At 53.3% G+C, this 139,975-nt stretch overlaps 4 protein-coding genes across 7 annotated transcripts; 1 reads left to right on the top strand and 3 right to left on the bottom strand.

Moving 5' to 3' along the window:
- Positions 1–19,374: 19,374 nt before the first annotated feature.
- Positions 19,375–48,676, top strand: SERHL2 (serine hydrolase like 2). Its single transcript, XM_080811009.1, has 13 exons — positions 19,375–19,489; positions 19,753–19,809; positions 20,679–20,828; positions 20,938–21,051; positions 21,405–21,446; positions 21,876–21,895; positions 22,357–22,431; positions 23,898–24,007; positions 24,463–24,542; positions 39,703–39,737; positions 46,418–46,500; positions 47,749–47,845; positions 48,538–48,676. Exons 2-13 carry the CDS (start codon positions 19,797–19,799, stop codon positions 48,655–48,657), a joined length of 939 nt encoding a protein of 312 aa, XP_080667135.1. The 5' UTR covers positions 19,375–19,489; positions 19,753–19,796; the 3' UTR covers positions 48,658–48,676.
- A 111-nt stretch (positions 48,677–48,787) lies between these two features.
- RRP7A (ribosomal RNA processing 7 homolog A) lies at positions 48,788–56,574 on the bottom strand. Of its 3 annotated transcripts, none has more exons than XM_080811007.1 (7): positions 56,390–56,574; positions 54,819–54,961; positions 52,370–52,495; positions 51,601–51,718; positions 51,229–51,326; positions 50,641–50,839; positions 48,788–49,460 (listed from the first exon to the last, which is right to left on the bottom strand). In XM_080811007.1, the coding sequence occupies exons 1-7, from the start codon at positions 56,460–56,462 to the stop codon at positions 49,375–49,377; spliced, it is 843 nt and encodes a 280-aa protein (XP_080667133.1). In that variant the 5' UTR covers positions 56,463–56,574; the 3' UTR covers positions 48,788–49,374. The 3 variants fall into 3 exon arrangements, with proteins under 3 accessions (XP_080667133.1, XP_080667134.1, XP_080667132.1); XM_080811008.1 differs by having other exon boundaries at positions 52,370–52,453; XM_080811006.1 differs by lacking the exon at positions 48,788–49,460 and having other exon boundaries at positions 50,180–50,839.
- Positions 56,575–63,395: 6,821 nt separating this feature from the next.
- Positions 63,396–86,900, bottom strand: POLDIP3 (DNA polymerase delta interacting protein 3). Its single transcript, XM_080811005.1, has 9 exons — positions 86,745–86,900; positions 76,963–77,353; positions 76,167–76,253; positions 74,862–74,957; positions 72,476–72,655; positions 71,670–71,747; positions 69,415–69,544; positions 66,624–66,690; positions 63,396–65,675 (listed from the first exon to the last, which is right to left on the bottom strand). The coding sequence occupies exons 1-9, from the start codon at positions 86,801–86,803 to the stop codon at positions 65,501–65,503; spliced, it is 1,263 nt and encodes a 420-aa protein (XP_080667131.1). The 5' UTR covers positions 86,804–86,900; the 3' UTR covers positions 63,396–65,500.
- Positions 86,901–91,538: 4,638 nt separating this feature from the next.
- Positions 91,539–119,373, bottom strand: CYB5R3 (cytochrome b5 reductase 3). Of its 2 annotated transcripts, none has more exons than XM_080810587.1 (9): positions 119,283–119,373; positions 110,293–110,424; positions 107,391–107,463; positions 106,930–107,036; positions 104,498–104,627; positions 104,048–104,131; positions 103,694–103,779; positions 99,135–99,234; positions 91,539–92,734 (listed from the first exon to the last, which is right to left on the bottom strand). In XM_080810587.1, the coding sequence occupies exons 1-9, from the start codon at positions 119,301–119,303 to the stop codon at positions 92,562–92,564; spliced, it is 906 nt and encodes a 301-aa protein (XP_080666713.1). In that variant the 5' UTR covers positions 119,304–119,373; the 3' UTR covers positions 91,539–92,561. The 2 variants fall into 2 exon arrangements, with proteins under 2 accessions (XP_080666713.1, XP_080666714.1); XM_080810588.1 differs by lacking the exon at positions 119,283–119,373 and adding an exon at positions 116,871–116,929.
- Positions 119,374–139,975: the final 20,602 nt, after the last annotated feature.

The raw sequence follows: 139,975 nt of genomic DNA, 5'->3' as shown, positions 1-139,975 counted from the left end.
ACCTGGGTAGTTCGGTCGTTAGTGTCTGCCTTGGGCTCAGGTCATGATCCCGGGGTCCTGGGATTTATCCAGCACCGAGTTGGGCTACTTGCTCAGCAGGGTGCCTGCCTCCCCTCCCCCTGTTTGCATTCCCTCCTTAGCTGTCTGTCAAATACATAAATAAAATCTTAAAAAAACAAGATTTTTCATTTATCTGACAGAGAGAGAGAAAGCACAAGCAGGGGGAGCAGCAGAGGGAGAGGGAGAAACAGGTTCCCCACTGAATCCAGAGCCAGATGTGGGCCTCGATCCCAGGACCCTGAGATCATGATCTGAGCCAAAGTCAGAGTTTAACTGACTAAGCCACCCAGGTGCCCCTCATTGAGTAATTTTTTTTAAAAACCTATTTGTATCTCTCATTTATTCTATTCGAGCCAGGCACCCTACTGACCTTATTACATTGATTTAACAATTCAATACATAAAAAGTTCTAAGAACCATGCTGGACCTAGCACGTGCTTGGATTATTATGCCCCACTGATGAGGGAGCGGGAGGCTGACTGAGGACAAAGCAAAAGCTGGCACCTTGCACCCCCTCTCCATCCGCTCCCCTCGGTGATGTGTGTGGCATTCCTCAGGCACCCCTGACCGCCATAAATGAGAAATAAATAGTTAACTTGCAGAGATCACAATCCTGCAAGACAGGAATCTCCCAACCATCTTGATGTTAATGGCTTGCCAAAAGACAACGTGGATCAAGCCTCCGGTATCCTGGCACCTTGTAGGCCCTCTTTAGCATATGAAAGCTCCGTCGAAACCTCCCTTTCCCTCACCTTCCCCCAACCGCAGGGTACAGAACCTGCCATCCCTCACTACCCGGAGCAGCAGCTCTTTCTGCCCACGGGTCCTGTCCCCGTGCTTTAATAAACCACCATTTTGCACCAAAGATGTCTCAAGAAATCTTTCTTGGTCATCGGCTCCGGACCTCAGCCCACCGAACCTCACTTAGGTTCTAGAACTTCATCACCACCACAAAGGAGGGCCTGGTGCTGTGTCCAGACTGACCCAGCTGGTCAATGACAGAGCCCAGCGGAGGTCAGGTTTGTCTGTTCTTACCCTTGGGGGTGCATCAAAAAATATATGCATTAAATATAAGTCCAGTTCAGGGCACCTGGCTGGCTCAGTTGGTTAAGCGTCAGCCTTTGGCTCAGGGCATGATCCCAGGGTCTTCGGACCGAGTCCTATATCAGGCTCCTTGCTCAGCGGAGAGCCTGCTTCTCTGTCTGCCTGCCACTCCCCCTCCTCCTGTGCATCTTCCTTCTCTCTCTGACAATAAAATATCCTTAAAATACATACATTTAAGTCTAGTTCAGACACATGACACAATGTAGATCCCATGTGGTCTGAAGAACTCATTCCCTCTGGGAATTGGGAAGTGATAGGGGAGAGGTGACATGGGGTGCAGAGACTGCCAGAAAACCCATGAACACTGGCCCTACCTTGCACACCGCCTCCAAGAGGGCTTGTGCCTCCCCGTTTGCTCAGAGCCTGCAGCAGGCACAGTACCGCAGCTGGAGATCTGAGCGGTTGGGGACTGCCCTGGAGAGCTAACATAACAGACACCTGACAATACAGACAAAGTAAGGCAAACCAGGGTAAGTGAAGAAAATTGACAAGGTGCTGAGCCGGGGACTAGGGTTACAGCTTCAGATGTGCAGAAAGCAGTTTCTTATAGTTTTCCTATTAAATGTCCTATAATCAAGTCCTATGGGCAAGAGAAGCTATATACTCTCCTTCTCTATCTGGCACTTTGCATAACAATAGACTGGATGGATGAGGCCAAGGGAATGGGAATCTACTTCTATCTAGCTCCCCCCCCCTTTTTAAAAGATTTTATTTATTTGACATACAGAGAGAGAAATCACAAGTAGGCAGAGAGGCAGGCGGTGGGGGGGAAGCAGGAGAGAGCCCGATGCGGGGCTCGATCCCAAGACCCCGGGATCACGACCTGAGCAGAAGGCAGAGGCTTTAACCCACTGAGCCACCCAGGTGCCCCTGTATCTAGCCCTTTATCGATCAACCAGCAACTACGTTCTCAGTGATACAGGTAAGGTGGGTTTTACCGCTAAATTGGTCCCATTCCGTCTTCCATTACCCTGATGAAGTTTAATCTAGCAACTATTTATCCCACTTGGTCATAGTTCTAGAATGATCTGATCCCAAGACCCGCAGGGGCTGCAGTAAGGTGGGAGGCCAGACGAGGTGTTGCAGGTCTGCCTGGGGCAGGGGTCAAACCCAGCGCCCTGGGTCCCCGCCGTCCGAGCTCTGCGCGGTGCCCCCAAGCCGTTAGGGACCATCCAGCGGCCCCTTGCACCTGCTTCCTTCCCCCCCTTGGCTCGCGTTCACCCTAAACTCCGCAGCGCCCGCTTCGGTCCTTGCCCTCCTGAACCGGCTGCCCCGCCGGAGCCGCTTAACAGGGTCTGCAGGGGCGGGTCTTCCTCTACCTCCCACCCACCCACCAAGGGCAACTTCCAGGAAGTTCTCCTTCGCCAACAAGACAGACACACACACGCCCACACCCACACACACCCCCGGGGCGGCGCAGTGAGGGTGCCAACACACACACAGACACACGCGCGCGCGCCGGCGCACGCACACCAACCCCGCACCCCCAGCTCTCGCCGCACCCCTTCCCCCAACGACCACCCCCTCCCCGGGCGAGCGTCTGCCCGCGCGCTCTCGCCCGTCGCCTCTTCCAACGATGCCCCACCCCACGCGCCCGCGCGCTCTCCTCCCCCCACGCCGCCCCCACCGACCCCCGGGGCGCGTGCCCGCTCGCGCGCTCTCGCCACGCTTCCCCGCGCGCCCGTCCGCGGTAACCTCGCACCCCGCCTTCCCCGCGCCCTTGAAAGCAAAGCAGCGCCACAAAACCAACCAAAGGGCGGAGGGCGGGGAAAATCAAATCGAATGGAACCGCCTGGAATCGGCCCTCTGCCAGGGGAAAGCCTTTCTCCCCCACCAGCCCGCCCCGGGGCTGCGGGTTGGGGTTAAAATACTCACCCCTGCTTCCTCGGCTGCAACCTGAGGGCCTCGGTGGCGATTTTTCCCTGGGGCCCAGCTGAGGGCTTCTAAGTGTCTAGACCGCCTTGAGCCTGGGGCTTTGGCCGGCCGCGTGGCGACCAAGCCGCAGTCTCCGCAGGGGAGGTAATGGCCAGGGGAGGAGCAGGAGGGAGGGACGTGGAAGGGCCGTGGTTGAACTGCAGCCGGTGGTAGTTAATGCACGTGTGTGACAGGGCCGGGATGGACCCAGTTCAGGGCGGTGTGGCCGGAGACCCACGAGGAAACCAAGCCTGCACCGGGTGGGCTGGCAGGGGTCCGTCTCCGCTGCAGGACAAGGGGGGGCAGACCTGACCTCTGCGTTTAGGAGAGTCCAAGAAAGGACAGCGTGCTGGGGCCGAACTACCTCCCTCTCCAGATTCCTGCCCCCTCACCGGCTTTGGGAGGCGGGTGTGATCACCACCCCGACCTCAGCCAAACGGTTCACTCAGTAAATGTTAGTTTAGCGAGGCCCATGGCTAGGACCATCCAGGAAGCTGAGATGTGCGCCCTGGTAGTAACTGCTGCCGGCGGCATAGGGACGTGGGAAACAGACGCAGAAGAATTAAATTTCTTTACTCCCTACAGCCCATTGACAAATCCTTGAAACAGGCAGAGTGACATTCCTCTAGGAACTCAGCTGCCTGGATGTTAGTATTTGGCTAACAAGGGGCGTCTGGGGGGCTCAGTTGCTTAAGCTACTGCCTTCAGCTCGGGTCATGATCCCAGGGTTCTGGGATTGAGCCTGGCATGGGGCTCTCTGCTCAGTGGAAAGTCTGCTTCCCTCTTTCCCTCTGCTGCTCCCCCTGCTTGTGTGATCTCTCTGTGTCAAATAAATTTTTGAAACCTTTAAAAAAAAAAAATACTTGGGGTGCCTGGGTGGCTCAGTGGGTTGGGCCTCTGCTTTCGGCTTGGGTGTGGTCTCAGGGTCCTGGGATCTGCCAGCATGGGGCTCTCTGCTCAGTGGGGAGCCTGCTTCCCCCCCTCTCTCTGCCTGCTTGTGATCTGTCAAATAAATAAATAAATAAAATCTTTAAAAAAAAAATACTTGGCTAACTAGCCATTGGGGAAATACAAGTCAAAACCACAATGAGATACCACCCTACGCCAGTTAGAACAGCCAAAATTAACAAGAGAGGAAACAGGTGTTGGTGAGGATGTGGAGAAAGGGGAACCCTCCTACAGTGTTGGTGGCAATGCAAGCTGGTACAGCCACTCTGGCAAACAGGATGGAGGTTTCTCAAGATGTTAAAAATAGTTCCTCTGTGACCCAGTGATTGCACTACTAGGTATTTATCCCAAAGACACAGATGTAGTGAAAAGAAGGGGCATGTGCACCCCAGTGTTCATAGCAGCAGTGTCCACAATAGGCAGACTACAGAAAGAGCCGAGATGCCCTTCAACAGGGGAATGGATAAAGAAGATGTGGTCCGTATATACAGTGGAATATGACTCAGCCATCAGAAAGGATGAATGCCCACCATTTGCATCAACATGAACAGAGCTAGAGGGGATTATGCTAAATGAAGTAAGTTAAGCAGAGAGAGACAATTCTCATATGGTTTCACTCATGTGTGGAACATAAGGAATAGCACGGAGGACCATAGGGGAAGGGAGGGAAAACTGAATGGGAAGAAATCAGAGAGGGAGACAAACTGAGAGTTACAGAAGGGAGGTGGGTGTGGAGCTGGGGTAACCGGGTGAGGTATTGAGGAGGGCATATGTTGGAATGAGCACTGCGTCTCATACCCAACTAATGAATCATTGAACACTGCAACAATGACCTATGATGTACTATACTCCGGCTAACTGAATGTAATAATAATAATAAAGGTTAAGGGCAAAAGGCAAACTTAGCCCAGCCCCCAGCATCCTGTGAGTCTACTTTAACATATTAAAAACTCCTTTGGAGGGCAGCTGGGTGGCTCAGTCGGTTAAGTGTCTGCCTTAGCTCAGGTCATGGTCCCGGGGTCCTGGGATTGAGCCCCACATCAGGCTCCCTGCTCAGCGGGGAGCCTACTTCTCCCTCTCCCTCTGCAGCTCCCCCTGCTTGTGCTCTCTTGCTCTCTGTCAAATAAATAAAATCTTTTTTAAAAAATGAAAATAGAAAAATTCCTTTAGAAGGACGCCTGGGTGGCTCAGTGGGTTAAAGCCTCTGCCTTCGGCTCAGGTCATGATCTCAGGGTCCTGGGATCGAGCCCCGCATCGGGCTCTCTGCTCAGCAGGGAGCCTGCTTCCTCCTCCTCTCTCTCTGCCAGCTGCTCTGTGTACTTGTGATCTCTCTCTCTGTCAAATAAATAAATAAAATCTTAAAAAAAAACCCCTTTAGAAAATTTATCTCTAAACCTCCCAAGTGTGGAGGCCAAGAAGAACAAGGCTGTACCCACCTCGAGTCTAGCCCTGACATCGCCCTCCCCTCCATAAAACTGAAGGAGGCTGAGGCTGAGGCAGAAGAAAATGGAAACAAAGTTAACCCTAAATCTCACTAACAAGAACACGTGATAGGAGGAATGTGACATTCCACCAGGAAACTCCCAATGGTCGTCATGTTAGTGCCTCATCAGAGGGAGAAACGGCCTTGATTTGATCATAAGCAGGCCTCCGATATCCCGACGGTATTTTTAACCCTGATACCCCTTCTGAACATCCCCTTTGTCCTCACCTACTGCTGAGCCAGCAGTCGTGGCCCAATTATCTACTGCCGAGTCCCCGCCCACTCTGCCTTTAAAAACTCTGACTGTAATCTGGCTCGGGGTCCAAGTCCCTACTCCGCTGTGTCGGGTATACTTGGGCCCCAGCTTAAGCTTGTCAAATAAACCCTCGTGTGACTGCATCGGTGTTGGCTCCTTGGTGGTCTCTCGGACACAAAAACTTGGGCATAACACCAAGATATACGTTGGAAATCATATGTCCCACCAATATACATCTGAAGGGTGTCCTAACTAAGGTTTTTTTAGACAATAATAAATGACCTTTTCCTAACAATAGCTAGGTCCCTCAAGGTCCTAGAAACCTTGCTTCCAAAGTTCCTTAGAGACTTATGCTCTCCCTAACCCCCTGCCAACTTGGAAGTATATGATGGGCCACTACTCATGACCCCAGTGCCACTTTTCCTGCCCCCGGGTCCTGTCCCAGTACTTTAATAAAACCACTTTTTTGCACCAAAGACGTCTTAACCATTTGTTGCCAACCCCACCCCTTCAAACCACATCCACAACGACCATGGCTGTCATACCACCAGCACCTTTCCACTGTGCGCCTCTTGTCTTTGGCTATAGGCTCCCTGGGAAACGGAATCTGCAAGTCTGAGATGTGCATCCAGCAAGCCCTATGGGGCAGTGCTCCCAGGAGGCAGGGCAGGGCCTGGGCGGAAGTGGAGCTGCTGTGCAGTGGGAGGGGGGCGGGGCTTACCCAATTCCGTAGGGAACTCAGGAGCCGAGAGAGTCCTTTAGAGCTGATCCTGAATCAAGGTGGGGTGGGGGGGTGCCCTTTGTAACCCTGTGTGGACCAGTCACTGGCCCTGAACCGCCCTGGGGAGGGCAAGTCTCAGAGAAGAACTCAGCTCACTGAGCCATCACAGCCAACACGGGACTCCAGCAGCTGGAGGTTGGTGCCTCTGCGCCCCGGGGGATTGTGGGTGGCACACCCTAACACCCGCTACCCTCCCTGAGAGCAGCCTGACGGACCCCCCCCCCCCCCACTCTCTGTACCTCTTCCCTCTCTCCTGCTTCCTAGGCTGCAGGGCTGGGTGATGGTCAGACCACAGCTCCTAATTTAAAACAACAACAACAACAACAACAACAATCAGAATAATAACGTTGCATTCTAAAGACGAGCCCAGAGTAAGGCTAAAATGTCAAATGCAATTCCAGATTTCTGGCCCCACTTGGGTCAGGTTGCCCAGACCAGTGATTGATTCTGGCCTGGGGGCAGAGTCCAAAATACAAATACGGCTGCCAACGGCCTACCCTTGTGACTGCATGGTGGGGAGAGGGGACAGATTCCCCCCAAGGAGAATTACTATGTCAAGCCTAAAACTAGGAGGTCCTACAATGAGGAAGAGCCTCTGCACTGATGTCATAACAGAGGCCCGGGCTTGGGAGGGCAAAAGTGTGACATTCGCGGAGAATTCGCACATTTATTTATTCAATAAATATTGACTGAGCACCTGCTAGTTACAACTGTGAGGAAAACAGCCCCTGCCCTGATGGGGCTGACATTCTGAGGGAAGAGGACAGGCCCTGAACAAAAAAGCAGGTGCCTGAGGTGGTGAGAAGTCCCACAGAGATACGCAAAGCCAGAAAGAGATCACTGGCCAGGGCAGGTGAGCCTGGGGGCCGCTTTCTCTGCGGGTGTCAAGGAAGCTGTCACTTTTGAACAAAGACCGGAGGGAGGGGAAGGGAGTCGCCCTGGTGCGCTGAGGGGGGGCAGAAGGACCTGCCAGACTGGGGGTGGGCCTGGAGGGGAGGAATGGTGTCACCAAGTGGCAGGGCCAGATCTCACATGACCTTGAGAGCTGTGGGCAGACCTTGGGCTTTCTGTGGGATTGGAGTGTGGGCTGGGAAGAGGGAAATAAAAGCAAAAGAAAAAAATTTAAGTTTCCTTATTGCCTGCAGCCCACTGACAAGTCCTTGAAACAGGCAGCGTGACCTTCCTCTGGGAGCTCAGTGATCTTGATATTAACACTTTGCTAAGGGCAAAGGGCAACTTGACCTTGACTCAACCTCCCAACCTCCGGGATCCTGTGAGTCTAGTTGAACAGGTAGAATTCCCTTTGGAAACTTCCTTTATCTCTAGCTCCCATCACCCAAGATATCTGTTGGCCATCATCCCCCAAGCATATGACTCACGGATACACATCTGCAGGGTCTCATGACTATGGTTTTACAGCAGTAAATGATCTTTTCCTAATACCAGCTTGCCCCTCAAGGTCCTGGAAACCTTTCTTCCAAATTCCTTGGAGACTTAGGCTATCCCTAAACCCCTCCCAACCTGAAAGCAGATAATTAGCCACTCCTCACAACACCTGTGCAGCTCTTTCTGCACACCAGTCCTGTCGGCATGCTTTAATAAAACCGCGTCTTTGCACCCAAGACATCTCGGGAATTCTTTCTCCGCTGTCGGCTCCAAACCCCAATGTCTTCCCTACGTCAGGCCAGGAATTGTTGCAGAAGAGACTAAAAGAAATATGCTGGACCCTGTTGTAGCAGCAGAAGGCAAGTGGACAGAGCGGAAGCTGACACCCAGCAGTCCCCCTGCCCCCAATCCCAGGTGGGATCTGTGTGACATTCCTCAGGCACCCCCAGCTGCCTTAAAACTAAGGGAAAGAAAAAAAAAAAAACAGAAACACCAAATGGTTCACTGATAGAGATCACGTCCAGCAAAACTTGAGTATTCCCCGTCTACAAATGTCTTAGCAATTGACATGAAAAAAACCATTCTTATCAATAGCCTAACGTGCAGAAGGAAACTCCCAGCTGTCTTAATGTCCCTTTTCCCAAACCTCCCCCAACGCCCAAGCATTTAATCAGCCACTCCTCACGTCCCCACACAGGGGTCTTTCCACACAGGGGTCCCATCTCTGAGCTTTAATAAAATCACCTTTTTGCACTGGAGATGTCTCAAGAATTCCTTCCTGACCTTCCACTCTGGACTCACCCACACAGAGAAAAACTACATCAGGTCCCACCTGTGAAGTTTTTTCCATGCCCACAGGGGCAGTCGAGACTTTCTCTGGGCCAGGGAATGATGTTGCAAGATTATTGTTTTACAGAAATTCCTCTGTAATCGCCCCCAGGCGTAGGATTGCAGAGACCAATAAAATAGCAACAACAAGAACACCAAAAACACTTTAAATACTAAACACACATACATCCTATAGCTTATCAATTCCATCCCTTAGTATCTACCCTCCAGAAATCCATATATATATTCACCATAAGACACGACAAGAGGGGTGCCTGGGTGGCACAGTGGGTTAAGCCTCTACCTTTGGCTCAGGTCATGATCTCAGGGTCCTGGGATTGAGCCCCGCATCGGGCTCTCTGCTCAGAGGGGAGCCTGCTTCCCCTCTCTCACTGCCTGCCTCTCTCCTACTTGTGATCTCTCTCTCTGTGTCAAAAAAAAAAAAAAAAAAAAGAGACACGACAAGAATGTTCTTAGCAGTAGACTATGATAGCTCCAAACAGGAAACCAGTTATGTTCATCTGTAGTAGAATGGTAAGGACATCATACGACATTCGTATTGAGACATCTCAGATCACAGAAACTCACCAAACATAATGAAGAACAAAAGAAGCCGGACACAACAGAGTCCTTGCTCTATGACTGCATTTGTATGAGGTAGAGAAAGAGGTCAACCCAATCCCTGCTGTTAGAGTTGGGTTAGCAGTAACTCGGGAGAGGAGCCTGAAGGCTAGAAACACCAGAGGCTTCATGGGGTGCTGGGACTTTTCCAGTTCGTGACCCATGTATTGTGTAAGGGTGTGTTGAGTTTGTGAACGTTCATTGAGCTGTACATTGAGGAGTACATGGACTTTTCTGTATCATGTTCTACTTCAAAAAAATTAACTTAAAAATACTTTGCGGGGACACCTGGGTAGCACGGTCGGTTGAGAACCCAACTCTTGATTTCAGCTCAGGTCATGATCTCAGGGTCATGAGGTCGAGTCCTACATCGACTCCACGTTCAGCACAGAGTCGACTTGGGACTCTCTCTCTCCCTCTCCCTGTGCTCTGCCCTCTAAAATAAATATAAATATTTTAAAAAGAAAGAAAGAAAGAAAGCATCTGACTCTTGATCTCAGTTCAAGTCTTGGTCTTGGGGTCATGAGTTCAAGTCCCACGTTGGGCTCCACAAGGGCATGGAGGCTACTGAAAACAAAACAAAACAAACGTTTGCACCTAGACCTAGAATTGCCAGATTGTTCATTTTTTTAAAAAGGGTTTTATTTATTTATTTGACAGAGAGAGAGAGCACAAGCAGGCAGAGAAGCAGAGGGAGAGGGAAAAGCAGGCTCCCCACTGAGCAAGAACACTGACGTGGGGCTCAATCCCAGGACCCGGGGTCATGACTTGAGCTGAAGGCAGACACTTAACCAACTGAGCCACCCACGTGTCCCTGCCAATTCGTTATTTTGCAAGTGAGGCTATTACGCCAGAAAGGAAAAGTAGTCATGATTACAGACTGCGTGACCTTTCTGGAAATGCAACTGATTTGCCTTTTGAAAATCTTTCTGCATCATCTTTATGTAAACTGGTGTTGGAGCTTACTGGTATATGTACGAAGTAGGTTGGCGGGGGAAGAAATAAGTCCATACAAGGAGAATGGCAGGCTTCATGATGTGGTAGTGACAGTGGGAGGGCGAGGCAGGGCTGGGGAGATGTCTCAACTTAGAGTCAATGAGACTTGTTGGCAATTTGGGTTTGAGGGTGATTGAATTTCTCTTTGCTTGGGAACCTGGAAGATGGTGATGCTGTTACTTGAGACAGAAAATAAAGAAGAAACCCATTGGGCACCTGGGTGGCTCAGTGTGTTAAGCCTCTGCCTTCAGCTCAGGTCATGATCTCAGGGTCCCGGGATCAAGCCCCACATCGGGCTCTCTGCTCAGCAGGGAGCCTGCTTCCCCTCTCTCTCTCTGTCTGCTTCTCTGCCTACTTGTGATCTCTCTCTCTGTGTCAAATAAATAAATAAAATCTTTAAAAAAAAAAAAAGAAGAAACCCATTGAGGGAGGTATTAAATTTCATCACGGGCATGTTACATTTTAAGTACCTGCTAAATCATACAAGAGTATTTATCAGGAGGCAGTTGGAAAAGTGGGTTTGCAGGGGTCAAAGACAAAAACTTCAGGACTAAAACTTAAAAAGTCTCAGAAGAAAACACTGGGGAAGAAAATCTTCATGACATTGGATTTGATGATTGCATGGACATGACGCCCAATGCACAGGCAACAAGAGAAAAAAATAAAATTGTACTTCCTTACAACTGAGAACTTTTAGGCATCGAAGGACAGGTATCGAGAACAAGAAAAGACAACCTGCTGACTGCCTATTTCATTAACCTGGGGTTAGCGTCCAGGACATATAAAGAACTCCTAAAGCTTAACAATAAAGCACCAAACAACGCGATTCAAATATGGACAAAGGACTTGGACATTTCTCCAAAGAATATATACAAATGGCCAATAAGCCCATGAAAAGGTCCTCAACAACATTAGTCTTTAGAGAAATACAAACCAAAACCACAAAGAGATTCCATTGCACATGTACTAGGATGGCTATAACCGAAAATACAGAAAAGATGGTCAAGTATGTAGAGAAACTGGAACTGTGTGCCTTTCTGGTGAAATGTGGAACGGTGGTAGTCACCGTGGTTAACAGTTTGGCCCTTTCTCGGAAGGTTAAACACAGAGCCACCATGTGACCTAGCAATTCCACTCCCAGGTGTATATCCAAAAGGAGAACTTAAACAAGGGTACAAGGAGACTTGTACCCCCATGGCCACAGAAGCATTATTCACAACAATCACACGGTGAAAACAGCCCAAGTGTCTATCAACAAATGAACACATAAACAAAATGCATAGATATATATGTGTGTAGGTCATTCAGCATACAAAGGAATGACATTTCCATATGTGCTACAGTGTGAAGGGACCTTGAAAACATGCTTAGTGAAATAAGTCAACTACAGGAGGTCAACCATTATATGATTCCACTTAGAGGAGGTCCCTAGAATCCACAAATCCATAGAGACAGAAAGTAGATTTGAGGTTCTGAGGGTCTGAGGGGGAAAAGGATTGGGGAGTTACTAATTAACGGATAGAGTTTTTGTTGGGGATGATGAAAAGTTTTGTATGTCGAGAGTGATGATGGTTGTACAGCATTCTAAATGTGCTTAATACCACTCAGTTGCACATTTACAAATGGTTAAAGTGATAAATGTGGTAAGTGTATTTTTTTTTAGATTTTTTTATTTATTTGACAGACAGAAAGAGATCACAAGTAGGCAGAGAGGCAGGCAGAGAGAGAGGAGGAAGCAGTCTCCCCGCTGAGCAGAGAGCCCGATGCGGGGCTCGATCCCAGGACCCTGAGACCATGACCTGAGCCGAAGGCAGAGGCTTCACCCACTGAGCCACCCAGGCACCCCGTGCTATGTATATTTTAACACACACACACACACAGCAGGCAAAAAAAGAGGCTGGAACTCACGGAGAGGTCAGGGCTGGTGATGGTCATGCGAGGTTGAGCGCTGCTCCTCTGGAGCTAGAGTCTAAGGCCAAGTTCACCCAGGCGGATCACACAGCAAGAAAGCAAGACCAAAGATGAAAGTGCAGCGAATATTTACTTGTAAGGACTACAGAGGAGCAGGAAGAAGGAAGAGGAGGAGAGGAGCTAGCAACGGGTTTAAAAGGAACAGTTGGGGACGCAAAGGTAGGAAGAAGGGAGGGGAGCCGGGAGAGGCATCACGGGGCCACCGAGAAGGGTCAACAGGTGATGAACGATGACCAGGGCCACTGCCACTTCAAGTTCGTCAGGGAAGAAGCGACTGAAAGAAGGAAGCCTTGCACGAGGTCCTTGGTCACCTTAGCATGAGTCGTTTTACTTTATTTGTTATTATTTTAAAGATTTTATTTATTTATTTAAGAGAGAGAGAAGGAGTGAGAGCACGAGGGGAGCACCAAGGGACAGGGGCAGAGGGAGAAGCAGGCTCCCTGCTGAGCAGGGAGCCCGATGCGGGACTCGATCCCAGGACCCCGGGATCATGAGCTGAGCTGAAGGCAGACGCTTAACTGACTGAGCCGCCCAGGCATTCCCAGCGTGAGTCATTTTAGTGGTTGAGATGGAAGCAGCTCAGTGGCCTGAGCAATGAATGGACGGTGAAGAAGCAGAAAAAATCAATCACGTTTGCATAACTGTAAAAAATAATGCGGATCAAAGAGAACGGGAAAGAGCATGTAACGGCTTGAGAGGAAGGTGGGCCAAAGGAGTTGGGTTTGTTTGCTGAAGATCTAGGTGCTCCGAAGATGGAAAGAAGGGTGAGAAGGTGGTCCAGAGTCTCAGGAGAGGCGGGAGATCAAGGCGTGTCAAGAACTCAAAGGATGCGTCTACACTGGTGAGATCAAAGAATGCCCCTTCCTCTAAAGGTGGACAAGGATGCCACCAGAGGAGAAGGGTTTGGCTTTCAGAGCCAGAAACTAAGACGTGTCAGCCTAAAAAATGCCAGTGTACTTCCAGGAACAAAGCCCACAATGGCCCCCAATGCTTCTCAAGCTTCAACACGCACTCGAATCACTTCAACATCTTGTTAAAAGACAGATTCTGATCGAGTGGGTCTGAGATTCTGCATTGCAAGCAAGCTTCCCGGTGAGACAGATACTGTGATCTGCGGGCCACAGACTGGTGTCCAGTGTGGCTCTCGTGCTTTCAAATGTGACAAGTCTGAATTAAGATGTCTTTAGTGCAGTAAGTTTAAAAGACTCGCTAGATTTTGAACAGTTAACATGGAAAAAAAAAAAGAATGTAAAACATCTCGATCATGTATATTATATATTTCATTTTTGCCTTGTTTTTATATATTATTGTGGAAAATTTCAAACATACACCACGGTAGAGATTAATATAACAAGTCCTCATATATCCATGTCATGGGTTGAAATGTGTCCCCCTCCAAAAAAAAAAAAAGATATGTGGAGTCCTAGTGCTCAGTACCTGTGGACATGACCTTATTTGGAAATAGGGTTTGTGTAAAGATAATGACGTTAAAATGAGGTCCTTAATCCAATAAGACAGGTGTCCTTATAAAGGGGGGAAATTTGGACACAGAGGTAGACATATGTAGAGAACAGACAAGGGGAACCCCCAGAAAACAGATGAAGGCAGAGATTGGAGTGATAGGTCTACAAGCCAATGAATGTCAAAGATCGCCACCAAACCATCAGAAGCCGGGATAGAGGCATGGACAGATTCTCCCTCACAGACTTCAGAAAGAACCAACCCCACCCACATCCTGATCTTGGACTTCCACCATCCAGAACCAACCAGCAAGAAATTTCTGTTGTTTCAGTCCCCGCCTCTTTGTGGTACTTTGTACCAGACAAGCTAATACAACCCATTGGCAAATTTCATCACCCCCCATACCCACTTCTCAGATGATTTTTTTTTTCAGATGATTTTAAAAGGAAAAGTAAGGAGGAGGAGACATGCCACATAGGAAGCCATCCCAGGCCAGGGCCTCTGTTGGGGTGAGGATGGGTGCCACAGTGGGTCCCAGGGCCCCCTGGGAGGATCAGGCAGAAGAAGTTAAGTGTTCAGTTGTCTTAATGATGGGGAGTTCGGTTTGGACAAGCCTTTCCTTCATGGAGCGTGGTCCTCTCCACATCAGGGGCCAGGCTGAGTCTTCTAACTTCCCCTGAGCCTCCATACTCTCTCCAGACAGCGGCCAGATCCATGATTAGACACAATCACAGCGAGAGCACACAAATTAAACCAGAGTGCCTCCCTCTTTCTCCTCTATTCCAATCTCGAAATAAGCCCTAATCAGTTTAAATTGGGAGCGAATCAAAGGAGTACAGTTAGCAGGGGTGTGGTCTAACTTCAATATTTTTCCTGACCCTTATCTTTCCTCTCCTACTTTTTAAAAAATATTTTATTTTTTTATTTGACAGAGGGAGACACAGTGAGAGAGGAAACACAAGCAGGGGGAGGAGGAGAGGGAGAAGCAGGCTCCCTGCCGAGCGGGGAGCCCGATGTGGGGCTCGATCCCAGGACCCTCGGATCATGACCTGAGCTGAAGGCAGACGCCAAATGACTGAGCCACCCAGGTGCCCCTCCTCTCCTACTTTTTAAATTTTGTTTTATTTATTTATTTGACAGAGAGAGTGTGAGAGAGCACGAGCAGGGGAAGCAGCAGATGGAGAGAGAGAAGCAGGCTCCCCACTGAGCAGAGAGCCCAATGCAGGGCTCCATCCCCAGACCCCGGGATCACGACCTGAGCCTAAATCAAGAGTGGGACTCTTAACTGACTGAGCCAGGCAGGCGTCCCCTCTCCTACTTATTTTTGATTTGAGTTTTATAGTGCTTGTCTTCCAAATGCTCTCCGGGGCCCATACACCCAGCTGCATCCTTGAGACTAAGCCCCTGGAAACCACAGCTGGCCTCACCGTGTCTCCATCTCACCTTCTACTCCCTGTTGGATTCCCCACATCAGGATTCTGACCCATCTTGCCACTGAAATGAATGACCTCCTCACCCCACCCTCCCGCGGAGCACTGGCGTGGTTACACCTTGTTTTTGTTGTTCTCTCTGGAGCTCTCGAGTCTGCTGGCCATTCCCTTCGTGACGCTTTCTCCTCTTTTTGATTTCCCAGAGACCAAGCATTGCTGCTTCTCCTCCCATGGGTCTTACCATGCTGCCTAAGGCTCCCTTTGTGGGGTCCCCTCCCCTTGACTCTCCAGGAGACACTAGGGCTCCTCAGGACCTCCTGGACCTTCTCACAGGACAGCCCCCCTCCCTGCCCCGCCATGGACGTCACCCATCTCTACGGCATCACTTACCACCTGGATGCCCACGGTTCCAATGCTATGTCTCCATCCTGGAGAGCACTAAACGTTGTCTTTTTTTTTTTTTGAAGATTTTATTTATTTATTTGATAGAGATCACAAGTAGGCAGAGAGGCAGGCAGAGAGAGAGGAAGGGAAGCAAGCTCCTCGCCGAGGAGAGAGCCCGATGCGGGGCTCGATCCCAGGACCCTGGGATCATGACATAAGCCGAAGGCAGAGGCTTTAACCCACTTTAACCCACTGAGCCACCCAGGCACCCTAAACGTTGTCTTTTTATTACATGTCATACATAGAAAGTACAGAAAATATCTATGACATTTTATTTTGTGTTTTTAAATTATTTATTTATTTGAGAGAGAGAGAGTGATAGAGAGCACGAGAGCAGGGTGAGGGGCAGAGGGAGAAGCAGACTCCCCACCAAGCAGGGAGCCCGATGCGGGGCTCAATTCCGGGACTCCGAGATCATAACCTGAGCTGAAGGCAGATGCTTAACCTACTGAGCCATCCAGGTGTCCCTAAATAAATAAAATCTTAAAAAAAAAAAAAAAGATTCTCTCTTCCTCTCCCTCTACCCCTCACCCCCCAACACACACACCTCGTGTGCTCTCTCTAAAAAAAAAAAAAAAAGAAAAGAAAAGAAAGAGGTTTTGGCAAGTACAGCAGCTGGGAATTAAGGAGGAGAATTCCAAAGGAGAGATCAGAGAGGAGGCGCCCCCAAACCTGTGTACATATTTTGTCCAAAGCTCTGACCACTGAACTACCTAAGCATAGGGCAGACTCCAAGCAGGCCAGCTAAGGCTCAAAGAACTGAACTGAAATTGGAGATGCTTCTCATTGCAAAGACCAACCTTGCAGGAGTGCAGCCAAGTTAACCGTCGGCCAAAACAAATTAATACTCTCTGGAACATAAACACAATCCAGACTCCTTATACATATCTGGATCATTGACAATAACCAGAACACAACTCAAAATACTCAGCATACAAAGGAAACAGGAAAATATGAGCAAGAGAAAGAAAAAAAAATCAGTGGAGAGGCGCCTGGGTGGCTCAGTGGGTTAAGCCTCTGCCTTCAGCTCAGGTCATGATCCCAGGGTCCTGGGATCGAGCCCCGCTTCGGGCTCTCTGCTCAGCGGGGAGCCTGCTTCCCCCTCTCTCTCTGCTGCCTCTCTGCCTGCTTGTGATCTCTGTCTGTCAAACAAATAAATAAAATCTTTTTTAAAAAAATAGATAAATAGTAAAAGATTTTTAAAAAGAAATCAATGGAAATGGACCCAGAGAACCCAAATGTTGTAATGAGTGACGATATCTGAAGTAGCTTCGGTGACCTCACCTCCAGCCGGCACCGGGGTCTCCCTGCGTCACCTGTTCTGGACCTCCATCCCCACCTTGGCTCGAAACGGACCCCAGCTCCTCCTGCTCCAAACCATGGTTCTTGCACCTGTCCCAGCTCCAGCAAAGGCCAAGAGATAAAGCTCGGGGCACCCACGGGGCCGTTACACACACACACACACACACACACACACACACACACACACACACCCCCGGGGGGAGCACGAGCAGCCTTGTTTCTTATGGGAGGCCCACGAGAACTCCGCATTTCTCCTCCCATAGACTCCCTGGGGACCTTCCTGGGGACCAGGGGCTATGGCACACCCAAGCCTGGCAGGTGGTTGCACTTTTTTTTCCCCCCAAAGATTTTATTTATTTATTTGACAGAGAGATAGAGAGAGAAGGAGAAGCAGACTCCTGTTAAACAGGGAGCCTGATGCCAGACTCAATCCCAGGACCCCGGGATCATGACCCGAGCCAAAGGCTGACGCTTAATTGACTGAGCTTAATTGACTGGGGCAAATGTGCCCCAGCGGTTGCACATCTTGGAACATCACTCCAGAAAGGTGCGTTTGGGAGATCTGTTGGCTGGGGCGAACTCTATTTTGTGACCTTTTTTTTTTTAAGATTTTATTTATTTATTTATTTGGCAGACAGAGATCACAAGTAGGCAGAGAAGCAGGAAGAGAGAGAGGAAGGGAAGCAGGCTCCCTGCTGAGCAGAGAGCCCGATGCTGGGCTCGATCCCAGGACCCTGGGATCATGACCTGAGCCGAAGGCAGAGGCTTTAACCCACTGAGCCACCCAGGCGCCCCAGCGACCCAGCATTTCTGTGCATCCCAGGCTGTCGGCATTCACGTTCCCTCTGGAACCTCGGGCTGCTGAGGTGCCCAGCTCACCAGCCCCTCCGTCATGCAGGCTGGGCCATCACTGGTCACTGTGTACCCTGTCCCCCAACTCACCTGCAGCATTCCCGAATCTGTGCCCAAACAAAAGACAGTCTGCGCTGTCTGGAGGCCTCAGGAGGGCACGCCCGCTCCCTCACGCCCACCGTGCAGGACGTTGCTCTGAGCCCAGTCTGGTCTGGGGATGCGGGGGGACTCCCCTGAGGTGGGGTCAATGCAGGTCACACTTTGTCAGGGCCCCTGTGACCAGGTGTGCGTTTGTGTAGAGTAATGATCTCTCTGATTCCTGCAGGGAAGTAAGATCAGAGCCGCCAGCGGGCTGTAGGGGGGAGTGGGTGGCGGTAGGAGCGGTTGTGGGGCAGGACAAGCGATTTCTCTTGTCTTCTGGGGCTGATGAACGTCCAGCCCGAGGGTCACCGGAACAGAAGGTCGCTGGAACAGCAGGGAAAGCCTCAGGGGGATGAGGAAAGGGGTAACTGCGGTGAGCCTGAGGACAGGGAGGAGGGAGGAGACTCTGGCCGATTGGGCGGAGGGAAACTGAGGTCTGATGTGCTAGAGGCCCGCACCTAGAGGTCAGACTGGAGCCTGGTGCCAGGTGTAAATGAGGCACCACCCATGAAGAGGTGGCAGTGGGTCCCCAAGGCAGAGGAGGAAAGAGCCCCTTCGAAGGGGTCATGTCCCATTGCGTCTGTCACCCCACGGTCTGTCACCCCTGCCTAACTTGTCAAGGAAGCCAAAGCATTTCTGGAACTAAAGGACACCACTGTGCATGTACGATCACAGAAATGGTCTTAGCACTCCTAGCTCCAAGCCCCCCCAGACCCCTATCTGAGGTCCAGATTCCTTATCCCCACACTCAGTCCCCATGCTCCCCCTTCCACATTTTCCAACCACCACCAACTTGCCCTGCGTTGTGGCACATCCCTGCCTGCCCCCCTTCAGAGTCTGGGTCTCCTGTCACCCTCCAGGGAGAATTCACCGGGCAGCTCTCTCTCGAGTCCCTGACCTGCTGGATTCGGCTTCACCATTTAGAGGCTCTGTTGGACTGGGACCTCTGAGGGGTCACTCCTAGGCCTTCTAATTAGCAAATGGTGGTGAATGAATGAGAAGCCCTTTGCCTTCTTTGTCCTAGACTTGCCACTGACTCGAGGATGCGCTGTAGCACCTTTATTATAAGATTTAGTACCCCAAACATTTCCTTCAGGACTCGGGGTTCTTGATCCTTTCCAGGCTCAATGTTATTGTCCATAATCCTTTCTCGCCTGGGGTGGGGGTTCTCCATGTCCCCAATTTACACATTCATTCACTTGTGCAACAAATATTAAGGCTGGTTCGTGGCAGGCACTACTGATGATGACCCAGGGGACAACCAGAACAAGGCGGACACAGCCTGGCCTTCCAGGTGAATATTTAACCATTACGGAGTCACCCCTACTTCATTCCAATGGCGCAAGCCACTGAGGACCCAGCTGGTGGCCCGTTGGCTGTGGCTGCTCCCTGGGCCTTCGCCAGCTCCTGGTCCAGCGCGGGAACGAGGCCAGCCGTGGAGACTGCCCAGGGCCTGGGTCCCGTCACCCACGTGTCAAGCAAGGACTTCACTCACACGAATACCATCCCAGGTGCGGCCCAAAATTTTGGAGGCAGTTTGGCCACCGCCCAGTGCTCTCTAGCCGCCGGGTGGGCGTCTCTGGGCGCTCAGGGACTTCTGGGATAAAGTTGAGAGCCAAGTCAAGTGCCCTTGTCAGCGGGAAGTCGCGCGCAGACTCCGGGGCGGGCGGACGGGAGGGGCGGGAGGACGGGAGGGGCGGGAGGGCGGGGCAGTGGGCGGAGGGGCGGGGCCGGGCGGGGGGCGGGGCCTGAAGCTCTGACTTTTACTCAACAGACCGCGACCTCACGTCGGCGTCAGGACCGCTGCGCGACGGCTGGATGGCTGCAAAGGGTGAAGACGCTGCGCCGCAGGACCCTTGGACCGGAGTGGGATGGGGGACGTCACCCCCTTCCCGCCGCCCACTGACCTCCTTGCCGCCCCCCCCAACCCCCGGAGCGGAAGTGGGAGCGGGTTGATTCGACCCGCGGGAGGGTGGGGACCCCGGGAGAGGGCTGCACGTGGCTTCTAAAGGTTCCGGGAGCTCCAAGCTAGAGTAGCAAGTAGAGGAGCAAGCGCGGGGCTCTGGGGCCGCAAAGGGTTCCAGCCGGGCCGGGTGGGCCAGCAGAACAGGTCAGTGCCGGACCCGGGAGAAGGCAGCCCTGATCCGATTAGTCCGGAGACAGCGTGGTGCTGGGTGGTCCGGACTGGGGTCCGGCACCAAATCCTCGCTCCACTTCATTCTCCCTGGGGATCTCTGGGCTCAGACTGCACACCTCCCCGTGCCTCGGTTTGCAGGTCTGCGAAGGGAGAGTGATAATGATCCGACTTGCTGTGAGGGAGAGGGACCACCCCATCTGCCCTCTGAAAGTTTAGACTGTTGGTTATTGCCAGGACTGTTCAGAAAAGGAAACTGGGGCTCAGGAGGTTTTACTAAGCGGCCCAAGGTTGCACACCCAGCAATGTCAGATTCCACAAAGTTCCAATTCCACAAAGTTCTGCCGTGAAACCGTCTGCTGGTTTTCCTGGTTTTCCTCACTCAGCGGACCCAGTTTAAATTTCCTTCCTCTGGGTATCCCCAAACCCATGTCAGGCTCTCTCCCTCTAATCCCTGGGGGCAGTGTGGGAACCTGAGCCCCCTGGGCTTTTGCCCTGAACACACTGGGGTACGGATGAGGGGCTCAGAAAGTGCCTTCATGAATGAGTGTGTGGCTGTGTTCCAGGTATGTTCTCAGAGCTGAAGCTGGTCATGCCCTGGGGCCACATCGCTGCCAAAGTCTGGGGCTCCGAGCAGGCGCCCCCAGTTCTTTGCCTGCACGGCTGGCTGGACAATGCCAACACTTTTGACAGACTCATCCCTCTTCTTCCAAAAGGTGGGACTGAAGGGAAGCCAAGGGGCGAGGTGACATAGACTGTGGGAGAATGAGGGGTGGGAGAGACAGCTGACCTAGATGCCTTCTCCTCTCCCATCTCTTGTCTCAGACTTTCGTTATGTTGCCATGGATTTCGGGGGACATGGGCTCTCATCCCATTACAGCCCTGGTCTCCCGTATTACCAGGATAACTTTGTGAGTGAGATCCGGAGAGTTGTAGCAGGTAAGAGGCAGAACGAGAGAGAGAGAGAGAGAGAGTGTGTGTGTGTAAGGGTGCACTGGGACATCGCTTCTGTTCGTTGAGTGGGGTGTGATCGCCAGGAAACAATGTTGGACTGGGAGTGATCTGGGGTCACCCAGAAATTCATGGGTGACTTTGGGAAGGTTGCGGAGGGCTGCCAAGAAGAGCTCTTCCTTCCAGGGGCTCCACCCCTGTAAAGAAGCTGCAATCCCTCTAAGCTAGTTTCCTGAATGGGCCACCCCAGATGCTGGGGAAAGATGTCCTGAGCACGGGGACTGCAGGACAGAGGGTGGGGGGAGGCTGGGCCCACTAAAACCTAGCCCTCTGTGTTTCAGTCTTGAACTGGAAGCATTTCTCCATCTTGGGCCATAGTTTTGGTGAGTACAGTTTACACGTGGGTGGGCAGGGGGCTGACTGGGCTGAGGGGCTGCGAGGGAGGGAGAGGAAGTGGTACACAGGGACCCTGCACTTCTGGGCACTGCAGAGAGAAGTAAGAGAGATGAGGGAGTCTGTGGGCACTGGGCACCTTTGGCCTGAGGCACCTCCCCCAAGGGACATAGGGCCCCAGAGGTGGCTGCCTTCCAATGTGACAAGGGAAATGTGACTTTTCGAGTGGCTAGGTCTGATGAAGGGGTCATGTGGCCCCCGGGGAGGGAACCCCAAGTTTGATAGGGAATAAAGAGCCCTGGTCCCTGGTGGGAGAGGGCGAGGCCCCTTAGCCTGTGGTGGGGCAGCCCCTCGGAGGAAGTTTTAGTAGGATTGGTGAGAGCTGGGGAATACCAACCCATGACTCTTTTTTCCCCCAGGTGGCGCAGTGGGCGGGACGGTGAGTAGATGGCTTTGCAGTGACTACCTCTGGCCACGTTGGGCATTCCTGCAGATGGGGCAGGAGGTGGGGCGAGGGCGGTGGGAGAAGTTTCTGGGAAAGGAAGTGCCTCCTCATATCACGAATTTGAACCCAGTGTTTGATGGCCTAGTGCCCATCTGCTTTATAGATGGCAGTAATAATCCTTACTACGGGGAGGTCGGTGAAACTGGAGATTCCTGGCAGAGTTCAGAGTTTCCACATTCCCCATCCTCAGAGAACCCTGGAATCCAGCCCTCCACCAGCGTGTGAACCTTGGCCTGGGTGTGGATCTCCAGGTCCGGGAGAGGGGAGGCTGCCCTGAAGGGAATAAAGACTCTTGTCCCAGCCCCTTGGAAACGTCAACATCCCCAGGGAAAAGTTTGAGTCCCTTTGCCTTCTTCCTCTCGTACTCATTCTTCCCTTTTTGGATCACATCGTAGTTTTCCAGTATCTTCCCCGAGATGGTGAATAAACTTATCTTGCTGGACACATGGCCATTTGCCCTGGACCCTAAAGTAAGAGTGGGGCCTTTCATGCATGCTATCATGGGGGAGACCCAGGCCCCGGGTGGTGTCCTCAGCCCTGCCTCTTTTGGCAGGGAGGTGGGAGGAGGTGGCAGAAGGTAGATGAAGGGGGGTCGAGGGGCCCCCAGAGAGGACAGGATACGCAGCCTGTACCCCTTGGAGTGGGCAGAGAAAACGCGTGCAGAAGCCTTTGTCATCCTTGGAAATGCCGTATGTGGCCTGGGATCTACAGAACGCCAAGTGTATCACGAAGTGGCAGGGGTGGAAGAGGGTCAGGACAGTGGATTGAGGAAGCTCTGGGAGCACACTGCGTGATGAGGACCCCCCCCCCCACTCACGTTCAGTTGTATGCCTTTGTGCTGTGTACACATTGCACAATAGCACACAGCAGTCCTGAGGGCGGACAGATGGGAATGTGCGGATCTCTCCCGCCGCCACCACCACCAGTAACAACAGATAGTGCTGTCCCTGCAGGAGTCCTGGCTTCTGCTCCTGATCTGCTGGGTGACCCTGGGCCAGTCACTTGGCCTATCTGGGCCTAAGTTTTCTCACCTGTAAAACGAGGAGGTTGGACTAGGTGACCTTGGAGTTGCCTGCCCGCTGTCCCATTCTGTCACTTTGTTCCCCGGAGCTCAGCCTCTCAATGATGACACTGCTTCATCACCAGTTTTGGTTTCTTATCTGTAAAATGGCCACAAATGCCAAAAGGGCACAAAGCAGGCTGTCTTTTTCTCACCACCTGCCCAATCCCCAGCCCACAGTAAGCGCCCAGTAGGTGCTGGTCTCATGAATGGAGAGCTCTGTGGGTGACTCTGAGGCTCCGGTGAGACTCTGGGCTACTCTCCCTTTATCTGTCTCACCCACTGAGTTGCCCAGCGCAGTGCCCCAGCATCTCCCCACAGGGAATCCCAGTATCCGGTCGTCCCCAGCCCGCACTCTCGGGGGCTGGATGGGCGTGTCCCTTCCAGCGCTGCTGCTCCAGGCGGCGGCCTGTGGACAGGGCTGGGCTGTTGTTGGAGTGAGCCAGGCGTGGAAACGGGTATACAAGAAGGGGGACCGGGAGCCCCTGAACTGCATGCCCTCTGCCGTCTCCTCTCCACCAGCTGGAGTGCTGGCATTCAGTAAGCCAGCCGAAGCTCCAAGCCTGGATGGCCCGGGTCTTAAGGACCGAATACTGAACCCTTGCAAAGCGCTGGCCATTGGCAGAGATTTCCTTTCCCCTCCATCATCCATCCTGACCCCTCCAGCCGTCCGGACCCCAGGCGGGGCTGGCTGGGCTGACACTGAGGCAGACAACGCCGGCTCTGATCACGGGGCTAACCTTCAGGGGCTGATCTTCGCTGGGTCAGAAGGGATGCAGGCTGAGGGGTTGTGGGGCCCGAGGGTGGGGGCGGGGGCTGAGCCCTTCTGTCTGCAGCCCAGAGTCCCACCCACCCAGCAGAGCCCTCCTGTCCCAGGGAATAGAGTGCCTGCTGACCTACCGGCGGGGAGCCATAGAGCACGTGCTGCAGACGGAGGCCTCCCAGAAGCCCCGGCAGGTGGTCAACCCAGAGGAGTTGCTGCAGAAGTGAGTGCTGGCGGGGGGCGGGATGGCGTGAGGGGCTGGCTGGTGGGAGACCTGGGCAAGCAGCGGGATACCAAGGGAGGACGTCTCTGGGGCACAGGAGAAGCCTCGGGCTCCTACACACAAATCACACGGAGCCTGTTTCTCTCTGCGCTCACCGCAGGTGTCTGGCTTCCTGGCTCTCTCCAGACACCCCAGCTGGGGCTTACCTGCCTCGGGTCCTCCCAGCTCTGTAGCCACCCCTTCATTTCCCAAGACCCCTTTCCACGTACTGTCTCCCCCTCTTCCTCTTCCTATAACTGGGCACACATGCACGCGTGTGCACACACACACACACACGCTGCCGATGTGAATGTCCCCACTGCCACATGCCTGTGTCCCTTGTGGGGGGGCCCTCCTCTTCTTTCCATCAGGCCCCCCCTGCCCCCAGACATCCAGCGTCCCTCTGTCCTCCCCAGGTTGCTGAAGAACAACAGTCACGTGAGTGAGGAGAACGCGCGACTCCTCCTGCAGCGAGGAACCACCAAGGTGGCCACAGGTAGGGACTCGCCGGCTCTGGCCGTGGCTGATCGGCCCTGCTTTTACTGAGGAGCGATAACCTCGAAGTCTCGCGGCTGCTCGCTCTCCGGACCGGACACAGCACCGGGTGCTTAGCAAACAGTGTCTCATGTCATCCTCCTCCCACTACCCTGTTCTTACCCCGTGCACAGCAGGGGAAACTGAGGCTCTGCTAGGCAAGGGACACGTGCCGGGTCAGACAGCTGCTGCGCCTCCCAGAAAGGCCTGTGGGGAGCCCCATCAGGTGTGTCGGGGGTGAATGTTGGGGAGCGTCCCAGCTGTGATCTGCTAACCCCGTGCAGTGGGCGCCGGTGTCCCAGGCTAGGGTTTGAGGTCGTCCTACGGGGCAGGGTGACTTGAAGGGGGTTTTTCGAAACGGAGACATAGCACAAGTGGCACCTTGGTTTCAGGGCAGCCTCGGGCCCGTGTTTTCTGCACTTTGTTTCCTGCTATGTCCGTTTGGGAAAACTTTACCAAGGTCCCGCTCAGTGCCAGCCCCGTGCTTGGCCACGGGAGCTGCGGGGAGCAGGAGCAGACGCTGCCCCTCCCCGGGCGGGCCGGTCCCGCCAGCTGGCACGACTCCCGACGACACCCTTCACAAGGGCCCTCCCTGGCACTGACTCTGCCAGGGGTTGAGCCAGGATGAGGCCAGGTCAGGAATGTCCATTCTAGGAGGAGAAACAGACGATAACCACATGAACAGATAAGCAAGAGACATTTTCTTATAAGTGTAGTAAAAGAAACATGCAGGGTGTTCTGGAAGAAACCCCACAGAGGGGTCCTGGAGGCGGCTCCCGGAGGTGAAGCCCAGGGGAGACAGTGTGGTAAAATGGACCAGGCACTAAATTGGGCCCAAAGCCCTGGGCTGATTCCTGGCTCTGCTAGCTCAGCGATCTTGGGCAAGTCTCCTCTCCCCATTTAGACACCTCCCCCCCTATTTTTCTCAGGTGATAAATAATGTCTTGGGATCTTCGTGCTCATGGTCTGAGAGGATCAAGCAAGGAGGCGAATGCAGCTTCAGTTTGTAAAGTAGCAAAGGAGGCAGGGGTCAAAACCCCAGGGGCTTGCCAGATTTGACCAAGTGGTGGCATTAACTGGGCCACTGGAGGGCAGCAGGGAGTGGTGGGGACTATGGTCCTGGAAGCAGGACAGCCTAGCCCGTGGTTATCACTGGGAACTCTGGGCCTCGTGTGGCTGGAATTTCCAGTTGCTCCCAAGAAGCCAGAGATCTACTGTGTGGTGGTGTTTTTCCAGAAGTTGCCAACACACCGTGAGGTCAGGTAGAATATGCTTAAGGGACGTTGTGGCCTTGGGTTTCCGGTCTGTGACTTGTTGTGAAGGAATGTCTGTTATCATCTCTGAACCTTGGCAAATCTGCCACGGAGAGGGGAGGTCAAGGCAGAGGCCCGTGGGCCCGGGCTTCCCAGCGGGCCCACACAGATGGCCCAGCGCAGAAGTGGGCTAATCTGGAATAAGCCATGCTCCCAGCCAGGCAGGGAAAGCTGATTAGGCGAAGCCCGGGTCCCATGAAGGGGTGAGCGCGGACACCGCACCAGTTGTCAGGGAGGGTGAGGAGAGAAGGGAGGGGGCTGGGTAAGGCAGCTGGGTCGCTTTGTCAGGCCCAGCCCCTGTGCAGCAACCGTGGCCCTTGGGGGCCGGAGCTGACCCCAAAACAAGCCTGAGCAGGCTCCCAGCCCCCATCGGGTGTTGTGACACTGGGAGAGCCGGTGTTCCAGGCTGTTCGTGAGTCCTTGTCCTCAGGTGGCAGAGCCCCTGACAGTCCCCATTCCGCTCTGGGGCAGCAGAGAGCAGGGACTGCTCCACGAGCCCAACCCGATCCTATAACTGAACCCAAGTTCATCTGCCCGACGCACAGCAGAACCAAACACTCAGGAGGCGAGGAGAGGGGGGAGACCTCCCTGCGGGGGAATGCAAGGGGTTTTGGCAAATGGGAAGGGGTCTGGGTAAAGGGGAGAAGAGCTATGTGACTCAAAACCAGATAAAGGAAGTTAGTAAAGTAGGGGAGGGTCTCTGGGGAGGTCGCTGGTCTGAGCAGTTCTGGCTGACTCCTTGCGTCTCTGCAAAACGAATTAACACTTGGTTATCCTGGCGTCAGGCTTGAGTATCATCTCGCAGAAACACTGCGGCAGACGGTGTTCCCAGACCAAGCGGGTTTGGGTCAGGACCCTACAGCAGCCTCAGTGGCCCTGTCACTCGCTGGTTACTGGCTTCGGTCCCCAAGGCCTTTGATCATCCCTCATCCTTGAGTGCAAGGGGCTGATGACCACTCTGGCTACTTCCCGCTGCAGTGGGGCAGAGATGGGTGGGGAGAGGAAGGGATCCTCTTTGCACTTAATCATAAACAGTCCTCAGTTCCGGCTTGAAACCCTACACTCTGCATGACTAGAATTTTTGTACTTCGGTTCATAGTTTTTGTACAACGTTTTGTACCATGTGTTGTGATTAAGGAGCACAGGAGAATTAGGAATCCAGAAAATTCCACATTTGAGGAAATGTGCTGAGTCAAATGGACCTAAATCCTTGGGAAATCCAAGAAAATAATCTGGGAAAACCGTCCAAATCGGAGTCTGGGACTTTAGAGGTTTGTTGCAACCAAGTAGCTTATTGTTTTTATTTTGTCAAGGGGAACATCCGTTTCAGAGGGAGCATTAATGTGTGTGCAGCAAGGAAGGTCCGCTTCTGGGGAAGTATGAGTATGTGTGCAGCCTGATGAACGTACCGTACGGACGCCTCCTTGTTCCGCTGAGGTATAGCCCAGAGCAGCGCTTAGTTTAGCTTTAGTGCTTCTCCCTCTCCCACTCCCACAGCTTGCGTTCCCTCTCTTGCTGTCTCTCTCTCTCTCTCTGTCAAATAAATAAAATCTTTAAAAAAAATAAAGATTTTATCTATTTATTTGACAGACCAAAATCACAAGTAGGCAGAGGGGGCGGGGAGCAGGCTCCCCACTGAGCAGAGAGCCCGATGCGGGGCTCGATCCCAGGACCCTGAGATCATGACCTGAGCAGAAGGCAGAGGCTTAATCCACTGAGCCACCCAGGTACCCCTCCACTGAAATTCATATTACGTGCGTGGAAAGGGGAAGAGATTCCCTTAAGGTACGCACTATTTTGTGACCTCCGATTTGTACGTAGCACGAGGTAGTGTAACCTGACGACTGATTAATCCTGAACTAAAACGAGGAGGTGGTGGCCCAGAACATGGGTTACGTAAAACAGACAAGTAGTCATGGTCTGTCTGTTAGAGAGGTTTGGTGGTTATGACCTTATGTTCTCGCGTCCTTCCACAAGCTTCCAGAGGTCATTACAGGGGACACTGTTGAGGGTGTTAAAAAGAAGCAGGGTACGAAGCGTCCTCCAGTGAGTAAAATACTTTCTGATAAGTAATTTTGATCTGGTATGTTGTGATTGTAGGTTGCTTTTCCGTAAGTTACCATGAAGTTGGGCTCATTAGAGAAAGGTTATGGGCATAGCTGTGGGGTCGGCGTGGTCATGTAAGGGGAAGAGCTTCAGGTACCATATTCCGCAGCCAGACAAGTCACCTGAAGACGCTAAAGTTTATGAAATTCTGACCATGGAATTTTCTTTCCAAGAAAAAGAGGTGGGGATTATGGAGCAAAACCGACAACCCCAAGGCGTCCTCCTCATCTGCTAGTGTGTCTGTCTCCTGAGTAACACCTCGAGGTCCGTCACAGGCTCACAAGAACAGTTAGCAGATTCCTTCTCCGAAAGCCGCGGGGTGAAGTCTGTGCTCTGGGGGTGTGCCATCTTCCAAGCTTTGGGGGATCCTGGCTCTTGTGTGTTTTTTGTGGGTTTTTTTTTGGTGGTGGTGGTGGTGGTGATGGTATTTTTGTTTTGTTTTGTTTTGTTTTGTTTTGGTCTTCCTGTCTCCAAGGTCAGAGCCTCCTTTCCTTCCAAGCAGCCCCATGAGCAAGTACTGGGAAGATTTGTTCATGGGTCACCACACCATAGCGAAAGTCCCGAGGTGTGGTGATGAATTAGTATCTTCCCCCTTTAGGTTTGTCTTTTTTTTAATTTTTTTTTCCCCCTTAGAAAAACATCACAGACCAACATTGTTTCCTCCTAGCTGAAGTTTAACTCTTCTGTTGTTTTGTTGTAAGAAGTTTGCTCCAGATTCCGCGAACCAGTCTTAGCCTTGAAAATAGGATACTTTGGTTAAACAGTCATTTCATTCCAGGAGGCACTGCAGGCGGGCTCTCAGAGTTCGATCTACATCGTACAAGCCATCAAGTAATCAACCAGAGGGATTTCTGTGGAAACAAAAGAGAAGCAGGTTAATGGTTAGCGCAAGTCGTAAACCCCGTGTCTTGAGTCCTGAGTGCCGTTGGCGAGATTTCTAGCTGTTGGGCTTGAAGCGTGTTCAGATGGCGCGAGGGCCGACACGTAGCCCTGGCCTGCAGTCTGCATGTCTCTGGTATCTTCCTGACCAGCCCCCACAGCCTCAGACAGACATGAAGATTGTTAAAACATGAGCTGTGGAGGGAATTTCTTGGAAGTTTACCTCCAGCTGTCTAGCTTCGGTCTTCAAGGCTTCGTGAAAAAAAATTTTTAAATGGTTTTAATTCTCAGTCGTTTCAAGTTGAAGTATGGGAGGAAATGGGAAACTTTAGTTCTGAGTCAGAACCAGGTATTTGAGGAAACCAGAAACATTCAGGATCCAGCCCAGTTTTATAGGCAAACAACAAATACTCAGAGATAATTCATAAGAACTAGAATCTAACATCCACAAAGGTGTGTTATTGAAACATAATCTTTCTCACAAAAATCACCCTTATGTGCCTCAAAGATAGCCAAGTTGAGACTAACTCATTTGTAAAATAAGTCCAGTTTTAACTAGTTTGGCCTGACTGTATATACAAGGGCAGAGAGAAGAGTGATGTCCGTATAGGTTTCTTAAAAAATGTGCTTTGCTGGAACTTTTCATATAATTTCAGATTGAGGGGCACCTGGGTGGCTCAGTGGGTTAAGCTTCTGCCTTCGGCTCGGGTCATGATCTCGGGGTCCTGGGATCAAGCCCCACATCAGGCTCTCTGCTCAGCAGGGAGCCTGCTTCCCCTTCTCTCTCTGTCTACTTGTGATCTCTGTCTGACAAGTAAATAAAATCTTTAAAAAAAATAATAATAATAATTTCAGATTGAACTTTTAGCAGCCTCTTGAGGCTAAGAAGCCAAGCCACATAATTGCAGTCAGATTCACGTCAATACCAATAGATTTGGGTGAATTCCTCTCTTCTGGAGGTCCTCAGAAATACCCTCCAAAATCTGTTTTCGTTTCCTGGAGTTGCCATTGCAAAATTTCCCCAGACTGGATGGCTGGATAAATATTTATTTACTGTCCCACAGTTTGGAGCTAGAAACCCAGTCAGAGTATTGGCAGCCTCTGTGTATGCCTCTCCTAGGTCTGGTAGCCGCAGGCATCCCTTGGTTTGTGTGTGGCATTCTCCCCACCCTTTACAGTGTGTGTTGGGGAGAGTGTGCGGGAAAGACAGAGTATGTGATGGGATCAGGACATGCAGCAGAACTTGCAGTTTGCTCTTCTAAATAGAATGGTCTGGGTTGGCCTCATGGAGAAGTGACTTTTGAGCAAAAGCGACACAGGTGAGGGAGCTCGTCACACAGATAATCCCAGAAGAAGATGATCCAGGCAGGGGAGCTGCCAGGAAAGGCTTAGAGGTGTTGGGGAGAAAAAATTTTACCCCATCCTTCAAGTTTCTTCCAGCTGGTCTAAGAATTAAATTGGTAAGTTAACAGGAGAAAATAACATCTAATTACGTACGTGCAGGGAGTCCACATAAACATGAGAGATTCCAAAGACAGGTAAAATGAGGTACACAGGCCACTCTGGACTAAGGAGAAGGGGGTAAGGGATCTTAGGCTTCAAAGGGAAGGAAGGCAATTCACAGAAAGAATGGAAAGAGTAAATGTTTGGTAAGCAGGTGTTTGCTGGGCCATCGGAAACAATGAGACATAAAGAGGAATTTTAAAAGCCTTTGCTAAGTTCCTCCCTATCTACTGCACCCAGTTTGGAGTATGACGTAGTGATCTATGGTGAGCGCTTCTTCCTAGAGCAGGACCTGGATCTGAATCCTTTTAGGCAGTCACAGGGAAGGTCGAAAAGAAAAACTTCTTGAGTCTTCTGGTTCTTAAAAATAATCAGCCTCGGGGCGCCTGGGTCGCTCAGTGGGTTACGTCTCTGCCTTCGGCTCGGGTCATGATCTCAGGGTCCTGGGATCGAGCCTCACATTGGGCTCTCTGCTCAGCAGGGAGCCTGCTCCCCCCCCCCCCCCACTCTGCCTGCCTCTCTGCCTACTTGTGATCTCCCTCTCTCTGTCAAATAAGTAAATCTTAAAAAAAAAAAAAAAAAAAAATCAGCCTAAAATAGGCCAGAGGTACATTTTGGGGTGGCATGTTTTCCTCCCTCACTGAGGTACGAGCTCAAGCTGGCTCATGGGAGAAACCAGGAAGCAGTAAGCCAGGGCTGGGAGAGAGGGCCAGGTCCTCATCTACCGTCTTAACCGTGTTCCTGTCATAATACCGGCTTCAGTCGTGAGACAAGCTCGAGGTGTTGGCGTGAGGGAGGGAGAGCCCAGCACTGGTTGGGGTTCCCTAATGACAAAGCACAGTCCTGTGTCACTGTCTGGCCCCCACATCCGGCCCGCTGTCGGGGCCGCTTGGCCCGATTTTTTTGACTTGTACAGTTCGATCACAGAAGTATCTCATGAGGGGGATTTTGAGTAGGTGCTCATATTTCAAATAGAAAGATTTTATGTAAAAATGAAGATTTCCAGTTCTTTTTTTTTTTTTTTAAGATTTTATGTATTTATTTGTCAGAGAGAGAGAGAGCACAAGCAAGGGGAGCTGCAGGTGGAGAGAGAAACAGACCCCCCCCCCCACTGAGCAGGGAACCCGATGCCGGACTTGATCCCAGAACCGTGGGATCATGACCTGAGCCAAAAGCAGACACTTAACCGCTTCACGGCTGAGACACCCAGGGGCCCTGAAGATTTCCCGTTTCTTTTGGAAAAGTGGGAGGAGGGGAGCCTGAGTGGCTCAGTTCATGCTCGGCCCAGAGTCTGCTTCAGATTCTCCCTCTCTGCCTCTCCCCCTGCTCTGGAGCTGGCGGGCTCTTACACACTCCCTCTCAGCTAGACAAAATCTTAAAAAAAAAAAAAAGAAAGAAAGAAAGAAAGAAAGAAAAGAAAAGCAGGACGAGCTGGAAGCACATTCCATGTTCCCCACAAGCAATGACCACTGTCAGGACAGGCTCCGCTGCCCGTGTCCCTGGGCCCTGTGCACACTCTGCCCGGCCTCTGCTGGCAGGTCCCAGCACAGGAAGGGGGAGGGAGTGGGTTGAAAGTGTTTCCGAGTTGACTCTTAACCTTTGTATATTGGGTGCTGGGCATCGGCTTCCTCTGTGGTCCTGGGAAAGCCCCGGGCTTCGGCCCCCCAGGCAGCTGGGCTGATGGTCCCGAGCACCCTCCCCCTGCACCCTCCCCCTCCAGCCCATCCACATGGCTCTGTTGTCCCAAGGGTTGCAGTTAGGACTCTCAGGGTTCAGGGCCCCTTTGTTTGCAGATGAGGAAACTAAGGCCAGAGAGGGAGGACCCAGGGCGTTCTGCCTCATTTCCTGTGCCCATCCCAGGGCTGATACCATCTACCCATTCAGGTCGTTCCGCACTTCAATAAGTCAATCCCTGACTCCTGTCCCAGGCTAGCTGTGGACTTAGCTGGGGATACAAGCAGAAGCAGGTCCTGCCCTGCCCTGTAGTCCTAGAGTAGAGAGCTTGGGGTCAGGGGACAGATGTCACTCCCCACGGAGGTTACCCATGTGGGGGAGGGGAGCTGCACCTATAGGACCCCTGCCCAGGAGACTCGAGGGTCATGAAGACTGAGGATAGTGCCCAGAAAGGTGAAAAGGATGAGGCAGTGAACATTCCAGACCCGGGGGTAGCATGAGCAGAGGCCTTGCCCATGGTAGGAGGCAGCGCCTCTGGGTCCTGGGACCCGTCAGAATGCCAAGAGCATTGAGAGAGGAGCGGAACAGCTGCCATGGGGAACGAGGGAATTGGCTACTGGACAGGATAGGATGGCTCCGGGATGCTAACTACTGGTCGACGGCTGGCAGTGGTGTTTATTCCAAGAGCACAGTGTTAAATCACAAAAATTCAGTTGAGGAAATCTGAAGATCTAATTGGCTTTGTTAAATGACTCATGGAGGGGCACCTGGGGGGCTCAGTGGGTTAAAGCCTCTGCCTTCAGCTCAGGTCATGAACCCAGGGTCCTGGGATCGAGGCCCGCATGGGGCTCTCTGCTCAGCGGGGAGCCTGCTTCCCCCTCTCCCTCTGCCTGACTCTCCGCCTACTTGTGATCTCTCTCTCTCTGTGTCAAATAAATAAATAAAATCTTTAAAATAAAATAAAATCTAAAAAATGACTCAGGGATTGGGCAGCAGCCCAAAGAGAAAGCTTAATGCACTCCTTAAGCTGTAGAAAAGAAAAGGTTTTTAAAGGCAGAGGGAGAGTGGAGGAAGGAAATTACTTGCAAAGAACGCGTTCTTTCAGACGAGGTCGCCCTCCTAAGGGGAGCAGAAAGGATCTGTCAGTAAACTTGCTGGTGATGACCAGGAAGTCCCATGTTTCCTGGTCAGAGGCTCCCTCCCCCACCAGGCTGAAACTGCCCTGTCAGGTGTTAAATCTTGGTTGGCTGATGTACGCCCTTAACTAAGACTCCGTCTTAATCAAATGTTTCTCTTGGGCTGTTCGCTAACGAAGCTGATGGCCAGTACGTGCTCAGGGCAGAAAGAGAGCCCACGCTTTGGAGTTTGGTAGGTCATTCTGAACTTGGTAAACATCAAAGTTATAGCTTCCCTGGGAGCCCAGGAGCAGGGCCCGCGAACATTCAAAGCTGGAAAGTTCCTTTATCGTTTCTGCCTTTGGATCACCAATCTTCCCTCAGTCTTGATGTCCAACCCTTATTATTATGTCCCTCAGTGCTAGGGTGAGTGGCTTGTCTGCTCTGGGTCCAAGCCCCGTGTGTGTGTGTGTGTGTGTGTGTGTGTGTGTGTGTACCTAGAGTTCCTCATTGGGAGAACTTGCTGTAGTGCAAATGGTGGGAAACTTAAAAGTGATATATATTCTCTATTTAGTTCAGTTGATGAGCAGACATGGTACATGTGCTTGGCTTAGATTGTCTGGTTTTCCATCTGATGCCACATTTATCCTAAAGACACAAGGACAGTGCGAGAATTCCAGGAAGCACAGTTCCAAGGAACCAATGTGATGTCGGGCTGGACTCTGAAGGAAAAAAAATCCAACAAATCCTTCTCTTGATAAAAGGTTAGGGATAAAAAGGTCTTGATAAAAGGGTAGGGAAATTGATGATGATTTATGAGGAAGGAGGGAACCTGCACATTGAGCAAACATATACATAACGTGTGTCCCGTGGGGGTGTGGGGTGGAGACGTCACGTGGGAAGGAGGCGAAATTCAGTCCGTGACATCAGGAGGTTATGGGAGGACAAGGGAAGGGGCTGTGGGCGTGCTCCAACGTGGGGTCTTAGGCTCCTGGTCTCCAGTAAGGAACCCTATCAGCGGACCTGGAGTCCAGGCTTCTGCAGAGACTCCTAGTGCGTTTGTTAATGGGGTCAGAAAAGACGCAATCGCTGATTGGGGGTAACCGTTGCCTGAAAAACACATTTTAAGCTTTTTGCTAGTTTTAGGGCACAGTGTCAGGCCCCCACCCCCCACCCCACCCCTGGAGTCACGGTCATTCTTCAATCTCGAAGAATTGAAACGATGACCACTCTGGCTACTTCTTTATCTCCTTGGGCGAGGCAAGTTTTGGGTAAAGAGCAGTTTTTGCAAATCTCAGCGGTGTCGTGTCTACGGGCCAGGCTAAGCAGAAGGTTTCACTTTACAGGTCACGGCAGCAAGGGAGAGAGAAGTAACGTGGAGGGGTGCCTGGGTGGCTCAGTGGGTTAAGCCTCTGCCTTCGCTCGGGTCGTGATCTCGGGGTCCTGGGATCGAGCCCCGCATCGGGCTCTCTGCTCGGCAGGGAGTCTGCTTTCCCCCTCTCTCTGCCTGCCTCTCTGCCTACTTGTGATCTCTGTCTCTGTCAAATAAATTAAAAATTAAAAAAAAAAAAAGAAGTAACGTGGAGACAGACGTGCTGAGATTTTTCCTGCCTTAATTTCCCGTTGTCAGTCTTTACATTCCATTTCTATGGAACACGGCAGGAGGTGCCTCTTCTGTAACTGCTTCAGGCTGAATCAGGGGGGCGGTAGGGGAGCTTTGGAATGGCAGGATTTGACTCGGTCCAAGACACAACTGTTGGTCCCTTGTGCTGATGGAGGGGAACCGTCACATTGTTCCTTCTCTGAGAACTTGGATATTTTCTGACATAGGTTGGGACCACATGCCATCATGAATCTTCACCCCAGGTATATTCTATGGAAAAGTAACAGTATATAGTCAAACCCATCATTCCCTCTAAAGCTTATCTGACATCGATGGGTACCCAAGAGAATAGGTCAGTCAGCCAGTCCCAGCCACCTCGGAAAGGGGGAGGTGGAGGTCAAGGGCTTCTTGGAGCCCAGTGGCTTTCTGCCTGATTTTATTGATACGGAGTCATATTTCCCAGGAGGAGTTAATACAGGTGTCATAAGTGATGTCGGCCATCATAGACTCTGCCTTCGTTCCCAAGCTGTCAGGGAATCAATAAGAGACATTTCTGCAGAAGCAGAAGAAAACACAGGTCAATGGTCAGGGCAAATTTTGAGTCCCTGGTGCTGCCAGTGAGAAGATTTTTTTTAAAAGATTTTATATATGTATTTATTCGACAGAGAGAGAGAGAGAGAGTGTGTCCAAGCCGGGGGAGCAGCAGGCAGAGGGAGAGGGAGAAGCAGGCTCCCCGCCGAGCAGGGAGCCTAATGCGGGACTCAATCCCAGGACCCTGGAATCATGACCTGAGCCAAAGGCAGAGGCTTAACCCACGGAGCCACCCAGGCGCCCCTTAACCAGCTTGTTCTTAATAATTACCCATGAGGAAGCACTGAATGGTTCAGTCTGTTGAGCATCCAGCTCTTGAGTTCAGCTCAGATCATGATATCAGGGTCACGAGACTGAGCCAAGCCTTGGATCTTCCCAGCCGGGGCTTGGCAGGGGGTCTGCTTCTCTCCCACTCACTCTGCCCCTCCACCGTTCTCTCTTGCGGGTGCGCTCTCTGTCTCTAAAATCAATCAACCAATCAATCAGTCTTTGGAAAAAGAATAATTACGCATGAATACTTCATGAGGTGGACAGAATCACCCATCAAGTCCTCTTTGCCGAGAAATAGCGACAGAGATAACAGAGCTCCTTTGACCCCTGGTACATGTTGGTAGAGTAAAAGATTTCTGTTTAATGTCGATATCTCCAAAGAAGTGCTTATTTGAATTAGACCAACAACCTTGAATTAGCTTTACCGTATGTTGCACCTGTGTCCACTGAAAGCTCATCAGTGTGTTCCCCACTGTCAGCGTTATGTGGGGCTCCCGGGGGGACATCTGAAGCGGGCGGTTTAAGTCCGGGGAGCCCCTGGGCCCCTGCACACGGATGTGAGACGTGCTTCCGCGTGACCCTCATAAGCAGTTTGCCCCACAGCCTGGGGTGCCTCTGGGCACCTTGATAGTGAGGGTGGGAGGAGCAGGGGCCGAAGGCAGAGGCCGCAGAGGTACGGCGGGCGAGGCCAAAGGCAGATTGGAAGTTGTGAGCTGACTTTTTTTTTCTGTCTCCTGGCTTTTCCTCTTGCCAGACGGGCATTTTCTCTGGGTGCTTTCCAGCCTTCTGGAGGATGCGGGGAAGTGGGGTATAGGCTGGGCACCGGGGCTGGGCTTGGAGACCTGCGGTAACTGTAGGATTGCTAGTGTCTGCCTGTCTTCCTCCTCCTTTGTCTCATTATTCTGTTAGGGAGGGGGGTCAGGTGTTTTAAATTTGTGTTCATCTTTATCTCTTTGGACCATCCACCGTGTCCCTTCCTGTGAGGCGTCTTCGTTATGGAGTAACACGGAAGTCGGAACATTGGGATGGTCACCACCCATCCTATGAACTTGAAACAATAGTTGATTTCGTTTTTCACTTTTTGAGCTTTAGAATGCCCAGTTTCCTTTTTGATTTTAAGATTTTATTTATTTGACAGAGAGAGAGAGAGAGATCACAGGCAGAGAGGCAGGCAGAGAGAGAGGGGGAAGCAGGCTCTCTGCTGAGCAAAGAGCCCAACGCGGGGCTCGATCTCAGGTCCCTGAGACCATGACCTGAGCGGAAGGCAGAGGCTCAACCCACTGAGCCACCCAGGCGCCCCTAGAGTGCCCAGTTTCTATAAGCACTTGCCTCTAAACCAGTTAAACAGAGCTCCCCTACAAATTAGTTTTAGCAGTACCACCCGGCGGGAGAGAGAAGCTCTCACCTGTATGTCTCAGGTGGACGCGTGTACAGGAACAGGGTGCTGACGGGATTTAGTCTTTGTTTCACCAATATTTATGCAGAGGACATTAAAGACCCAACTTCTAGATACCCCCTTTTATTGAAACGAATCTAATTGTAAGACAGCCTCGTCTATGATTCCGTGAGTGAGTGAGTTCTGGTTAGGAAGGGCCAATTTTGCACCGAGATACCAAACGCTCCAACAACGAAGAAACCGCAAAAGGCCCACAGTACCTCTAGGTGGCGCTGGTTCCCCCAGAGGCGGGGGCCGGGGTGGGAGTGCTCCCTCCGTTTCTGGTTGCTTGGACTCCTAGCCCTCGTCCCCTAACCGTGTGCAGGAGAAACTAATTCGGACATGTTAAGAGCCCCCATTTGGCCACCTGAGACTCTGGTTATCCTTAGGTTTCCCCCGTTAAGTAAGGCCTCGCACGTGTCCCTTACAAATGATCTCCCAGAGCTTTCTCTCGGTGCTTACGGGTTTTGGGGGACTGTGCCCTCCTTTGAAGCCCGGGTCCCCAGTCCTTTTAGTTTCAGCTTCAGTTTTAGACTAAGGCTTAGATAAGATCTAAGGACAGTAAGTGTGGCAGACCAGGAGGATGCTACTTACAAGGATCCCTTCCAAAAACAGCCATGGGACACCCTCTTATGCATCTCGGTTTCTCCCAGCGAGGTCTGAGTCCACCGAGGGAGCTCGGAGTGCCGGGCAGTTGGTCCTTCCGTGTGCATTCCCGGTGTGCAGCCCCAGACAAGCCGACTGTTCATGACCTTAGGAGACGGAAATGCCAACAGGACCACTACGGGTCTTGAGAAAGAGCCTCAGCCGCTTCCGCGGGCCTTTCGATCACCTGAAAGCGATGTTTGGCCAGAAGGAGCCAGTGTCCCTTCTCTTCGGAGCCGAGCAATTCAGTCTCTCGTATTTCTAGCCAGAAAACTGACTCAAGCCTTAATATTAATAACATCGGTTAGCATAATGCCCAATTAAGACCACCAACCCGTCCGCCCCTCCTCTAGGTGATTCTCACCTTGAGAACATAACCAGTAACCTTTAACAGCTCGTAAATAAAAGTCAGGACGGCCAACCAAATCGAGGGGGTCTGGACATCATCAGGAGAACTCACCAGACAGACGGTGGGGCTTGGAGGGCCCGAGCTGGTACGGACCACCGAGTTCCAGATGACCCCCAGGCATTCTCCACCAATGGCTCTGAGATCCCACCTACACCGCCAAGAACTGTTGACACAAAATGAACAAACATAGACTTTTTCTTTGACGTTATTTGCTAAGAAAGCAGGTGTACAGTGTTTGCTCAGGGTGTTCTGAACTCTGAACTCTGAAATTCAACAAAGTCATTTTGACCGCGGTGGAAGGAAGTAGAGCTTCCCGGGGACCCCAGAGAGGGGAGGGGGCACGAACATTCAAAGTTGAAAAGTTCCTTCATCATTGTTTTCTTTTCAACCAAAGGGAAGCTCTTGCAAGGTTTTTACTGGAGAGTAAGGAGGTGGGTCCAAACTTTTGGAACTCGTATTTCGAAAGTGGCACGGGCTGCAGTGTGGGCCCCGGATCCAGGCCAGGGTCAGGGGGCCAAGGGCACGTGCTGTTTGGCTTTTTGCTCTCTTGCTGCTATTGGTCGAAGGTTTTGAAGGGACCGCCAGGACTTGGTAGGAGAGGACTGCAGCCGGGGATGCCCCAAAAGTACGCATTCCTTTGGGAAAATGCCAACAGTGTTTGGCATTTGGTTTTTCCCCCACTGGGAGCAGAGAGGGGACTGTCTGGCGGGTCCTTAAGTCCGAGGGGCATCTTCATCTTCTTCCTGAGGGTTCTTAGCCTGAGGGACAAATATCCCCACTGTAAAAAGAGGGAGGGCTAATTTCTAGAAAACAGATGTTCGGAGATAATTGTCTCCTGTGTGATCATTGTCCCTCCTCGCAAGCACACCCGTCGGCACACCCGTTGGTGAGCGCCCAGCCCGGGGCAGTGCGAGAAGGTGGAGGGTGGGGTGGGGCGGGGACAGGGTGGTGAAGGTCATTCTGGACCAAACGTGGCTCAGAGGCCTGAGACAGGAGGGTGACAGGGTGGTGGCAGCCTGAGTGGGAGCTGTGAGGGGGACTGGAGGGAAAGACCCTAGGGGTACGCTGAGCAGCAGGTGGTGAAGGCAAAGGTTGCAAAGGTTCTGGAAGGGGGACAGGAGGCCAGGTGGGGCTGGAGTCAGGAGTTGGAAACAAAAGGAGGGGCTCTGGGCATGGAAAACGCCTTGGTGCCTGTAAGGCAGAAGGTGTTTCTCTGCCCTCCTGCAGAGCCGGTGTTTCCCACAATTTAGCCATGGGACCTTCCTGGGGGCTGGGGGGGGGGGGGCTAAAGATCACGTGACCGCCTTAAGGTTCTCAGACATGACAGCTGCTCTGCCAGATAGGGAAACCACCGTCCTCCTGCCTCTCGGGTGCGGGAGGCACCTGTGTAGGCCACACCAGTCCGTGGCCGGGCGGCAGCGGCCAAGGTCTGCTGCTCCAGCTCGGCCCCAAGAAGAGACCAGTCCAGGCTGAAGAAGGGCACCCTGGCCGGAAGGGCCCCAGGTCCCCGGGGAAGCCCTGTGGGGTCCCTCCCCCTGACAGGCAGCTCTGACGCCCCGTCTTTGTGCTTCCGTTCCAGGCCTAATCCTGAACAGAGACCGGAGGCTGGCTTTGGTGAGTGCTGCTTTTTCTTTTGTTGTTGCGGGACATTATACATAGCATAATAGTTACCGTTTTAAAAACATTCGTTAAGTGTCCAATTCAGTGACACTCAATCCATTCGCAATATTGTACAACCGTCGTTGCCCCCACATTTTTCGTCATCCTCCGTAAAAACCCCATACCCCCTGAACACCAGGTCCCCATCCTTCCGCAGCCCCTGGTGGCCACCGTTCTGTCTTCTGTCTGTGAGCTTGGCTGCTCCGGGGACTTCATGGCACTTAGAGAAGGTTTTCAAGGCTCATCCGTGTCTCAGCGGGGTGCCCGAACTTCCCTCCTTTTATGACTGAGTAATATTCCGTTTGCGTGGCTCTGTCCATCCGTCCATAGAGAGACCCTTGGGTTATTCCCGCCTTTTGGTCATTGTGAATCCTGCTGTGACCATGAGTGACGAATATCAGTTCGAGTCCTGGCTTTCAGTTTTTCCGGACACACACTTAGGAGCGGAATTGCCGGACCACGTGAGGATCCTGCGCTGAACCTTTCGAGAAACGGCCAGACCGTTTTCGCACGGCCGCAGCATCGCTGTCACTCCGGCAATGCACGAGGGGTCCAGTTTCTGCACCTCCTCACCAACACTTGTGCTTTTCTAGTTTTTGAAATTTTAGCCACCCTCGTGGGTGGGAGGGGGTGTGCAGCCGCTTTCCAGTCATGGGTCTCCTCAGGGCAAGGGCTGAGGGCAAGGGAGAGGATCCCCCGCCCCGCAGAGTCCCGAGGGGAAGGTGTCTCCCCAGCAGGGCTGGGAGGCGTGACAGGCGTGCTCGGGTCTGCCCTGCACCTGGTTGGGGGAGGTTATTGCCAGCAGGGGGCGCTCATTCTGCTTCTCAGTCTTCCATGGGCCTCACCTGTGGGGGGGGGGGGTCATTGTCACTGCAGGCCTGGAGGAGGGAACTGTTGCCACCTACACTTCCCAGGCAGGGAAACTAAGTCAGCCAAACGACTTGCCCACAGGCAAGCAGCACCATCCGTGGGGGCTTCCCACCCACAAACAACTGAGCACACAAACCATTGCCGACTCACAGCTGCCCACCGAGCGAACGGTGAGCTCCGAGGCCCGCTGCCGAAGGCAGACTTGCAGCCCATTCTGTGTGTTTGCGCAAGCGGGTAGGAGGACACGAACGTATTTTAGGGCTCTTGGGTTTTGGCGTTTGTTTAGGTTCTCACGGAAATGACTGTGATTGTTAACCTTCCATGGGTTACCTGCATGGGAGTGCAGGGAAGGCCTGTCAGCGGCAGGTGGAGAGGGATGGGTGTGGACAGCCGACTTGCCTGGAGGAGGAGGGATGTGTGCTGGGTTCAGGGTGGTGGGGTCGATGTGGGTGGAGAGGGGAAAGGCTTTCCAGGTCGGTGCTGCTGCTCGGAGGCTTGGCATCGGCTCAGTGCATGTGCTGAGTTGGGGTTCCTGATGGAGGGTGTGAAGACCAGAAGGGGAGAGAGGGGCTGCTTGACAAGAGGCCAGCAGCCAGTCTGGAGCTGTGCGAGCTCTTGCAGAAACTCAGCCCCGGAGGCTGTGTGACCTTGGGCAAACCGCTTACCCGTTCTGTGCCTCGGTTGTCTTACGTGCAGAAAGGAAGTACATTCCTTTGTTTGTTCATCCGTACAGTTGGCTAATGAGCAGCCAGGAGGTACCAGCCCCCATGCCTGTCTTTGTGGGGTTGCTGCGAAGACTAGCGAAGGTCCATGGGTCGAGTGCCCTAGCGCGGTGCTCTCATATTAGGGGCTCTCGGGTGGTGCTCTTAATGAGATGGTTCAAGAGGGTAAAATGCTTCACACATGTGAGATGCTGTAGTTAAAGGTGGGAAGCTCTGGCCTCAGGGACGCCACCGAGAGCTGTTGCCCAGGCCCAGGTGTGGACATGAGGCCCGGACCGGGGCATCAGCCAAGGGGATGGGAATATTTGAGTTTTGATTTTGATCCAGCTGGGATCTGTTCTCAAGGATGGTGTGAGGTAGGGATCCATTTTCACTTTTTCCCCAGATGAACAGCCAGTTTGGTCCACTGCCAGTTATGGGGGCAGGGGGGTGGCGCTCCTAGCCACCAAGGCTCATTCACCGTGGTCTGTCTTCTGTGTGCCGGTCCTCAGGCTGGGAGCTTATTGCCAGATCCTAACCAGTGGAGCCCCTTGTTGCAAAGCTTCTCTCCAGAGAGAGTGATCCTGGCCGGACCCCCGGCCTGAGCCAAGTCACCCTCCAGGCAGCAATGCAGGGCCCCAAGTCTCCACTGCCCCCGACTGCAGGTTGGGTTAGTTACTTTTGGGGGCATTTGGAAATGCCCCTTCCCTTTCCGAGGACCATGCCCTCAGCAGCACACAGCTCTCCTGCAGCAGGCTGCCCCTGATTTGAAGTCGATGTTTAGGACATAAACCGAATGACAAAAGATACACATTCTCAAAGGGGTCTGTCTCTGCACTCTCCTTCTGTTCCAGGGATCTTGTCACCATCCAAGCTATACCGCTCTAGTTTAATCCCTACTTCTTTCTAATCAGTTCTGATGGTTGGTAGAACCAGTGCTCACTCCTTGTTCTTCCTTTACACGTTTTCCTTGGCTTTTCTTGCATATTTTCACTTCCAAATAAAGTTTGGGATGATCAAGTTATGTTAAAAATTACACGGGGGTGGGGCGCCTGGGTGGCTCAGTCGTTAAGCGTCTGCCTTCAGCTCAGGTCATGGTCCCAGCGTCCTGGGATCGAGCCCCGCATCAGGCTGCTGGCTCTGTGGGAAGCCTGTTTCTCCCTCTCTCACTCCTCCTGCTTGTGTTCCTTCTCTCGCTGTGCCTGTCTCTCTGACAAATAAATAAATAAAATCTTCAAAAAAAAAAAAATTACACTGGGGGCACCTGGGTGGCTCAGTTGGTTAAATGTCTGCCTTGGGCTCAGGTCATGATCCTGGAGTCCTGGGAGCAAGTCCCACATCGGGCTCCCAGCTCCATGGGGAGTCTGCTTCTCCTTCTGACCTTCTCCCCGCTCATGCTCTCTCTTTCACTCTTTCAAATAAATCTTTTTTAAAAAAATTACATTGGGGGGGGCGCCTGGGTGGCTCGGTGGTTTAAGCCTCTGCCTTCGGCTCAGGTCATGCATGATCCCAGCATCCTGGGATCGAGCCCCACATCAGGCTCTCTGCTCAGCGGGGAGCCTGCTTCCTCCCTTCTCTCTCTGCCTGCCTCTCTGCCTACTTGTGATCTGTCAAATAAATAAATCTAAAAAAAAAGAATTACATTGGGTTGGGGAGCCTGACTGGCTTCCTTGGTAGAGCATGCAACTCTTGACCTTGGGGTCGTTGAGTTCAAACCCCACATGGGGCAGAGCTTACTTTAAAAAAAAAAATACTGAGAGGACATTGAATTTGTAGAATACTTTGGGAATTTAGTAACTGTTAACATTATGAATGGGTACCACTTGCTTTACAATAAAGTCGAGCCAGGCAATGGGTTTAGGGAAAAGTATGATCCTAGACCCTTGCCTCACCTAATACACAAAAATTAATTCAAGATGGATCATAGATCAAAATATGAAAGGTAAAACAGGAAAGTTTCTAATGAAAACAGGGAATAGCCTTATGACCTTGAAGTAGACAATATATTTTATTTTTTAATTTTTTTTTAAGATTTTATTTATTTATTTGACAGAGAGAGATCACAAGTAGGCAGAGAGGCAGGCAGAGAGAGAGAGAAGAGGAAGCAGGCTCACTGCCGAGCAGAGAGCCCGATGCGGGGCTCGATCCCAGGACCCTGAGATCATGACCTGAGCCAAAGGCAGAGGCTTAACCCACTGAGCCACCCAGGCGCCTGACAATATATTTTAAAACAGAACACACACGTGAATCAGTGAAAATATTGATAAATAGGGATTTACTAAAATTTAGAATTTCTGTTCATCAAAAGACAAATTAAGAGAGAGAAGAGTCCAGCCACAGACTAAAAGAAGATACCTAAAGGCATAAGCCTGCTAAAGGAGTCCTATCCAGCATATGTAAAGAGCTCCTACAAATCAGTAAGATAAAGTCTAACACTCTCATTTCTAAAAACAGGCAAAAGATTTTAACAGGCACTTCATGAAAGAGGCTATCCAAGTGCCCAGTCAGCCCATGAAAGGTGATCGTTATCATCAGTAATTAGGGCAGTCAATGAAATACACCTCCCACCTCCACCAGATGGGTAGAAATTGGTGTCAGAATTGAAAGGCCTGACAACACCAAGTCTTAATGGGGACATAGACCAGAACTCTGATGCCCTGCGGGAGGAAGTATAATTGATGCAAGCACTTTGGAAAATGGTTTGGCAGGAACTGCTAAAGCAAAGCACAGTCAGATCCTGTGAGCCTGGCATTCCACTCCTAGTTGTGTACCCAGCAAATATGCATGCGGTGTAACGTGTACGAGGACATTCGTAGCAGCTTCGTTCATAGTAGTCCCAAACTAGAAAATCCCCCGCATGTGTTCCAACAACAGAATGTGTACATCGTTAACGTATTCATACACTGGAGCACCACACAGGGGAAAAAACAAACATACTTACAGACCAAAAGAAACCAGAAACAGAGAGCCCTCTGCGTGATTCCATTTACCCGAAGTTTTAAAAGAGGCAAATTGATCTATGGGGCTAGCGGTCTGAATAGTGGTGTCTTTGGAGATGACCCCGGGCGGGAGCCTGCAGCTGCTGGTGGTGGTTGAGGCTTCGAGCTGGGTCACACGGAGCATTTATTGGTGAAAGGCCATCACGAGCTGCCATGTAGATCCAGGGAGTTTGCTGTAAGTTACGCTAGACGTACAAAAGGAGAACATAGACCAGGGAATGAAAGTGGCCTAGGGAAAGAAGGTTAGAGGAGTGGGGGAGGTAGAAGCAGAGGAAAATGAGACAGGGCGTACCCAGCAGCCTTTGTTCTTAAAGGCTTTCTTGGAGAGATGTCCTCAGACTGTGTGGCCTGAGAGGAAAGTGCTGCAAAACCCCAGACTTACGTTTTCATATCTGGAGACGAGAGTGGAGGTCACATCCCTCAGTCTCTGCCTTGGGGACCAATATATAATTGAGTTGAGGCCCTGACCGGGGCCCCAAGCCTGAGACAACCCTCCCACCCCCGCCCCGGCTGGAGCAGCACGGGCTGGGGGAGGGGGCAGACTCGTGAGCCCAGTCCTGGTGCCATCTCCTGTTCAGCGTTGTGCGACTTGCACCTTTGTGATCCTCCGTAGAGCTCTGTTTCAGTATGCGCATTGACACCGGTCAGGGGAGCCCCTGTGCAGGCACGAACCACCTCCCTGCTCTTCCTTAAGTTGGGCACTCTGCTAGCAGGAGTTAACGTGCAAGCAGTCTGGGTCCTCGGTAGATCTTCGTTCATCGGGTCTCGTGGGTGATCTGGAAAGGTCTATTTCTGGAAAAGCACCCAAGGCCACTTTCACCCAAGGAGCAGGAAATGGCCTGGAGGAGGTCAGGGCAGATCAAGGGCAGTGTGCTCTGAAGGCTGTGACTGGGCGTGTGCGTGTACACGTGTGTGTTTTGGAAGAATTTTCTAATTAACGCAATGGTGGAGGAGTGTGGGGCACAACTTAACAGTCAGGCCTCATGGGAGCTTCCCTGAATCACTCCACTCTGCACACATTTATCAAGCTTCTCCCATCCCACCCAGAGTTCTGGGGCTCGAGCAGCACCATCTGGTAGAACGTGAGTCTCATGCAGTTCTACATCTTGTAGTAGCCATGTTACGAAAGTGAAAAGAAATAGAGGAAATCAAACTTAGTATTTTTAAACTTTTTTTTTTTTTTTTAAGATTTCACTTATTTGACGGAGAGCGAGAGAGGGAACACAAGCGGGGGCAGGAGAAGCAGGTTCCCCACTGAGCAGGGAGCTGGATGCCTGGCTTGATCCCAGGACCCCAGGCTGAGGGCAGACACTTAATGATTGAGCCACCCAAGCACCCCAAATTTAATATTTTTAACTCCGTGTATCCAAGATGTAACCAGTATAAAAATGTGAGGCATCTGGCATTCTTTCCATTAAGTCTTCAACATCCACTGTGCGGTTTCCCCTACAGCACCACTCGGACTAGCCCCATCTCAAGCACTTTGGTAGCCACATGCTGGTGGCTGCATGGTCCTAAGACAGGGTGGCCCCGGCCCTGATGGAGGCCAGCGGGGCTGTGGAGGCGTCAAGGGGTCCTCACTCGGCACTGTGGCTTAAGCAAATGAGGACATGGTCAGTGTAGGTCGGAAGGCTGCGCGTGGTGGAGTCTGGAGCCTGGGCTGGCTGGGCCGTGCTGCAGGGCGGCCTGCGGGCAGGGGAAGGAAGTTTGGGAAGGGGGGGGGGCCACATCTCGTCCTGGAATCTAGATCCAGAAGCCACCCAGGTCACTTCCCAGCATTTAGCTGTACAACCACACCAGGATGTAAGGGGACCTGCACAGTGTCTGGCAGGACAGCCATGAGCCCAGGAAGAGAGAGAACAGATTAAGGGAGGAAAGAGCCTCTGGCCCGCAGGGGTTAGAGGCCTCTAGAGGTGATGTGGTTGGGAGCTGGACCTGATCCGGGGTTCGATGGCCATGGTGGCCCCGCAAGCCCCCCCCACCCCCACCCCAGGACAGAGGCCTCACATCCGCAGCAACACCTGCTGCTTCCTGCAGCAGACTGACTGCGGTCTGCCCCCCGCAGCCGGAGCACAGCCTGAATTTCATCAGCAGGGAGCAGTTCGTGCACTTCGCCAAGCAGCTGCAGGCCCACGTCCTGCACATCAAGTAAGTGTGAGCCTCGCGCCCCCGGAAGACCCTCGGTTGCCCGGAACCCCCAGGTCTCCCTCGTGTGAGGTTCCCAGTTCTCCTGTGTGAGGCCGGGCTGCCCCTGGCACTGGGGTGTGGAGGGCAGGGCCGGGAGCCGCCCCGGCCACCCCTCTCCACGGGCATCTGCAGAGGGCATCCCTGGGCCAGGCAGACACCGGCCAACCATACCCTGCCAGGTCCCCCGGCCCTTTGCTGCTCCCCCGCCTTCCTCCCGCCCCCACCTGCCAGCCACAGTCCCACAGCCACCGCCTGTGGCCACAGCTGTGACTTCTAGGGACATGTGTGTCTCTGGTGCTGAGCACAGGGGTCTAGGAAGCATGGGCTTGAGTTGCAGATCCAAACCACAGTGAGATACACTGCAACCCGCCCAACCTGGGGACAGCTGAACCCTAAATCGCAGGTGACAGGCACTGGCAAGGATGTGGAGAAACCAGAGCCCTCCCGCTGTGGGGCTGTAAAGGGGCACAGTCACTTGGAACAGTCTGGCAGTTTCTGGAGCCACTAAGTCACTCAGGGCCCTGCAGTTGCCCTCCCAGGGATATACAGGCCCGACGTAGGTCCACACGGCAGCTCATGCAGGACTGTCCAGAGCTGCGTTCATCACAACAGCCCAGAGGTGGAGGCCACCCAGGCGTCCACCAGCAGACAGGCCCAATGCGGCGTGTCCACATGGGGGGCTACATTTCAGCCAGAAGGGAACTAACTGGTGCAGGCTACACGGTGACTCTGGAGAACAGGATGGAAAGTGAAAGAAGCCAGTCCCGAGTCCACGCATTCTGTGGTCCGACCCACACGCCAGTGTAGAGCACAGAGTCTCTGCAGTCAGTGTTGGCATAAACCCAGGAGTTGGGTGAGAATCAGAGGCTCAGGCTTGGGGTTTTTTGAGAGGACAGTGTCCTCAAATTGACTGTAGTCATGGGTGCAGTATACACGTGAAATGGGTGGAATCTCAGGAAAGACGTGGAGAGCGAGCACAGACTCGGGCCCGTCCCATCCCGGCTGCGCCATGCAGAGGCCGTGGCCGCGGGCGGGTCCCACGACCCTGCCGAGGTAAACCCCGCAGCACTTCAGCCACAGTGAGCCCCGAACTGCGGGAAAATTAGAGGCAAGCCCAGGCTGGTTTCTGCTCAGCCTGGAAGCCGGGCTCGGGGGGAGGCACCACAAGGTGTCCCCAGCGTGAACCTTGGTTTTCCTCTCACTTTCCAGAGCAACGCAAGGATATTATAACCTGAAAAGAGAGGATGACACTGACAGGGACGTCATGGCTTTTGTGATAGACACGCTGAAATCGGTCCTAAAGGAGGTAGGGGCACGAGGCTCAGCTCGGGTGAGGTCCAGGAGGGTCATGTGCTCCTTGCACCAGGACCGGGCCCGGGTCTAACGGGGGACTGGTGGGAGCTCCCAGGCCTCACTCCCCACGGCGGCCAGCCCCCAGAGCTCACACTCAGCTCGGCAAACACATTTTACTGGCAGAATGCCCCAGTGCTGTTGTCCATGTGTACTCCCCAGTCCAGGTCCAACTTGGCCAGAGACCAACAGACCGAGCAGGTGATCAGTCTCCAGTGGGGGCAGGAACCCCGGTTTTGTCCCTGGGAACACGTGGCACCTTGACCATCAACCACTGTCAACACCTGCCCCTGGGCCTCTGCAGACCTTAGCACCACCACCGAAGGCGAGCCTGTGTGGCCGGCCCGCAGTGCCCTCCCGTCTCCCAGGGAGGGTCACCCTTAACTACTGGGCCCTCCCTGGCCTAGCTCTACAACCTCACAGCCCAGAATGACCCAGAAATCTGGACATTCCGCCCCCGTCCCCAAATCAGGCCTGACTCTGAGCCAGGCTCTGACTTAACCAGCATGTGACGGGGACTGTGGGTCAGTCCGTGCCCCAGGGTTCGCCACGGGGGACCCTTTGGAACCACTGGGAGGCAGCAGGCCCTGGGAAGGCCACGGCACAGCAGAGGGGCCCCACTCACCAACCATTCCCTCCCCTCTCCAGCGGTACCAGTACGCGGAAGTCCCGGGCAGCCACTATGTCCACTTGAACCAACCCGAGAACGTGGCTGGTATCATCAGTACCTTTCTGCAGTGCAAGGAGACGATACCACACCACCTGTAGCCTGGGCCCGGGCCTTTGGAGACCTGGTGCCCACCACTCACCAGTGGATTCCTAGTTCTGGGCCCTCCAGCCAGGGCAGGTGTGGTGGGGACTGGCCTCACTGGTCTTGAATGAGGCAGAGAATCCTGGGCACGGGGGACAAGGGGCAAGATTCTTTGAACATTTGTGACTTCAAAGGGGAGGCCCTGTTTGGATTTGGGGGCGCTGTTCTGTGGCTGACAATCTGCAGTAGGCAGGGAGCAGGGGGAGGAAGGAGCAGCCAGGTGGCTGCCCGGCTAGACGAAAAATAAAACGTTCTTGTGTGCTTCTGAGGCTGTCCCGTCTCCACAGGGGCTCTTCCACGGAGGGGAAGGGAGAATACAGCAGACACCCAGATGGAGACCGAAGGCCCGGGGCAGACTGGGGACAGACAAACCAGGAGAAGGAAGCAACCACTGCCTGGGCTGGTGGCTCCCTGCAGCCTGTGGCCCCCCCACCCCCGACGGGCAGGCCTCACCAGCGCTGCGCCCCCCACACTGCTGTGGCCCCAGAACCAGGGGAGGGTCCTGTCCTTCCCCACACTGTGTGCGCTCAGATCTGGGGGTTGGGGTGGGGTTTGATGTGGCAGCCCCCGGGCCTGGGCAGTCTGGGACAAGTGTTCCAGGCCTTCACGTCCTCCCTGGCCACACACGGCCACCGCTCACTGCCCTCTCCACGGGGCCCCGGGACCAGCTCCGCTCAGTAGGGTCGGAACTTGCGCTGTGCCCGCATCAGCTCGATCCTCTGCTTGTCTTCCTCGAACTTCTTGCGCAGCTGGGCTAGATCTGGGGAAAGGGATGGGAAAAGGGACATGGCCGTGTGAGTCAGTGTACTCTGTGGGGACTGTGCCCCCCCCCCCCGCCCTCCTCTCTGATACCGTCCCAACGCTGCAGGGAGACAGACAAGCCTGCAGGCCCAGAGGGCAGGGCGCACGAGCCAGGGAGGCCACAAGCCTGAGCTTTCCTGGAAGACTTAGCAGAAGAGCGAGCGCAGGGAAAGCAAGACACCCGCTCCCTTACCACCCCCACCCCACACACCCAGGGTGAAGGCAGGCGGCTCTGGGGTATGGGGAGCCCCCCAGGGGTGCCCGTCCTCCCCCTACCCACTGCAGCAGCCAGACTGGGGAGAACGTCAGGGAGTAAAGGGACTTGGGCCTCAGAGTGCCGCAAAATTCGGATGGCGGCTCTGGTCACCAGGTGACCAGGTCAGAGGAATACGGAGTGGTGGGGGCCCAGAGGGAGAGCTGACGGAGGCCTGCTGTCGGTTCTAGAGAGACGAGCAGGAGCTACGGTCCAAAGAGGGACGCCAGAGTGGGGAGCAGCAGCAAGACAGGCAAGAGGGTGACGTGCCTGGGTGGCAGGTCACCATCCACTGCCGAGCCTGTCCCCCTGCCAAGGCCAGGGCCAGCACCCTCTACCCCCGGGCCCATGGGGAAGCCGCCCCGCAAACACGGAACGGCCTGCGGCACAAGCTCCGCGTCATCACGAGCATAAGTGAGCCACGGGCGAGCGGGCGCTCATGCCGACACGTTCCGTGTGAGGGCGCCCGCACCCCTCCCCTCTGTAGTCACTCGCACACACTGTCACACACAGTCACACGCACAAAATCAAACGGCAGCGGCGCTCTCCCTGTGCCCACAGTGCGCGCCGGAGATCCGCCCTCTGCGGCCCCGCCCCTGCTGCAGCGGGACATGTTCCAGCGCCAACCGCCGGGGTGGTCCCACGTCCCGGGTGTGTCCTAAGCATGTCAACAACCCAGGGCACCCATAGCTGTCGCAGGGAGCGACAGGGGCACTGCCACAGGGGATGCTGCAGGCTGGGACCCTGATTCCAAAGCCTGTTGGGACAGCTGTGTCCAGGGAACCCGCCCCCTCCCCGCCACTCCACACCCACGTCCCAGTGCCGCCCGTGGGAGCCCTGCGCTCCGGCTGGGGCGGAAGCACGAAGCTCTGGGCTGCTCCCTTACGCTCCATCTTGGTCTCTCGGTGCTGCCAGGCGTAAAAGTTGAGCAGCTCCTTGCGGGCGCGCTTCCGCCTCTCCCTCTCCAGCACCCGCAGGCTGGCTGCCTCCGTCCGCGGCAGCACGGGCCGCCGGCCCCGACGGGTCACCTTCACCCAGCCCTCCTCGTCCGGAACCCCTTCCTCCTCCTTGGCCTTAGCCTCCTCCTGCAAGGAGAGGACGCTGTGCTGGGCAGACCCGGGGACCCACCCTGCAGCCTGGGGTGCCCCTCCCCGCCCCCTTCAAAGCTCTCCCTCCGGCACCCAGAACCTTCCTGCCACCTCCCCGCACCCACCGCCACCTGCTGTGCCCTCTCCCTCCCAGGAGCCAAGTACTGGGGGGGCAGGGGGCACAGAGGTCCTGACACCGCCTCCTTGTCCCTCAGACGGTTTCCCCCAGACCACTCAGAGACCAGGTGTCACCCCGCTGGGTGACACAGGACTCAGCAGGGAAAAAGGGAGCCTGAACTCTACCCGGTGACCAGGACAGGGTGCCAACCCTCATCCCCCTCCAGAGCGACACAACACCCATGATACCGTCCCCACGGAAGCCCCACCTCCGCTATCCTCTTGTCATACGCCTCCATGAACGTGTCCACTTCGGCCCTCAAGGCCTCAGGGTCTGGCACCGAGTCTGCGTAGCTGCTGATCCACTCTGAGGAGAAAGGGGGGAGGGAAACGGGGCCTCCTCAGGCCTAATACTCAGGGCCCTGAGTGCCCAGCCCGTCAGGATCTTCTCATGCAGGCCACAAGGATGGAGACTTGTGGCCCAAGGAAGGTTCTCACGGCAGCAAGCTGGGCCCTCCCCTCCGCCCGCCCTGACTGCCGCTCTCGAGCTGCGTGGACACAGCAGACACTGCCCACAGTGCTCCCCCCGCCAACCCAGGGCCCAGGAAGGAGGAGGGGCACGACGCTGCCGTGGTACTGACTGCGGATGCCGCTCTTCACAGGGTGACTCTCTGTCGAGGCCAGTAAAGGGCCCTTGAGGACTAAGGCAGCAGATACCCCCCCTGGCTTCTGGAACACCACGTAGGCCACTTGGAAACCCTGGGGGAAGGAGAGGTGTCAGAAGGCCAGCACCCGTCCCATCCTCCCAGCTCCCGGTACCAGGGCTCCCAGCTGCCCTCAGCCCGACTCGTCGCTGGGCTAGGGGACACGTGCTGGTATGTTCCTGAACCAGGAAGAGAACCAGAAAGTTCTCTGTAATCCTGGGGAGGGACAGCCACGCTTCTGGTTTTCCAACTCCTGCTAGAAGCGACCCAGGTGAGGTGAGACACTTGGGATCTCCCTTCCGGTCATGGGAGAGACGCAGTGACAAGCCAGCTCGCCGCGTCCTGGGAGCGGACAGAGCACACACTAGGTCAGACCACGCGACGCCAGGGGGAGGTGTGGGCTGAGGACGGGGAGAGGAGGCCAGGCCGTGGGGCCTCAGGAAGAAGGGACTTTGGCTGGGGAGCAGGAGGGGAGCTCCGGGAGGCCCTTCAGGGCAGCGAGCAAGATGGTCTCTGAGCTCCCACCCAGGACGATGGAAAGAGCCGGACAAGAAGCTAAAGGACGTGGCAAATCCAGGGAAAGGAGCAGAGGCGCTGCTTACTGGCCGGTGTCCTCGGCTACACGTGGCAGAGACTGGCCTACGAGCGCCACCCTGGCCGCCCCCTGCGCCCCCAGACGAGCAGATGGCAGCACTTGGACGCTTACCAGAACAGGCGTGGGGTGAAAATACTTTGACTTTGGCTCCTCTGCGCTGTCAGTGAGGTCTGGCTTCTCCTGTAACTGCACAGACTGGACGGGGCCGCAGGGGGAGAAGAGGCGGGACAGGCACTCCTGCCGCAGAAGGCACAGCGTGAGGGGGCTGTGGGGCCTCGGGGAGCCTCCCTCCCCCCAGGGCCCCCAAAGGTCTCGGAGCCCACGTCTGCCCACCAGCAGGGCACACGCACAGGCCGTGAGCCAGCCATATCCTCCTCCGTACCGTCACCGTCCTGCCCTCCCACAGCCCGAGCCCAAGACCCTGTGAATTTCCAAGTTCAAAACTGTTGAGTAAAAAAACCACACCTCCGCTGGCCACGGGACATGGGAGGGAGCAGACACAGCGCGAGACAGAATTCAGGTATAAGCTTTTTGGCTTTATGACAGGAAACTGCTAGAACCACGTGCTCAGGATATTTGGTTGGTCCTGAAAGGGATTTCTCACTTTGAAAGGTCAGTTGTCTGTCCCTGCCCCTTTCTCCGGGTGAACAATCCCCGGAGGAGGATTAGGTTCTATTAGGAGACTAGGTGGGGACATTTCCGGGGTTATTTGGAATATTCTGGATTTTATGAGAGAAACAACTAAGTTTTCCTCCCCGCAGCAGCCGTTTAAACCTGCAGTCAACTCTGTGTTGTTGGGACTCAGGCTGGCGGTGATCCTCGGGAGGGGAGGGCCGTGAAGGGATTTCTTGGGCGCGGGTCACGTTCTGGTTCTGGGGGCCGAGTATGCGGGTGTGTTCGGTCTGTGAAATGCAGCGAGCTGTACCCTGTGGTCAGGCCCTTTTCTACACACACACCACGCTTCAGGAAACGTAAAACATGACAGCCTCTCTTCTGCTTTTCTCTGACTGCAGAAAAGTGTTTTTGAAATTAGTTCCTATCTTGAGGATTCTCTCCCTCTGCCTCTGTCCTGCCCCCACTCACTCTCCCTAAAATAAATATATCTTTAGAAATTAATATTCCTTTTTTGAAAAACAACTCATCTAAAACCCAGAAACACCCTTAGTTTCTGTTCTGTGATTTTTATGTAATGCAAAACAACCGTTTTCGTGAAAATACATTAATGCCTGGACAGATTTAGAGGATAATCTTATCTTCTATTTTTTTTGTTTAAATATTTATTTATTCGACAGAGAGAGACAGCAAGAGAGGGAACACAAGCAGTGGGAGAGGGAAAGGGAGAAATACGCTTCCCGCCGAGCAGGGAGCTTGATGTGGGGCTCCATCCCAAGACCCTGGGATCATGACCTGAGCCGAAGGCAGACGCTTAACAACTGAGCCACCCAGGCACCCCTTATCTTCTATTTTTACCTATGGAGATGTATCACTTTTATAATCAGGGAAAAACATGTAATTCAAAGAATTCTGGGAAATAATAAAAACCTTAGAGCTTCTTAGAATTGTACTTCATATTTTTTTATTTTTTAAAGATTTTATTTGAGAGAGAGAGCACAAGCAGGGGGAGTGGCAGGCAAAGGGAGAGGGAGAAGAAGGCTCCCTACTGAGCAGGGAGCCTGACGTGGGACCCAGTCCCAGGGCTCTGGGATTGTGACCTGGGCCAGAGGCAGATCTTAACCGACTGAGCCACCCAGGGGCCCCAGAACTTTACTTTTCAAAGCACAGCTTTAAAAAAACATTTCCAAAAAAATAAAATAAAGTAAAAATTAAAAATAAGTAAGTAAGTAAATAAATAAACATTTCCAAGGTGCCTGGGTGGCTTAATCGGTTAAGTGTCTGACGCTTGCTTTCGGCTCACATCGTGATCTCAAAGTCTGGGATCAAACCCTGCATCTGGCTCCGTGCCGGGCATGGAGGCTGCTTGAGATTCTCCCTCTCCCTCTGCCCCCCACCTTGTGTGTGCTCATGCTCTTTCTCTCTCTCTCAAATAAAAAAATAAATCTATCTTTAAAAAGACATTTCCAGGGCCCCTAGCTGGTTCAGTTTAGATAGAACACGTGACTCTTGATCTTGGGATTGTGAGTTCGAGACCCAGGTTGGATATAGATATTACTTAAAAAAAAAAAAAAAATTAGGGGGCGCCTGGGTGGCTCAGTGGATTAAGCCTCTGCCTTCGGCTCAGGTCATGATCTCAGGGTCCTGGGATCGAGTCCCGCATCGGGCTCTCTGCTCAGTGGGGAGCCTGCTTCCCCCTCTCTCTCTTCCTGCCTCTCTGCCTACTTGTGATCTCTCTCTGTCAAATAAATAAAATCTTTAAAAAAAAAAAATTAAGCTGTTTTCTCTCACAAGAGACAGAAGCAGCAGCCTTCGAGATGCCCTCCCTTGGGGCTTCAGTTGGATGCTTCCACCTAACCAGTAAGGACGCGGTGGAGGCCAGCGGAAACCCAACCCTACCCGGAGCTCCTGGCCCACCCTAGAGGTTCCCTCCCTGATACCCGCTCACCTCTGTGCAGTATGGGGGCACATTGAGGACAAAAAGGGTCCGCTTCTGAGGCCAGGAAGACTTGGTGCCTTCTCGAACTCTGTGCTCTCTCACATAGAGGTAGTGAGAAGCCTGCTGCTTTTCCGAGAACTTGATTGGGATGGCTGGACAGGAAATGGGGGCAGGGAGGGACAGCGTGAAAATCAGGCTCAGGCTGTCCCTTCCTGGCCTGTCTGTCCGCTCCATCACTGAGCCCTTCCCCTGGACAAGGCCTGTGCAGAGTACTGTGCAGGCTGCGAGAGTTCTCTGCAAACAGAGAACCTGCCTAGGAGGGACGCCCAAGCAGGTGGGAGAGAGACTGTAAATGGGCAATTGTGACAGGTGGGGAGCACAATGAGACGGGAGCCCAAACCCCACTGCTCTTGACGTCAACACCCAAATCCTGACATCAGCTGGAGGCCTTGCCAGACCGACTACCTTTCACATCTTTTTACAGAGTCCGCCCCCCACCACTGTGCGGGCCTGCCACTCTGCCTTCTCTCTCTCCCTCCAGTAAGTCCAGGCCTCACTCAAGCTCACACGTTTTCTTTACCTGAAACCCCAACCTTCTTCCTTCCAGCCATTCTTCAGGTTTAACTTCACTTCCTCTGAGAGCCTTACATGCCAAGTCAGAGCCACCTGCTCTGTGCCTTGACAATGTCTCTCCATGTCTCTAAGTCTCTATCTGCGTAATCGTTTGGGGATAATGTCTGACATTCCCATAATGCTAGGGGCTGTTTTCTGCTTTTCTTGGCATTCTTCAGAGCACCGTGGGGATACAGCTGCAGCACCTGTGCTCACGAAGCTCCCATGAGAGTAGGACAAGACAATGAACAAGGCAGCACCTAACAAGATCCGATCAAATATGAAAGAAAGGGGGAAACTGCGGGGTGGTTGCAAGGCGGAGGTCTTTAGATCGGTATCTGAACGGCCTCTTTGAGGAACTAGTATCAAAGTCACAAGGCACAGCTGTGTGAAAAGGGCACCTCAAGGTGCAAAACCCCTGAGGGTGTAAAGAGCTTGTTGCTCCAGAGGAACAGAGAGAGCTCCAGGGCGGCTGAGGCAGAACATGTGGGGCCACCCAAGTCAATAGGTTGGCTTTCGTTTTAGGTGCCAACTTGTAAAGCCCCCGGAGGGAGTTCGGTGGGTATGGGGGTATACAGGCAGGCTGTGAGGCAAAATCTGATTTAAATCTGACTTTGGAAAGCACATTCCGGCACCTGCGCGAACAGAAAGCAGGGACAGGAGAACCAGTTAGGAGGGCACGGCCGGATTAGGGGCGATAGAGGCCAGACTAGGAGTGCCAGAGGTGATAAGAAGCGGGTGGGCTCCCTAGTCCGGGATTAGAGTGTGGACAGAGACGGGTTTACCCAAGGGAAGCGGTGGCCAAAATGGGTCGTCCCGGAAAAGTGCCGCCAGAAGCGAGCAGAGCGTCTTGGGGGCTTCGGGGCCACCAGGCCTCATACTCAATCGCGCAGGGGTCCCCGAGCCAGCGCCGCCGCCCGAGCCGCCTCCCGGGGAAGCTTGACCGCTCCGACCCCGCCGCCCCTCACCTGAGTAACCCGGCGGGCTCGGAATCCCCTGCTCCGGGTCCCGCGACCCACGTTTCCTCCTGCGCGCCACCATCTTGCCAACCGGAAGCCGCGGGGGCCGCTGGGAGTTGCAGTCCGGTGCTGGGAGCGTGCGCGTTTCCAGGACCACGGCGGCGCCGCGTGGGGCCCGCCTTCTCGGTTCCAGGCCCGCCTCCTGGCCCGGGTACCTTCATGGCACGACCTTCGTTTGCTCTGAATAGTCAGCACGGAGATGTGTGGGTAAATGTCGGCGTGGAGGTAACTCAACCTTCCAGTCTTCCATTGCGCAAATAGCAGTGAAGACCTCATTGAAGCTGACCATTTTAGCCATTTCTAAGTGTACAATTCAGTGGCATTAAGTGTTTTCTCAGTATTGTGCAACCAACCTCCTTGCCCGTCTCCGGAATGTTTTACCCTCCCAAGCCGAAACTCTGTACTCGTTTCCCCCTTCCCCCAGCCCCTGGTAACCACCATTTTACTTCGTTCCTGTGAATCTGACTCCTCTAGATACCGCATATAATGCAATCATACAATATGTGTCCTTCTGTGTCTGGCTTATTCCACTTTGCGTGTTTTCATGGTTAATCCACGTAGTAGCAGGTCTCAGAATTCCCTTCCTTTTTAGAACTGAATAATATTTCATTTAGGTATAGATTACTTTTTGCTTACCCATATGTCTGTGGACATTTGGGTTGTTTCTACTTTTGGCTATTGTGAATAACGTTGCTATAAATATTCTTTACAACTTTTGGGCAGACATGTTTTGATCTCTCTTGGATACATATGTAGGAGAATTTCTTTCTTTCTTTCTTTCTTTTTAGATTTTCTGTATTTATTTGACAGACAGAGATCACAAGTAGGCAGAGAGGCAGGCAGAGAGAGGGGGGGAAGCAGGCTCCCCGCTGAGCAGAGAGCCTGATGCTGGGCTCGATCCCAGGACCCTGAGACCATGACCTTAGCCGAAGGCAGAGGCTTAACCCACTGAGCCACCCAGGTGCCCCTTTAGGAGAATTTCTTGATCATTATAGTAACTGTGTTTCACTTTTTGAGAACTGCCTGTTTTCCAAAGTGGCTGCATTATTTTAATGTCTCACCAGCAAAGTTTGAGGGTCTAAAATTCTCCACATTCGCGCCATTATTTATATCTAATATTTTGGTTATAGCCATCCTAATGATCGTATAGTGATAGCTCATTGGGTTTTGATTTGCATTTCCCTGATCATGAGTGATGTTGAGCATCTTTTCATGTGTTCATTGGCCATTTGTGTGGGGTTTTGTTTTTTGAGAAATGTTTACTCAAAGTCTGCTCATTTTTTGTTGGGTTATTTTTACTTTTATTGTTGCGCTGTAAGAGTTCTTCATCTTTCCTGGGTGCCATTCCCTCATCACATACGTGATTTGCAAATATTCTCTCCTATTCTGTGGGTTGTCCTTTCACTTTCTTAAAGGTACAGAAGTTTTGAAATTTTTGATGAAGTTAAATTTACTTTTTGAGGGTATCTAGTTGTCTGCACCATTTGTTAAAGACTATTCTTTCCCCCCACTGAATTAATTGTCTTGGTACCTTTGCTGAAAATTAATGGACCAGATACATGAGGCTTTAGTTTTGGACTCTCCATTCTATTCCACTGGTCTGTATGTCCATCCTTATGCCAGTATCACACTATCTTGATTACCGTAGTGTTCTACTTAAGTTTTGAAATCTGGAAGTGTGAGTTCTTCAACTCTCTTCTTTTTCAAGATGGTTTTGGCTACACAGGACCCCTTTAAATTCTTTCAACAATGTTTTGTAGTTTTCAGGATATAAGTTTTACGCTTATTTGAAGAACACTTGTTTAAGTATTAATTTTATCCTATTTTATTGTTTGACTCTATGCTGAGTTTCGGAATTGTTTTCTAGTACGACTTTTAGATTACTCATTGTATCGATTGACCTCGCTTTCTGCAATCGTGCTGTGTATGTTAGTTCTGGTAGTCTTTCAGTGGATTCCTTAGCATTTTCTGTATAAAGACCATGTCATCTACAAATAGAGATAATTTTACTTTTTTCTTTCCAATTTGCATGCTTTTCTCTGCAACTCCCCGACTACTCCCCAAACCAAAACCCCTTGGCTAGAGCGCCTCCAATTCACTGTTGAACACAAGTGGTAAAAGCAGACATCCTTGTCTTGTCTCGGATCTTAGAGGGAAAGCTTTCAATATTTAATCCAGGGATTACTGATTTCACTGTGACCAAGAACCCACGGTATGAACTTTTTTTTTTTTTTTTTTTAGATTTATTCTTTTTATTTGACAGAGATCACAAGTAAGCACAGAGGCAGGCAGAGAGAGGAGGAGGAAGCAGGCTCCCTGCTGAGCGGAGAGCCGGATACAGGGCTCAATCCCAGGACCCTGAGATCATGACCTGAGCTGAAGGCAGAGGATTTAACCCACTGAGCCACCCAGGTGTCCCTGAACTTAATTCTTTTGCACTTGTTGAGATTTGTTTTTTGGGCAGGATATGGGTATATGTCCCATGGTATTTTTTTTTTTAAGATTTTATTTATTTATTTAACAGAGAGAGAGATCACAAGTAGGCAGAGAGGCAGGCAGAGAGAAGAGGAGGAAGCAGGCTTCTGCTGAGCGGAGAGCCCGATGCAGGGCTCCATCCCAGGACCCTAAGATCATGACCTGAGCTGAAAGCAGAGGCTTAACCCACTGAGCCACTCAGGTGCCCCTGTCCCATGGTATTTGAAAAGAATGTGTTTTCTGTTGTTGGGTGGAATTTTTTGTTGATTGGATCCTGTTGGTTGGTGGTGGTAAGATCTACATCCTTGATGTTCTATCTAGTTCTACCTGTTGTTGCAAGGGGTGTTGAAGTCTTCAAGTGTAAGTGTGGATATGCTATTCCAATTCTATCAGGTTTTGCATCACATGATTTGCAGTTCTGTTACTTGGTAATACATATTTAGGATTCTATCTTCTTTGTGGATCAATCTTTTTTTTTTTTTTCATTATACAATGTTCCTCTATCTCTGGTAAGTTTCTTTGCTCTGAAGTCTAATATATCCGATACTAACATAGCTACTTTGGGGGGATTGTTGGCATGATATGTATTTTTTTCAATCCTTTTGCTTTCAGCCTTATATTGTCATATTTGATGTGTCTCTTGCAGAGAGTGTGTAAGTAAAGGCATGTTTTTTCACTCGCTTTGCCAATCTCTTTCAGCGGATGTATATATAGACCATTTATATTTGATACAGTGATCTTAGTGATATAGTTTCATCTCACATTTTATTAATTTTTTTCTCCGGGGTGCCTGAGTGGCTCAGTGGGTTAAGCCTCTGCCTTTGGCTCAGGTCATGGTACCGGGGTCCAGGGATCGAGCCCCGCATCGGGCTCTCTGCTCAGTGGGGAGCCTGCTTCCCTCTGTCTCTCTGCCTGCCTCTCTGCCTACTTGTGATCTCTGTCAAATAAATCTTTTTAAAAAATTATTTTGGTTTTTTTTTCTGCCGTCTTGTGGGTTACCTGAACATTTTTTTTTAGAGATTCATTTTTATTTATCTGTAGTGTTTCGGGTTGTGTTACCTTTTTCAGTGATTGCTCTAAGAGTCTCATCATATATACTTGTTACTACCGTATATTCTTGCTGACATCTACCAGTTTGGCTGAAATGTAGAAAACTTCCCTCTATTTCCCTTTGTCCTCCCCTATTTGTAAAGTAATTTTTTTTTAAACATTTTATTTATTTATTTAACAGAGGGAGAGAGATCACAAGTAGACAGAGCAGCAGGCAGAGGGAGAGGGGGAAACAGGCGTCCCACTGAGCAGAGAGCCTGATATGGGGCTCGATCCCAGGACCCTGAGATCAGACCTGGGCCAAAGGCAGAGGCTTAAACCACTGAGCCACCCAGGTGCCCCTATAAAGTAATTGTTTTAAATATTTCTTCTATGCACATTGAGAACCACATCAGTGTTATAATTTTGGTTTCAACCATTAACAATTTAGAAAATTCAAGAGAAGTATTTTATTTACTTATAGTTTTACATTTGCTTTTTTTTCTTTTTTTTTTTTTTAGATTTTATTTACTTATTTGACAGAGATCACAAGAAGGCAGAGAGGCAGGCAGAGAGAGAGGGGGAAGTAGGCCCCCTGCCGAGCAGAGAGCTGGACACGGGGCTCGATCTTAGGGCCCCAGGATCATGACCTGAGCTGAAGGCAGAGGCTTTAGCCCACTGAGCCACCCAGGCGCCCCTATTTCTACTGTCTTACCTTCCTTTCTGATACACAAAGTTTCCTTCTTTTATTTTTTCCTTCAGGTTTAGAGAGTTTTAGCCATTATTTTAGGGTACATCTGCAGGCAGGCAATGCATTTCTAGTTTTCTTTTATCTGAGAATGTCTGAAATGACCTTGATCCCTGAAAGATATTTTTTGCTGGATGTAGAATTCTCACCCAACTTTATGTTAAAAGTGTGCCACTTTCTTTTGGCCTCGTGGTTTCTGATGGGGGACCTGTCATATTGTTTTTCCCTTAAAAGGTGTCATTTTTTCTTTTGCTTTTATTTTTTATTTTTTTAAACAATTTATTTATTTATTTGACAGACAGCGATCACAAGTGGGCAGAGAGGCAGGCAGAGAGAGGAGGAAGCAGGCTCTCTGCTGAGCAGAGAGCCTAAGGCGGGCTCGATCCCATGACCCTGGGATCATGACCTGAGCAGAAGGCGGAGACTTCAACCCACTGAGCCACCCAAGCGCCCTTCTTTTGCTTTTAAAATCTTTGTCTAGTTTTCTTAAGTTTGGCTATGAAGTGTCTTGGTGTTAATTTCTTTGGATTTGTTTGGGATTCTTAGAGCCTCTTGAATCTACAGATTTAGATATTTCACCATTTCTGGGAAGTATATGGATGGCTATTACTTCAAGTATTTCAGCCTCAATTTTTCTTCTCTCCTTCTGGTTCTCTGCTGATTTTTTAGATTTTAGTTTTTTTGTCATAGGTCCCTGAAGTCCTTTTTTTTTTTTTTTTTTTTTTAGTATTTCCTTTCTGTTCAATTTGTTAATTTCTATTGCTTTACCTTCAAGTTCAAGGATTCTTCGTTGCTTTTTTGGTAATTTTATTTTTCAGCTCTAAATGATTCTTTATATTCTTTGCTGAGACTCTGTATTTTTTTTCACTTGTTTCAAGTGTGTTCATTAATTTTTTTTTAAAGATTTTATTTATTTATTTAACAGAGATCACAAGTAGGCAGAGAAGCAGGCAGAGACAGAGGAGGACGCAGGCTCCCTGCTGAGCAGAGAGCCTGATGCGGGGCTTGATCCCAGGACCCTGAGACCATGACCTGAGCGGAAGGCAGAGGCTTTAACCCACTGAGCCACCCAGGCGCCCCTAGGCTTATGTTTGTTTTCTATAAAATCTCCAGGGTTCGATTCAGTGGAAAGGACAGGGGTGAAGTACTTCCATTCTACCTTCCCAGAAGGGGGGCTGCTCCACTTACACCACGATAAACCAATATGAAGATATAAATGGTACAGCCACTGGGCAGGCTGGATAGCAACTCCTCAAATTACTAATCGAATTACCATAGGATTTAGCAGTCCCACTTCTGGGTGTGGCTCCCCCAAAATTGAAAGCAAGGTCTTTCTTTTTTAGAGAGAGAGAGGTAGAGGTGGGGGGGGGGCGGATCTTAAATAGGCTCCATGCCCAGCGCGGAACTTCATGTCGGGCTGGATCTCACAACTCTGAGAGCACAACCTCAGCTGAAACCAAGAGTCGGACGCTTAACCGACGGAGCCACCCTGGTGCCCCTGAAAGCAGGGTCTTCTTTTTTTTTTTTTTTTTAAGATTTTATTTATTTGACAAACAGATCTCAAGTAGGGGGAGAGGCAGGCAGAGAGAGAGAGAGAGAGGAGGAAGCAGGCTTCTCTGCTGAGCAGAGAGCCCGATGTGGGGCTCGATGCCAGGACCCCGTGACTATGACCTGAGCCGAAGGCAGAGGCTTTAACCCACTGAGCCACCCAGGCACCCCTGAAAGCAGGGTCTTAGAGATCTGTACACCCGTGTTCACAATAGCTATTTAGCTATTATTCACAATAGCTAAAACATGGAAACGATCCAACTGTCCACAGACGAATAAGCAAAATGTGGTATACAGACACATACAACACAGTGTTCAACTTTAAAAATTCTCATGGGACACCTGGGTGGCTTAGTCGTGAAGCCTTTGGCTCAGGTCATGATCCCACGGTCCCAGGATTGAGTTCTGCATCGGGCTCCTTGCTCCGCGGGGAGTCTGCTTCTCCCTCTCCCTCTGTCTGCCACTCTTCCTGCTTGTGCTCTCCCTGTCAAATAAATAAATAAAATCTTAAATAAAAATATAAAATAAAAAAATAAAAATTCTCATATATGCTACATGAAAAAAGCTTGAGGACATGATGCTGAATGAAGTAAGCCAAAGAAAGACAAATCCTGTACAAATCTTGTATGAGTAATCAAAATCTTAGAACATATAACGATGGTTGCCAGGGTCTGGAGGGAAAAATGGGCAGTTACTGTTGAACGGAAATAAGTGTTTCAGTTCTACAAGATGAAGGGTTCTAGGGATGGCTGGTGGCGGGCTGCACCAGGACTGTATGTAATGCCACTGGAATGTACAAAGATGGTAAATTTCATGTGTGTTTTACCACACACACAAAACCCATCAACAAATTAATTTTTTTCTAATGTGTAATTGATCTAAGAGAAATCTCACCCATGCATTTGAGGTCTTCAAACCAAGGCAGAAGTCAGCCTCTCCTGTTCCCTATGAACAGACCTAATTCTGTGTCGGAGCTGACCATGACCATGGTCGCGAATACTCATACCCTCCATGATGGAGACGGGTTCAGCAAGTCCTGGGAGGAACTGCCCCAGGATCGTAGCTGGTGAGTAGGAAAGCAGAGGCAAACTCCTGTTTTCTAGTGCCAAGTCCCACAAGGCCACTTAGAATCCTTAAAGAAAGAACAGCTCAAAGGTAGGAATAACAAATATTTATTCAGAAATGGGTAAGTAACATATACTCTCCTCCATCCCTTAATGTCTCTTCCTCTCCTTTTGAACAAGAGATACACACAAGGAATGTGGAGGGGTGGCAGGTGGAGAGGGACACAAGGACTGGCCCACCACCTTCTCTTCCATTTCCCATGACGACACCCTGTGGAGCAGGGGAGGCAAGCGAGTTCCACCCGGCCGCGTACCACACAGCTACCCAGGACTGGGTCCAGAGGGCCAGGATGCTGCAGCTGGATGCCAGGAACTCTGTGACAGCCAGGGCAGCCTGGCATGGGACTGGGGGGTGGGGGGAGGAGGGGAGGGGGGTAATGCCATGCAGGCAGGATATTTACCATCCCTACTTGAAGCCGAGTCCAAGCAGTGATCCAACTGTCCCCAGGACCTGAGAAACCTGGTCCCACTGCCTTGTAGGCGCTCTCAAGGATCAGGAAGGGGAAAGCAGAGGAGGAATGTCTTCCAGGTGCTGAGAAGAATGAAGTTTGCACCCGTTCAAAAGGGGAAAAGGGAACACGGGAACAAAAGCAGCATTCTCTCTGGACCAGAGGGTGAAGCACCATCAGGTACTTTCCATGGACTTCCAAGGCCTGAGCAGCCTCAGAGCGGGAGGACCGAGTGCTGTTCAAAGCCTAGGTCCTCCTTCCCGCTTACAGACAGAACTCTGGAAACAGGAGTTTCCAGATTTCTCTTCACTGGGCTGTTCCCAAGCAGGCCACGGAGAGTTTTTAGTGTCTCAGGTCCCCTCTGCTTCCTAGGCGCGTGCCTTTCGCAGCACTTGCTTGCTACGGATTCTGCAGCTGCTGCCCAACTCGCTCCGGCTCTGCTGCCCCATTCCCTCTGCAGTCCCCACAAAGCAGCCCGTGGAGCCCCGCTGTCCTAGCGTTCAAGGGCTGCCCCCACACACCTGGAAGGGCTGCTCTGGTCTCCCTACACCTTCCCGACTACCCAGCGTTCCCCATGCCCTTCACTGGAAGGCAGGGAAAGACCCCTCTGGTCATGGAAGGATGGGTGGGTCACGACACTGGGAACGGTGCCCCTAGGGGGCAGCTGGATGTGTGCCTCGCTCAGCATCCCTACCATCCTGTGGGAATCTGAGGCCAGAAGCGAGGCCAGGAGCAAGCCAACATCTCCCATTCAAACAATCCCTCAGACCCTCAGTGTCAAAGAACAAGAGGCAGATCTTCAAAAAAGAAGAAGAAGAAGAAAAACCAACTAGCAGAGAGCTGACATTTGCATCCAAACCTGGTGTGACAAGCGCCACGTCAGGTGAGAACTGGGATGGCGGACGATGCCCTCTCCTCCTGGCCATGAGACCCCAGGAGAGCGGGGGCGGGGCCCAAGGCAGGAGGCAAGGAGAGGGGACCCTGAGCCACCACCGGAGGCAGCAGAGACAGCACACCAAGGGCCGGGGATGCTCTCCCCGGCGGAGCGGCAGGCTCACCGGCCCCGACACACAGCCCTCTCCAGACCATACCGTCTGGAGCCAGTCGGGGTGAGAGAACGAGAGGGCTACGGCCTGATCCCCGCCCAGGCCACACACAATGACCAGGCAGGCGAGCCGCACAGCTCACAGCTCTCAAGTGGACCTGGCTGCCCTGCGGGGGGCAGGGGCTCCCACTCTCCACTTTGAAAGCTTAAAAAAGAGAGAGGGGAGGCAACTCGTCGCCTCCTGGAGAAAAATGTGTCCCTCAGAGAGGCCCCGGCCCTGCACTCCACGGGGCCACCAGAAAGCCTTCGAGACAACTCAGGGTACCATTTTCAGATAAATCAGTCTGGGGCTGAGACGAGGGAGAGAGATACCGGGCAACACGCGCCCACCTTGGAGACGAGGTGACAGGAGGAGAAACCGACTACGGTCAACGTTAACGTACAGAAGGACGCGGGGGAGAACACAACACAGAAAGGTGGGTCCCGTCCGGCGAGGAAGCGCTCTGCCCCCGGCGACCCTTCCCACGCTCAGGGGCCTCCAGTCCGACGGCCCATTGGTCACAGGCTTTGCTTTAGGAAACAGCCACCCTCCTCTGCCCCTGCTTCTGGCTGCCCGCCTCCCCCACCCCCCCACGCCCTCGCTCAAAGTTTGATTTTGAATTCTGTGGGCTGCGTAGTCACAGAGGCCCCCGAAGACTTGAAGAGCGCTTTCAGGATGGTGTCAGGGTCCACTTCGGCTGGAGGATTAGAGGAGGCGGTAGAATTCACCCTGCGAGGCAGCTCGCTCTCCTTCACCGAGGGGCTATCGCTCAGCCGTCTGTGGAGAGCAGAGTCAAAATCCTTGTCAGTTTTCCCCCAGACAGGGAGGGGACCCACCAACTGACTAAGTCTGTTAGGAAAGCTAGTGCTGAACACACTGCTTTCTGTACCCCCTGATCTCATGACATTTTATAGCAAATCTATCATTTTTTAATTTGCAGATGACAAAACTGAAATGCAGCCCCTGGTGATCTGAGGTTTTAACTTCAGGAAATGCTGTAGGCCCTCCAGAGACGGTCACATCCACACCAGCTTATTACATATTTGGAGAAGTCTGGGAGCCAAGAAATTGGCTTCACTCTTGTTTATTAGCCGAATGGCTCCCAAACTTATTAGGTCTAAAATCACACATTTTCCAGAATACAACTTATTCCTGGAGTGCAGCTTAAAACACTTGTCCAAGTCACACAATTCAATATCTGAGGTTCAAATCCTGGTCTTTCTAAACTTCTAAGTCTGTCTGCACCACCAACCTTGGCAAGTCTGGTATCTTGCTGAGGTTTTGCCTTCTCGTCTGTAACAGGATGTCCTGCCAATCTACATTCATGCATGTCAGGCTCCAAAAAAAGCATAAAACAAGGGCCACCAGTGGGCACTGTCTCCATCAGTGTCGGGGCAAGGAGGTGGCATTTTCCATTCACTTGGATGGAACTCACAGTGGAACAAAGACACAACTGGCTTGCTCTCCCCTCTCTTCTCAGGCCTTTCCAAATTCTAAAGCTGAGACCAGCAGCCCCCTCGGGCAGGCCCCTGCAGCAACCCTGCGCTACGGTCACCCTCACACCACCCAGCACCCCGACGGCCCAGCTGCCATCAGCGCAGAGGACGCGGGAGAGAGGAAAAGCGCGGACGCAGGCACGGTACTCCGCAGCAGAAAGAGACTCGCACAGAGTAAACCAGGAGAAAAGCTCCACCCGCCCCCAGCACTGCTGCCTGTGGGACTTACAGCAGGATGGGCTGGTCTGAGGTGATGACATTCCCGTTCATGTGAAGGTTGCACTTCATGGGTTGCCCTGAAAAACCAGAAAAGAAAAGGCCCTGCAGTGAGACTTCGGCTCCGGACAAAAGGACAAGGGCTCCACCTCCCTCACCGGGGCCCCTGCTGCTGGCGGCTCTGGCTCCACGATGGGCGACGGGGAACCCCAGATGTGAGGTCCACGAAACCTGAGCAAGGGTGGCACCAAACAGCAAAGTGGAAGGAGACCTCCCTTCTCCCCTCGAGCAGCACAGGAGAGCTGCGGGACGGGAGAGCCTGAACGCATGTGACTCTGTCCAAGCTCGTTCGTGAGGTAGTGAAGGAAAAGGTTTATGCAATGAAACTAAGTGAAAAAAGAACTGGAAAGTGAACATGCGGGCTTCCGCTTGGTCTATGAAAGACCGACAGCTCCAGGTTCTGCCGGCGCGGCTACTCTACACGCTATGAGAGAAGTGTGTCCATCCCAGCGCCACAAAGCGGGGAGAGGGAACAGAGCCATATAGGGTAACGTTTCTAACACCTCACTGGAATTAATTTAATATTTATCTAAAATAGATTGTGGTAAGCTACAACATATACTGTGAACCCCTGAACAACCGCTGAGGTAGCAACTAAAAAATATAGTGAAAAATGGGGGCTCTGGGTGGCTCAATCAGATAAGTGTCTGCTTCTGGCTCAGGTCATGATGCCAGAGTGCTGGGATTGAGCCCCTCATCAGGCTCCCCGCTCAGTGGGGGGCCTGCGTCTCCCTCTGACCCTCCCCCGCCTCGTGCTCTGTCTTTCATACTCTCTCCCTCTTTCAAATACATAAAATCTTTTTTTTAAAGATTTATTTATTTATTTATTTGACAGATAGAGAATACAAGTAGGCAGAGAGAGAGGGGGAAGCAGGCTCCCTGCTGAGCAGAGAGCCCGATGCGGGGCTCGATCCCAGGACCCTGGGATCATGACCTGAGCTGAAGGCAGAGGCTTTAACCCACTGAGCCACCCAGGCGCCCCATCAAATACATAAAATCTTAAAAATATATATATATACGGGACGCCTGGGTGGCTCAGTGGGTTAAGCAGCTGCCTTCGGCTCAGGTCATGATCCCAGCGTCCTGGGATCGAGTCCCACATCGGGCTCCTTGCTCGGCAGGAAGCCTGCTTCTCCCTCTGCCTCCGTCTGCCAGTGCTCGCTCGCTCGCTCTCTCTCTCTCTCTGACAAATAAATAAATAAATCTTAAAAAAAAAAATATATATATATATATATACACACACATATATATGGTGAAGGAATCTTTAAAGGACCTAAATGGTCACATCAGAAATATTCACACAAGTGAGTATAAAGGGGCAGGAGGGAGATGGAGTAAGAATCATAAGCAGACTCCACACAGAGCCTGGAGATCAACGAGCTTGATCCCAGGACCTGAGATCATGACCTGAGCCAAAACCAAAAGTCGGAGGCTTAACTGACTGAGCCACCCCGGTGCCCCGAGACAAAAAAGGTCATTTTGAAATGATCAAAGGGTCAATGCACCAGGAAAGAAAGCGATGATAAACGTATCTACAACTAACATACACAAACATGTATACAGCTAACATCAGACCCTCAAGTACACAAAGCAAAACACAACTGGAAGAAACAAGACGATCATAGCTGGTGACCCTTCACTTTCAGGAACGGCCAGAACCAGGCAGAAGACCGACAAGGAGAGAGAAGATTCCATAACATTACAAACTGACTAGACCTACCAGACATCTACCAGCAGCAAAATACATGCAGATTCTCCTTCAACACTCACGGGACAGAAGGAAATCCGGCAAAGTTCACAAATACGTGGAAATTAAAATAATTCTAAGTAACGAACGGGTCAAAGAAGAATCACAAGGGAATTCAGACAATACTTTGAGATGAATGAAAATGAAGACACAGTACACCGAAATTTATAGGGTGCAGCTAAGGCACTGCTTAGACAACAGTACACAGCTGTAAATACACAGAGCAAGAAGAATAGGGGAGAGACAACCTACAGGATGGGAGAAAATACTGGCAAATCAGTTATCTGGTAGGAGAAGTCATATATAAAGAATTCTTTTTTTTTTTTAAGAATCCATTTAAACTCAATTAAAGAGTCCGAAACGACATTTCTCCAAGAGATACAAATGGCAACTACGCACAAGCAGAGACACCCAACATCATTCACCAACAGGGAATACAACCGCCGTGTCCCACCAGCGTCCGCCTCTCTAGCACATGTCCCTGGGCCACAAGGGTACTTGGTAAACACAGAAAGAACTAGTCAGCGGACAAACAGGGCCACGGCAGGCAGTTTCCCTGCACAGGCCAGCCTGAGATAAACAATGGGACTGTGGGCTCAGGAAAACAAACCAGCAGCTTGCCCCCAGGAGCAGTGCCCACCCAGGAGTTAACCGTTGACACAAGGCTGCCGGCGTCTGAGGGAACTGTGTCCTAGCAATCATCAGACCAACATCTGGAAGAGGAGGCCAGGACTTCTGACTTCCCCAGCAAGACCTCGTAAAAGAACCATCCATGGAAAAACGGTGTTTCTATGCTCACTAGACCAAAGTCCTAGGGTTGCATGAAAACCCAGGGCCCTGTCTGTTCTTGGTGCCCAGGAAACCTTCCGTCCAGAGGGCTGAGCGTGCCCGGAGTCCTCCCGGCCATCCCAGAGGAAGGCTCGCTCTGAAGGCCTGCTGCCTGAGAGGGAGCAGTGAGCGGCAGGAAGGTGAGGTGGCTGCTTCCTCCCCGACTTACCGTCCAAACACCTGTTGTTATACTTCTTGTATGCGGTAATGGCATCGTCCTTCTTCACAAACACCACCTCTGCTACCCCAGGATGGACCAGGCGAGCCCTTTTGAGGGCTCCACATACACAGAAAAGCTCCTGCAAACAACAGGAGGGTTAGGGTTGCAGAGAATCCGGGGCCATCCTCCTGCCTGCCAGTCACACACTCCAGAGCTCTGGGGGAGACTGGTGGCCGCGCTCCGGCTGAATCCGCCCAGTGCCCAGGATTTCGGGAGGCACCCTTTCAGGTGGTGTCCCTGGGACATCTGCAGGCCTCCCGACATGGGACCAGATGAGAGGACGAGCCGAGCTGGCAGCCAGAAACAGGTCTGGGCTTATAAGCCCTAGAGTCCCTGTGTCCTTCAGGAAGGTACCCCAATTTCTTCCTGCTGCGGCACCCATATTCTCAACAGGGATAGGAGTCACAGAATCTCTCTGAGGGCCCCGTCATGAAAAGGAATGTGTAGGCTCATCAGATGGCCGTGGTAAACAGGTCACCAGGGAACCTGCAAGTTATCTAACTTCTCTGACAATGAGTTTTCTCTTCTGAAAAAACAAAAAGGAATGGGCTCGCCCTCTAACCAGGGCTGCTGAAAGCTCAAATGCAGGCACTTTTAGGGTAGTGCTCTGTAAGCATGTGTCACTACCGTCATCATGTCCCCTGACGCCTCCGCCGCCTCTTACAGGGGGTGTGGGGGGGGCGGGTGCAGAGAAGGAAGACAACGTGGAGACAGACTGCAGAGGCCAGCCGGCACCCACGCCACGGCTTCATCTGCGACTCCCTTCTCAACGCTGTCATGAGGACAGAAAAGGTTTCTGACGGGGTCACTGAAATGATTTCTTTTTCACGATAAAGTGGAAAATGTTAAATACCAAAACCAAGAGAGGGAAACCGAATACTAAGTGCGATCCCAATTTCACTACTGTTGTTCTCCAAGCATCACCCTTGTGGGCAAAGAAGGGAGGCGGCTGTTGCTGCCATTCACACGGGGTGGCGGCCACCACAGGCCGGCAGGTCCCACTACTCCGTATTTTCAAAGATCCTGCCCACAAAGTACCTGCCACATAACATCTGCTCAATCAACAGCAGCTATCACTACTTTTATAACCAGGAAAAACTCAACTCTCTATTAACTTGTCGTTCACTGGTGAGCCTGCTAACTTCTCAAAGCTATCACATGGCACTCGTGTTTCACACTCAAAACACCTGTCAAACGTGGTGGCCATTACAGCACTTGAAACTCCACTGCAGAGAGCCCGGAGTCTAGGTGCTTCCTCCTGGGATCTGACAATTCAGAGTTCAAAGGGCAACTGGACTTTGGAATTAATAGTGGGTTTTTTTGGTGTCTAAATGAAAATAAACGGGAAGAGAAGTCCTGGCTGCATCAGGCCCTCTCCTTGCCAGGTTTAGGCTCTGCCCATGACTAAGGGCAGGAAGGAACAGGACAGGACAGACCAGGGCAATCCATGGGGGCCAACCACCACATAACCCCAATCTATCTCATACCTTTTACGCTGGAATCATCATGAAAACCACTAGAGGAGGCACAAGTTCCAAAGACTCACAGGAAAATAACCAGAAGGCTTTGAACTACGGGATTAGAGGATCCCATTCAGGCCCCATCCGGCACCCAGCGCCAGCCTTGGTTCCGACGCTGTGAAGAGCAGTGTTCCCATGGCCAGCCCGGCTGCTTGCTTTTGAAAGACCTGCTTCCAAGGCCGGATCTTGGCTGGTGTCGGGCAACTTGTAATTGGGGAGGGTTCCCACAACCCTAACTGATAAGAGTGACTCACCGAGTATAATCTATGCAAACAATGTGGTTTACGCTGAACACCTGCTTTCGCCCTGGGAGTCCAGAATGCTGGCTTGCAGGGGCAGAGCGAGCCTACAGGACTAGCTGCGGGTAAAGACCCTGGGCACTGAGTCTGTACTGAGTTCCCTGGTTCATGCATCACAGTTCGTTGCTGGGGGAATAAAGTGCATTCTGTGTGAGTCCGCTCAGGGGGGAATCCAGAAACTTGCACCTGGATTCCCCAGGCCTCTGCACCGTGAGCCTTCCCCTTCACGGAATTTGCTCCGTATCCCAGAATAAACCTTAGCCCTGACAGCACTCTCTGAGGAGTCCCGTGAGTCTCGGGGAATTAGTGAACTGGCGGTGGTCTTGGGGGCCCTGGACACAGACGCGGTTTGAGCGCTAGAGCCCCGGCAGGATGCGGTACTCACCACAATGTCTTCCTCGGTGACTCGAGGGTGCAGATTGTTGACAGTCATCTTGGTGCCTTCCAAGGGGCTGAGGACAGGCTGCCAGACAAGACAGTGACCAGAATCAGACAATGGCTGTGCGCTCAGCAGCGGCACATCCGCCCGGCAAGTGACCAGGAAGGCCCAGAGGAAAGCCCCCCAGAGAGCCTGTCACAGTCGTGGCCCCACCACGACACTCAGGACGCGCTAGTCATGCGTCACGACCCACCCAGCTCAGGTGACCCTTCCTCCTCAGAGCCTTTCTTTCTTTCTTTTTTTTTTTTTAAGATTTTTTATTTATTTGACCGACAGAAATCACACGTAGGCAGAGAGGCAGGCAGAGAGAGAGGGGGAAGCAGGCTCCCCGCTGAGCAGAGAGCCCAATGCGGGGCTCGATCCCAGGACCCTGGGATCATGACCTGAGCTGAAGGCAGAGGCTTTAACCTACTGAGCCACCCAGGCGCCCCATCCTCCTCAGAGCCTTTCTGACCAGCCCAGAACAATCAGATGCCCTCTCCCCAGTACTCCCAGCAGCTCTCCTCCGGGCAGGCCTCTGTTCTAGCACCAAGGCTGCTCCTCCTGCAGCTCCGTTTCCCCCACTTGCCCGCAAGCACGCAGAGGGCAGGCCTCACTGAGGCTTGCTTTGCTCTTTTGTAAAATGGAGGTGGCAACGCCCACCTCACGAAGGGGCCGTGAGGGCTCGACAGGGTACGCACACCACGTGGCCCCCCCAGCACAGGCTGACTCCCGACGGGTGCGCTCGCTCCCTCTCCTCGCCTTCCCCTCACCTCGGTGGGCGGCAGCTCCTTCGGGGGCTCCTCCTTGTTCACGAGTGTCCGGGACATGCTGGTCAAGGCTTTTGTTCGAACAGAGGAGGGGAGGGCTGGAGCTGTGTACGCATCATTCTGGACCACTTTGGTGAGAGGGAGGGCCTTGGACACGGAGAACTTGGAACTGCTCAGTCCGGCCTAGACAAATGGGCAGACAGGAACCTGAGAAGCTAGAGAAGACACGAGAGAAGCACTACGGAGCCGACAGCCCTCACCCCCAGGGGCTCCCAGCTCCCCAACCCCATCAGAGATCTGGAGCCAAGAAAGGCTGCCAGTGACTTCCCCCAGGGAAGGGGCGGGACGGGAGAAACACAGTCTGCCCACGTGCTTACAGAAGCCTCACTCCAGTGCAGGAAGCCCCTGCAGGCCTGACCTGCAGCCACACACCTACCCAGACCATGGAGATTTTCTGAAATCCTGCAATTTGGGGCTAATGAGAAGACCAAAACCTTAGAGTCAAGTTCGCTCCCAGATATGTTCCTATGAAAACTGGCCGACCATCAGCTCTGAGCTGGCCTGGCAGAGGAACCCACTCTCCAGAAGGTCCAGACTCCCAACTGCTCGGTCCCTGTCTCTATACACAGAGGCACCATGCGTAGCCCAGGCCCAATCGGCTCCCAGACCGTGAGGGACATGCCGGCAGAGTCAGTCGTGCAGACCAGCAGGTACCGTTCCCTCCCTCCCCTGCTCCCCCTAACCGGGGATGTGGTCCCTTAGAAACATAAATTAGGAAACTCCTTGCTAGGCATGAGTCTGAGGGAAATGATGCATGAGGCAGAAGCGGCAGGTGGCCTTGCTGCTTTAAGCCCTCGCCGCCAGCTACGGGCTCAGGAAGAAGGGCCAGACGCAGCCGCCAGAGGCAGAGCCCGGGGCTGGGGTCATTCACTGGCTTCTCCGAATCAAACGAAATATCCTCCTTGTGCTGGACCCTACACTTCTCAAGCTGCTTTCTGATTACCGACGGCCAGTACGGTACGACACACGCGGCCTGGGAGGCCAACTGTGGAAGCTTGACTCCTAGATCCACTATTTATACGCTGGATGATACTGAACATATTTTCATCTCTCTGGGTCTGATCCCTCACCTGTAAAATGGGACTAATGACAGCACCCACCTTACCGGGCAGGAGGGAAGGATAATCCTAGTTAACACAGACACCGCATTCTTCCAAGTAGGGTGAGCCAGCACATGAGCCTGCTGACCACTCCCTGGGCAGCGGACCTTAGCAGTTCAACCAGTGCAAAGGCCCCGCCCCTAGTAACAAGTTGGCACGATTCAGCTTCGCACAGCACTCTAAGAACTTCAGCAGCAACCACGAAATTCGTCCACACGCTCAACGCAGCGGCAAAAATGGAGTCTTCGGGTCTCTGAAGGCCAAAGGCCAAGTTTGGCTCGGGTGCCCCCAGGCCGCCGTCCCTGACATGGGCTATACCCACTGCTGCTGGCCACCCTAATGGTCCCAGATACTGCTCTCGTTCCTTCTCTACGTGGGATCCGCCCAGCAGCCTAGTCTAGCAAGCTCGCCCGTGTGCAGGCTGCACCTGGTAGAGTACACAGGCAAAGTACAGCTTATTCCTGCTAACACACCAACTGAGGGAACCTGGTGTCAAGAATGCGGCTGAACAGGCGCCTGGGTGGCTCGTGGGTTAAGCCTCTGCCTTCAGCTCAGGTCATGATCTCAGGGTCCTGGGATCGAGCCCCACATTGGGCTCTCTGCTCAGCAGGGAGCCTGTTTCCTCCCCCCTCTCTGCCTGCCTCTCTGCCTACTTGTGATCTCTCTCTGTCAAATAAATAAATAAAATCTTAAAAAAAAAAGAATTCAGCTAAAGGGGCGCCTGGGTGGCCCAGATGGTTAAGCATCTGCCTTCAGCTCAGGTCACGATCCCAGGGTCCTGAGATAAGCCCCGTGTTGGCTCCCTGCTCAGTGCAGAGCCTGCTTCTCCCTCTGCCATTCCCTCCACTTATGCTCTGTGGCTCTGTCAAACAAAATTGTAGAACAAACCAAAAAAAACGTGGCCAGAGGTACGGACCACAGAGGGAAGAGGAACACGCAGAACGTCCTGCCACAAAGGAAACACGATGCCATCCTCAAGGATCCCCATCCCCCCTGCAGGGAAACAGCCAGTGAAAGCGGCAGCTCTGCACCCCACCAGCCGCGGGGCCTCCAGCACAGCGCGGGATGCCCTGCTCTCTGCATCTGTAAACCAGGGACTGCATCAGCAGTTCTGAAAACCTTAAGACCCGCAGGAAGAAACATGTCTGAACTGAAAGACTGCACTCTCCGCCCCACTCCCACCCACTGCCATCCACGCGGAGAGCGCAGGAAAAACGTAAACGCCTTACCACGTGGTGGAGAAAGCTGCCGGAGGCTGCAAATTTCATCTGTTTACTAGGAATGGGAGCTACAGAGTCATCATCTTCCTCCAAATCATATACATTCTGAGAAGAAAGAAAGAAAAGCTAATGGGGCCTGCAGGTCCTGAAAGGACATTCGGAGCAAGAACAGCAAGAGCCGTGGAGCCGGCTGGAGGCCGAAGCAGGCGCAGGGGGCGCCCGGGGGAGACCGGCCTGGGCGTCCAATCCTCACAGGCCGGCTCTCCGCCCACAAGGGCCCGGCAAAAGTGCTGCAACCTCCAGGTACGTGAGAATTACCGTTCCATAGCAGGCAACACCTAGAACCACCTAGAACACGTGTTTATTATCTTAGTTTAGAAAGTCCATCCTTGGCAGTCTGGCCTACAGATAGAAATCCAAACCCCAGAAAGAGCTTTAGCCACAAAGACACTCACAGAAGGATTTCTAACGGTGAGAATTAGAAGAAGACGGCTTCAGTAAACCGGAACACCAACTCAATGGATTATGCAATTATTAAAAATGTTTAGAGTAATGTGAATCACAGACGTGCTTGCATTGTAAAGTGAAAACAGGAGGACACAAAACTGGGTAACAATGTAACAGCAAACACACAACTACAGCGAGGCAGTAACTAAAAAGCAATGACACCTAAAAACAAAAAAAACAAAGAAACAGGAAGGAGCCAGGGCAGAATTTCAACAGCTGTTGGCTTTGGAGAGCAGGAGCACCAGAACTCTTTTTTCCTTTGTAATCTTTCCCTATTTTGCAAATGTTCTATATTAAGTACATACTAATTTTTTTTGCACATGCTACTTTAATAATAAAAAACAGAAGACTTTCAATTTGCCTCTCTGCCCCGTATATACCCACCCTGCCCCCCGCCACGGTAAGAAGTTTAAAAACAACTACAACAACGACTCACAAACTGCAGGGACTCTTGGGTGGTGTGATTGGCCGAGTGTCAGACTCATGGTTTCGGCTCAGGTTGTGATCTCAGGGTCATGGGCTCCGTGCCTGGCAGGGACTCTGCTTGGGTTCTCTCCCTCCCTCCTCTCCTGCCCCTCCCCGTCCCTTGCACACATTCTCTATAATAAATAAATCTTTGAAAAAATAAAAATAAGAGTAAGTAAAACTCAAACTGCCAAAAGCCAAACGTAATCCCTCCGGCTCTTCACACTGGGAACCTCAGGCCAGGCCGCAGTGAATCCACCCAGTGGAGCTCCTCAAAATACACCCATGCACACAGTGCGGGCACACGCACACGGCCAGGCACACACATTCTCGCTCTCCCACCTGTTTGGCTGGGTGGTTGTTGACAACGTTGATCCTCATTCCAGCAGGATGGGCGTGGAGCGGTGCCATGGCCTTCTGCTGGGGAACCTAGAAACACACAGAGACCGTGATTCATCCCCGGGGGCCACACAAGTTCTCCATGAGAAAGGAATCACTGCACTTGAAACACGGTGCCACTCAGCTGTGGCCCGTGGGAACCTCCAGCGTGCCTCGTGCCCAAAGCAGGGCACCGCGTCGTTTTGCTCCATGAACCTGGCTCAGTGAATGTTCATAGCTGCTGCTGTTCGTGTTCCCAAAGTCACTGTGAACGTTAAATACTGTTTCCATTCCATCCGCAGCTGTGCAAGGGACCAGCGCGCCAGACAAGGGGCTGGGTCTGACTAGGCTCCTCCCTTGGGCCTCCCACTGACGGCTGTGTTAACTCTGGGCACAAAGACCCACATCCCGAGAGGGAGAGCCGTTTATAAAACTGCAGGAATGGTCCCAGAGTCGTGGTGAGAGAGAAATTTGGTCCTATGTGTGAAGTGCCCGCCACACAGCACACGCCCCACGAGCGTCTCGTCCTTCCCCCACTTCTCTGCATCGCTAGCTCACCATAGAAAGTCAGTGACTTCTTCCCGAGCCCCTTTTCTTCCCCATAAAACTAGATTAAATCCTTGCCTCCCTCATACATGTTTGTTACTGTACAAACACCTGGGAGAACTGTCATTAGGCTCCAATACTCGGCCCCCGCCCCCTGCCTGAACCCACAGTTGTTCCCGGCTCCCCAGGAACGTATGGCAAGAGCCACACCCACCTGGATGGTTTTGGTGAGCTTCAGGGCGGGGGTCACCGTCCCGATGGGTGGGCTCAGGAAGGTGGCCGGGGAACTGCGCTTCAAGCTGATCTTCTCGCGGGCATCGGCCACCTGGCGGGGCTTCGGGGGCGCTGTGCTCTGCTGCTTGCGCGAGTTCAGCATCTCTCTGGCATCCTGCACTTTCCCTTTGATCCGGAACCGAGCGTCTTTCTGCAAAAGCTTTTCCCGGGCATCCTTGACTCCCAGCTTGAGCCTGGCGTCCGAGAGGCCAATCTTCTGCCGGGCGTCAAATCTCTGCTGGAAGGTGGCGGCGTGGGCCGGCGGGCTGAGGAGGCTCTGCTGGACCCCCACACGCGATCGGACACCTCCGACTCCCGGCCTGGCATGCAGACTGCAAGCAACAGAGCGGGTATGAAGCGGGTCTGGGTCCTCACCAGCAGCCCCTGGGAGCAGGGCTGTCGTCCTCCTGGGAGCGGGGGCAGTTCCTGGAGAACCCAGACATCTGCTCGCTGTCTCAGGAAACAATTAAACCTACATCGAAACTTCTTTCCTGGTTTATGGCCTTTGACTTTGCCTTGCACAGAAAACTAGGAAGAAGGGCCTGGTGGTTTCTGTCACTCAGGTGAGACGGTTTTGCTCCCCAGACCAAGTGTTCTGAGACACCATTAGGGACAATAACCTACAAGTCATGCTAGTCAAAACAAAAAAAAAAAGAAAGAAAGAAAAAAGAAAAAAACCACATTCCCCAAATATCCTAACCCCATACCGCTGAAGAGCAACGTCCATTTCCAAAGCTCTCCCCAGCCGCGCTCTCAGTCAGCGCCCTGTGAGGTGGGACAAACAAGCTTGGAGAAGAAATGATTAATGAAGGGTGCCCAGCCTTCCCCCGGCAGCCCAGGCCTCCGGTGCCAGCAGACGCCCCCGCCCAGGGGCTGGGAGCAGGAGCAAGCCCACGGACAGACTGAAGACACAAGGACTTGGAAGAAAAGAAAACCAGTCACCGTTCCCATTGTTTCCAAACACCAAACGTGTAGGTGTTCCCCCAACATCAACTGTTCTCGAACTCTCTGGACACCAACCGGGTGTCCTACCATTCAATTCTGACACTACCCACCCAGAGTCCACGCACACCCCACAGGCTACAGGCCACCCCGCGGGAGTCCCCGCACTTCAGATGCCAGTTCCAAGTCCTGGGCTTCCCACACTTTTGACAGACTAGCTAAAATCGAGGGGACACACACCCCCTCCTCAAGTTCAAGAATTTGCTAGAATGGCTCACAGAACACAGCCAAAACAGTTTACTATTATCAGTTTATTATAAAGGCTACAATTCAGAGTCAAATGGAAGAGAGGTATAAGGTACAGGGAGGGGGGAGGGGTGTGAGTTTCCACATCCTCTCTGGGTGCACCACCCTCCCAGCACATAGCTGTGCTCACCAACCCAGAAGCTCCCCCCAATTCCATGGTATAGGGGGTTTTATGTAGGCCAAGGTTGACTGAATCACTGGCCATTGATGACTGACTCAATTTCCAGCCCCTCTCCCCTCCCTGGTGGTTGGGGGCTGGGGAGTGTGGTGGGGCTCCACGTTCCAACTAATGATGTCAAGGTCTTGCTGGCAACCAGCCCCCATCCTGAGGCTACCCCCGGGGCCCATCAGGCGTCACCTCATTAGAACATAAGATGCTCCTACTACGCGTGAACTCAGGTAACTCCCACGAGTTTTAGGGACAGTGTGCCAGGAATCAGGGATAAAACCACCTTTGTATTTAGCACACTCACTACCAACAAGAAGAATGTCAAATTCAGAAACTGTTAAGATTGGAAATGAACTAAACTCCATTAAACAGAGGCGCCTGGGCGGCTCAGTGCGTTAAAGCCTCTGCCTTCGACTCAGGTCATGATCTCAGAGTCCTGGGATCGAGTCCCACATCGCGCTCTCCGCTCGGCAGGGAGCCTGCTTCCTCCTCTCTCTCTCTGCTTGCCTCTCTGCCTACTTGCGATCTCTGTCAAATAAATAAATAAAATCTTAAAAAAAATTAAAAACAAAAAAACCCCCATTAAATAGGCCCCATTTGCTTGTGGGGCTCCTCTGCTGGTCCTTTAGTGGCTTTCAAGGAAAGCAAAGACCATTCCAGGTAAATCCTGAGAGCCCCTCCTGGGGTCTGCAGGCTGCTCCCTCACCCCACCTGCCCACCGCACCACCCCAGCCACGCCACTGCTCGCACAGCGGGAGCCCTGCCTGGGGGGCTCCTGCTCCCAAGGCAACACCTCCTCTTGGGGAAACCCTCCCTCCCTGATTCTTCTAGGACAAGCCTCCTTTGTGCCTATTAACTACATCTGCCTGTTTTCTCCTCCCCACTGGACTGGGAAGGGGGAGAACGGGCACAGTGCTTTGTAAGTGGTGCTGAACGCTGGCTGGGCATTAGAAACTCCCGTGGAACTGCTTAAAAACACGGCTGTCCACATCCCACCTGCAGCTGTATCTCAAGTCTGGGCTGAGGCGTGGGCATCTGCATTTTGTCTCCACAGGTGATCGTGGATGACAGAAGTGTTCAGAACCTCTGACCTGGTGTCAGAAGGCAAAGCTCGACTGAACAAACAAGTTCCTATACGGTTTCCCACATCAGTGTCTTGCCCCCCCCCGCCCCCCGGCCCTCCTGCGCACTGGGCAACTCAGAGGGCACTCCGAGTACCTCACCGTTCCCCAGCCAACTGGAGAGAGACTGTCCTCCAGCTCCTGTGCCAACGCACACCCAAGGTACCAGGAAAGGCAATACGGACGGACCTTCACCTTGTTATCCTTTGACCAGTGGAAACACCTGCTGCCTCCAGTATGACAGATCGCCTAAGGCAGTGATGCACATTGGAACATTACTTTAGAATTTAAATACTTTGCAGGGGGTCTACACAAGAACTGGATGGAAGAGAGAGGGAAAGGTCATTTACAGAATTGGTCAGATTAGGTTTAAGGTGGGGCTGGGGGCCTCCCTACTTGCTGGTCCCTGTCCTGTTTTCTCCTGCAAAGGAGTGAGTTAAAAAAAAGGCCAAAAGGAATGGGGTGTTTAGGGAGTTCGCTAAGCACAAATAAGGAGAGGGAAATGGGCGCGTGTGCAGACAGCACCCACCCGCCCCTGAAGTGGCCCAGCCTCGGTCTCATGGTCTGCAAGGCCTTGACAATAGTGGGGCTATGCTTCGCAGCATCGCTGAAACCTACAGCTACTTGAGGGGCCGCTGGAACTTGTGGAGGGCACACGAACTTCCTAATAAAAATAAACCCACAGGTTTTTTTAAAATGCTTTCAGCTCCCTACAACCGTTGATGATGCCCACTGAAGAAATGCAACAGGCTCTCAGTTCACACCAGGAGCTACTACTGGAGCCCTACTCATAAAATGGGGAAAAGGATTTTAATCGTTTACTGTCCAGATACCAACAAAATCAGGGTTAGCGGAAAGTACTCCGGATAAAACTGTTCACTTCCCACTCTGAAGCCAGAGGCCTTGGGCTGGGAAATCAAGTCACCAAAAAGAGCACGGCAGGAGCACACCTACTCCAGGAGAGGAAGGACCGAAGTCTCCAGGGACACGGCACACAACCAGACACCACCCAGCTGTGAGAGGGCGTGGGAAGAGCCAAGCGTGCCACAGATCACGCGAACGATGCCCCCCGCAGGCCACAGCGTGCAGTCTCCTGGCTCTCATAGCCCTGGTGGGCGATCCCGCCCTGCGCCCGACCCCCCCCCCCCCCAAGAGCGTTCTCCACTTTCTCCCTTGGCACTTCCACAGTCCAGGGCGCCCTCCCTGGGCAGTTGAACCCGGGACACAACTGCCTCGGAGGCTCTTACTGTGCGGAATCAAAGGATGTGTCTCATCTCCTGCAGGCCGAGGAGCCTGGGATTGCGGGGGACACCCTGCATCTCCTCGCCTGGGGCAACCCTGCACCAGGCAGATGAAAAAAAGGCTCAAAAAGCTTTCCGGTCCTGAGCACCTGCTACGTGTAGGGATGCTCCAGCCCCCAGCCCTGCCCCGCCACCCTCTTTCATCCTCCCAGCCGTGAGAATGAGGCTGTTACACGCATTCGACAGACGAAAGGTCCAACCGGACTTGCCCGCATCCAGTTAGAGCACCAATAAGTGCAGTACGGGGCAAAAGTGACGACCAGAACTTAAAGAGTTAAAGAGGGGGTGTGCTGCCCACAGGCTAAGAACAGCTTAGGACTCCCAGGCTATGGCACAGGCTCTAGGGACCAGAGCAGGAGCGCGCACACACCCAGGATGTGCCCAGCGTGCCCATTCAGGACCCAGAACATGGCCCAGATGCCTTGTGCTGGTCTTTTTTCTCTATCTGAGCGGCACAAGAGGGCCATCTGGGGCAGGGAGGGGACGTGGCTGGGGACGCAGGAGCGTGAGGAAGCTACTTCCCGGCAATCTGAGCCATTCTGAGCCATTCAGTTCTCGGGTTCCACCAACCCTTTCAGCTCCTTTCATGAACAGCTTCAGGGGCTCCAGTGTTCGGGCTTTAATCATCACTGCTCCTCCTCTCGCATGAAAAGACGCCTATTCATCCCAGCAGGCAGCAGCGCTGGGTACAAGGCAGGCATTAGTCATCAGGAATGTTCAAATAAACACTCCTGCTAGGAGTGGGTCTCCAAAACACAGAGTTCGTGGTGTTCCCCTCCTGCTCCAAGAACTGCTGAGGGCTCCCTAACAAAGCCCAGCCCCTCAGCGGAGCCTCTGGTCTGGCCCCAGCTTCTGCCTGCAGCCTCACCTCCCACTGCACACGCTATCTGATGTTCCCGAAACACATCCTGCACTTGGGGCCTCAGTCAATGTCGGGGAGAGGGGTGGGGGAGGTTTGGAGCGAGGCTCTGCACTGCCCCACCCGGCCACACGGACACAATGCACCCCCGCCCGGCTTCCAGGGCCCCACTAGGGGTTCCTGGAAAGAGCGCTGTGGGTGAGAGGCCCAGAGCCCCCACCAGAACCTAGCACTCTCCTCCAGACTCCACCCAGAGGTGGCTCTGGACAGGTGTGTACTCCGAAGGATTCAGGGCCTTGGGGTGGGGACCCCGGACTATTATTATAAAGGGGATTTTAATCCACGGGGTCTCTGGGTTAGTCACGTGTGCTGAGGTCACCTTTACAAGGAGAAAACAGTTTAATTCTATTACGGAGAGTTGATCCTGGATTAGGTGCTTCACAGACACAGAGAAACAAGACACCATCCCCTTACCCTCCAAGAGAGTCTTGTGCAGGTGTTTTCTTTTAAATCCTATTTCTATTTCTTCTCCTCCAAGGTACATAACAACTAATTTTCCTTCTTTTTATTTTAGGTCTACATTTCCTTTATTTTATTTCAACAAGGAAACAAGCAATGAGTACCAGGACCAGAGCTCTGGCCTGAACTGAAAAGCTGACCAACCCCCTTCTGCATGGCTCCGAGGACTCCCCAGACAGGGCGGCGGGGCCAGAGGTGCTCAACCCCACCACAGTCAATGTCCGACCTTCCCATCAAGGCTGCCTGCCACCTCAGATGAGCCTTCTCTAACTAGGAGGTGGCAGTGGACGGAGAGACAGCAATCTTCTGAGAGCTTAACAAATCAAACCAGACTGGGCGACTCTGCAAACCTGACCAGCAGTACACCTGCAGCTTCAGGAAACCGACCCCCCTGCCCCCCAACAAGAACAGCCCACAGGGCGCCTGGGTGGCTCAGTTTGTTAAGCAACTGCCTTCCGCTCAGGTCATGATCCTGGAGTCCCAGGATCGAGTCCCCCATCGGGCTCCCAGCTCCATGGGGAGTCTGCTTCTCCCTCTGACCTTCTCCCCTCTCATGCTCTCCCTCTCTCTCTCTCTCTCTCTAATAAATGAATAAATAAAAATCTTAAAACAAAACAAAACAAAAAACAGGCCCTCACCGCAACTGGTACCCCGTGCTGTCCTGGGGAGACTCATCCATGGGTCTTGGGCAGCAACTAAGTCACCAGAGCCGTGCTGGGCCCTGGGAAGGACAGCGTCTCACCTGCTGAGTGACGTACCACTCAAAACTCTCCGCTTCTCTATCTTCACATTAATCACAGAAATCTGATGATTAACTGGGGCCCCAGGTAATCATAATGACAACGACCCCTTTCTTGACTTACAAGGTGTGATGAACAAAGAACGGCTGCCTAGAGAACAAGCAACTCCGCGCCCGGCGGGGAAACGCGTTACTCACACTGCCACAGGTTCTTCTGCTATTTTCCCAAACAGGAAGAAAGTTTTTGGAGATCATCGCTGGTTCTACTTAAATGACCAAGCACAACGTGCTTCCTGGGACCTCCACGCGATGCCATTCCACGGCTCCCAGGAAGGGGAAAGTTCTTCCAGGAAGCATGTAAGATGGAACAGGCTTACTGTAGGAAAGGAAAGCTGTTCGCTGAAGTCAGCTGAGACCTTTCAGTTGTGTGTTTTGTTTTGTTTTCGCCTGGGTGGCTCAGTGGGTTAAAGCCTCTGCCTTCTGCTCCGGTCATGATCCCAGAGTCCTGGGATCGAGCCCTGCATCAGGCTCTCTGCTCAGTGGAGAGCCTGCTTCCCCCCCCGCCCCGGCCCCCACCGCCTGCCTCTCTGCCTACTTGAGATTTCTCTCTGTCAAATAAATAAAATCTTTAAAAAAAAATTATTTATTCATTTGACAGAGAGAGATAGGGACAGCAAGAGAAAGAACATAAGCAGGGGGAAGTGGGGGAGGGAGAAGCAGGCTTCCTGCTGAGCAGGGAGCCCAATGAGGGTCTTGATCCCAGGACTCTGGATTATGACCTGAGCCGGAGGCAGACGCTTCACAACCGAGACACCCAGGCGCCCCAACCTTTCAGTTCTTGACAGGGATGCCCTGGATGTAGTTTTCACTGGCTGCGCAAGTAAAATAAAAATGAAGTTTCCACCAGGTTTAATCCAAACAGAGCTCGCAGGCCAAACTAGCACACAGAGTCTCTGCACATTCCTCCAATCCGGTCTCCAGGTAACAGCAAGGCAATATTCTCACATACTCTCACAGAAAATTCGAATGTCACTTATTTACATCCTTCAATAATGATGATGAGAGCTAACAACTATTGGACACTTAGAACCATCAGATACTTCTGAAATTTTTTAGATATATTAACTCACTTAGTCCTAACAATCACCTAACAAAATAAACATTATCTACATTTTATAAATGGGAGAGGTAGGGAATAGTTAAAAAACTTGCATAAGATCATGTGGAGGAGCGCCTGGGGGGCTCAGTGGGTTAAGCGTTTGCCTTTCGCCCAGGTCATGATCTCGGGGTCCTGGGATCAAGCCCTGCGCACTGGGTTCCCAGTTTAGCAGGGCGGTCTGCCTGTTGCCCTCTGACACTCCCCGCTCTTGTGTGTCTCTCAAATAAATCTGTCTCTCAAATAAATCTTAAAAAAAAAAAAAATCACGTGGAAAGCGAGAGAAGGGAATCAAAACTTCATAATTTCACTCTCTAGGGCTGGGTACCTACTGGCCCCCATCAGGGGACGGGCTTAGGCTTCTACCCCTTTAAAGGAAAGATCCACGATAACTGCCATCATTTCCTTAACACTTACTACCTGGTACAAACTTTAAAATATGTATTTTTAGGGCGCCTGGGTGGCTCAGTCAGTTAAGCAGCTGCCTTTGGCTCAGGTCATGACCCCAGGGTCCTGGGATGGAGCCCCACATTGAGAGGTCGCATTGAGAAGTGGGGGAGGGGAGGTCCCTGCTCAGTGGGGAGCCTGCTTCTCCCTCTCCCTCTGCCTGCTGCTCTGCCTACCTGTGCTGTCAAATAAATAAAATCTTTAAAAAAGATTAAAAATAAATAAGTAAATAAATAAAATACACATTTTTAAAAAAAGATTTTATTTATTTATTTGACAGACAGAGATCACAAGTAGGCAGAGAGGCAGGCAGAGAGAGAGGGAGAAGCAGGCTCCCCGCTGAGCAGAGAGCCCGATGTGGGGCTCGATCCCAGGACCCTGGGATCATGACCTGAACCGAAGGCAGAGGCTTTAACCCACTGAGCCACTCAGGTGCCCCAAAATATACATTTTTATATTCTCATACTTCATCTCAACTACCTGCCAGGAACCACTACTACAAATGAGGAAATGGCCCAGCTCAGAAGGCATATTGCCAGGGAGGCACAGAACCCAACAACAGGCCCACCAGGGCACCACGTCTGCCTGGTTGCAGAATCCCCGTTCATCCCACGGATCCCCACCCAACGCCCAACATCAGACTCTGGACACACGGGAGCCAAGAAACTACAGACCCAACAGACAGTACAGACCGCCTGCAGTTGGGAACCCAGGGGAGTGACAGCAGAAAGAGCACGTCCTGGGAAACTGGTTCATTCAGCCACCCTGCAGCAAACCTATGAAACCCAGACAGACTTAGAAGTGGCCAGAAATCGCAGCACCAACTGCACACCAGTTATTAGAGGGAAGACCTAGGAAAGAACTACTCACGGAGAACGGCTGAGCAAATTACGGCTTCCCGTGTGCCTGTTATGAACCAGAAGCCAGGTGAAGCAGGGGCTGGTAAAGTAGGTGGCAGCGGGCAAGTGCAGTGGATATGCGGGGTTGGGGGCTGGGGGGGGATACATTTCAGTTAGCAACAGAAAATATCTATTTTCTGTCCCCCTCCCCCCGGCACTGGGGAGGTATTAGTCAACATGTGCTAAGTGAATGAGGTCTGAGAAAACACTATCTAACATCTCTACAGCCTGCTTACAAAGACACCTGAACTAGTGCAACGTGCGCTGGAGAACTACTGGCCGCCTTCCCACTTCTGCATACAGGTGAACCAGAGCTCATAAAAGCTGCAAATGACAAATAATATTTAAAGGCCCAAAGGAAATCTGGGGCACATCACCGCAAATCATCTCCTCACTCAGATCCAGGAGCGTCTTCTCCGACAACCGGGAGCTACAACCACCAATAACCTCTAACCTCCACTCCCGCCTGTTCTGTTTTGGTTTTGTTTTGTTCTACCCCAGCCTGAGACCAACTCAGCCAGCTCCTAAACGGCACTCAGCCCCGACTCTCAGCACTTGGTGGCCTCGGGCAAGTCATTCACTCTACTTCTCCCGGCCTCAAGCTCTCCGTCTGCAAAATGGGGGAAATACCAGTATCTGGCCGGTACAGTTACGAAAAGAGCAGATGGAACAGGAGCTACGTGAAAGCGCCTGGAGAACTTGAAGCGCCGCGCTACGGAGGCGAGTGTTGAGAGGCGGCGGCGGGGCGGGGAAGCGCACGCAGGATCTGAAGTTAAGGTCTGGGTCTCAGCTTCGGGGTAAAAGAGTCTGAGCAAGTCACTTCCCGGCTAAACTTCACTCGTCCTAACTCTAAGGCCGGCGGAGATCGGGGAGCAGCGGGGCCCGAGCGCCCCAGTCTTCGCAGGGGAGAGGGCTGCGCTGGGGAGACCTTCTGGACCCTTCCCCCCAGGGGGAAGCCCCTCCCCCCGCCCGGGCCGCTCCCACGAACCGGGAGCCCCGGCCTCGCCGTCGCCGCCGCCGCCGCCGCCGCCGCCGCAGCCGTCAGCGGCCTCGCCGGCCTCCCCCGAGCGACGGCGCTTCCAACCAGTGTGGACCGCCGAGCGGCCGGGCCCGCGGCGGCGGCCGGGCAGGGCCAATGAGGAGCGCGGCTGCGGCAGGGGGCGGGCGCAGACGGCGCTCCGCGTCGCTCCCGGGCCGCTCCCTCCCCGCCCCGAGCCCCGCTAGGCTACTAGCCCTGAGCACCGGAGGGAAAAAAGGCCACTCACCGCCCCTTCGTCGCAGCCCCACGCTTCCGGATGAGCTCGTCCAGGGAGATGTCCGCCATCTTGCACCGCCGAGCGACCCGCGAGCTGCTTAGACTCCCTCGGCCCTCGAGCCCGCCCCTTCGGCCGCTCCGGAGCAACTAGCTGCTTCCGGCGTACGGCCGATGAACTCTCGCGACAGCTCACACCGGGCAAAAACCGGAAGGGGCGGGGAACTCCCGTGAGCCTTTGCGACGCCAGCTGATTATCTGCATACGGTAGTCGGAGTACCTACAGCTGCTGGTTCTCCCCGCGAACAAATAAATGGGAAGGGATATAAACAATGAACTAAATGAATAAGATAAACTGGAAAGGAACTGGGCTCTTCGTTCAACGGTCCACTCTGAGGCTCACCGTAGGGCTAATGAGAATGGAACTCATTACCCAGCGAGTAACACATAGGTGACTTTATGCCTTAAACTTATGAGTAAGGAAAATAACGATTCGGGGTGACGCCCGAATCCTCACTGCTAATGTGAGACGAATTTTTGAGCGGGTAAAGGTTGCCCCTAAGGTGACCCGCCTACTTTGCGGGATGCCTGGGTGCTGCGATCTGCCCGTCCCCTTTTTAATATTGAAAAAGCAGATCGGAGCGAGTTGGTTTTAAGTAAGTTACGGTTTTTGTGGTTTATTTTTGATCAGATAAAATCTGTTTTCACGCCCGGCTCGTCCCCCAGTTCTCTGAAGCGTGTGCCTGGTGTCTGGCCAGCTGCCGATCTGCGGGGGCCCGCGGCACCCAGTAGGTGCTCACTTTGTGACTCGTGAGGTGAGACGTCGCGTCCCACTAGCTGCCCTTCTCGGCGACAGCACTTTCCCGAGCGAGTCGTCTCACCTCTTTGCGCTTCGGTCTTCCCGATCTACGCAGTGGGGCAAATGACGGGGTCGCTGCGAGGGTTAAATAGGCCGATCGTTAAAACCTTCCATTCGGAAAAAAAAATTTTTTTAATTAAAAAAATAAAATAAAAAAAATAAACCTTCCATTCGCAGAAGCCTTTTCTACGATGCAGCCCCAGAACCCCCGCGCCAAGCTCGGCACGAGGTAGGTGTTCAATACATGTTTGTTGCATCAATCGGTTAAAAAAAAATACACGCAACGTCTTTAGAACAACAGAGAACATATACTGTACTCTGTCGAGTTATTATTAATTTCTAAGTGCACCGATGCCAGTGGCGTTCATGTACTGTTGACAGAACACACTTAAAACTCGCATCGGGGGGCGCCTGGGTGGCTCAGTGGGTTAAAGCCTCTGCCTTTGGCTCAGGTCATGATCTCAGGGTCCTGGAATCGAGCCCCACATCGAGCTCTCTGCTCAGCGGGGAGCCTGCTTCCCTTCCTCTCTCTCTGCCTGCCTCCCTGCCTACTTGTGATCTCTCTCTGTCAAATAAATAAAAATCTTAAAAAAAAAAAACAAAAAAAACTCGCATCGGGAGCTCTGTGGGCAAGAGCTGGTCAAGCCAGCGGGTCGGGGTTGGACACCAGACGGAGGAAGGGAAGCCGGGTCCCACCTAGCCGCCGCGATCGGGTACTGGCTGGCCCTCCTCTTCTCAGCTGTGCAAGGGGACCGCTACCCCCTCCCTCCGTCCTCCCTTCCTCCCAGGAAGTGCGGGGAGGGACGCTGGGACGAGGTACCAGGAAGGGAAGGCGGGGGCTCCGGCTCCGGCTCGGCAACCCTCCCCGTGCTGGACCGAGGAGCGCAGGTGCAGAGGAACAAGGGAAGGGGCAGAGGCCCGCAGCATTTAAGTCCCTGTCACGCCTTAAGTGAACTGTAATAAAGTGACTTAAAGGTTATTTTTAAATCCAGTTCAATAAGGTCGTTAACTGACATCAGCTGCCAGCCGAGTGGCCCTCCCCTGGAGGCATTTCGGAGGGTGTAAAGTTTTGCATGGTGGTGTCCAGTTATCTGAAGGACAGGGATCCGGAATCCAGTCAGGTGGAGGTTGGGGGGACTGGGGTCCAGCAGGGGCCCTCCCAATGCCTGTGCCTGGGACATTCCAGGCCTGGGACGATCCAGGAGGAAAGAGACCCATTACGGTTCTCCCAGGCGGGGCTTCGTTTCTCATATGGACACTTGGGCCCTTTTGCCTGGTGTGAACATACTGGAATGGCGAGGAACACAGCTGCGCCATAGCTGAAGGGATCTGGTCCTGCTTTCTTTGGAAATAGACCAAGAATCGTGCCCCACTTGGGAAAACCACCTGCCTCTCGGCAGAGACTGGGAGTCTGGCTGCATTTGGGGCTGTGAGGGCCCAGGGACTAGGCATCTGGGCAAAGCCCTAGCCACCCCCCTTCTGGGGGACTTGGGGCAGTATTTATACCCTGCAATGGGCATCATTTTATAAATTCCTTTCCTTTCTTGCTTTTTTTATTATATAGTTGGAGCTTTGTGTTGATTTTTTGTTTAAAGATTTTTTTATTTGAGACAGAGACAGTATGGGGAGGGGCTGAGGGAGAGCAACCCAAGCAGACTGCCCTGCGCATGGAGCCAGACTCGGGGCTCGATCTCACAACCCTGAGATCAGACCTGAACCAAAACCAAGAATCAGGGGCTTAACCAACTGTGCCACTCAGGCGCCCTGACTTTTAAAAATTCTCTGTATAGGCTGGCGATGTTACCTGTGAATCCACTTTAGGATACTAAAGAGGCAGTTATAAATATTATTTTAAAAGGATGTCAGGGGTGCCTGGGTGGCTCAGTGGGTTAAAGCCTCTGCCTTTGGCTCAGGTCATGATCCAGGGTCCTGGGATTGAGTCCCGCATCAGGCTTTCTGCTTGGCAGGGAGCCTGCTTCCTCCTCTCTTTCTCTCTGCCTGCCTCTCTGCCTACTTGTGATCTTTATCTGTCAAATAAATAAATAAAATCTTAAAAGGATGTCAGGTCTGAAAGGGTGGAAAGTCATGAGACTAGGAGAGAGGGTAGGGACCAGGTCCAATCCCTGCCCTTCTCTAAGCTCGGGGACAGCCTCTTGTGAGCTCGGATGGGTGTGCATTCAAAGCCAGACACACAAGCCTGTTTTCTCATCCTCTAGGAGGGGACCCAGATGAGGAGACCTAATGTGAGCCCAGTGCTCTGCAGTCCCCAGCAGACGGTAGGTATGAAGGGATTCCCAGGCCAAGCCCTTTTCCTGCCCACTGAGGAGTCCCAGCCCTGCTCTAGGATGTGGGCCCGGGCCAGGATGGAAGGTAAGAGGAGAGGAGAAAGGGACTCCCTGGTCTGAGGCTCAGCTTCCTGCACACTTCCCCGTCCTCTTCTCTTCCCCATTCCAGTCACACTGGCCTTCACGATGTTCCTGGAAATGTCCAGCAGGTCTCTGGCCCAGGGCCTTTGCACTTGCTGGTCATTCCCTCTAGAGCACATCTAGTGTGCTTCAATCTAGTGTGCTTCAATTCCAGCCTCATTTCCACTGTCCCCTCAGCAACCTGCTTTCTTCCATCTGTTTCTGGGGAGTGACCAGCAAGTGCAAATGCCCTGGGGAAGGTAATTCCACAAGCTTGTTCCAAACGCAAGGCGTCTGCACCTGCTGTTCCCACCACCTTGAGCACCTACCCCAGCAGGGCCAGCTTCGTTGTCTCTTTAAAAAGAGAGCAGTTCTCACTCCCACGCTGCCCTGTGGCCTGATTCCTGTCTTGGCATTTATCATCTCACAACACCGTCCAGCATCTGTCTTAAACCTTTCTTACGGGCACCCCAGTAGTAAGAGAGGGCGTGCTGGGGCAGCTGCAGCCAAGTCTCTGGCCTTTGGAACAGTGCATGAAGGAACAAGGAAGCTAGCATCCCCCTTGCAGCCTCCCTGCCTCACCTCGGGACCCACCTCCAACCTGAAGGCCATTCTCTCCAGCAGAAACGGAGGCTAGTGATTTCTCCCTGCTTTTCAGGGCTGGCCAGAGGGGAAAACAAGGGGCACATACAGAGTTGTACCACCCAGGGCTGGAGAGAGCTTTTCACACTGCTGAGATGATGTGAATGAGGCTGGGCCTGAGGGGGCTGGGCACAAAGGGAGGGTCTCAAGGTTGGACATTGTCCACACGCCCTGACCTGGCTTTCTGTCTCCAGGAATCTAGCCTCAAAAAAATCATCTGAGGGGCACTTGGCTGGCTCAGTTGGCAGAGCACGCTACTCTTGATCTCAAGATTGTGAGTTCAAGCCCAACACTGGGTGTAGAGCCTCCTTTAAAAAAAAAAAAAATCAGGGCACCCGGGTTTTTCCATTGTTAAGCGTCTGTCTTCCACTCGGGTCATGATCCCGAGGTCCTGGGATCGAGCCTCACTTCGGGCTCCCTGCTTGGCAGGAAGCCTGCTTCTCCCTCTTCCACTCCCTCTACGTGTGTTCCCTCTCTCACTGTGTCTCTGTCAAAATAAATAAAATCTTTATAAAATTTAAAAAATCATCTGAAAGGAGAGTAAAGAGGGCTACTGTTACTTACAAAGTCCACACATTGGAAACAGCCTAACTGTCCAAGGATAGGGGATTTGCTAAAAATAAATCATGATCGACGTGGGCTTATGGAGAATGGGCAAACCCAGGGAAAAGCACATCTGATGAGGGGGGAGGCAGCAGGCCACGACGGGCCATGTGGTTTCATCAGAGCGACCGGCGTCTGCCTCTGGATGTCCAGTATTTTCTTCCTGTGCATAGTCTTCTGTACAGTCCAAACCTTACATGACAAACACCAACACACATTAGAAATAAGCACCTTCCTGTCTCCTCTCCCACTGCCCCCCCAACAATGACACAAATCACAGAGCCTCAGGGAACTGCAGAAGGGTTAGTAGTAGCAAAGTTTTATTTTAACGTTTTTTCTGCTCATAAATGATTCTGAAAAAGCCCATATGCAAGAGGCGAACCCACCCTTGTCTAAAGGCAACATCGAGGTCACTGAGAATGCTGCTCAGACGAAACCTCCCCTCTGCCGGGGTGCAGGCAGCACGAGGGGTGGGCCTGGGACAGAGGAATAAATACACATCGTCTCAGCTCCGCCATCAGCGCTGGTGGCCCAGGGCCAGAGGCGGGCCACCAGACTGCCCGCCAGACAGCTGGGAACGCCCAGAGCTGCCTGAACGCTCAGGTGTGTTGGGGAAGATGCTGAGGTCCGCGTGCCCACCGGAGCCCTCGGCCAGGCCCCACCTCCTACTCCAGCCTGCGGGGGGTGGAGGGGACCTGCTTCCTGCTGGCCGGGGCCTGCCTGGATCCTAGGGTAGAGGTGCACGCTCCCAACCCCACGGCCCCTGCCCAGAGGACTTTTGGGTGTTACCTGTCATGTAGTGTCAGGTGCTGAGGCCTGGCCATGGCCCTGAGCAGGTAGTGAGGGGTGGCTGGTGAGGGTCCCAAGGCAGTGGCTGGGGCATCCCTGGCACCTGCCGCTCTGGGCTGCCTGTACGTTTGTGTTCATTTCCAGACTGTGGTCTGCCCTGGGAGGGGTGGGCGGAGCATGGCGCTTGCAGCCTTGGCCTAGTAGTGTGTGGGTGAGTGAGGTGGAGGGCAGGGAGGGCCAGGGTCCGGCACAGCATCCCTGGTAAGAACCGATGAGGGCCAGACAGGAACCTGCCCCAGAAGGTGGCCAGCGGTGGCCCACGTGTAGGAGAACCCTGCTCCCAAAAGGGTCCCTGGGGGGGCCAGCTCAGCGGGATACCCAGCCCAGCGCAGGCAGGCCAGGCTGATCCCGGGGCCACAGCGTGAGATGTGGGGGAAGGAAGTGATATTACAGAACAGTGGCGGGAGGAATGAGTGTGGACAGGGCACGGTGAGTATGCAGGGCGGGCGTGCAAGCAGCCAGGGCCTGGCCCTCAGAAGGCGAAGCAGCGCTCCTTGGGGTGGCCCACGCGGTCCAGGTTGGGCAGGCAGGCATACTGGATCATGGGCGGGGGGCCACACATCAGTATCAGCGGCTCCGCCTCCGGGGGTGGAAGGTGGTCCCGGATCATCTCTTCATTTACGAAGCCCTGGCTGTAGTCCCAGGCTGCGGGCAGAAGACCAGGAGAGTCCCAGTGTGGCCGTGTGACAGACCCACGACTGCCCACCTGCCCCAAGCCCCCTCCCCCTGACAGTCACTCTCCTGTGCTGTGAATTTCTCCCTTCTTTCAATAAACACTGAAAAATGAAGAGGCTGATCCAGAGTGAATGCTCGTTCTGAGCCCCCCACCCTAGCCTGGCTCCCCCAGAATAAAACAGCCAGTGAGCAATGAACAAAATGGCAATAAGTGCATGTCTGTCACTATTTACTTTAACTATAAATGGGCTAAATTCCTCAATCAAAAGTGGCTGGATGCAGAAGAAACAAGACCCGTCTATACAGACACAAAAACAGACACATAAATCAATGGAACACAACAGAAAGCCCAGAAATAGACACAAGGTTATATGGTCAATGAATCTTCAACAAAGGTGGCAAGAATATCCAATGGGGAAATGGTGTTGGGAAAACCAGATAGCTACATGCAAAAGGATGAAACCAGACCATTTCTGTTCCACACACACACACACACACACACACACCCTTAAAATGGGTTAAGGACCTAAATGTGAGACCTGAAACCATAAAAACCCTAAAAGAGAACACAGGCAGTAATTTCTCTGACATCAGCCACGGCAACATTTTTCCAGATAGGGGACCCGAGGCACAGAAAATTAAAGTAAAAATAAACAATTGGGACTACATCAAAATGAAAGCCTTCTGCACAGCAAAGGAAACAACCAAAAAAACGAAAAAACAACCTACGGAATGGGAGCAGATATTTACAAATGACCTATCTGATAGAGGGCTAGTATCCAAAATATATAAAGAACTGATACAACTCAACATCCAAAAACAAACAATCCAATTAAAAAATAGGCAGGAGACGTGAACAGACATGTCTCCAGAGACATCCAGATGGCCAACAGACACATGAAAAGATGCCCCACATCACTCATCATCAGGGACATGCAAATCAAAACTACAATGAGATAAGACCTCACACCTGTCACAAAGCCTAAAATCAAAAACAAGGAAACAAGAGGCATTGGCGAGGATGCAGAGAAAAAGGAGCCCTCGAGCGCGAGCGCTGCGGGTGGGAAGGCACACTGGGGCAGCCACTGTGGAAAACGGTATGGAGGTGCCTCAAAAAATTTTAAAAAAGTGATCCAAGAATCATGCAACTGGGTATTTACCCCAAGAACACAAAAACACTCATTCAAAGGGAGACCTGCACCCTGGTGTTTATAGCCACATTATTTACAAAGCCAAATTCTGGAAGCAGCCCAAGTGTCCGTCTGTTGAACGAGTAAAGAAGACGTGGTATGTACCTACAATGGAATATTAGCCATAAAACGAATGAAATCTTGCAACGTGGAAGGATCTAGAGAATTTGCTAAGTGAAGTCAGTCAGAGAAAGAACAAATGCCAGATGATGTCGCTCATACATGGAACTTAAGAAACAAAACAAACAAAGAAAAAAAAAACAGACAAACCAGAAAACAGACCATGGAGAATGAAGAGGTGGTTATCAGAGGGGAGTGGGTGGGGGGATGGGCCAACAGCAGGTGACGGCGAGAAGAGGACGGATCCCGATGAGCACTAAGTACCGTACAGAGTTGCTGAATCACTTCCCTGCACACCTGAAACGTAACACGGTGTTAACGACACTGGAATTAGAAGAAAACAAGACCTAAGCCATACACGGCCTACCAGACACTCACTTTAGGTATGTGTAAGGACACACACAGATGGTGAGTGAAGGGCCGGAAAAACATATTCTACGCATACGGAAACGAGAAGAATGCTGGAGTAAGTAAGAGACAAAGATGGCATGCAGACAAGGACATGACACCGGTCAGTATCTATGCACACACAGAAGTACGTGATTACATGAAGCGAACACTAACAGATCTAAAGGGAGGAACAGCAACACAATAATAGTAAGGGGTTTTTAAAAAAAGATTTTATTTACTTATTTGACAGAGAGAGATCACAAGTAGGCAGAGAGGCAGGCGGGTGGGGGGTAGGAAGCAGGCTCCCTGCGGAGCAGAGAGCCGGATGCGGGGCTCGATCCCAGGACCCTGGGATCATGACCCCAGCCGAAGGCAGAGGCTTTAACCCACTGAGCCACCCAGGCGCCCCAATAGTAAGGGGTTTTTAAAAAATATTATTTATTTACTTATTTATTTGAGAGAGAGAGAAAGTGAGCAGCAGGGAGAGGGAGAGAGAATCTGAAGCAGACTCTGCCCTGAGCACAGAGCCCGATGTGGGGCTCGATCCCACAACCGCGAGATCATGACCTGAGCCGAAATCTAGAGTCGGACGCTTAACCAACTGAGCCACCCAGGCGCCCCAATAGCGAGGGATTTTAATACCCCGCTTTTATTAACGGATAGGTCACCCAGACAGAAAATCAATAAGGAAACACTGGCCTTAAAGAACGTGTCAGACCAGATGGACCCAAGACACTTATAGAACATTCCATCCAAAAGCATACACACATCCTGCTCGCGTGCACACCTCCCAGCGGTCAGATGCCGTCAGCAAGAAGACAGGAAACAAGTGTCGACGAGGATGTGGAGGAAAAGGAACCCTCGCGCACCGTGGGTTTGGAAAGGCAAACCCGAGCAGCCGCTGCGGAAAGCGGGGTGGAAGGTCCCTCAAAAAATTAAAACTAGAATCACCATAGGATCCAGCAGTTGCACTTCTGGATATTTATCTGAAGAAAATGAAAACTAACTCAGAAAGACATCTGCACCCCAACTTCCCTGCAGCGTTGTTTACAACACCCAAGATACAGAGGCAGCCGAAATGTCCATCAATGGATACAGGGGTAAAGAAAATGTGTTATAAATACTGTCAGGGGGGTGTCTGCATGGCTCAGTGGGTTAAAGCCTCTGCCTTCGGCTCAGGTCATGAGCTCAGGGTCCTGGGATCGAGTCCCGCGTTGGGCTCTCTGCTCAGCAGGGAGCCTGCTTCCCTTCCTCTCTCTCTGCCTGCCTCTCTGCCTACTTGTGATCTCTGTCTGTCAAATGAATAAAGAAAATCTAAAAATAAATAAATAAATACTGTCAGGGGCAGGAAATCCTGTCCCTTCAAAGGTCCTTCGAGCTGGGCTAAGAACCAAGTGGACAGGAGAGAGATTAACTGGAGAAAATCGAATTTAACAGCGTACACACAGGGAATCCACACAGACATGGACAGTCCAAAGGCTGTCAGGCACCATGAGGTACACGTGCCATCATGAACGGAGGAGAAGGGGGTAGGGGTCTGGGATTTCGGAGGGAATGAAAGCATTTCACAGGGGGAGAAGAAGAGCAGATGTCCGGTAATCCGATGTTTGTGCTACCAGACACACGGGTCACCCAGATAAAATCTACCTCCGTTAACAGCCCTTATTCTGGGAAAGATCCCCAATTTAGATTCTTCTGCACAGTTACGGAAAGGATAAAAGTTTCTCTCGAGCCCAGCAGGGTCTCAAGTGCCTTCAGCTCAAAATAATCCACATGCCTAAGTGGCACATTCGGGGGCTGGGGGGGGGTTGTCCTGAACCCCTTCCATACAATGGAATATTACTCAGCCATAGAAAAGAATAACGACTCGCCATTTGTGGTGACACTGATGGATGTCGGGGGCATTATGCTAAGAGAAATGAGTCCGACAGAAAGACAAAATACTGTATGATCTCACTTCTATGAGGACTCTTTTAAAAACAAAAACAAAATAAAAATAATTAATAAAAACAAAAACAAAAATAAAGGGCAGCCTAGGTGACTCAGTCTTTACACGTCTGCCTTCGGCTCAGGTCATGATCCCAGGGTTCTGGGATCGAGCCCCGGATCGGGCTCCCTGCTCAGCAGGAAGCCTGCTTCCCCCTCTCCCGCTCCCCCTGCTTCTGCTCCCTCTCTTGGTGTGTCTCCCTCTATCAAATAAATAAATAAAATCTAAAAGAATAAAAATAAAAACAAAAACAAAACAAAAAAAAACACCAAAAGCAAGAAACCCCGAGCTCACAGACAGAGAACAGATTTTGCTGGTTGCCCGAGGCAGGGGTAGGGGGAGAAAGAAACAGGTGGAGGAGGTTTAAGTCTATTTTTAAGAACTTGCAAGAGACTAAGCTCTATTTGCTAGTGTATAAAACATGCACGTGGGCGCCGGGGTGGCTCAGTTGGTTGAGCGTCTGCCTCCGGCTCGGGTCATGATCCCAGAGTCCTGGGATCAAGCCCCGCATCGGGCTCCTCGCTCAGCGGGGAGCCTGCTTCTCCCTCTGCCTCCACCTGCTGCTCCCCTGCTTGTGTTCTCTCTGTGTCAAATAAATAAATTAAAAAAAAAATCTAAAACGTGCACATATAGAAGGTAGCTCAATTTTACCGGGATTTTTTTTTGTTTGATAGTGTATTTTTCTTTATACACATACTGAAGGTGGCTTCGTGGGGAAACAGGTCAGCTGTATTTGCCACGTGAGCTCACCCCACTCCCCACTCCCCGTTCCTTCATTTCCATGCCAGCCCAGCCCGCCGGCCACCGTGCCCTCTCTCAGCACCCAGAACTGGGCGATACCTAACGCGGTAGCGATACCTCAACCCCTCTTGAGCGGTGGGTCACGGTAATAATAAACGTTAAGTGTGAGATACTTGACTGCCCAGCCGCTAACGGGTTACTGTTCCAACGGTCCCCAGCAGGCAGCACTCGGGGCGGTGGGGGGGGGGGGGAGCGGGGGGCATGGCGCGGCACAGGTGGCACCGCCATGTGTCACCACCAGGGGTCAGCACCGGCCCCCTCCTCTGCGGCCAGGGGTGCTGAGCCTAGCCTATCCCAGGAACAGCAGGGAGGAAATATCTCCACCAAGGGTTTCCCACCTTTGATGGAGACACGGATACGAGGGAAATGTTCCTTTCTTTACCGTAGGAAAGGAAGCAACTCCAGAACCGGGTGCCCCTGCCAGATATCCCTGCCTGACCTTAGAGCTGACCTGTGAACAGCCGGAGTGGGGACGGACACACACACACACACCTGCACGGGTCCACTCACACGTGCACTTTTGGCCATTAGTGCAGTACCATCGGTAGATTTTCCTTATGATTTTCTTGTTAACATTTGCTCCTCTCTAGCCCAGTGTACCGTAAGAACACCACGTGTACCGGATTTTCGACGGCACACGGGGGTCAGTGCCCTGAATCCTGGTGTTGCCCAAGGTCAACGGTAGTTTGTCCGTCTCACTAACCAGCTGCTACTTGGCTCTGTAACTTTGCTAATAAATCTGTCTCCTGGCCGCCTCCCCCTCCCCTGCTAGAACATCAGCTCAAGGGCCAAGCCGGCTTCAGGAACAGAGCGGACAAGGAGCCTGGTTCCGATGGGTGGGTCCAGGCTGGCCGGCCAGCAACCGATCTTGGGGCACTGCTGCCAGGTCTTCAATCCACCCACGCCTACGCCTAGCTCTTGGCCAGGAGGCCCAGGACCCGGCTTGATCACCCCAGGAGGGCTCCTCTCTCCAAGATGGACCCAGATGACCCGGCTCATGAGATGGGCGCCTGCCCCTAGAGCCCATCTGCTTCGTTCTGGGGGAAGTGGAGGTCGGGTGTTCCCCACAGCACGGTTGAGCCCCGGGGAACCGTGGGGCTCCAGGGGAAGGGGAAGGCAAAGCAAGGGCAGGGTGGCTGATCACACACTGGGGCCCATGAGGGGGCTACAAAAATGTCCGGTTTCCAACATCTAGAAGTTTCCAGTGAAGATGTAGGTCCTTGTTTCTCTTGAAAAGTAGAAGGGCCTGACCTACAGGGCTGCACTCCAGTGTCCCAACCCTGGAGCCAAACACCACCAGGGTCACAGACCAAGAAGCCTGAGATACCGCTTTTCTCCCAGCAATGAAATTGAGATATTTCCTGTACCCACATCTCACCCACAGCCGGAGAATGAAGCAGAACTTAACTCCCAGGGGGCAGCCTTGTTTCGGGTTTCGTAGGCAGCCCTCCTTTGCGACTTTGGCACACCGGATGGGCAGAAGGAGGGTTCACTGTACGTGAGCCCAGCCCAGACCACCCCCCCCAGGGCCTGGGGAGAAAATGGTGACATGCCTTACAGGGTACAAATGGCACAGCGGGAGCAGGTCCCCCTACCCCCGCAGTGACCCTGCTGACCTGCCCCAGAGTAAGCCCCCCACCAAGGGCAAAAGGCCTCAGGCTCTAGAGGAGGATGTGGGTTCAAGCCCCACTGCCGGGGTTTTCTAGCTGGGTGCTGTGGGACACTTCCTTGCCTTCTCTGATCTGTCCCTCATCTGTGAGATGGGGTCACACCACCTCCCTCTCACCAAGCCACCCTGAGCACCACCGGAGACCAAGCGAATCGAAGGCCTGGCGCCCCCCACCCAGCCCAGCCCAGCCCACCCAGGGTTGCCATCTCTCACCTTCAGGGGCTTTGTCCACGGTGTACCAGAGCTTGAAGCGAGCAGAATGTTCGTTCCTCAGTTCCTCTAGCTCAGGCCGCAGCAGGATGTCCTTCTCAGTCTGGGGTGGGGGGAACAGGGCGCGGAGGTCAGGGGGGACTGCCTTTGAGACACTTGTCACCCGGATGGCTCACCATGCCACCCACCGTGGGCCACACGCTTGGCAAAGCTTGCAGGACGGCAGCCCGGCGGAGCCGACCCAGACTCCCCGAAACGCGCGCCCCGTTCTCCCCATCTCGCCCGACCGCCTTGACGCTGCAGACAATGTTCATTCCAGATGTTTCCTACCGCTGTGGGGACATGTGCCCCGATATAACAGGGAGTGGTGGAAGCAAACAGCTGAACACAGGTGCAGTCAAGTACAGAACAGGGAAGGAGTGGGAGGAAAAAGTCCAAAACCTGTGCCGCAACTGTCCCACTTAAAATAGCGGTGACAGGTCCCTCATCCCTCGGATAAGTCTCCTTGCGTTCTGGTGTCTCGGGTTGCACAGCCTTGAATCGGGAAATGCAGACAACTATTCCCCAAATCACACCTGCTCCTTCCACAGCCTCGCCCACACTGTGGCCTACAGCACCCCACTCTCTGCTCCCACCGGCTTCATCCAGGTGGTGCCACGTGGCCCCGTCCTTCAGCCCGGTGTCACCTCCTCCAGGAAGCCTTCCTGGACTCCCCAGCAGCATTGGCGATCTATTCCTCACAAAGCCCCTCTGACCACAGGCCTCTCTCTGCCTCATGCCTCATGCATCTCTAGGTCACTCCCAGGTAGATGGGGCTCCTTGGGGCCAGTGGGCAGCTTGACTGACCTCACGGGACTGTTATACACCAGGGGCCAAAGGGCTCTGCCCACTCACAAACCGCTCCTGAGGCCCTGGGCTGGAGCAAAAGGGCCCTCTCCAGGGAGGCAGACCACGGGAGATCCACAGAAGCATTTTCTCCGTCCCACAAGACCAACAGCACCGCGACATGCTCAGTGAAAGGTACTACCGGGGGCACCGATCACAGTGGGGACCGGGCAGGAAAGGACAGATAATTTGAAGCCACAGCGATTAGTACTTCCTGAGTACCCAATGCATGGAGGGGGTCTTGCTGACAGATGGGATCAACCCAGCTCAAGGTACACCTGTACCTTGAGTACCCTGGTTTCTCAGTGTTCTCCTCCGGGAAATGGGCTGTAGACAGAACGCATGAGCCTCTGCACGTCCCAGGGAGGAGGATGTTGACTGTTTTCTCCATTTCTTTTCTCTTCTTATTTTTTTTTCCTTTTTACTTATTTATTTATTTATATTTCATTTAATTTAATTTTAAATTTTCCATGCCCAGTGTGAAGCCCAATGCGTGGCTTGAACTCACAACCCCGAGATCAAGACCTGAGCTGAAATCAAGAGTCAGACTCTTCATCGACTGAGCCACCCAGGCGCCCCTCGTTTCTCCCTTTTCTCAGGGGGACAGTGGGCCCCTCCTGCCCTGATCGAGTGAGGACAGGGCCAGGGCTCAGGCTGGACAAGCTCTGCGTAAAAAAATGCCAATATAGGGAAGTAAGCAAAAATCATGGGATGGCCTTCAGAGATAACGAGTGTTAGGATCTTCTGTGTATCTTTTAGACTTCGCTTTCTAATAAGTACATATACTTTCTTTTGAACAAAAATGGGATCAGAGCATGCATGCCACCTTGCCACCTGCTCTTCCAAGGTCAGAACACCCTGCGGACCCTCCACGTGGCATCAGCCTCCGAGCGCCCGCGCCTCCCTTCCTGGCGGCCCAGCCCCCACTGGACAAAGGGACTGCCGGTTCCCCACTGAAGGGCATTTAATCATCTGCAACACCCTCCTTCATAAACAACGTCTTTCTGCCCATCGTCACTGCCCTACCAATTCCTTAGGTACATCTCGGAAAGTGGAGTTCGGGGCAGAAAACCCCACGTGGGTAAGGCATTCGAACACGCAGGTATCAACAACACACACACCAGCAGCGAGCCCAAGCCTGACCCTCTTCCCACACCTTCGCTGGCTCCGGGTAATAACCATTTAATATTGGCTAGCCGGATGGGTGGGAAGTAACCCTCATGTTTTATTTATCTACACATTTATTTTAAAGTTTATTCATTCATTTATTTTTTCAAGTAATCTGCACGCCCAATGTGGAGCTTGAACCCATGACCCCGATATCAAGAGTCCGGTGCTCTCCAAAGGAGCCAGCCAGGCACCTGTATTTTCTATTATTTAAAAAAAAGATAAGGGGCGCCTGGGTGGCTCAGTCGTTAAGACTCTGCCTTCGGCTCAGGTCATGATCCCAGGGTCCTGGGATCGAGCCCCCCATCGGGCTCCCTGCTCAGCAGGAAGCCTGCTTCTCCTTCTCTCACTCCCCCTGCTTGAGTTCCCTCTCTCGCTCTGTCTCTCCCTATCAAAGGAATAAATAAAATCTTTAAATTAATTAATTAATTAAGTAATTTTAAAAAGATGCGCTTGTCACTGGCTCTAGTTGTATCTTATTAGTCTGAAAAGATTCTCTCCATATTGGTGATGCAGTGTGGACTTTCCCCAGCTGTTTACTGATCTTATTCATAATGGGCTTTTCTCACTTGTAAGCAGATGGGCTCTCCCTTCGCGTCTCGCTTAGACGGCCCGTCCCCATCCATTCACTCAGTACCCATAAAAATGCTCACCCAGCACCCCTAAAGCTTCACTTTTCTACAAGTACATTCTTTAACCTAAACCTCACTTTACTGGAAGGTTAAAGCAGGGATCTACTCCGCATTTCCCAAATGCACAGCAACTAACCCCACACTCCTTTCATCTCTCCCCTCGGGTTTGAAATGCCACCCGCGCCACCTGCGAAGTCTTGTAGATACTTGGGCCTGTTTCTAGGCCAGTGCTGTTCCGTGGAACTTCCTGCAGTGACAGGGATGGGAATGTTCTAGATCTGTTATCCCACACGTTAACCACAAGCCACAGAACCCATGAAACGTGGCTATGAAGATCAGGAAAGCGAGCTGTAAACTTTAGTTAATCCTCATTAACTTAAATGTAAATAGCTACATGCTCTAGCATGTTCCAGCACAGTCCAGACTCTCCATATGTTACCAGAAATGCTTTAGGTCCAGCAAGCCCGGCTGTCACGTGGGGATCAGGAACCACAGTTCCCGGTACTGATGCTTTTTACTAAGCCCCATCCAGTGAGCCGGATTCTTCCTTCTTTCTTCTCAAAACTTTCTTGGCTGTGCACGGACACTTTGTCCTCACATAATAATAACAACTTCTTTGCTTTTTGTCACTCTCCTGCCATCACGGACGCACACTGCAACTTCCAAAGGCTATGTGACTTCCCACATTGCCCCAACCCAATGCAAACACAGGTATGGAGTCCAACAGCTTCTAGTATGCCAAATGTTAGAAAGGTTTGCAAACATGTAAAACGGGACAGAATTTTCTAAAATACAGTGATTTTTCATACACTATGCTCTGGCTCAAGTCCTGGTCCCACCACCTCCTGGGAGACGGGTCGGTCAAGTCCCTCTCTGGGTATCAGAGCTAGAAAGTGAGCAATTTCACGACCCTGGCTAGTAGGCCAATGGGCCCGAGGATGCCCTGTACGGGCAACACAGGGCTGATGGCCCCCAGAGACTAGCCCAGCAGCACTAAGTGGAACCACCGTCCTCCCACACCCACCAGCTTGGAATTAACGGCTCTTCCCTCGCACCACCCCCCTCAGTCAAAGCCACCTCAGTTGGCCTCAGGGCGGTTTACTACAGCTGTGGGAGAAGTCCAAGGACCTTACAGATGGACGGGACAGAGCCTGGGCCCGAGGGGCCCTGGGATAAGCTGACCTGAACCACATCTGAGAGGCATGGCGGGCCTGGGTGTGGCCCCCACACTGTTGGGGGACAGGTGTCTCTCCTTGGCATTCGGGGGACCACTTTGCAAAACCCACATATTCAGTCATAAAACACTGAATCTACGAAGACTCCTGGGGTGACCCTGCTTCATCAGCTAATTCCACAGTGAGGGAGCAGAGCTCAGACAGGGCAAGTGGTCCGTCCAAGGCCACACAAGAGGCCAGGGCAGACAGGTGGAAGGCGTGGGGAGAACGTGCGCTCGCGAGTCAGACCAGGCCAAACCCAGCCCCAACACCCCCAGCCCAGGGCCTTGCCTGTGGCTGTGCTCTCAGCCCCTCAGGCTCCAGGCCAGCCCCCATCCCGGCCAGTGTTCTTCCACTCTACTGCCGGCCCCTAACTCTGCCTGTGGGGCGAGTGCTGAGGTTCAGAGGAAGCAGCCAGGGAGCAAATCCCAGGGTGGGGAGGGCTCCAGGTGCCTCGCGCCCTTGGCCCCTGAAGCAGCTGCACTCGGGTCAGACACCGGGCCCCAGACTGAAAAGCCGGGCCCCCACTGGCCGCGGGAAGGCTGCCCATGCACAGGGCGCTCGGAGCACCCTCACATTCCTGCCACGGAACCGCCCAGACCCCCTGAGCGGCGCCCCCTCCCCGCGGGAGCCTGGCTTGCGCATCTCGGGGTCACCCACTGACCTGGTTGGCAAACAGGAGGTGGCACACGGTGGGATCATGTGGGTCTTTCATGATGGCGCGGATCACCTGCAGCATCGGGGTGATGCCTACAAAACAGCAGCACCCCCCCACCCACTGAGTGAGCACCTGCTGTATACGTACCCCCAGGCCCAGGGCCCAGTGTCGGACAGGCAGGATAGGCCCAGGGGGCAGCATGGAGGGGAAGTGCCAGGACAACCGGGCCTAGGGGCCTGCCCTCGGGGAGCTCACAACTGCTTATAATCCGTGCCCCGTCCCATGGTCTGACCCTGACCCTGACTCCCACCCATGACATCGCCTGCCCGGGGCTCAGCAAGGGGCTCTGGGACCACAGACCCGTCCCGCCAGCGATCATGCCGACCGACTTCACTGTCTTGATGACGGGGTTGGACTTCTTGTCTGGACGGATGGCAAACTTCCCTGCGGAGAGAAGGGAGAAGGGGAGACCCCAGCTCTCAAACATGCCACGCCTGGGGCCGGACAGGATGGGAGCAAAGCCAGCCGAGAGGAGCAGGAGGATGAGCCTTTCGTTCCCACCGCAGACGATGCGGGGGTAGGAGGCGAGCATGGGGACCCAGAAGTGCTCTGGCTGGATGCTTCCGCTTATTGGGTTTCAGGCAAACAAAGCCCATCTGTGGGCTGCCAGTCTGCAACCCCCGGGGTGACCAATTCCCCTCTGAGACAGTCGAGGAAACCGGTCCCCCAATAGGGGTCCCCCACCCAGACAGCAGCAGACCCGGCATTCAGCATGCCCGCCGGGGCTCTGGGCACTCCAACCCAAATCACCTTTGCCCTGGTAGACCAGCAGCCCGTTCGGGCCCCGGAACTCAATGGTGTCGCCAATCTTCATGTTTTCCAGGTACTGGGACATCTTCCCTCCAGCAGGGAACTTGGGATGGGTGTCTTTGAAGTAAACCTACAAGACACACCCACAGTCCTCGGGCCCTGTTCTCAGGGTCACCGGGCTGAGCTCTGGGCCGCAGGGGGAAGGAGGCTTCTGGGGTTCTCTGTGGCCTGTGTGTGGCTCTCTCATGTAAGGCCCCGTCCACCAATCTCAACTCACCCATCTGCAGGTCAGACCCCCAGGAGTCTGCCTTTCCCTAATACCCTCCTGAACACCAAGCATCCGCCTGGGGAACGAGGCCCCCAACCCGAGGGCTCGATGTATTAACGTTCTGCCAAGAATAGTCTCCGTGCTCCCTCCCGATGGGAGATTCCCACACTGTGGGAATTCAGCACAGACAAGGCTCTGGGAAGTGGGCTTAGCCCCACCCCTCCCTTGCGTGTTCGGTTCGTTCCTTTCTGTGCCGTCATAAAAACAGTGTTTCTGGAACAACTTCCCTCCCTGTGCCCTGTGGGACTTCCCCTTTGAAAGGAAGGAAGTTCTATAAGAAAGAGATGGGGAGACGGCGCACAGCTCGCCCCGCCCAGGGCTGGGGTGCCGGGCCTCGAGGGGCCAGCAGGAGTGATGGGCAGGGAGGGGACCGCTGGGGAGGGACCGGCAGCCCAAAAGGCCTGGGACCCCGGGGGAGAAAGAAGAGCTGGTCATGGCCATAGCACAGGGGGGTGTCAGCATGGGAGAAGTGCAGGGACAGGGAGGGACAGGCAGAGCCATGTGTGGGCCAGCCCTCTGACTTTTGTCCAGGGCCAATGGGGAGCAGGGAGCAGGGTCTCTGAGCCAGAGGGGGCCCGGTCTTCCTGAGTTTCCCATCCTCTACCTGGATCCCCCCCCCCCCAACTCTCTAATACCTTCTCCACATCCGGCTAGAATGATGCCAACAAGAACACATGCTTGAACCCTCAACAGCTTCCCTTCCTTCTGGACAAACCCCCAAATCTTACTGTCCCCTCCCCGCCCTGCCATCCCTCCTCTTGTCCTGTGAAGCACCTTTATCTCCTTCTGACCTCAGGGCCTCGGCACTGGGAAGGTCCTTCTCCCTCCTCTCTGTCCTCGGCCTCCACGTCTCAGCCCAGGGGAGCAGCTCCCATCACCCCACCTGACCCACTCTGCCACTCCTGGTGCCCGGTCTCGTGTGAGAGGAGCAAGGGTGTCCACCCTCCAGGCAGAGACAGGCTCCCAAGCCTGGGCCTGGGCTCCCAGTATAATCTAAATGACCAAGCTAAGGAGGGACCCAGGCCCAGCTCCCCTCCTGCCTTTACAGACCCAGGGCCCCAGCTGTGGCGCAGCGGGAGGGGCCTCTGCCTCTGTCCTTCTACCCATGAGGGGCCCAGTGAGGGGACTTGCACAGTGCAGTTAGGACAATAAGCCCGGCCCCCGGGAGTGTGGGGCCAGGGTGGCCACGGGGGTTTGGGCCTCTCCGGGGAGGGTCTCCAACACCCCACCCCCACTGGCCTGGGCTGGTTCGCATGTGTCAGACGTGCCGTCTGGGAACTTGGATCGTTCCGCAAAGCTTCTGCTTCTAATTTTCACAAAAGTACACTGTGCTACGACTGTCATTTCTCTTTCCACTCAAATGTGATTTTTTTTTTTTTTTAAGAGAGAGCATGTGTGAGACAGAGCACATACGTGCAAGCGGGGGGAAGGGGCGGCGGGAGAGAGAATCCCAAACAGACTCCACGTTCTGCGTGGGGCCCGACGCAGGGCTCGATCGCACAATCCTGAGATCATGACCTGAGCCGAAATCCAGAGTCGGATGCTTGACCGACCGAGCCCCCCAGATGCCCCTCAGTGTGGTGATTCTTCAGATCCTCACTGGCTGTGTCTCTGGTCTCAGGGCTGCCTCTCCCCTACAGCCTGCAGCCACCCCTGCCCGTGAGGGAGCCAAGCTCCCCAGACAACGACCCGAGCTCCTCACACCACTCCTGAGGGGCCTTTGGGCTGTCTCTTAGGAAAACGTGCTCGGGAAAGGACCGGCTGGTCACCGAGACCATGTGACTGAGCTCGTCGGAGCGGGCCCCCTGCAGCCACACAGCACACCCGGTGCCCTAGGCCTTGCCGGTCTAAGGGTAGGCAAGTGAGCTCTGCACGAGCTGGTCAACCTTCCCCATTTCTCTTCTGCAGATGACCCTCGCTGAAGCTGCTCCTCCCGGACCCCAGGCCCTGCCCGCTGCCCCACCCCCACATCGGGCCTGTGCTGGGAAACTCCAGTTCACTTTCGCTTAGAACCCGGCACGAGGGAACACTGGGCCCTCAGAGACCGGGTTACAGGGGATGTGGTCCCCCTGGCTCCCACAAGGCCACCGCCCCAAGACCTCACCTTGATGACCAGGTCCACAAAGCCCTTGTCATCATCGCTGGAGACGGGCGTGTAGGGCCGAATGACCAGGTTTCCATCGATCCGAGCCGAGAGGTAGATGTGCTGGCCTGCAGGATGAGATGGGGGGATTCTGGTCCCGGAGGGTCCGTGGACTACCTCTGCAGGGTGCGCTGGCTCTAGTCAGCCATCACCCTGTGCCCCGCCCTGTCCTCAAGAGGCCAGCCTGGCCTCGGCTCCAGGGCCCCCTTCCCGCCCCCACAGGGCTTCCCAGCATGTCCCAGCTTCCTGCTGTCACACCTCTGCTCCTGCCGCTGTCAGGGACACCACGGATGTCCCCTCATGCGGACACTCATTGTTGAAGGGCCCGTGTGGCTGTCACTCGGTCCTTGAAGATTCTCCCACTCTCCCTAGTTCAAGGGCAAAGCTCCCAGTTCTCTGACCTGGCCCCCAGCTCCACTCACCGACGGGGAGGCCCAGGATGTGCTGGGGTGACGGCAGGGCGAAGCGGAACCGCCGGGTGTCGTGGCTGATCACCTGCGAAGAGGCCCGAGCTGTTAGCACCTGCGGCAGAGGAGCCCCCAGCCCTCATTCCTCACGTCCCACGTCATCCAGAAGGGACGCTGATGCCACATGTGGACACACAACGTGTGCACGCACGTGTGCACAGGCACGGAGTCAAACACGCACCATGTGCGCCTCGGCTCTCACTGGCCCAGAGAAGGGCAGGGACCCACCCTGGACCCCCCAGCAAGGGGATTAGGGTAGGGAATGAACTCAGGATCCCAAAGGGAGGCTGCCAGATGGCCCAGAAAATTCTGAGGGCAAGAGGGAGGATCCAACCCTGCCATCAGCTTGAGCAGTGTCCTGGGGTGGCAGGAAGACCGCGGGCCCTGGGCTGGCAAACTAAGGGCAGGGCTGAGACAAGGCCTGTGTGCTAGGGGTGGGGACACAAGAGAGGCGCTCCAGATGACACTGAAAGTCCCCTGAGAAGGGGGACAGCCATGACGGTAGCGGGCTGCACAGGGCAGAAGTGCACCAGCCCCACTGCCCACGAGGTCATGGCCACAGCTAAGGGCCCTAAGCCAGGCCTCCACCCTGCGCAGGGTGGGGAGGCGATGGCCATTTCCCTGCCCCCAGAGCGGGGCAGAGGCTGGTTAAGGGCCAGGCTGGGCCGAGGAAGGAGCCAGAACCAAAGCCCCCCATTCCCCGTTAAGCAGACTTAAACCAAGGCCAGGGAGGCGAGTCTCCCACAGTAAGCTGTGGTCAGAGCTGGGAATAAGCCCAGCGCCCCAGCTCCCTGAGGCCACTGTGGGGTCTCTCCTGCACCCGGCCATGATCCAACACAGGTTTGCGCCCACACGAGGCTAGGCGACGTGGCAAGGTCCACTGATGGACAGTGTCATCACTTGGAGGGAGGACAGCAGACTCCTCCAAAGGAACAGAGCACCATTCTGAGTGGCCCTGAAGTGGACAAGCAGAGGCAGGAAGCCTGGGTCGCAGAAAGCCAGAGCCCAGCCACCACCTAGGACACCCCCAGCGGTCTCTCCACCCCCCAGCCCAAGCCTGAGGCGGCCTCCCCTATGAACCTTGCGCTCCATGCAAACTGAGCCCCCAGGCCTCCTGGGAACAGAGTTCAGGATTATCAACTGGTCCTGGGCTCAAGGTCAGAAGCCCACACGCCAGGCAACTTTGGGAAGAAGAGAAACGAGGGAAAGACACTGATAATTCTTGGGGTGGATGACAGAGGCGGGGCCTGGCGAAGTCATGAGGCTAACGACTGTGCAGGGCTCAGCATGGGGCTGCTGGCCAGGGTGAGCCGACCCGTCGACCCCCCAGAGCTCCAGGGAGACCTTGAGGGTCAGCAGGTCCAGGAAGGGCAAGCAGTGGGGGGAGGGGGTCTCCCTGTACCCCTGGGGGAGCTTAGTGAAAGTATCAAAAAGCGGACCCAGCCGGGGACCCCCAAAAGCCACCACTAGGCTATAGTGGGGGAAGGAGTAGATTTAACTGCTCGGACAGCCTCCAGCTCAATCAAAAGCGACTGGCGGGTCCACTGTGTGACCGCCCTATGGGGAAATGCTAGACAGTTGTCAAAAATAATGAACCAGCTTTGGGTGAGACATGGTAAGGTGTCTGTGTTGTATGGCTGGGTGAAAAAAATCAGACTCTTAAAAGTGACAGTAAGTATACACACGCCTAAAACTGCACACATCACACGTGTATGAACAGGTTGCCTAGGAAAGGCTTGCATGGCCCGTGAAGGGGACCCTCCGCACGGAGGCGGCATGGGGGGGATATTAATACTTAACAAAGAATGTTTATAGTGGGCACATATAAGCCACATGTTCCTTCTGGAATTAAAATGGTTAAAATATATATAAAACATATTGAAAAAATAAAGCCTGATAAAGGCTTCTGGGAAGTGGTGATTTTTTTTTTTTTTCTTTTTCCTATCTTTGGCTTTTGACTTGTCTGTGACCTCCCGGTTCTGTGCCTCAAGGGGCCTCAGACTGGAGTGGAGCTCAGGGTGGAGACGGGGCCCAGCCCAGGGCCTGGCAGGTGACTTTCTCCGCTCCATGACTCAGTTCTCCCTGTCACACCCTTCCGAGGCAGCTGCGGTGGCCAGAAATAGCACCAGGGAGGGGCTCTGACGAGGGAGAGTACGGAGCAAAGCAGCTGTTACAGGGAGGCAGGGCAAAGGCAGGAGAGGATGGTTTTAAATCATGATCAGACCTTTGAAAAGGGAAAGGGTCAGACAGGAGGGCAAGAGTGAGCCTTCCAGAGGGGCGGATGGAGCCACACAGCGAGACCACGAGATCACGAATCTGCACAGAGGCAGAAGGTACCAGGGTCCCACAAGCACCACCAGGCTGGGAGATGACCCTGGGGGCAGGGGGGAGTCGTTCGCTTTAAGGAAAGGGGCACTGGGATGGGAAACACCTGGGACCAAGGCAGGGGCAGGCCTGAGTCCTCGTTCTACCCCTAACTCACAGTGTGACCTCCAATGCCCCCAGCTGCTCTCTTGCCCTCTGTTTTCCCATCTGTTAAATGGGCGCTTAGACCCCAAAGTCCTGAGGGGTCCCCTTGCTCTGGCCTTCTGTGGGATAGAGTGTGGTTTGCAGAGCAGGCTCTGCGGTCAGAGACCTGGGTTCGAACCCCTCCGCCTGCTTACTAGTAGCCCTAGAAGGGAACATCACTTCAGTTTCCCCATCTGAAAGATGGACAGACAATTAGATCTATTTCGCGGGGAGGGGCACCTGTGGCCTGAGCACACGGCGGGCACTGAGAAGCCCTGCGGTGCCAGCAGGGAGGGCGAGGAGCCTCCATGGGCCTGGACGCTGCAAGCCCAGGGTGTTGGACCCTCACCTCCTTGTCGATGAGCCGCAGCGGGTACTTGATGTCCGGGCTCTCAAGGGTGATGGCCGGGGTGGAGCGTTGGAACAGCTTCATGAGCAGGTTGTAGAGGAACCAGACTGGGGACAGGACCACGTGGCCCAACTGAAATGACAGGGACAGAGCCACGAGGTCAGCTGGCCTGCCACCTGCCCTTCCCGCAAACACAACAGTTGGTTCATACCTCCAGGCCTCTGTTCATGCTGTCCCCTCTGCCAGGAGCACCGTCTCCCCACCATCCTCATCCAGGGAACCCCGGCATCCACTTCGGTGCCGGCTGGGGGAAGTTACAAAACCCAGGCACATGAAACCTATCGCTGTATTCCTAAGTCACTGGCAAAGCTCCATTTCCCAGAGGAACCAGGACAAAGAAAGCTACAAAACAGAGCATGTGTCCCTTTTCACTTTGGCTGCCAGGAAGCTCAGAGTAAAGTTCTCAAGTAATTGTGCTTAATCTTGGGCACTAAGTATCTGTGCTCCCTCCCTCCTTCCCTTCCTTTAGTCAACTTCCCTGCTCCCTTGTCCTGAGCCCGGAAGTTCTGCCTTCAGGTTTGAGGGACAGCTGAGGCACTGAACTAGGCATGGAGAGCTCTGCTCCTTGTTGGCTGTGTGATCCTGGCTAATTCCCTTGCCCTCTCTGAAATGAATTGGACCAGATGATTTGCAAGGACCCCTGAAACGTGGAGAGTCTACTGCCCAGAACCATGATGAGCCCCACATGGGCGTTCAGCCACCACTTTACAGATGAGCAAGCAGCTCAGAGAGGTGAACCAATTTGCCCAGAGTCACACAGAGGGCGGGTGGGGAGCTGCAATGCGAACCAGAGTCCACTGTCTTCCCCAGTCACACTCTTAAACATTTGGCTCATGCTCCCTCTCCTATGTGACCTTGAGAGGCTCCCCCCTTGCCAGCCCCCCTGCCCCCCACAACTCAACCTCAAAAACACCCTAAGAGATGGCTTAAATTTTTATCTATCTTTTAAGTAGACTTACTTTTAAGATTTATTTATTTATGGTGGGGAGAGCACTCGAGCATGGGATGGAGCAACAGAGGGAGAGAAAGTCCCAAGCAGACTCTGTGCTGAGCACAGAGCCCGACATGGGGCTCGATCCCACAACCCCGAGATCATGACCCAAGCCAAAACCAAGAGTCGGACACTCAACTGACTGGGCCACCCGGGCGCCGGTGTTTAGATTTCTAAAAAACACAAAACCCAAATTCCCTGGCCAGATAGCTCACTGCACTTCGGCTTACTTGGGGAGAAGAGACTTGCAAAGGCCAGACAACTGGTCACCCATCCTTTCTAGCTGTTTTTGTCCCAGGGCAAATCACTCGGTCTCTCAGAGCTGTTTCTCCATCTGCAAAATGGGGTCATTTCATCCGCCTCTAACCACGAGGGACACAGGGAGGGCTATTCCCCAGGATAACTCAAAAATGGCACAAAAAAACAAAGGAAGGTCAGAGAACTGGTCCTCATTAAAGGAAGCTCTCGTGGTTGAACAGAGGCCCCCAAAGATATACCCACCCAGACCCTGGGAACGTGACCTGACTCCGATCATGGACCTTTGTTGCCGCAACCCAGCTAAGGATCTTGGGGGTAAGTATCTGGGATTATCCTGGTGGGTCCCCAACCCCATGACAAGTGTCCATATAAGAGAAAGAAGACTCAGAGCGAACGTGAAGACAGAGACGAAGACTGGAGGCAGGTGGCCAACAGCCAAGGAAGCTAAAAGTTGTTGACAGCCACCGGAAGTAGGAAGAGACAAGAAGGACCCTCCCCTAGACTTCCAGAGAGGGGGGCCCTGCCAGCACACTGATTTCAGACTTCTGGCCTCCGGAAGTGTGAGAGAATAACATCTGCTGTCTTATGCCAGTTTTTGGTGACTCTTACAGTTCTAGGAAGCCGAGACAGAGGCCAAAGGGACAGAGCACTGGAACGTGATACGTGGCTTTGGATTATAATCTTGAGCCAGAAATAAAATAGCTATAAAGGACAATATTTTTTTTAAGATTTATTTATTATTTGAGGCAAAGAGAGAGAGAGAGAGAGCACGCACAAGCAGGGGAGAGGCCGAGAGGGAGGGAGAGAACGTCAAGCAGGCTCCCTGTAGAGCACAGAGCCCGACATGGCCCATTCCGTGACCATGACCTGAGCTGAAATCAAGAGTCGGGATGCTCCACCACTGAACCACCCAGGCGCCCCTACAAAGGGCAATATTGAGACAACTGATAAAATCTGAATTAAGGACCATGGATTAGATAAGGGCATTGCAGGGGCGCCTAAGTGGCTCAGTTGGTTAAGCGTCTGCCTTCGGCTCAGGTCATGATCCCGGATTCCTGGGATCCAGTCCCACGATGGGGTCTCTGCTAGGTGGGGAGCCTGCTTCTCCCTCTCCCTCTGCCTGCTGCTCCCCCTGCTTGTGCTCATGCTCTCTCTCTCTCTTCCATCAAATAAATAAATAAAAATCTTTAAAAAAAGATAAAAGAGCACTGCATCAATGTCACTTTCCTGAATCGATCACTGTCCTGTAATCAGGCAACAGAATGGCCTTGTCCTTAGGAGATACACACTCAAGTATTTAGGGGCAAAGGGGCTTCGTACCTGTACCTTACTCTTTTTTTTTTTGGTACCTTACTCTTAAATAGTTAAATAATAATGAAATATACACACACCCACAATAACGCAAATACAGTGAACGTTAACTACATTAGTGACAAGGTCCATCTGGGCAAAAAGTATACAGGAGTTCTTCACACGTTATTGCAACTTTACTGTAAGTTTGAAATTATTTCAAAATAAAAAGTGGGTGTGGGGTGGGGAGGAGCCCACACTGGTGGTTCGAACAGTGAGGCTGGGATCCAAAAGTCCACACTGCTTCTCCAGAAAGCTGGCTCACATTTTTGTTCTCTAGCCATCACGGACACACCTCCCTGACTTTTGTTCTCTCAGCAAATGACCGTGTATTCTCCTTATCATCACCGTACAAGTTCCCCTTTTTGCCTTGACCGCCAGGAAGCTCAGAGCCAAGTTCTTCGATTGCACAGCTTCTTGAGGTAGCATATTCTGCAGAGCGTAGACCTGGAAGTGGCTGGTGAGAGGACCCTCGCCTCTCAAGGCCCACCCCACTGCTCCCTGGCTTCCTAGACGCCTTGCCAGGATTCTCCACTTTCTCTCAACCCAGGGAGGGTGCTTTGGCTGAGTACCTGAGGCCTCTCGGAGCCTCAGTGTTCTCATCTGTAGAAGGAAGGTAAGACTGACTGCTCTGCCCACCTTCTGGGGGAGCCGGGATATGAGCTGAGACGGGGGTGCCCAGGTCACAGAGGAATGTGGGTGCACACACAGGAACTTTTTCCTGCCGCCCTCAGGGGGCCTCTGCCAGCAGGGAGATGGAATACACAGGTGAAGGGAGGGCAGAAGCACCAAGATCCCCTGGCCCCTGCTCCCCAAACCGGCCCAGCAGCTTCAAGTTACCTTGTGGCTGGTATGGTTTCAGGCCCTTTGTCGGGCTTAGAACAATGGGCCTCTCTCCCAGGCAGGGCCTCCAGGCTGGGCACAGCCTGGGCCCCACCCCACAGAGCCCCTGGTCTGTGACTAATGGGTCTGAAGGAAAAGCTCTCTAGAGCCAGCCAGGGCTCCCTTCTCCAACCCCACCCATCACAGCAGGGGCTGGGGCCACCCGGCAGGGGTCTCTGGCCACTGCCCATCTACCCAGCCCCCACCATATCCCAGACAGCACACAGCGTTTGGCCCATCCTGGGTCTCATTAAGGGGCCTGGTTGGCAGCCCTGGACTCGGGGGTCAGGAGGCCCAGGAGGCCCAGATCTGAAACCCCAGCTCAGGACCTCAGGGGAGAACCTCAGCCTCTCTAGGCCCCACCCTCCTCAAGTGCAAGGGGGAGGGTTGGCGGTGGGTGGGGGTAGGGGGGGTATCTTGCCGTATCTTGCCCCAACTGCACCAAAGCAATTCTCAGAACCACACTCACAAGGGATATTACTGGCCCTGTTCCTCAAGTGACTTGCCTGTGGTCCTACAGCAAGTCAGGGGAGAAGCCAGGACTCAGCGCCAGGCCCGTCTAGCTCTTCCCAGACCACCTCCCTGGACAGGTGCCCTCTCTGTGCCCCGGCCACAGAGCCCGAGGCCCGAATCCCACCCACCACTGTCCGATATTCTGCCTCCCACAATGAGGCCCCAACTGCCAAGCCAACGGGGACCCTGCTCCCTCCTCAAACACCCACGATGGCTCCCCACTGCCTACTACACTCAAGGCCCCTACTGTATGGCTACAGCCCTGGCCAAAAGTCCTTCTCGCCTCAGGCCTTTGCACAGTCTTCTTTCTGCCCCGATCGCCCTTCTTCTTCCCTCATCCTGACAGGAAACTCCTATTCATCCTTCAGAGCCCAGTTCAAAGATCAAATCTTCCTTGACTGGCCCTCCCTAGCTAATCTGGCCCTCAATGGACTTCCACAGCCCCTGCTCCCCTCTGCAAACTCAGTGGGGGTGAGGAGAATCCGCAGGCCCCTCCCCTCCCAGCCAATCAGAGAAGCTCTATGCGTTGGGAGCACTGTTTAGGGAGAAAGTGGAGTGAACTTACATTTGCAGGAAATCACCATTGGAAGGAGCCCTGCAGATGAACTGAAATGACGGTAAGGGCCAGCTGGAGTTGTGTCTGGTGCTCCCCGGAGTTTTATTTTCCCCAGACCTTGGCCAAGTTTGATAACGTAAGACCCCCTGGGCCTGCAGCTCGCTGTGCAACTGGCAAAAGGCCTTCCCTTGCATTTCCCCACTGACCCACAGCAGTGAGAGTCAGGCCCACTGCATTCGTTTGACAAATGAGGAAACTGAGGCTCACGGAGGCCCAGGGTGGAATCTGGGCTTGGGTCCCCAATCTTCTGTCTCTCATCTCTCACCTGCCCCAAGCCCACAAACACTGGCTGTGACAAAGATTCCCAGGTCAACAGCTCCGAAGGCAAGTCCTGAACATGGGCTGCAGCCCTTGCAGAACCCTTCCAGAGGCCAGGCACCAGCCTCGGGGACCGCGGACGCCAGCCTGCGCTCAAACGGGCCGTGTGGGGTCAGAGCTGACGCGCCACAGCAGACCCCAGAGCAGGAGGTAGACATGCGGGTGTCTCCTCACCACAGCACACCCCCCCCTCAGAGACACTTGGTAAATATTTGTGGAAAAATCCGGGCCCCACCCCCGCCCCAGGCCGTTCTCTGACTCCCTTTATTTTGTCTGGAAGTTTCAGGAACCAGGGCAGGAGGCCAGGTCCCTCCCGGGCAAGCTCGGGGCACCCGCTTACCCTGTCCCTTTGAAAAACCCACAGCCCTTCACAGAGCACAGGCCAAGGTGGCTAGGACCCTTGCTCCTACCCTGCTGGGCACAGCCGCCTTCCAGAGGTCCGGAAGGATCAGTGCCCTGGCCCCGGAAGGAGCCGCTCCCGTGGGCAGTTGACAAATGTCATCCGCCTTCCTTCTAGTCCCCACTCCCAGTGATGGCGCTCCGTAGAGCATGTAATTATCTCTCATAACCCTGTAAGCCCAGAGATGGGAGCTATTACCACTCCCAACCCAGGCAAGGAAGCAGAGGGCTGGGCGACAGACCTGGCCCAAGGGCCAGCATTTGAACCCAGGCATCTGACTCGAGTCCACGCCCTGAGTCACTGTACAACGGTCTCTCTGTGCCCGCGGGCCACGGGTGGCCCCTGAGAGAGCAGAGGTGGACTTCTGCAAGCCTACACCTTCCTATCCGGGGAGGCAGCTGCGGGCCGTCAGTCCTCCAGGCCATAAGCCCCAGGAAGCACACCTCACACCAGGGTCGTGCCGGGTTCGGGGCACACAAGCCGCGGGACCCTGCGCCTGAGGAACTCAAGCCAGTGGGAAGACAGACACAGTAAGTGGAAAGGGTACAGTGGAAACGTAAAGGCTTCAGCTCCCCAAAATGGAAGGCTTTGCCAGATTCACAAGGGGTAGGGATGCTCTGTTCCCGCAACTTGGGAGTGGAATGAACTCTGCACCGCCCCCCACTCCAAGCCCAGGGCACCACTCCCACCCCTGCACGCAGCGGCCAGAGGAAAGAGGAGGCAGATGGCTGAGCCCAAGGCCCCCCCCCCAGCTCCTGCTCAGCCGAGCCGCTCATGCACAGACACACACATGTACACACACGTACAACCAGGTCACCGTAGCCACTGGAGGGGGGGATGGTCTGGGAGACAGGTGCCTGCCTCCCAGGCCTTGACCTGATGCCCCTCCAGGCCATGCCCTGCCCCTCAGGGAACCCTCCACCTGCCTTTCCTCACCTCTGCAGACACAGGAGGGGGAGAGGGGAAGGAGCAGCCAAAGTCCCAGGATGTCTCCAGGGAGCACCCAGCACACCCACCACTGCTGAGGGGCTGGGCAGCGCCCCACCACCACCCTCCCCAGGGCAGCCCACCTGCTGCTCAGCCCCTGGAATGCCCTAGCGGGACCAGAGGCACCATCAGCTCCGCCAGGGTTAGGTCTGCGGGAGCAGGGTGAGCCTCCCCAGGCGCCAGCTCCCTGTGCTGAGGCTTACCTGCCTTGTGGCCCTTGTCGCCCACCAGCTGTCCTGCTGGGATCTGAGTGTCCACCTCCCTCCTGGTCCCCTTGTCAGGAAGTGGAAGGAAGTGGGAGGGAGTGGAGGAAGTTCTGCAGGGGGGGGCTCCTGGCTCCGAACTGTGGGGGAAGGGAACTCGGGAGGACGGCAGGGGGACAGCAATGGGGCTCTCAGCAGAGGAGACACAGCCCTGCTCTCCTGGGGCCAGGGATGAAGGCCACAGACTAGGCAGAGAGCTGGGGGAGGGCGGGGGGAGCAGTGGAAAGCCTGGACTCTACCTGTGCTGGCAGCCTGGCAGCCTGGCAGGGCCCCCCGAGCACTCACGGCTGAGCTGGGGCCAGGGGAGCCACAGTCCCAGATGGCGGGCCAGTCCCCCAGTGTTCCCCCCAGGTGGCTGACAGACTCCAGAGCCAACCCCTCAGGCGGGGGGTGGGGGGGTTGGGGGGGCTGGAGCATGGGAGGAGGCCTCCTGCGGAGCCTGCGTGTCCCAGATAAGGCGTCCCAGAGCAGTCTCGTGTGCAGAGCCGGAGCCAGCCCCCTATAGACCCTGTGGAGCCTGAGCCCAGGAGGCCGAGCTAGGGTCTGCTGTGGGTATTTCAGGCTAAGCGGGAATCCCAGCAGGGCACACAAGGAAGGGGCAATTCCTGCCCAGCACCTGGGGGGGGGGGGGCATGTAGGGGGACTGGCCTGCCATCCGGGATGGTGGCTCCTCTGTCCCCAGCACAGCTGTGAGTGCTCAGCGGGCTCCTTGGGCAGAGGAGGCCGTGGAGTTGGTGAGTCTCCTGATCCCCAGACAGGGCTCTGCCCCTCACAAGGCGGTTGCCAGGGAGCCTTGGCTCTTCGGCAAAAATGGACGGAGCAGCCACACGCTGGGGACGCGGTGACAAATCCTACTACCAGCAGCCAGAAGGTGAGAAGCATCGCAGGGAAACAGCCGGGGTGGGGGTCAGGGGTCGAGGAGGACGATCCTCTGGAGCTGAGGAATGCCCACAGGTTCGCCCTGGACAAGGCTGCTGCTCGGTCTGAATGTCCCCCGGAGTCCTGGGCTGGGCCACAACTTCATGAGCAAGTACCCAGGCCAAGAGGCCTTTTGGCCTCGTGAGGAGGAGCCTCACAGAACCAGAGGGAAGAGGCAGGTGCCCTCCAAGTCCCGGGTGCCTGGGGTGGGGACGGTGGTGGAGGCAAGCGGCCCTGGGCCTCGTCCTTAGTGCCAGCCCTGTGGCCTGCTCCCCGTGTCCAGCCAGCACCCGGGGCCACAGTGTGTGTAGGGATCTGGGCAGCTGCCCTCTGGCTACAGCCTTCTCAAGGAGCACACGGCCCCAGCCCCACCATGGGGGCTTTTGAGAAATCCAAGGGCAGAGGCATGAAGGGGTGGGGAGGCCCTGAGCCAACCCAAAAGGGACAGCAGGATGGTGGACTTTGGAGCCCACAAATCCAGGCCCTGCCAGGCACAGGTGACCAAGTGTGAGCTGCATTTCTTCATCTGTGAGATGCCACTCACAAGTCAGTCAGCTTCTAGCCTTCACCGGAGAGCCCGAGGCGAGCCCAGCCGGGGAGCCCCGCAGTGCCCCTTCCAGCCAGACTAGGGTGCCGTGGAGTCACTGTGGCCCCAAGAAGCCACAGACCCTGCCACCAGGGCAGACTGCACACGTACTGCACTCCCACACCCACGTGCTCTCAGACGCTCTCACACACATTCACTCCCACCTGCTCACTCAGCCACACAGGCTGCTCGGCCGCACACCTCCACACTCACACCGTGCCCGACCCATAGATTCACACCCAGCCACACATCTGCACTCTCGAACACATGCCCATTCACGCTCACTCTCGCGCACACTCACACTTCACACCCAGTCACTTCATATATTCAACCAGCCGCATATCTGCACGCACAAACTCGTGTGCATTCACACTCCCACGCACTCTCATGCACACCCACACGTCACCCCGTCGTGTCATTTATTCACACTAAGCCACACACGTGCGCTCTCAAACTCATTCCCATTCACACTCACACTCGCTCACCAGCACACTCGGTCCCTCTCCAACTTTCCCTGCCACACCCTCTCCCACCCTCACTCGCAGGGCTCACGCGCAGCCCGCTCCTCCCTCCACTGGGCGGGGCCGGGCGGGACCCGGAGAGATGGAGGGGGGGTGGGATGCGGGCGAGCAGGCGGGGCGCCCAGTGTCCGTCAGCCGGGTGCCCGGCCCCCGGAGCCCGCTGCCCGCACGACCCCCCCCACCCCCCGGTCAGGAGAGCCGGGTCCCGGGGACGGAGGGCCGGGGCATGAGTCGCGGCTCCCGCGGGACACGCGCGGGGCGGGGTGGGCCGAGTGGGGTCCCCGTGCCCCCCCGTCCCCGCGGGCCCCCGCGCCCCTCCCCGCCTACCGTGCTCAGCTGGGCCCCCATCGTGGCGCCGCACGGTGCTCCTCCGCCGCCGCCGAGACAGTCGGGCCGCCGCGCCCAGGCCCCGCCCCCCGGTCGCGTCACCTCGGCGGAGGGGCGGGGCCGAGCGGGCCCAAGCGGCCCCGCCCCCCACGCCGCCGCGGGGAAGGGGCGACAGGGGGGTGTCCCGCGCGCCGCAGGTGGCCCGCGACCGGCGGCGGCGTTGGGGTCTCCACGCAAGCGTGCGGCTGGGCTCCGGCCCGCGGGGCGGCCTGGGGTCGCATGTCGGCCTTCTCTGGGTCCCTTTTGTCACCAGAAAGGGGGAAGGTGGCGCCCCTCCTCGACGGGATCCGGAACAGAAAATCCGGAAGCGGCCAGGCCACGCCTGGCCTAAACTCAGACGGGGACACCTAGCCCTGCGCTGGGCCTCACGGGCCTTCACGGTCCTGGCACTGCTTAACTGCGTCCCCCTCCAGGCCTTTGAACCCGCTGTTCCCTCTCAACGGGACACTGTCCCCAGCTGCCTCAGGGCCAGCCCCGGCTCACTGTTTGGCAGCAGGCCAAATAGTTCTTTCCTGCCACGGAAGTCATCCCACTGTGTTCCCTCCTGGGTGGCCTGTCCCCAGGCCCACCGCATCCCAGAGGACTATGGGCTCCCTGAGGGCAAGACTTTATTTATTTTTTTTAAGATTTATTTATTAGAAAGGGAGGGGGTGGGGCACCTAGGTGGCTCAGTGGGTTAAAGCCTCTGCCTTCAGCTCAGGTCATGATCCCAGCGTCCTGGGATCGAGCCCCGCATCCGGCTCTCTGCTCAGCGGGGAGCCTGCTTCCCCCCCCCCCCCCCGCAATCTCTATCTGCCTCTCTGCCTACTTGTGATCTCTGTCTGTCAAATTAAAAAAAAAAAAAAAGGAGGGAGGGGGAGAGAATTCTCAAACCGGATCCTCTGGCCTGCCCCGCCCCACGCTGAGCGCACAGCCTGATGGGGCTCAATCCCAGGACCCTGCCATCACGACCTGAGCCAAAATCAGGAGTCCCTAGGGGTATAGTGGTTGCTCAGTAAATACTTGTTGGAAGAGTGAACTTAACTGACAGCGCCGCCTCTGTGTAATCCCATGCTGGCGCCAGGGAGGCTCTCTGGCCTTGGCCTCCTGGAACGGTCTTGGACTCAGATGTGAGCTTCTGTCAGATGTGAGCTTCTGGTAGTCTGACTGGTCGGGCTGCTGGCCCCATGTCCCTGCAGTATGATGCTGTCCAGGCAGAGAAGAACTGGGCCTTGCAGGCGGAAGGAGCTGGACAGAACCTGGAGGTAGAAGCAAGGTGGACAGACACAGGGTCGCAAAAACCAGAGGCTCACTGTGCCCGGAGCTGGACCTGGAGGCACAATGAGATTATGTAAAGCCAGGATGAGGCAGTGTGGGGACCTGGGTGGAGGACACTGCGATGTGGGGAAATGTGGGGAGGATTTAGGCATGTGGGGGTGGGAAGGGCTGGTTTTGAAAGGCAACGGGGACAGCATGGAGGGACAGAGAGGGACAGAGAAAGAGATCTACTGCCGTAGAATATAAGGGTGAATGTCATAGCAGATCAGTTAGATATAATTTCAGTCTTATTGATCTCAATTTTTTTTTCTTCTTCTTCTTCTTTTTATTTTTTAGTAATCTATGCCCAGCACGGGGCTCAAACTCAGGACCCTGAGATCAAAAGTTGCATACTCCCCTGACTGAGCCAGGCCGGTGCCCCCTTACTGAACACAATTTTAATATGATGAAGGAAGTCATCAAATCAGAAAGCTTGCCTTCAGAGTGTGCAGCCAGTAACTTCCCACTGGTAGGTCCTTCTTAGGATAAGCGCCCTTGTCCACAGGCGCCTTCCACTGAGGCCCGGGAGCAGATCACCCCTGACCTCCTCGTGTTCCCCAGTCACTTCTGGTTTTCTTCATATTCCTTAATGACGATGATTATCACGAATGTGGACATGTGATGTTGGAGTTCGCTCTCCTTGTGAAATCTGGAGGTGACGGACTTGGCTTTCTCCTTTCGGTCGTCCATCCTCACACACTAGGAAGAATTCCCACACAGGGCTTTTCCTCGAAAGATTCATCCCTTAAATGGCATTCAATACACAAACAAAACTTAAGTACCATTTAGGCTAAGGCTATAAATGCTAGTCCAGCAAACAGTCCCACAAAATCAGAATCAAGACGGAATCCACTTTTTTGTCTTGTAGTGTTATTTAAATTATTAGATGCTTTTGTAGACTCAAGGAGGAAATAGCTTTCCTCCTGAAGTCGTCATGTTATTACTGCCTCTCGTAGGATTTTATTAACTATCCACTTCTCTTTATTTATCTCTCGGAACCTCTTCATTTTTTCTGTATATAAAATTAACAGTGTTCATAATCAACATAAATTGTTGAAGCGTTTTGCTCTCACTGTAGTAAATCCTGTCTGTGTTTACACCTCAACTCAATAACACACGTCAGTATGTAAAGCACAATAAGAGATTTCACTCCTAGTTACATCTGTAAGCGTCCCTAGAAAGCCACCCACCTGTCAGGCCTGGCCTCACACGGGTGTTGGCTCCGGCTTGCTGGTGAGACCACGTCCGTGGCTACACATGAATTTGGGGAGGCCAGACCTGGTACACGAGTGGACAAAAATTGAAACTGAAGCCAAAACTAGGGGCAGATTTTGTCTGCTTGGGACACCCATGTGGTCTGGACACTTGCTTGAGCCCTAGGTAGTGCGGACTCCGGTATCCCCAGAGACCCCTTGCAGCCACCTAGCTGGCTTGGGCCCCAGGCCCAGCAATCCTGTCCTCTGGCTGCCCCCAGCCCTGAAAAGGAACTGGTCCAGGTGCACCTGTCTTGCCCAGTTATTAATCTGGGCCTCGACTCCCAAGAGTTCCTTCCTTTAGATCTGCTTACAATGGCCGAGTGCCTGTTGTTTTCCAGGGGACAACCATTATGACTCTTGTCCCCTTTTCTCTGGGCTCCCCTCGTCTCCCCCCTTTCTGATTCTGTGTGCATTTTGGGAGGTGGGATGTCTGTTCAGGGGTGGTAGGCAATGCAGGTTGAGGGAGCTGTGGCTCTGTTCCTTTGGAGAGAGAGGGATAGAATCCGTGGGAGGTGTTCACCTCTACAGGTCTAAAGGGGGACCATAGTCTTGGGGAGAATGTGGGGTGCACAGAAAAGAGCTGGGTTGACATTGACTAGGTGGCCCCCTCCTGCCCTTGAGACTCAAACCGAGACGGTAGGTTTAACTGCCGTTCACGATGTGACAGGGTAAGGCCTTCCCCTTTTAGGGTCCTCCTCTGAGAAACCTTGGGCTGCGGGTGTTGGGGAGGGCACGGTGCCTTCAAAACCACTTCTACTTCTGATATTTTATTTCCAGAGGCCCTCAGACTTGGAAAAATACCCAATGTTCAGAGAAATTGCAAGAATAGTACCACGAGGGACGCCTGGGTGGCTCACTCTTGATTTCGGCTCAGGTCCTGATGTGGGGGTCATGGGATCGAGCCCTGCGTCAGGCTCTCTGCTCTTCAGGGAGTCTGCCTGCGGTTTTCTCTCTCTCCTTCTCCCTCTGCCCCACCCCCTGCTCATGCTCTCTAAATAAACACACACACACACAAATAAATAAAATCTTTACCAAAAAAAGAACAGTGCGATGAACTAGCAGATTCACCAGCTGTCATCATTGGACCTCTCCCTCCCTCTCTCTCCCTCTCCTTCCTTCCCAGCTGTTTTCTTTTGCTGCACCTTGGAGAGTTATAGTCGCCGATAGGTGACCTTCCACCTCCGAACACTTGACCGCATTTCTCCCGAGAACAACACCATTCTTTTACAGACCACGGTGACATGATCCAGTTTAGGAAACTGAACACGGACACGACACTGTGACCTCGTCCCCAGTCCACAGTCCAACTGCCCCAGCTGCCCCTATAATGTCCTTTCCAGCTATTATTTTTTCTGGCTCAGTCTCTAATCCCAGGTTCAGGGTGGCGTTTACTCGGCAGATCTCTTAGTCTCCTTTGGGTCAGAGGGCAGGGGACGGACTGTTCGCCTGGTGTGCGCTGCAGGGTCCACCATCAATCTGGTAACTTCTGTGCGATCTGAAGGTCCTCATCTCCCACCTTGGTTTTCTCATCTGCCGAAGCTCCTTGCCTGAATCAAGGATCATCACGGTGGTTTAACTGGTTTCCTAGTTGCTTTGGGAAAAGAAAGGAAAAAAAAAAAAAAGACCTTTGTCCTAATCATTCTTTAAGATCCAAGGAGCCGAAGAACAGAAACTCCCCACAGCCCGGTTTGCCTTCTGGGCACGCTCTCCGGGAAGGATTCCCTACCCCACTCAGGTGTTTGATCCTGGGGAGAGGCTGAGAGACAGGGTGGAGAAGCCTTTAGTTTCATTTTATAGAAGAGGAAACTGAGGCCCAGAATGAGGAGAGAAGTGGGCAGCAGTTTCCAGCGCCTTCCACAGACCAGGGTAGGAGTTTGGAAATGAGGCTTTCAGGTTGACCGCGGGGCAGAATTTCAGGGTCCAGGTTGGGGCTCTCTGACCCCCGACAGTGCCCTTGGTCCCTGTGACCTGTGTAGGACCCAGGTTGCCAGATTTAGCAAATAAAAATATACAGGATGCACGATTAAATGTGAATTTCAGCTAAACCATGAATAATGATTTGAGTTTAAGAATGTCCCAAATAAAGCACTTAAAACACATACTAAAAATAATACTAAAACCTCATGATGCCTGGGATGTTTGAACTGACTCAAAGTCTGCCAATTAAGATAAATGACACCTGGGATGCCTGGGTGGCTCAGTGGGTTAAGCCTCTGCCTTCAGCTCAGGTCATGATCCTGGAGTCCTCAGCAGGGAGCCTGCTTCCCCCCTCTCTCTCTGTCTGCCTCTCTGCCTCCTTGTGATCTCTGTCTGTCAAATAAATGAATTAATTAATTAAAAAAAAATACATGACACCCAGTTCAACTTTAATTTCAGGGAAACAATAATTTTTAAACTCAGAGGTGGGGAATTAAAACACATGCGGCAGGTGTTATCCGATGCAAGAAGTGAGGCCGGTGAAGTTGGGGCCTGGAGGCCCAGGAGGCGTTGTCCTTCTGAAAGTAAATGACAGCCCTGGGGGAAGGGGCTTAAGCTTGGAGAGCCACGGCCAGACAGTTCTAGAAATCTTCCTCTGGGGGCGCCTGGCTGGCTCAGTTGGTAGAGCATGCAATTCTTGACCTCACAGTCGTGAGTTCAAGCCCTATGTTGGGCGTAGAGCTTACTTAAAGATTAAAAAAAAAAAGAAAGAACCCCCCCCCCCCCCGCCGGCTGTGGGGCAGCGGGAGCTTGGGCGGAGGTGAGCAACGCTAAAGGTCAAGGACCGATCGGGGGCGGCTGCGGTGGCCAGTGACATGTCAGGAGGTTTGGGCCAATGGTCAAGGCATGAAAAGAACATTCAGGAGGCAGGACCTATGGGGCCCGAGGCCCAGCAGCGCAGGAAGGTGGCAGGAGGCTTCTGGGCTGGCATGGGGGAGGGTAAGTTTGGGGCACTGTGGGAGGGGGCAGGGAAGGCCTGAGAGGCAATGGGGTCGGGCACCTGTAGTTCAGCAGGGCCCAGGCCCAAGGAGGAGAGTGCGGCTGTGGGGCTGGGAAGGAGGGACACAGGGCTAGGTTGGGCAGGGGGGCTGCACGGCAGTGCCTGGAGGCATCGCCGCCCACATTAGGTCCCCTAGCTCGTTCCTGCCTTGGAGGAGCTAGCTGGACTGCAGGACCCTGGAAAGGGTCTGGGGGAGCCCAAGGCTGCCAGACCACCTGCCTCCCCCCACCCCTCGCTGAATGTCTGGAGAAGCCCTGACATGATTTGTGGGGCGCTCCTGCATTCCTCTCCTGGGGCATCTGCAATGTGGAGAGAGGGCTTATGGGGTCCTGGAGCAGCGGGAGTAGCAGCAGAGACTGGGGCGGCTTCCCAGCCAGAGACGGAAGCGCCACTGGTGCTCCGATGGGGGGGGGGGGCGTCGGGTAGCACAGAGGGGGCTGCAGGGACAGGAGGTCAGCTCCAGGGCCACCAGGCCTGTTCTGGAAGCCAAGCAGCCAGCTCTGGCACAATCTTCATGTGGGCAATGGGAAGGATGATGACACAGGAACTGGTGTGGTCGGTCCTCTGGGTGGTAAGCCCGTGAGGAGTATTCCAAGACAGTCCTGGCCTGGGGAGCCCCAAACCCACGCAGCCAGTGGAGTGGGGTGGGCCGAGGGGCCACCCGAGCTTGAGAGCAAGTCATCCCTTACCCCGGGCATCCCGTCCCCATCTTACAGAGGAGAGGTGTGGCTCAGAGAGGGAAGAACTTTGTCAGAGGTCACCTGCCACACAGCTGATGGGGGTTTGCGCTGGAGTTGGAACCCGGGGCTATTTGCTTCTGAAACTCAGCTCTCCCCATGACTGCCTGGGCCAGGAATCAGGCATCTGTTTTTTCCTCTTCCTTGTTGGCCCAGGCTGTTTTGCAGTGAAAGGCAGGGACTGAATCCGGTGTGGGGAGGACTCTGGGTCGCTCCCCCTAAAATACTGCCTCCTTTAGACCAGAGATTTTCAAAACCTGGTTCTTGCCATGTGACCCCGGGCAAGTCACTTTCCTCTCTGGGCCTGTTTCCTTCCTCGCCTATAAAATACAGGATCCTCTAGAATCTAGACAAAATCTTGATGGAACAAAGGTTGCAAACTGCTGGCCAAGGATGGCATCCAGCCCATGGATGGAAGAATCTGTTCTGGGTTTTGACATCATTTGAATTAACTGCCAACAGAAGATCTCTGGCTTCTTGCGACAAATCCATGGCTCTCATCGGATCAGTTTCCGGTGTGGGGGCCCTTCAGTTAGTGGATTTGCAGCCTCTGGGGAAGCCGATTCAAAGATTCTCCCCAAGTGCGCCAACACGCCGGCCATGTGAGCACGCCATCCTGGAAGCAGATCCTCTCGCCCCCCGTTGGGTAGAGCTGAGCCACCGCCTGCGACCTGTGTTCTAATTTCATACATGTGAGCCAGTGAGAAATCTTGTTTTACATCACGACGTTTTAGAGGGGCTGGTTACACACTAAGGGTTCCCTGGAACGAACCTCATGAAGACAGGCTCCCCATTCTAGATGAGAAACTCAGGCAAGGAAGGCGGATCCAGTTCGCCCACGGTCTCCTAGCCGTCCGTGGGACACCTGGCCTCGGAAATAAGTCTCTGAATGTTGTATTTTGATGACCAGCACTTCTTAATTTTAATGAAGCCCAATGTAGCGATCTTTTCCTACAGTGAATCTGTTTTGTGCAGATAGACTGTTTCGAAACATTTTCCCCCATCTGTGACTACATGACCTCTTTGGATGTCGAACTTGTGACCACGTGTAGCTGCCTGGTGCCCCACCCAGTGGAGGACGGTCATTTATTTGACCCGGCTCCAATCACGGCTCTCTAGCTCTTTCCTAATTTTTCACCGCTTTGGACAAAACTGTGAGGGACACCCTCGCATGTGTATCCTTGCGTTGTCCCAATTATTTCCTAAAAGAGACATGCTTAGACATGCAATAGCCCGGGCAAAGACAGAGCAAAGTTCAAAGCTTCCTGGGATTGTAGCCAGATGGCTGGTGGGCACGCTGTGTGAGCCGGTCGGCCTTTTCTAGGGCGGTTGTCCCACATGACGGCAGGATGGCTGTCGTCCCTAAACAGAAGGATATTGTCCTCAGAGTTCAGGGGGCCAGGAGCTGGAAATCAGGTGTGGCTCTCTCTGGAGGCCCTGAGAAAGAAAGGTCCCTCCGCCTCTCTCCGGGCCTGCAATCCCTGGTGTTTCTTAGCTTGTGGTAACATCACTCTGGTCCCTGCCTCCACCTTCCATGGCCTTTCTAGGCGTCTACATCCTCTCCTCTTCTCGTAAGGACCCCAGCCATTCAATTTAGGGCCCAACCAACGTCCAGGGTGATTGTACCTTGAAATCTTTCAACAATTACATTTGCAAAGACCCATTTCCAAATAAGGTCACAGTCTGAGGTTCCGGGTTGGTGGGGGGAGGGTGGGGAGCCTATCTTTTTAGAGGACAGGGTTCAACCAACCCACCATACAGCCGTTCCTTACTGTCTCCTTGGCACAGCCCAGTTGTTGAGGATAAACAGGATATTCCCAGCTCCAGTCCAAGTTGTGGGCACCCGGGGTGGGGGGTGGGGGATCAGGCTAATCTGGGCAGATCTGTCCGACCCCAATGGCACAGGTCTGGCTGACAGCTGTTTGCGGAGAGGTGAGAGCCCCTGAGAGGGGAGCTACCCTTGGGAAGAGGAGCTGGGCGGCTGGGCACAACCCCCGCCCTTCCTGAGCACTTTCCAGCATGGTTCAGGCATGGCTCCGGGTGCAAATGGGGCGAGCTGCACCCTGAAACAAAGCTAGCCACTAAGAGAAGAGAAAATTCTGAGTCTATCTGAGCCACCCCTGGGGCCTGGGCTGCCTGCTAGGGAAGGCCAGATTTAGGCACCGGGCCATCTTGCTGTAACATGTGTGTGAAAACACTGAGCCCCTGCAGGCGAGCGCTGACTACGGCAGCCCTGATCACTAAGGAGAGTCAGTGTCCAGCCTCCCACAAGAAGGAGGTCAACCATACTGCGGCTGCCCTGAGGGACACGCCAGACGGGTACCTCCGGGAGAGGATCCAAAGGTCTCGGTAGGTAGAGCCCAGAGCGTTCCTGATGGAAAAGCTGGAGCTTCTGAGCTCCTCCTGGGTGCTGGCTGCTATTACAACTCAGCCCGCACGGTAAGCCAGAGCGGGCTCAGATGGGGAAATTGAGGTCCTGCACTATTCAGCGACACACCAAAGGTGACAGAGCAGCGGGTGGGGCCTGGCTTCGGAGTCCTGGTTCTAGCGCCTGTGATGGGATTCAAACCGCTGAACAGAAGGGATTCACTAAAGGAGCAGGTCACCAGAGCATGGGAGGGACAGCCTGGGGAAAGGCTGGGGAGGACCAAGGCCAGGGCTTCTCTCCTGCACATCTTTGTCTCTCCCTTCCAGGGAGCCTCAACTCTCCGGTACCGCGGGGCACCTTCCCACACGAATGCACCTCCAGCACCCACACCCGGCTGGTTTGAGGAAAAAAAAATCCCAGGGAAGGACCCTGATTGGTCAGATTTGTCGTATGTCCATCTTTGGGAGATGGCACTCTCTGATTGGCTCAATTTGGGTCAGGTGCCTCCGCTTAGCCAATCATTCTAGGGAGGGAGGTGGAGTCAAGTGGGAGGTGGAGTCAGGCGGGGGTGGAGTCAAGCGGGGAGGGGTGGGTTTGGTAACTGCCCCTGGAATCACAGGGCAGGAGAGAGGTGCCCAGGAGAGGGGTCAGTTCAAGCGCTTCTGACCACTGGGCAGTTGAGCTGAGCTGCCTGCCCCCCGGTGGGGGGAGGGCACCCCTGGGTCCTAAAGCTGGAAAAGGCTCCATCCCCGACTTGCTGTGTGTGACCTGGGCGAGGAGGAGATGGGGAAGTGCTCTGAAAACCTGGGAGGGTGAGTGATTGGACGCAGACCGAGGAGGAAGGGAGCCCGCGGGTGCCAGGCGCTTTGCCGTGGTGGGGAGATAGGATCAGAGATCTGGATCCGGGCTCTGTCCTCTCTCTGTTTTGCCCTGTATTTTCCTCCTTCCTCTTCCCTGTTCTCGCTGCCCCTGAGGAAGGGCTAGGCAGGGCTTCTGCTCCCAGCAACCTGTCTGGAGCAGAGAGAGGACTCCCAGCACAGACAGCTCCTTGAGAACACGCAGAGGGATAAAGGTTTCCAGCCCTGATCAAAGAGGTGGACTCGGGGCTGGGCAAGTGGCCGGATGCTAAGGGAGGTGTGGAGATCCCGGAGCCAAGGGGCCTGTCCTCTCCCCACCCCCGCACTCCTGCTAGGCCCATAGGATGCCTTGTGTGAGTTAGAGGCAGGGGCCCCCTCTGGGAGATGCCCCTGCTCTGTCCCACACTGGGATCCAGGGCTTAGTGGGTGCCCATGCCGGGTGTGAAGCTGGGTTTCCACTCCCCCGTCTGCTTGGTTCTTGCATGACAGGCCAAGACGATTCTAACTGCATCTGCCTCCCGAGTGGGCCACACTGCCAGAGCCAGACCCAGACAGTCTCTCTAGAAAAGTCCCCAGGCCCCATAGGGTTGAGGAAGCAGCCAGGAGCTGCCCAATTTCAGCCAGCCTGTGTTGATTTGTGAAGACGGGCGTCCCGGCAAAAAACCTGTGGACCAGCCCCTCCCAGTCCCCCCTGCCCGAAACTCCCGGGACTCTTAGAGCCAAGCTTGTGTTTTCCACCAGCTTTGTGTTACACACTGACCCTACCTTTTAGAAAACAGAAATCAGTGTTTCTTGTACCCCCACGTGTGTGGCGTGAGGTTCATATCCACTGCACACCAGGGACCTCACCTTATCCTCACATCAACCGATGAGGCCAGAAAGCCTATCTGTCTCACAGGTGGGGGGACCCTGGAGACAGACTCAGAGAGGTCCCGGGGCTGCCCGGAGTCACACAGCCCCACGGCAGTGGCTAATGCCACCCAGTCACTAATGCGATCCGTCAGCCTCTACTTCCGTCCTCTCCCTCTTTCCCCCTTTTGACAATTTTACTGAGTGCCTGTTATGCCCCTCATCCCCTGTGAGGTCCAAGGCCACATAGCAGGGAACAGGCCAAGACTCCCCCGGGGAGCTGAAGCTTCCCCTTGACTAGCCGTGTCATCAGAACTTGGCCTCTCTGAGGCTCAGTTTCCTCATCTGTAAAATGGAGACAATAGGGGTGCACCTAAGGGAGTTCTTGGGAAGATTCAAACAGATGAGCTACACTGTGGGAGGAGGCTTCTGGGCACCGCCTAGCTTGAGTGGGAGTTCCGCTCACCTCCCTGAATGTGGGGCATCTACATAACTTATTTGAAATTATCCTGCCAAGGGCCCCTGGGTGGCTCAATGGGTTAAGCCGCTGCCTTCGGCTCAGGTCATGATCTCAAGGTCCTGGAATCGAGCCCCACATCAGGCTCTCTGCTCAGCAGGGAGTCTGCTTCCCTCTCTCTCTCTGCCTGCCTTTCTGCCTACTTGTGATCTCTCTCTGTCAAATAAATAAATAAAATCTTAAAAAAAAAAAAAGAAAAGTAAGAAAGAAGTTATCCTGCTTAGGAGATTTGTCCCCTCTCCCCTGTTCATTTATGTAGTCAGTCGTTTATGTATCAATATGGACTCATGGCTATATTTTTAAAGAGATTTTCCTCCTTGGGGTTATCATTCCTTCCCTCTTTCTTTCACTCGGTTTGTTTCGTCTTTGGCCATCAGTAGCTTTCCGTTGGCTTGTGTCCCGTTAACACACAGCATGTGTATGTTTAAGCACATCCCCGATTCGTGGATGAGGCACTCCAGGCTCACCCTGTAGAGATCCTACCCTAGTCCCAGAATCAGCCGTTTCTCCGAGGAGCCGCCGTTCCGTTGACTGGAGTGTGGCGTTAGAAACCAAGGTCTGGCTGAGCGACATTCCAGTGTACAGATATACACTTTGTTTATCCATTCTTCTGTTTATGGATACTTGGGTTGTTTGCCCTTTTGGGCTATTATGAATAATGCTGTGGGGCATCTGGGTGGCTTAGTCGGTTGGGCGTCTGCCTTCGTCTCAGGTCATGCTCTCGGGGTCCTGGAATCGAGTCCCGCCTCAGGTTCCCTGCTCAGCGGGGAGTCTGCTTGTCACTTCTTCTCTGCCGCTCCGCCCCACTCATGCTCCCTCTCACTCTCTCTCAAATAAATAAATAAAATCTGTGGTTTTTAAAGAAATACTGCTACGCACATCTGTGTGCAGATTTTTATATGTGTATGTTTTCATTTCTCTTGGGGGTAGACCTAGAGGTAGAATTGCCGGGCCATGGCATAATTCTATGTTTACCTCACTGAGGAACTACCAAACTGTTTTTCTTTTCTTTTTTTCTAAAGATTTATTTTATTTTTTTTTAAGATTTTATTTATTTGACAGACAGAGATCACAAGTAGGCAGAGAGGCAGGCAGAGAGAGAGGAGGAAGCAGGCTCCCTGCAGAGCAGAGAGCCCGATGCGGGGCTCGATCCCAGGACCTTGGGATCATGACCTGAGCCGAAGGCAGAGGCTTTAACCCGCTGAGCCACCCAGGCATCCCTCAAACTGTTTTGCAAGGTGGCTACCCTTTCTCCCACTCTGACCAGCAACGTTGGAGGGTTCCAATCTCCCCAGGTGCTTGCCAGCACTTGTCATTGCTTGTCCTTTTGGTAGCCATCCAGTAGCTGGGAGGTGGTATCTTGGTGTGGTTTTGATGTGCATTTGCCTCATGATTTTTTATTTTTTATAAGATTTTATTTATTTATTTGACAGAGAGAGAGACAGCGAGAGAGGGAACATAAGCAGGGGGAGTGGGACAGGAAGAAGCAGGCTTCCCGAAGAGCAGGGAGCCCAAAACAGGGCTTGATCCCAGGACCCTGGGATCATGACCTGAGCCAAAGGCAGATGCTTCATGACTGAGCCACCCAGGCGCCCCCACCCCATGATTAACGAGGTTGAGCATCTTTTCTCGTGCTTGTTGGCCATTTGTGTTTCTTCTTCAAAGAAATGTCTATTCAGACCCTATGCCCACTCTTAATTGGGTGGTTTGCCTGATTCCTGCTTTTGGGCACCCCTCTCAAAGAGGGGCTGGAGGAGTGTGCCTCTCTCATGTCACCCAAAGCCCAGCCTTGACTGAAAGAAAAGAATGGGGCTCCATGAAGTTTCGTAATGGGGCATCTCGTGCATCCCCAGAGGTGTTCGTTGACCGGGTGCAGGATGAAAATGGGACTGAAGCCTAAGGGGCCCTAAGTCTGGGTGGGCGGGTGTCCTGTGTCCGAAGGGGAGGGGGCCAGCACTGGACACCAGCAGAGGGGACCGCCAGGGGTACCTGTGTATGCACAGACCCTGGGGGAAGCAGGGAAGGTTCTGTCCCACTCCAGCTATGAAGATGCCCCCAGAGTCCCCACAGCTGACACAAAACAGAGCCAGAACCTGCTCCCGGCCGTGGCACCCCTTCTCTCCCTGCCCGCAGGGCGGCTGGAGTGGCCCCGGGCTTGGCCTCTCTCAAGGCCACCCGACCCGAGCGAGCGCCAGGGGTGTTCGTCCCCAGACCAGGTTGTGGCTGTTTATCCTTGAGATCGTAAGCCCTAATGGAATTAAGTGTTATGTAAGCTGTTGAAACTCGAAGGCGAAGCAGAACAAGGGCTGTGGTTTCCGTGAGAATAAACTTGAACCCCACAGGAGAGCGTGACATAAGCCAGTGGCTTAAAAAAAAGAGGTGAAGGAGCAGGCTGCTGCATTCAGGGAGGAAGTCTGTGTGCACGTGGCTCGTGGGGTCTCTGGGGGGTCGCGCGCTGCTTTGCGGGGGGGCACACCTGGAAGTCGCAGGTGCTGCCCGGCGGGCGTGGCTCAGGCAGGAAGCACGGTCCCATCTCCAGCAGCCGCCCCAGGTTCCAGAAGGGTCCAGGCCCTCGGGAGGGGATGTCTGCTTGCTTGCACTTGCATTTGCGAAACATCAAAGGTGCGTGTGCCCCTTGTTACTCGCGGAGCTCTAATTCAGAGAACTTCCTCAGTAACCGACCGGCCATGGTCCTGCTTGTGGAGGTCACGAGAGCTCGGCTATGTGACGGCGTCCCGCGCTCCAGGTACAACGTGGGGAGACGGAGCCCCCACGTGGAGAGGAGGAAAGCTCATCTTGGGACGTTCCCAAGAAGTTGGCCTCTAGGATTCAGGAGGATTTGGATTCTTTCTTTCATTTTTTTTTTTTTTGAAGATTTTATTTATTTACTTGACAGAGATCACAAGTAGGCAGAGAGGCAGGCAGAGAGAGAGGAGGAAGCAGGCCCTGCGGAGCAGACAACCCGATGTGGGGCTCGATCCCAGGACCCTGGGATCATGACCTGAGCCGAAGGCAGAGGCTTTAACCCACTGAGCCACCCAGGCGCCCCAGAAGGATTCGGATTCTTGACACAGCTGGAAGCAGGCAAAGGAGAAGACACAGGTTCCAGGCTCGGATGGAGTTGGGTTCAAGGCCAAGACCCCCCACCCACCCGCTGGCTCTGCAACCTCGGGCGCATCCGTGGGCTGGAGTCTGTTTCCCCACCCGCGGTGTAGACATGACGATGTGCCACACAGCCCGTCTGTGGGGCCGCACTCCCTCCTCCATGAGGGAGCACCTCGCAGGGTTAAGGAGCACGTGGACCAGTGGTGAGGGGTTGGGAGAGAGAGCTGCCCGCCAGACCCCTGACGCTCAAGGACTTTGCCACCCTGGCCGGCTCTCAAGGACCACACAGCCAGCCGAGGCATAAGTTCCTGGCCCCAGTGAAGGAGCCCAGGCTCCAGGAAGCCAAGCGTGGGCATGGGGGGTGGGGGTAGCGGGGAGGGGCAGAGTCCCATCCAGTCAAGGGCCTTTCTCTGTCGTGATCACTTCCCCTCTCGGGACCTGTGTCTCCTCAGCTGTGCAAAGGGGACGATACCCCTGGCTATCGTCTGGGTGATTGGGAGGGCCCGACGAGTGCCTTCTCCATTCCCTGACTCGATGCTTTCCAGAGCATTCCGAGAGGCCTGTTCCATCTGAGTTCCATCTTCCGTCACATCCTTGAATTGATTCACTGTTTTCCTTTAAAAAAGACTCTGTCATCCCAAGTAGACAATAAGTATCATTTATCAGAAATAGTAAGTAACCGTGAAGATAAGCACAATGGAAATAATGTGATTAAGTTCTGGCTGGATAGTGTTGCCCCGAGGCCTGCGGTGGGACTGGGGTTCTTGGTCTTCCCTGAAAAGGGTGCTGCCCCAGGAAAGGCCATCCTCCTAATCAGAAGGCTGGGAAGAGACTTGAAAAGGCAGGAACTTTCTCTCCGTGGGAGTCCCGTTTAGTTCATTGCCATGTTCACATAGCACTAATGGCCCCAGGCCCCCCCAGCCCCAGTGGAACACGTGTGCACTTAGGGGAGTGGCAAAGGACCTGCTTGGTGAACCCACAACTGCCTTGCACACAGCAGAATTGGGCTTGTGGCCGAAGGTCCCCCACACCCCGCAGCGGCTCCCCTGGGCTGGCCAGACCACACGGGTAACCCTCTGTGTGAATTAGGACCCGGCTTCTCTGGGTTCTTGGTCAGCTTTTTTGGAGTCTGGTTAGCAGAAAGCCAAATCCCACAGTCCACTTCCAGTCCCCCTGGGAATGGCAGGGGCAGAGGACCCAACCACAGGTCCCCCGGGGTCCCATTCCCCAGAGGCCCTGTCCTATCTGGACCACACCACGACCCACAAGGAGACCTTGTGCCATCCGTGCGCTCAGCACACTGTACGGAGGCCTCCATGGGCTACGCTCAAGGAGCTGAAGGTCTGGGGGTCTTGGGTCCAGAAACAGGGGGTTATAGAGTCAGAGATGGGGGGAGCACCATGGAGGAGGGAAGGCCGAGCATCTCCCGTGATGCCCTGAGTTGAGGGTGAGCCCCCAGCCCCCTCGCCCTGTCTGGGCCCTAGTTTTAGAGCAAAGAAGGAGAAGGAGGAATTCTGGAAATGGAAGAGGCACGGGAATGCGGCTAAGGGCCCAGCTGGGAGGCCGGCGAGGTGGGGGAGCCGTAATGCCCAGGTCCAGAAATGCCACCTTGATTAGCACAGGTGTGGCCTCGCACACTCGGGACGGGGGAGGGTGAGCCAAAGATGACACCTGGAGGTCTGTCCAGGCTCGTGGGTGGGTGGGGAGGAGCTGCAGGTGAGCGGGCAGCGGGAGGGAATCCTGGGGCTCCCAGGGAGATGTCCTGGGCAGCTGGGGAAGGGATCTGGGCCAAGCTCAGGTCCCAGCTTTGCTGTCCGGCGCCCCCTGGTGGACAATTTGAGAGTGGCCGGCAACACTGGAGAAGGAGAGAGAAGACTGGTGTTGCCCTTCCCAGATGGGCACAAGTGACCACAAGAAGCGGCGTCCTCGAGCAGACCCATCTGAATCTAGCCCCCACCGCTCCCTTGCTCTGGGACCTCAGGCCAGGCCTGAATTCTCAGTTTTATCGTATGTAAAATGGAGTTCGGTCCCAGGAGACCCTCGGCTACTTGCAGCTTCCTCCCCACCCCCACACCACTTGTTTGCTCTGGCGAGGCCAAGGTAGCAGGGTCACTCTGCAGGTCTCGGAAAGTCTGCAGGACGCTGAAATACAGACGCTGCGGTTGGCTTGACCTCTCTGCCACCCCCCTCCACCCCCAGCAACCCTGGGTAAGCTGTTTTCCCTCCCTTGGCCTCCATTTCCTCATCTGTAAAATGGGGTGAATGGTCTGTAATGGTCTTTCAGGTAGGATGACTCTGAGGATTTAATTACAGTAAGCTAATTTTTTAAAAAGATTATTTGTTTTTTTAAATTTATTTGAGAGAGAGAGCAAAGCTAGTGAGAGAGAACACGCATGGGTTGGGGGAGAGGGAGAAGCAGGCTCCCAGCTGAGCAAGGAGCTCAATGTGGGATTCGATTCCAGGGCCCTGGGATCATGACCTGAGGCACCCAGGCGTCCCAGTGTGCCTGCTTTAAACCCACCTCGGCCAAGCCATGCCTCCACCAGGAGGCAGCCACATACTCCTTCCTCTTCTGTCAAGCCTGGTGGAAAACCCTTTTTCTTCTACCTTCTGTGACCCTGGGGCTGCTCCATACCTCTGCTCAGCCTAGGCCTGTCTCCCATGGGTTGAACCTGTGTTCACGGGTGAGACGTGGGTGGCTGCTGACCCAGGCCTGCATCTCCTGCAGGAGATCGGGGATGTGGGGACCACAGAGGCTACACAGACCAGGGAACCAGGGGTGCAGGGTGGTGTCCCAGGAGCTACAAGGTCACAAGGATTGAGAACAGGCAGCAGTGAGGGGCAGGGATAAAGGGCACAGGCTCAAAGAAGGAGACACCAGCTCTGCCACTTGCCCACTCTGTGACCCTGGGCAAGCAACTTGCCCTCTCTGAGCCTTGTTTGCTGAATTGTAGAGAATCCTAAATTTCACCAAATGAACTGACTGTAGGAGAAACCCCAAACTAGCATCTCTATAGATGCCGAGGAGATCCGACATCATAAAATCCAATATCCATTCCGAATTTTAGAGAAATACTTTATTAAAATGGGAATGGGTTTTATGCTTCAACATGATAAAATATGTATAAATACATGACACCAAAAGCCAGCATTCTATTCTCTAGTGAAACACGAGATGCATTCCCATTAACTTCTGGAACAAGGCAAGGACTTCCTGTCACTGCACTTTACCGCTGCTGGGGGGGGGGTGGGTGGGTAAGCCACACAATTAGACAGGACACATAAATAAGAGGGATAGCTGTTAGAAATGCAGAGGCCAACTTCCACTATTTTTAGATTATTACCTGGAAAAGCTAAGAGAGTCCATTGAAAAAATTACTATTTAAAAACCAAGTACAACCGGTCTGTGTGATACCATAAGGGTAGATATACATGATTGTGCATTTTGTCCAAACCCATAGAATGTTCGACACCCAGAGGGAACCCTGATGGGTCCTGGGTGACAATGACATGTCAATGCAGTCTCATCAATTGTAAAGAATGTCCCACTCTGGTGGGGAAAGTTGATAATGGGGAGTCTGTGTATGTTGGGGGGGTGGCAATGTATGGGAAATCTCTGTATCTCCTGTTCAATTTTTCTGTGAACCTAAAACTACTCCAAAAAATAAAGGCTATTTAAAAAATCAATGGCCAAAAAAAAAAAAAAAAATCAATGGCCTATATATAGCCTATATATAGATATAGATATATAGTAATTGGTTAAGATATGTATCTGTAGAAAAGACCTGATTCACAATAGCATTTACAAAAAAAACCCCAGTAAAATACCAGGAAATAAATTTAGCAAGGATTGTGTTAATTTCTATGTGAAGAAAAGGGGCGTAAAGGGAAGATCTGAATCAAAAGACAAGCTTTATTCTTGGAGAAACCCAACATCTTTTTTTTTTTTTTTTTAAAGATTTATCCATTTACTTTGGAGAGAGAGTACAAGCAGGAGGAACAGAGGGATAGGGAGAGAATCTCAAGCAGACTCCATGCTGAGCACGGAGCCCAATGTGAGGCTTGATCCCATGACCCTGAGATCATGCCCTGAGCCGGTCTCGAGTGAGGCTTAACCGACTGTGCCACGCAGGCACCCCGAGAAACCCAGCATCATTAAAACGTCTTTTTTTCTTCCTAAATTACTTATGCATCTCATGAAATCCAAACAGGATATTTTAAAAATTAATTAAATGATTCCTCTAGAAGAGTAAATGTGTGAAAATAGCTAGGAAAAATTCTGTAAAGGAGGTGTAATGAGGAAGGACTGACTCCATTAGCTATTAAAAGATGTAATACTTGTTATTATAATTATCTAAGTTAATTGAGCACTTAATATGCTTCTGGCTCTGTTCCAAGGCCTTTGTAAAGACGAAACCATTTGATCTTCATTCCAACACTTGAGGTCGTAGGTATTAGGGCTTTAGGGGTTCAATACATGTACCCTTTTCCCCGTGCCCAAGTTCAAGCCCACTGAGAGAAAGACAGGGAAGTCAGGACATATCCTTCTTCCTGATAGAAGCTGGATCAGGGGGTGAGGCAGAGGCGGTGGCAACAATGAGCTTGTTCTTATTTTTATTTTATTTTATTTTTTTAAGTAAGTTCTATGCCCAGTGTGGGGCTTGAACTCACAACCCCCAGACGGAGAGTCACATGCTCCACCAAGAGCCAGCCAGGTGCCCCAACAATGAGCTTCTTAAAGCAGAACTCCATCAAGAGATTGAAAAGATAAGTCAGTGACTGGGAAAACCTATTTGTAAAATGCATATCTGATAAAGAACTTGTATCCAAAACAGGCCAAGAACTCTTATCACTCAACAGTGAGAAAGCAGGGCTCCTGGGTGGTTCAGTGGGTTAAGCCTCTGCCTCCAGCTCGGGTCATGATCTCAGGGTCCTGGGATCGAGCCCCGCATCGGGCTCTCTGCTCGGTAGGGAGCCTGCTTCCCCCTCTCTCTGCCTACTTGTGATTTCTCTCTCTGTCAAATAAATAAATAAAAATCTTAAAAAAAAAAAACAACAGTGAGAAAGCAAAATGAACAACCCCATTTAAAAATGGGCAAAAGATCAAAACAGACACCTCTCAGAAGAAGATAAACAGACTGGCAAAGAAGCATCAGAAAAGATGGCCAAGATCATACGAATTAGTCAATTGCAAATTAAAACAACAATGAGATACCACCCACAACTATTAAAATCAAAATGGCCCAGATCCAAAAAGCTCAAATAAATGAGCTCAGATGCTGGCGAACACGTACACGTACAGCAAGAGAAACTCTCGCTCAGGGCCGGTGGAAATGCACGATAGCACAGCCCACTTTGGGAGATGGGTGGGTAGTTTCTTACAAAGCAAAACACTGCCTCATCATTTGATCCAGCAGCCACGTGCCCTGGTATTCACCCAACTGACTCGAAAACTTATTGTCCACACAAAACCCTGCACATCAATGTTTGTAGCAGATTTATTCCTAATTGCCCCAAACTGAAAGCAACTAAGATGTCCTTCAGTAGATAAAGAGATACTGCAATGCATCGCCACATAATGGAATAGTATTCTGTGCTAAAGAAATTTTTTGCTGTTAAGCCATGGAAAGGCATGGACTAACTTTAAATGCATATTGCTTAGTCAGAGGCCGGTCTGGGAAGGCTACACAGCTATGATGCCAACTACAGGGCATTCTGGCAAAGGCAAAACTATAGAGACACCACAGAGAGCGGTGGTTGCCCGGGGCCTGGGGGAGTGCGGTGGGTCTTTAGGGCAGTGAGACTGGTATCTCCAGTGTCATACGGGACAGTACGTATCCACACGGTAACTGTGGACACATAACATCATGCGTTTTTCCAAACCCACAAAACCGTGCAGCGGACCCTAGCATGAACTGCGGACTCTAAGTTAATAGTGGTGTACTGGTATCAGTTCTACTAATAGTCACTAAAAGTTACTAACCGTGGGCAAGGAAGGGGGGTATATGGGAACTCTGTACGGTCTACTCAATTTTCTGTAAGCCTAAGGCTGCTCCAAAAAAATAAAGCCTATTAATTAAAAAAGAAACAGAAGGGGCGCCTGGGTGGCTCAGTCAGTTAAGCCTCTGCCTTCGGCTCAGGTCATGAGCTCAGGGTCCTGGGATAGAGTCCCCCATCAGGCTCTTTGCTCAGCGGTAAACCTGCTTCTCCCTCTCCCTCTGCACCCTTCCCATGCTTGTGCTCTCTCTCTGTCAAATACATAAAGAAAATCTTAAGAAAGAAAGAAAGAAAGAAAGAAAGAAAGAAAGAAAGAAAGAAAGAAGGGAAAAGAAAAAAGAAAAAAATAAAATAAGAAAAGGAAAGGAAAACCAACCTAGAGAGGGACAGACTTTCCCCATCCAGCACAAGCAGCTGGGAATGCTGTCAGCACCGACCCTCCACCCCCACAGAGGAGTGGGAGGAGCCTCTCTGGGGATCTGGTGGCGTGGGGGAGGGGTGGGTACTAGCGGTGTATCTAGGTCCTCACCCTAACTCACCGATCCTGTGGGCCTCTCTCCTCCCGAGCCAGCGATCTAAGTGTTGGGGAAAATCCCTTCCAGGTGAGGAGGTTCAGAACGTGCTGCCGCAAACTCTGCCGCTTGGGCGCATTGGTTATTTTGAGTTGAAGGCAC

The sequence above is a fragment of the Martes martes genome (genome assembly GCF_963455335.1).
Source record: "Martes martes genome assembly, chromosome: 8".
Classification (NCBI taxonomy): Eukaryota; Metazoa; Chordata; class Mammalia; order Carnivora; family Mustelidae; genus Martes; species Martes martes.
The sequence above is the reverse complement of the archived record's forward strand: the minus strand, read 5'-3'. Positions and strand labels throughout refer to the sequence as shown.

Excerpts from the sequence above, each read along its gene's own strand:
- POLDIP3 (XM_080811005.1), bottom strand. The coding sequence starts at position 86,803 with ATGGCGGACATCTCCCTGGACGAGCTCATCCGGAAGCGTGGGGCTGCG. Across the intron at positions 74,958-76,166 it reads ACAACCACCCAGCCAAACAG|AATGTATATGATTTGGAGGA; the intron begins GTGGGAGAGCGA and ends CTTTCTTCTCAG. Across the intron at positions 66,691-69,414 it reads TAACAACAGGTGTTTGGACG|GGCAACCCATGAAGTGCAAC; the intron begins GTAAGTCGGGGA and ends CTGGTTTTTCAG.
- CYB5R3 (XM_080810587.1), bottom strand. The coding sequence starts at position 119,303 with ATGGGGGCCCAGCTGAGCACG. Across the intron at positions 107,037-107,390 it reads CATCCTGGGCCTCCCCGTCG|GCCAGCACATCTACCTCTCG; the intron begins GTGAGTGGAGCT and ends CTCATCCTGCAG. Across the intron at positions 103,780-104,047 it reads CATGATCGCTGGCGGGACGG|GCATCACCCCGATGCTGCAG; the intron begins GTCTGTGGTCCC and ends GCTGTTTTGTAG.
- RRP7A (XM_080811006.1), bottom strand. The coding sequence starts at position 56,462 with ATGGTGGCGCGCAGGAGGAAACGTGGGTCGCGGGACCCGGAGCAGGGG. Across the intron at positions 51,719-52,369 it reads TTCACCCCACGCCTGTTCTG|GGTTTCCAAGTGGCCTACGT; the intron begins GTAAGCGTCCAA and ends TCCTTCCCCCAG. Across the intron at positions 50,840-51,228 it reads ATGACAAGAGGATAGCGGAG|GAGGAGGCTAAGGCCAAGGA; the intron begins GTGGGGCTTCCG and ends CTCTCCTTGCAG.
- SERHL2 (XM_080811009.1), top strand. Across the intron at positions 22,432-23,897 it reads CATTTGCCCTGGACCCTAAA|GGAATAGAGTGCCTGCTGAC; the intron begins GTAAGAGTGGGG and ends CTCCTGTCCCAG. Across the intron at positions 24,008-24,462 it reads CCAGAGGAGTTGCTGCAGAA|GTTGCTGAAGAACAACAGTC; the intron begins GTGAGTGCTGGC and ends TGTCCTCCCCAG.